The sequence below is a fragment of the Erythranthe guttata genome, chromosome 8 (assembly GCF_056151865.1).
Source record: "Erythranthe guttata isolate IM_541 chromosome 8, IM_541, whole genome shotgun sequence".
NCBI lineage: Eukaryota > Viridiplantae > Streptophyta > Magnoliopsida > Lamiales > Phrymaceae > Erythranthe > Erythranthe guttata.
In genome coordinates this window covers 5,780,013-5,924,191 of record NC_142540.1, presented here as the reverse complement: position 1 = coordinate 5,924,191, position 144,179 = coordinate 5,780,013, and the positions used below count along the sequence as shown (strand labels likewise).

At 34.5% G+C, this 144,179-nt stretch overlaps 5 protein-coding genes, 1 long non-coding RNA gene and 1 pseudogene across 6 annotated transcripts; 4 read left to right on the top strand and 3 right to left on the bottom strand.

Moving 5' to 3' along the window:
• The first annotated feature begins 18,228 nt into the window (after positions 1-18,228).
• Positions 18,229-26,153, top strand: LOC148768380 (uncharacterized). Its single transcript, XR_016033087.1, has 5 exons — positions 18,229-18,516; positions 18,600-18,824; positions 18,903-18,995; positions 25,650-25,763; positions 26,011-26,153. It is a non-coding gene; the product is annotated as an uncharacterized LOC148768380 (long non-coding RNA).
• LOC148768381 (uncharacterized) lies at positions 19,161-24,651 on the bottom strand (annotated as a pseudogene).
• A 14,883-nt stretch (positions 26,154-41,036) lies between the features above and the next one.
• On the bottom strand, positions 41,037-43,250 carry LOC105954514 (uncharacterized). Its single transcript, XM_088821177.1, has 2 exons — positions 42,152-43,250; positions 41,037-42,064 (listed from the first exon to the last, which is right to left on the bottom strand). Exons 1-2 carry the CDS (start codon positions 43,248-43,250, stop codon positions 41,037-41,039), a joined length of 2,127 nt encoding a protein of 708 aa, XP_088677303.1.
• A 44,430-nt stretch (positions 43,251-87,680) lies between these two features.
• On the top strand, positions 87,681-94,220 carry LOC105976895 (uncharacterized). Its single transcript, XM_088821821.1, has 3 exons — positions 87,681-89,517; positions 92,593-92,930; positions 93,545-94,220. The coding sequence occupies exons 1-3, from the start codon at positions 87,975-87,977 to the stop codon at positions 93,974-93,976; spliced, it is 2,313 nt and encodes a 770-aa protein (XP_088677947.1). The 5' UTR covers positions 87,681-87,974; the 3' UTR covers positions 93,977-94,220.
• Positions 94,221-103,029: 8,809 nt separating this feature from the next.
• LOC148768379 (uncharacterized) lies at positions 103,030-106,179 on the bottom strand. The gene is made up of 2 exons (XM_088821103.1): positions 105,275-106,179; positions 103,030-104,606 (listed from the first exon to the last, which is right to left on the bottom strand). Exon 2 carries the CDS (start codon positions 104,308-104,310, stop codon positions 103,591-103,593), a length of 720 nt encoding a protein of 239 aa, XP_088677229.1. The 5' UTR covers positions 104,311-104,606; positions 105,275-106,179; the 3' UTR covers positions 103,030-103,590.
• Positions 106,180-117,470: 11,291 nt separating this feature from the next.
• On the top strand, positions 117,471-119,257 carry LOC148768378 (uncharacterized). Its single transcript, XM_088821176.1, has 2 exons — positions 117,471-118,554; positions 118,650-119,257. Exons 1-2 carry the CDS (start codon positions 117,471-117,473, stop codon positions 119,255-119,257), a joined length of 1,692 nt encoding a protein of 563 aa, XP_088677302.1.
• Positions 119,258-128,395: 9,138 nt separating this feature from the next.
• LOC105976855 (putative protein phosphatase 2C 55) lies at positions 128,396-129,611 on the top strand. The gene has a single exon (XM_013002116.2). The coding sequence runs from the start codon at positions 128,411-128,413 to the stop codon at positions 129,227-129,229; it is 819 nt and encodes a 272-aa protein (XP_012857570.2). The 5' UTR covers positions 128,396-128,410; the 3' UTR covers positions 129,230-129,611.
• The last annotated feature ends 14,568 nt before the right edge of the window (positions 129,612-144,179 follow it).

Sequence of the window (144,179 nt, the reverse complement as noted above, 5' to 3'; positions counted from 1 at the left end):
AGAAACAATTCTTGATGAATTTTGGGTGTTAGCCAAACTTAAGGAACTTGAGCAGTTTTCTCGAAATGACATGTGGGAACTGGTTCTAAGCGATGACAAGGTAAATAAACTAGAGGATGGAATATTTATCTCAAAGAGCAAATATGCCAAGAACGTGGTAAGTAAATTTGGGTTGAAAAAGGCAAAGCCTTTAACAACACCAATGACCTCAATTGAGAAGTTGGGACGAGATTGTGATGGCAAAGACGTTGATTCCACACTATACATGAGCTTGATAGGAAGTTTGTTTTATCTTTCTGCTAGTGGATATGATATTTGTTTCAGTGTAGGTATTTGTGCTAGGTACCAAGCAAGCCCTAAAGAGAGTCATTTGACTGTTGTAAAATGCAATATCCGATATGTTAGTGGAATACCCGAATTGAGAAAATGGTATTCAAAAGATATTAACAATTGTCTTGCAGGGAACAGTGATGCTGACTGGATATGAGATGTGGATGACAGAAAAAGCACCACAGGAGGTTGTTTATACATGGGTAACAATTTGGTATCTTGGTACAGTAAGAAACAAAATTCCATTTCCTTATCTAGTGCTGCGTCTGAATACATAGCTGCAGATAGATGTTGCACTCAACTCCTTTGGATGCAACATATGTTTAATGACTATGGCTTTCGTGAAAAAGAGTTGCATGTCTTTTGTGATAATGAGAGTGCCATAAATATTTCAAAAAATCATGTTCAGCATTCTAGGACAAAACATAGAGATATTCGTCTTCATTTCATCAGGAACTTAGTAGAACAGAAACGTGTGACCATTGACTATGTGTCCACAGACAATCAGTTGGCTGATATTTTCACAAAACCCTTGGATTTCCTTAGATTTGATTCCTTGCGTAAAGCATTTGGAATTTGCAATGTGCAAAATTAAGCTATAAAAATGATAGTGCAATCATCTTTTTATTTTGTCCGGATTGCACTTGATCTACTAATCGGACATATTATGTGTCACCTTCTTATGTGATAACATCGCACAACTAATGTTAATTAATCATTGTTTTGCTTGGAATAGTAGTGATGGAGGTATCATTTTGACTAAATGTGGTTCGCTAGTTTTTGTGGATTAACCTTTTGTTTCCGCGGTGAGTTCCGATAGAAGTGTGTTGCCCCCTCTATCGGGAGTGATCAATGCCTATGGCCTCATTCATCTCAAAGATCATACTCCTATAGGAAGAATTATGCCATTTGCATATGCATTCCCAACTTCTTATTAAAAGCTATGTGAATTCTTAAGAAGGTTGCCCTCCTAATAGTTGGTTGAACTTCATGTCAACAAATCACAAAAAAAAACAAAAGGGAATCTACGGATTTTAGCCAAAAAAAAAAGGGGCAAGAAAAAAACAAAAAAAAAAAGGTGTGATTTTTTGGGATGTTGTTCAGGTATGTATTAGTGAAAATTTTCTTGAAGTTCATGATCGAATTGCTGTGCTAATCGCATATGCATTCATAACCCCATTAAAATACGTAATTTATGATTTCTTGAGTATGGTCATGGGGCTCTAGGTATATCGTGCATCCAAGAGCATGTCGGTGGCTTTCTATCGTGTCTTGCTCTAAGTTCTTTTTGTTTATCCTTAGAAACAAGGCACTCTACATTTTTGCTTTTGTGACCTCCTTGGTTTTATTTCCTTGTAAAACTTGGGTTCTACATACTGCTGCAATATCAATATATATATATATATATATATATATATATATATATATATATATATATATATATATATACTTCTTCTTGATTTTTTTTCCATCTCTGGAAATCTAGGGTTTCTGAGTTTATTGTGGCCTCTTGCTGACTGTTGACACATGGCTATCTTGATACGTGATCTGTTCGAATCTCTGAAGAAGCGTGTGGGAATATACTTCTGTTTTATCATGATGTTTGTGGGATCTGTTATCATCATATCTTTAGGGCTTCTAGGATTTCTGAATATTTCTTATACTCGACCTCTCTCTCCAATATCTCTCTATGTTTTTCGAAAGCTACTCGTCTCTTCTCTTTTCTGTGCTCCACAGATTTACTATGGAAAGAGACAAATCGGTCGAGGGGTCTGAAATGAGGAAGCACAAACAACTGTGCATCGCCGTCCGACAAGAAGTCTGGAAAAACGTCAAGGTCTGTGATGACAACAGTGGTCTATGTAGTTCCCATCTCTCTCGTGGCCACAATTCCGGAGCCCATACTCACACATGTGCAGTCACCAACCCCAAGCTCCAAATAAGGCGTTGTCTCTGATCCGCTGGACAATATTCTGGTTGAAAGTGATCCTTCCATGTCTAAGGCAGAAGACGTCGGTGGTGAAGACCATGTCGCAATTGAAGAAGCTACTTTCAGCGCCCATGTGTAGCTTCGCCGGCCTCAAAGGAAGTTTGAGAGCAATTATGATCTTGAGGATGAGTCATACGCTTCGAGTGGCCACCAATCTCTTTCTGAGCAGACTTATGCTACCTTTACTGTCGTACATCCAACTAGATCTGAGTCATCAGAATCTTCACGGAATCCTAACTTTATGTTGATTCTCCGTTGTTGGGTCTCTCGGTTACTTGCGAAGGGAAATTTTTCAATGTGGCTCCTGAATTGAATAAAGATTTTTACTGGTGTAAGAATCAAATCACTGATAAGCCTTTTGTGTCAATGACACCATAGCCGTTGTGATCACTATATGCTAGGTTTCTCTGAAGCGTCACTCATGCTGTTTTTATCAACATTGGGGAGTACATCTTTGATCAAAATGGAGCTCTTGCTAACTCTCGCAGAGTTAGAGTGATGCCTACATTTTCCCTCGTTGATCTAACATTCCTTGTCACCACAATGCCACTCTCAATCCCACCCAAGCTGAATTTTTATGGTGCATCACTCATGACCATAAAATCAATATTGGTGATTTTATTTTCAATCAGATTGGTGTGTTAGCCAATTTCCGTACCGAGTGTGAGCATCTGCCGTTTCCTTTTCTGATCTATCAGCTCTTGATCAAACAAGGCGTGCCCACTCGTGATGCCACCCTGTTGGATCCTCCTGGCCGTCCAATCACTATCCATGGTAAGGTCCCTTCTGAACATTTTGTTGATCTACCTCATGTCGATCCTTCTGTTGTTCAGACGGCCCCTCGCGCGAAAAAGGCTCCCATTGTCTCTGTCTCTGTTTCGCCGCTAGTTGATGTGGTCACCAAAGATGCGCTCACCCGTTTTCAGGAGTCTATCCAGGCTCAGCCTGCTCAGGGATTTGCGTCTATTCAGGACCCGCTGCTTAAGACTTTGGCACAGTCTGGTCAGAAAGGGGGAGTAGCAACAACTCCAGATGCCCCAGCAAAAACTGCCACACACAAGGTAGAAACTTCAATGATGAAGCAGCAGTCCACAACCGCAAGGCAAAGCGTCCAGCAGTTCTCATGATAATGATATGCTCTCCGACTATGATTATTAAGGGAAGTTTCCTTGAAAAACCTTTTTGTTGTCCTTTTTGAACTGCTTAAATTTATGTCCTATTTATGACTGTTATAGTTATGATTAATTTTCTGCCTTTTGGATATCACCTTGGTTATCTTTATTTTGTGCCTTGGGCTTGTTTTGGATAACTTTGTGTTGCAGGAAATTTCTTTGTTACAACATCTATGTGTTGCAACTTCGATTGTACTAACAGTATGTGATGCATGGGGAGTAAATCATTTCCGCGGATACATAAAATCTCATATGCAGAGGGAGTTCTTGTTAAATATGGATTCTGATGAATCTATGCCAAAGGGGGAGATTGTTGGCGCCAGATTTCCGACTATTAAAGATCGAGGAAATCCGCCGAGTTTCGGAATTAAAAGATTGGCAAAGATTTGTTTTTCCATATTTATTTTGGAATTTATTAGACTCCTATTTTATAATACTTATATTAGGACTTAGATTTATTTCCATGTTGTTTATTCTAGTTAGGTATCTTTTGTATTTATCTAGAATAGAAGTAGAAATCAACTAGGATTCTATTACCTAGTTAAATAGATTTCTTGGGGTTCAAGTTAGGTCGTAGGGCTTATTTTTGTGGCTATATAAGCCTCCAAGACATACAAGAAACGTGGGCATTATTTGGGAGAAAAACAACTTCATAGCATTGAAGCTTTGCCAAGGCGTTCTGCGGAGCAGGATTGTGCCATCGTTGCACTGTGCCAACATATACAGATTTGCTGTATAGATCTCAAGGGAGATCAGCCGCGTTTTCTGAAGGGAATTCATGCTTGAAGAAAGTTCAAGGCACGCGGAGTGGAGCTGCTGTAGAGAGAGACACGGAGTTCGAGTTGTGTACAAGAACGGCGTAAAAAATAAAGAGGGAGTCTTGATTAAATTTAATAAGTCCTATTAATGTACACTGTAAATCTGAACTAGTGAAATCGTGTTTGCAGGTCCACGTGGTTGTAGGGCACATTTGTGTCTGAACCACATTAATTTCTTGTGTTCATTTATTTGCTTTAAGTAGTTTATAACTGTGTTAACACAAGAATTATAGTTGTAACTGAATACTGTTTCCACAACTTAACTGTTACAACTTAGGTTAATTGATTTCTATAGGCATATAAATCTACAAAATCGAATAAGTGGCAAACTAAAGGGATGAAAAATGTAATTATCCCAAACATATGTTGTAACACATCAAGTTTTATACGTTAGTTTTTAAATTTTTTTCATTTACATTTTATAGTTTCTGTTTCAGTTTTTAAACAAACAAAATGCGCAAAGTATATATTAAATATAAATAAACTAATTCAAAGAAAAAAAAGACCAAAAAGAAAATGAAAAGACGTTCATTTCTTCGTCGTCAACGTCAAACCAACATCGCCCACCCCCACCAAATATCCCAATAACTCCGACCACCACCAAAAAGGAAAAGACCTTCTTCACGGCAGCCCAAGGTGTAAGGTCAATTCACTATGTTCGTCCCGTCCCTAACCAAGAACCGGAAAAATCACCACCACCCCATTGTGAAACCAACAATGGAGATGTTGGATATATTTGACGGAAGTATGTGAACAAGATTAACAAGGAAATAATCGGGAGTACGTATCTCCTACGCATTTTACTCTTTCTAATACATGTTGAATTACAAGTACAAACTCAAGACCTATTAATACTAGTCTAGGCCCATCTTTGCCCTGAACAATCTCTTCCCATCTTTGCCCTTAATGTTCTTTCTTCTTCACCTTCAAGATTTTTCGAATTTGCAGTCTTCTTCTTCTTCTAGCAAAAAAAATATTCTTCGTTTTCTTTGGAGTAATTTTCTTGGTGTTATTATTGTTTATTTTTTAATCGACAATACTTCTCCAAATATCGTGCATCGGGATTTGCCGTTGTGGTTGTCATCCTTCTCCATGTGTTTTGACTTACAAATACTTCATGGGGGATGCAGTTTTTTTTACTACTCCACATGGAAGTTTTTTTCTACTCTTTCTACTCAATCTTTGCACAAATTGTTCAGGGCAAAGATGGGAAGAGATTGTTGAGGAATTTATGGAGCTTGCCATTGAAATTTTGTTTTTTTGATTCACGAGGGATTCTGGAACTTGCCATGAAATCTCCTTCTTGATTTGATTTTGGATACGTATTCCCTTTGGTTTTTTTTTTCTTCAATCTTCAGTCAATTGAATGCGTGATCAACTGATTCAACGATTTTTTTTCGAAGGCAGGGTTTCGTGTTCTCTTTCTTCCATTTTTTTTACGCCCCAGTTGAGCATGATCAACCGGGCTCTGATACCATGTTGGATATATTTTGCGGAAGTATGTGGACAAGATTAACAATGAAATAATCGAAGAGTACGTATGTCCTACGTATTTTACTCTTGCTAATACATGTTGAATTACAAGTACAAACTCAAGACCTATTTATACTAGTCTAGGCACATGAAATACATGCATCATATTAAATATATTCATCATGAATACTAAATATACATGTATCTAACAATTCATGTATTTGCCTAATCATGTATCCTGTCATACATTATACATGTATGTGGACTAATCTAGAAAGTGCATTAATATTTCAACAGGAGAAGACGGCGGCCCAAGATCCATAAAACACCAGAAATGAAGATAGCCGCGCCGGGCCGATGAAGGAATTCTATATATTAGCTTGCTTGCTAAAATCCCACAATCAAGAGTTATATATATATAGCCTTTATTTACTATTCACGAATGGCATCCTCAAATAATATTAAAATATGGAAACCTCCGGCCCCACAAACTAAAAATTAAAGTCAGTGTTCATTTAACTCACTTTTATTAATGGCTTGTTAAAACACTATGCAAATGCTAAAGAAGATATAACATATCATTTTATAATACTTATGGTTGGAGATGCCCTTACAATACGTCACAGACTTATTCTCTTAGCTTAAAAAAGAACTGTACAACTTTAGCTCATTTTTACCCATAGTGATAACTAAGTTAACATCGTTCGAACAAGTGTTGTATGTGCTAAGAACATTAAGAACTCAAGAGAAATTGTAGGAAATGCTTTTGTTTCTTGAATGCTTGATGGTTACAATTTAAGTTTTTAGTACTCGTATTTATCAACTCCACATCATCAACGGACATGCGGGTGATTAACTTGATCCTAAGGTAGGGAGTTCTCTATAACACTCCATAGATTTCCTATAAAATTTCTACAATAGATAAAAGTTGTAGTAAGTATTTAGAAACCTCTAAGAATCTCAACATTCCTCTTAAATACATGTGTGCCTTCTCGGGCCTTTTTATTGGACTAAGTTTTTCGCTTAAGTCTCGGGCCGCAACTCTTCCTATGTGACCTATTATATAATGTACTTCATTAAGCAGATAGTTGGTGTGCGGGTACTTCATTACTGAAGTAGACAGAGGTTGTAGTTAGTATTTTTATAGCTAAATATGCTTTAATTGATGAAAAGTATGTAAAAGATACAAATCGACCAAAAAAAGAAAAGAAAGAAAAAGAAAAAAATAAAGATACCAATGGCGGAAGCAGAAATTATGTAGCTACTTTGATATATGCCGGACAGACTTAATTTGGAAGCCATCACAAAGTGTCTGTACGAATTTGAAAAAAAAATCAAAAAATGTTGTGTATACTCGTTAATCCTTGATCTAATACACTATGACAAAACAGCTCACTTGCGACCTTTTTTTTGGCGACGATTCCCGAATCGTCGCACGTTTGCGACGATTTTTCCTCCAAACGTCGCAAGATATCGAAAAAAAAGACTTCCATGGAATATCTCGCGACGATAATAGTAATCGTCGCCAACTTTGCGACTAATATCACTAAAACATCGCAAAGGGCAAAAAAGCACTCTCGTAGCGACGTTTTTATATAAACGACGCATGAATTTTTTTTTTTTTGCAATTTATTTTTTAACGTTAACGACGAATATGGCGTATACGTCGCTAGTGCAATTGTGAAAAAAAAAAATTATTGGGTTGGCGACGAATAATGATAAACGTAGCGTAATAAAGAGGAAATATTAAATAATATTTATTATTAGCGACGAAAATAGTGGATTCGTCGCAAGTAAAATATTTTGTTAAAATAATTATAATTATTGTTTGCGACGATAGTGTACTATTCGTTGTAACACCCCACCTTTCCAAAACCCGGAAACTCTAAAAACCCGAGATTAATATTCCTAACTCGACAACCCTTAGGAAATATTATTACGTGATTATATGCATTACGTGAATTTAATTATGTTACTTACGTGAATAATTACGTGCGTTAGTATATGTGTGATTTATATGATTCAAATTCCCGTAAATTGAAATTCTAGGAATTCTGTGAATTTCGTGGTTTATGTGAATAATTGCGTATTTTATTTATTTGATAAATTATTTGAAACTTGGTAAATTATGTGAATTGTATATATATACACGTACATACATGCATGCATATATGTTAATACTTGCATTATACATTTGAATATATATATATATATGTCCGAATTCTGTGTGTGTGTTCGGATGGTGTGTGTGTGTTGTGATGCAAGTTGAGGTTTAATTTAAATAAATAAATTATGTCTAATTAGGAATGCATTACACTTGGCAAAATACTCATCATTTTCACTAATCCTACACTCTACCTTCATTAGTAAGATGAAGGGACACCTTCATCTCTTTTTCTTCCAACACCTCCACACTTACTTGTCTTCCTCTCCCTCCTCCACCGAAACAATCACCACCATCATCGGCCCTCCTCTCTCCACCTCACTTCTCTTTTCCAAAAAAAATTCCCAAAATTAAAATGAGAGTTCCTTATTTAACTCTTGCCTTGGACTACTCCAAGAAGACCATCAAGACCACTTGCCTTCTTTCGGGAGATCACAACTCCTCCCTCCTTGAAGCTCACACCATTTCCTTCACAATCAAGGTGGCTTGGTTGGACTTCGGTGCTTGAAAGCCTTCCTCCCTTTCGACTATTTTCTTCCTTCGATTTTAAGGTAACAAATTCCGATTTCTTGCTGCAATTAAATGGCATCAATAGTTGAAAAAGGGTTTTCAAAATTTTCTAAAAGATTGGGAGTGATTTCGAAAATTTAGGGGTTTTTGAAGAAAAATGAAAAAAGAAGTGTTTCTTGTTAAATTCTTGTTCTTGCATGCATCATCTATGTTGATAGTGGGTAGATACAACTTTTATTGGCCAAAAGTCTTAAAGATTTCAGATTTCAAAAAGGGGTTTTCAAGAAAAAGAAATTTTTGGACTTTTATGTGGTTGCATGTGTAGATCTTCGAAAGTTTTGGGCCAAATCTGTAATTTTTGTAAAGTCTGTCCGAAAAATGTTTTCAAAACTGTTTTCCAGCATTTATTGAATAAAAATTTCGGATTTAAAGAATTTTTGTAAGAAAAAGTTGATTTTGAAACTCTAGTAGGCTTGCATGTGTAGATCAAGAGATTTTGGGGTAAAATGTGTAATTTCCGAAATTTCTGCATCAAGTAACTTTTCAATTTCATTTTCTGCATCTAGTAAAGTGGAATTTCAGATTTGTTAGGGGTTTTCATGAAAAATGGATTTTTTGAACTTGTAGTGTGGTTGCATGTGTAAATCTTGAAACTTTTGGGTCAAAACTGCAATTTCCGAAAAATCTCTCATATTTTTTTAAAGTTTGGATCTGTTTTTCAGCTAGTATTAGATAGGAAAAAGTTTATTTAACAAGTTTTTAAATTAATTAGAGTTGTATTAGAGTTTTGGATTTTAAAATTTAAAATGGGATTTTTCTAGTTTTTAATTTCAAGAAAATTCGAAACTTTGTGAAAATTTAAATTTATTTCAGAATCTGGAATTTGAGTCAGTTATGAGTTCTAGGATTTAATTTAAGAATTTTTGGAATTTAATTACTATTATTTCAAACCACTTCATAGCATTGAAGCTTTGCCAAGGCGTTCTGCGGAGCAGGATTGTGCCATCGTTGCACTGTGCCAACATATACAAATTTGCTGTATAGATCTCAAGGGAGATCAGCCGCGTTTTCTGAAGGGAATTCATGCTTGAAGAAAGTTCAAGGCACGCGGAGTGGAGCTGCTGTAGAGAGAGACACGGAGTTCGAGTTGTGTACAAGAACGGCGTAAAAAATAAAGAGGGAGTCTTGATTAAATTTAATAAGTCCTATTAATGTACACTGTAAATCTGAACTAGTGAAATCGTGTTTGCAGGTCCACGTGGTTGTAGGGCACATTTGTGTCTGAACCACATTAATTTCTTGTGTTCATTTATTTGCTTTAAGTAGTTTATAACTGTGTTAACACAAGAATTATAGTTGTAACTGAATACTGTTTCCACAATTTAACTGTTACAACTTAGGTTAATTGATTTCTATAGACATATAAATCTACAAAATCGAATAAGTGGCAAACTAAAGGGATGAAAAATGTAATTATCCCAAACATATGTTGTAACACATCAAGTTTTATACGTTAGTTTTTAAAATTTTTTCATTTACATTTTATAGTTTCTGTTTCAGTTTTTAAACAAGCAAAATGCGCAAAGTATATATTAAATATAAATAAACTAATTCAAAGAAAAAAAAGACCAAAAAGTAAATGAAAAGACGTTCATTTCTTCGTCGTCAACGTCAAACCAACATCGCCCACCCCCACCAAATATCCCAACAACTCCGACCACCACCAAAAAGGAAAAAACCTTCTTCACGGCAGCCCAAGGTGTAAGGTCATTTCACTATGTTTGTCCCGTCCCTAACCAAGAACCGGAAAAATCACCACCACCCCATTGTGAAACCAACAATGGAGATGTTGGATATATTTGACGGAAGTATGTGAACAAGATTAACAAGGAAATAATCGGGAGTACGTATCTCCTACGCATTTTACTCTTTCTAATACATGTTGAATTACAAGTACAAACTCAAGACCTATTTATACTAGTCTAGGCACATGAAGTACATGCATCATATTAAATATATTCATCATGAATACTAAATATACATGTATCTAACAGTTCATGTATTTGCCTAATCATGTATCCTGTCATACATTATACATGTATGTGGACTAATCTAGATATTATATACAACGTATTTCCAAGGTTCGATATTACTCGGATTTCTTACTGAGCTTTATAGCTCATATAGATGTCTTTTAATTGCAGGTAGTAGCGTTAGAAATCCTCAACTGGGATGGATCGAGTAGTGGATCGAGGTCTTGCCCGAAATTTTGGAAGACGTACGAGGACCTATGAACGATGCTAGAACTTTTGGTTATTTTCTTTTGGTGGTGTAACCCTAAACCGTAACATTTCTCTTTTCGTAATTTTGAACTCATTTTCGTTATGAATCGTACTTAATCCCTACTTTAATTATAGTAAGTTTCGTAATTTGCTATTTTCATGCCTTCGCTAGAAACTTTCGAATTATTCACCAAAATAACCTTTTCGAACTCTGATTTCTTCTCGAACCAAAAATCGATAGTGAGAGTGTAGCACTCGAATGAAAAACCTCCCCTCGAAACTTATTTCCAAACGAAGTTTTATTCGGCTAACGTAAGCTAAGAAGTTTTCGAAAATGCAAAAGAAGAACTTTTGATAATTGCATTTTCGCCCCATCCTTAAAGTTTCAATAATTACAAAGAGATCCTTTGCTTCCGCTAGTTTAACAAATATTCCGATAAACTGGTTCGATTTATCGCCCATCTAGAAGGGGGGTGCTACATTCGTCGCCAAAATAATTATTGAAAAAATCCCGTTTTTCTAGCGACGTTTCTGTACGTCGCAAGGCTATTTAATTTTTTTTTGTGTTGCGACGAAAAAGTTTAAAAACGTCGCGAAGGGATTCGTTTTAATGAGAAGTGGCGACGATTTTATAGGAATCGTCGCAAACAATTAAATTAGAAGGCAGGCCCTAATCCATTTTTCCCCATTTTCTCCGATTTCTTCTCGTTTCTCTCTCTCTTTCAATCCCCCCCTCCGCCGGCGCCCCGCCTCCGCCGGGTCCTCCCCCTCCGCCTCCGCCGCTGCCGTCCGCCGCTGCCGCTGCTCTCCGCCGTCCGCCGTCCGCCGTTGCTCTCCACCGTCAGCCTATCTCTCCGCCGCTGCTCTCCGTCGTCCGCCCATCTCTCCGCCGTCCGCCGCTGCTCTCCGTTGTCCGACGTTGCTCTCCGTCGTCCGCGACTGCTCTCCGCCGTCAATAGCTAGCCCTAATTTCCTCCTCTCGACCTAGCCCTCGACCAACATCCTCAAAAAGGTAACTTTCTTAACCTAATTTTTTTGTATTTAGTTGGTAGGTGTGATGATTGGCTGATTAAGGAGGGAAGGGGCGTCTTTTTGAATTTTCATTACGACGTCGTTTTGGCAAGAGTTGTGTTTTACTTATAAAAACGTGTTAAGGAGTAGCGTTTATTTTCAAAAGGGCGGGCTCGTGAGTAGCACGTGAGCGGGTTGCATGGCTGCCATAAACCCTACGTTTTTAGTAAACCCTAGCTATATAAATGGAAAGTGGAGGAGAAACTCACCAAGTTTGGACTAGCTAGTGTAGTTAGGGTAGGTAGCAGTAGTAATCTTTTAGCAGCTGCCATTTGATCTTATGTAAGGCTTTATTTATGGTGTTTTCCTTTCTTGTATGGATTCAAAGCTCACTTTTGGAGTTGGTAATCAATGAAACCTATTTTCAGTTTGTTTTGTTTTGCTGAGTGTCGTATATTAAAGCTAGCCCATGACATTTGGTAATCAGAGCATGGTTCTGGACATCACCTGTTCATTATCACTCAATAATTACTCACCTCATATTCACTAAACACAGCACCACAAAGCACTTCACTGGCACAGAAAAATGAGTAGAAATAGGAATGAAATCACAGATCCATTGCAAGAAACCACGGATCCGTTCAGAGAGGAGCAGAGAGAGATAAATACCAGACACCAAGCAGAGATGAGGACCTTGAAGGAAGAGATGACCAATATGAGCTTCAATATGGAACAAGTTAAGAGATTACTTGAAGAAATGACCAAGAACAACAAGGGGAAGGAACCAGTTTATGTGGTGGGGCAGTCATCTCGAAACGACAGGCTCTACACACCTCACCAAGACCATTTCTTGTCGGGCTTCACGCCAGACAGAAGTGCTGAGGGCAACAGAAGAAACCCCATGGAAGCTGAAAACGTGGGACAGAGAGGGCAAGAGATGCAGATCTGCAACAGCACAAGGGGGCCGAGGGGTGAGTTTCCCAAATTCAACGGAGAGGACCCCAGAACCTGGATAAGGAGGTGCAACAGGTACTTTGTCTTAAACCCTATGACTGATGTGGAGAGAGTAATGATGGCTGCTATGAATCTGGAGGGCAAGGCTGAATATTGGTACATGGATTATGTGGAAGGAATGGAGTTTGTAGGGTGGAATGTATTTTCCAATATGGTTTATGAAAGATTTATGGATGAGGAAGGAATAGATGTGGTGGAGCAGTTCTACAAGCTGAGGCAAGATGGAAGTGTAGAGGAATACATGCTCAAGTTTGAGGAGCTCAAGGCTTTTATGGCTCAGAACCATAGGAACTTAGGTGAAGATTACTACATTAGAGCTTTTTTTGGGAGGGATGAAGGATGAGCTGAAGAGCCTAGTGAAAGTGCTCAAACCTATGTCTTTAGCACAAGCTATACAGATAGCTAAGATGTATGAAAACACTTTGGACCACCTCAAGATGGGACTGAGAAACACTGTCAAACAAGCTACCAATATAGCCAATAGGGGGGGCAAAGAGGCTCACCAGGGTGGCACTAACAGAAACTGGAACACATCAAACCACAGTCATAAATGAAAAATCATAAGGAAGCTGTCTAAACCAGAAATGGAAGATAGAAAAAGGAGGGGGCTATGCTTCAATTGTGATGAGAGGTTTGTTCCAGGCATAAGTGTAAGAATGTGTTCACCATTGTTGGGGTTGAAGAGGAGCCAGATGAAGGAGAAGGCTTAGAACAATTAGAGGAAGTGCCATAAGGGGTAGAAGAAGAGACTATTGGCATCTCTCTCACTGCATTGACTGGTCAGTCAACTGCCAACACCTTAAAGGTCAAAGGCAAGGTCAATAACAATTACTTGACAATGCTTCTTGACACATGGAGCACTCATAGTTTCCTGGACCCCCAGACAGCAAGGAAACTAGGATGTGAAGTAATATACACTAACAAATTATTGGTCACAGTGGCTAATGGAAATCAAATGGATTGCAATGCTAAATGTCCAGCATTTCAGTGGGAAATGGGGAAGCATCACTTCATATTGAGATGAGGTTGCTCAAATTAGGAGGGTGTGATGTAGTGATTGGTGTGGACTTTATGCAGAAGTTTGGGCCAGTGCTATTTGACCATGTGAATCAATTTGTTACACTAAGGCATGGTATCAAAGACATAACCATTCATGCTGACAAGCAAGAGGCCTCTATTAGCATGATCACTGGCCAGATGCTGAGCAAGATGTTTAAGAAAGGGCAAGTAGGACTGGGATGTTTTTTTATGATGAGTGGAGAACAGAAGGAACAGTCTTCAGATCAGAATCACACTGATAGCATGGAGAGGTTACTTTTGGAATATAAGGACATCTTTCAAGAACCTACAGAGTTGCCACCTAGCAGAAACATTGACCACTCAATCACCTTAAAAGAGGGAGCAGTTCCTTTTAAGGCACAACCATACAGATACCCTTATATGCAGAGGAAAGAAGTGGAGAAAATGGTAGAAGAGATGCTGAAAACTGGGATAATCCAAGCTAGCACCAGCCCATTTGCCTCACCAGTCCTTCTAGTAAAAAAGAAAGATGGGAGTTGGAGGTTCTGTGTGGACTACAGAAGGTTAAATGCCATCACAGTCAAGGATAGCTACCCTATCCCCATTATTGATGATCTCTTGGATGAATTGGGCCAGGCCAGGGTGTTTTCTAAGAATGATTTGGGGGCTGGTTATCATCAAATTAGGGTCAAATCTGAGGACATCCCAAAAACTGCATTTGTGACTTCTTCAGGGCATTATGAATTCAAGGTTATGCCATTTGGACTCACCAAAGCTCCTGCAACCTTCCAATCTTTGATGAATGATATATTCAGGAGGCAGCTGAGGGAGTTTGTGCTGGTATTCTTTGATGATATATTGGTCTATAGTGCAAATGAAGCCATGCATTTGGACCACTTGAGGACAGTGCTAGAATTGTTGAGGCAGCACCAATTGTATGCAAAATCAACTAAGTGCAGCTTCAATCAGAAGAAAGTGGAGTACCTTGGGCATGTAATTGATGAAAATGGAGTGGGGGTTGACCAAGAGAAGATTAAGAGTATCAAGGAATGGCCACTACCACAGACAGTTAAAGCTTTGAGGGGGTTTTTAGGGTTGACAGGCTATTATAGAAATTTTGTCAAGGGATATGGAACCATTGCCAAGCCCTTGACAACACTACTCAAGAAGGGGCAGTTTGGCTGGAATGATGAAGCCAACAGGGCATTTGAAGCGCTGAAGACAACCATGATCAACACACCAGTGCTGCAGCTGCCCAACTTCAGTAAAAGCTTTGTAGTAGAGACTGATGCATGCCAGCATGGGATTGGGGCTGTTCTTATGCAAGAGGGTCACCCCATTGCTTACCTCAGCAAAGCCCTAGGACCAAGGGATGCTGGATTGTCCATTTATGAAAAGGAGTTCCTAGCCATCCTCTTGGCAGTACAGAAATGGAGATCATACTTGATTTGTGGAACCTTCACTATTAGGACAGACCAGAAGAGTCTCAAGTATCTTTTGGAGCAGAAGTTGTCAACTCCACTACAACACAAGTACCTAGCTAAACTAATGGGGTTCAACTACAAAATAGAGTACAAGAAAGGAGCAGAAAACAAGGCTGCTGATGCACTCTCAAGGAGAGAGGAACCACTGGAGGTATCACAGATCACCATTCTCCAACCAATGTGGGTGAAAGAAGTAGGAGAAAGCTATATGAATGATAGGGAAGCAGAAGAAGCCATTGTAGAATGCACCATGAGACCAATGGATGTTTCCTTCTTTGAGTACTGTGAAGGAATTCTGAGATGCAAGGGGCAGATTTATGTGGGAAGTAATCTTGATTTTAGGAGAAAAATCATAGAGTTCATACATAACTCTAGTTTTGGTGGGCACTCAGGGTTTCAAGCCACCTTTCAAAGGGTTCAAAGTACTTTCTGGTGGCCACAGATGAAACTACAAGTGGAGGAAGTGGTCAAGGAGTGCCACATATGTCAGATCAACAAGCATGAGAATGTAAGGAGCCCTGGCTTGCTGCAGCCTCTTCCCATACCAGACCAAGCTTGGTCTCACATCTCTATGGATTTCATTGTGGGGCTGCCCAATTCTAGAGGAAAAGAGATCATATGGGTAGTTGTGGATAGGTTGACAAAATATGGGCATTTTATTGCTCTCAGCCACCCCGTTACAGCCTCTATGCTATCCAAAGTCTTCATTGACACAGTGTACAAGTTGCATGGGCTCCCTACTAGTATTGTATCTGATAGGGACCCCATTTTCACTAGTAATTTCTGGAAGGAGCTCATGAAGGTCTTAGAGGTGCAGCAACAGATAAGCACTGCTTATCACCCTCAAACAGAAAGAGTGAACCAATGTTTGGAAACATACTTAAGGTGTATGTGTGGCCACTTCCCTAAGGAATGGAGTAGCTGGATTTCCTTAGCTGAATGGTGGTACAATACCAGTTACCACTCCACCATTCAGAGAGCGCCTTTTGAAGCTCTTTATGGGTATGCTCCCCCTCAGATGGGATATGGCCCTCACCTAATGCCTAAAACAGTGGGAGTAGAGACTTGGGCTAAGGAACATCAAGCCACTACACATAAATTGAAGGAGTTGCTGAGACAAGCTCGGGAAAGGATGAAGAGGTTTGCTAATTCCCACAGAAGTGAGAGAACTTTTGAAGAAGGGGAGTGGGCTTACCTGAAACTGAAACCCTACAAGCAGCTCAGTCTGAGGAAGAGTAGGGTGTGGAAGCTAACCCCCAAGTACTGTGGGCCATTTATTATCCTAAGGAGGATTGGAGAGGTTGCTTATGAGTTGAAACTGCCTGACAACACCAAAATTCACCCTGTCTTCCACGTTTCACAGTTGAAAAAGAAGGTAGGTAAGTCTGATAGAGTGGTGGAGGAATTACCTCCACTTGATGAGAAGAACCAGATTATGCTTGTACCTGAGAAGGTGTTGGAGCACAGGTTGATAAACAGGAAGAATGCAGCTGTGGGGCAATGGTTAGTACAATGGGCACACTTGCCAGCTGAGGAAGCCACATGGGAAGATGGAGAGGAAATGTTGAAGAAATACCCAAATTTTCAGCCATGAGACATGGCTGAAGTAAGGGGGAAGGAGTGTGATGATTGGCTGATTAAGGAGGGAAGGGGCATCTTTTTGAATTTTCATTACGACGTCGTTTTGGCAAGAGTTGTGTTTTACTTATAAAAACGTGTTAAGGAGTAGCGTTTATTTTCAAAAGGGCGGGCTCGTGAGTAGCACGTGAGCGGGTTGCATGGCTGCCATAAACCCTACGTTTTTAGTAAACCCTAGCTATATAAATGGAAAGTGGAGGAGAAACTCTCCAAGTTTGGACTAGCTAGTGTAGTTAGGGTAGGTAGCAGTAGTAATCTTTTAGCAGCTGCCATTTGATCTTATGTAAGGCTTTATTTATGGTGTTTTCCTTTCTTGTATGGATTCAAAGCTCACTTTTGGAGTTGGAAATCAATGAAACCTATTTTCGGTTTGTTTTGTTTTGCTGAGTTTCGTATATTAAAGCTAGTCCATGACAGTAGGATTATGGTCTTTTGATTGTAATTTTGTGCAAATTGTAATGCATGAAAAATCTGGATTGTGAAAGGATTTCGGAATCATGTTATTTATTTATAAATATATAGCCATGAAATTGGAAAACTAAACTCAAATTATGTTACAAAAATAATTGAAATTTCATACTAGTACCAAAATTATGTTGAAAATTGGAATTTTTGTGATTTCATGATGAAATTCTCAAAAAATCGAGTTTCTAATGTAGTTCTTTGTGGAAAATATAGTGTGTGAAAAACAAAGAACTCAATTACTGTATAGTTCATTAACGAATACATAATTTAAATAACAAGGAAAAATCTAAAAAACGATCGAATAGTAAATGTCGTGCAAAGATTCTTATATTTCATCACTTTGATGCAATAAAATTTTATTCATGGCTCGTTCTATTTTCATTCACTCGTCATCTATTAGTTAAATCAATAAATCAATATGCAACTCAGTATAAAACTACCCCTGAAAAATTAACTAACTATCGAGAACCAAGACTAACATAAGTCTTCAAATACTAAATAAGTAACTATAATATCACCTTCTACTATTACACTTCAATATTATAAATACTGAAGCTACAGACCACTGTCAGGAATAGCAAATAAATGAATCCCGAATATTGCAAATTTCAGAATTAAACATAAATTTTTCGTATATGTTCAACTTTAATTTAGTTTTAGTTTTTCTATATAATCTTCACTTAATAGAAAAATATTTTTTTTAATTTAAAGCCCTCGCTATTTCTAGGTATACTTGCTAAGTAAAGAATGCCAAAAAATAGGAGTTGAGTTTTGTTAGACGATCGTCGTTTGGAAATATTTCAAAAGATAGGAGTTGGATTTTGCTTTTGCTAACTGTGATGCTGATAGTGTGTCATAAGTATTGTGTTCATTTTATTTTTGTCTATGTATATCTTATTTCTTTTCTCAGGTGAGCGATGTCGGAGGAAGATATTTCTGTTGATCATATAGGTACTGAGTCTACAAGTACTGACGTGGTTGATTTGGAGTTTGACGACATGGGTATTCCCGTTGCACCTGGGAGGTACAAGTTGGCGGTGGCTATTAGTAACGAGGTTACGCATTGGGATAATTTTGATCCATGTATTTCTTGGCCTAACCACAAAAAAATGGGCCATGTCGATGGATTGTGGAAAGCGTTTAAGGTATTTGTATGTAATTTTTATTTTATTTAAGTTATTTAATTTTTTGTTTCATTTCAATTGTATATTTTTTATGTTTTATTTAGGGAACTTGGAAACTTCCTGAAAATGAGGCTACAAAGAAATAGTTAAATGAGACTGCTAACGGTCGTTGGAAAGATGCAAAAACTAAACGATTGAAGGCGGTCTTTGATAGAGCTCCAGACCTTGCCACGGCTAAGGCAAATTGTCCAAATAGGATTAGTGTTCAAACTTGGGAGAAACTATGTGATCGATTTCATTCTATTTCTGCTCCAAGTGTTGATGGGAAGGTAAATTATATATATTTAATTTATGGATCATGTTTAAATATATTAAAGTGTTTTAATTTTTTGTGTTATTGTTCACAGTCCAAATCAACCAAATACAAGGACTCGCGAAAGAAAGTCTCGACAGACCACCATTGGGGTCGAACAAGTATCAATAGTTGGTCCCACAATCATGTAAGTAATTTGATCTATATTTAATTTATTTAAGTTTAAAATAGATACTTACTGATATGAACCACGCCAACCATGTGACGAGACCCGATAACAATACTTCGGTTATCAACTCCTGGACCGTCCAAAAGAAGGAATCAAAAGAGGGTGGAACCGCGACCCGTTGTCTATAAAGAGACAAGAACCTTGGTATATGAAGACGCCACAATCAATTGTGGAAGATTGATTGATAAGTCAGGTGAACGTACGGAATCCTCCGATATGTTCGAAGAGTTCTTAAAGAACTAGAGAGAATAACCTCACAATTTAATTAATGATCAAAAGCTGTCTTTCACAATGAATAAGAAGGCATATATATAGCCCCCAAAACATAGTCTTCAAGAAAGGAAAATAAAACCCTAAATCTACTTAATAAAGGCTCTAAACAAGTGAGCCACGAAATTAAAGAGGGCCTTAATAGAATAGGCCCATAAACACACTAATATGAGCTGATTAGAGATGAACCCACGGATTTAAGGTAGGGTGGGCTTTGGTCTTCATCATGCTTGCTCTTATTTGCTCAACTTGGACTAATCTTTAGCCCGGATGGTTCCCACACTTGTCGGGTGACTCCGCCACTTGAATATGCATAATCCACCCTTGTTTATCACCATTGAATGAAGCTTTCTTTGTTAAGACATTATGGATCAATGCAGCAAGCTTCTCCTTGAATTGCTTAGCTCGGCTCCTTGTCACTGGTCCGGTTGGGACTTGGATAGGATCATCTTGCCAACTGTTGGTTAGACCTCCATCATTCCCCTCCTCTTGAAAAGGATTTGTCCTCAAATCATCACCTACATCAAAATAACTCAAATCAGCAACATTGAAGGTGGTACTAACATTATAGTCACCTGGCAAGTCCAGCTTATACGCATTATCATTCACTCGCTCGAGAACTTGAAAAGGACCATCTCCTCTCGGCAGCAACTTAGAACGCCTTTGTACTGGAAATCGTTCCTTTCTCATGTGCAGCCAAACCCAATCTCCAGGTTCAAAAACCAACTTGAGACGTCCCTTGTTCGCTTGCTTTGCATATTGTTCTGTTCTCCTCTCCATATTGAGCCTTGCTTTTTCATGAATCTGCTTCACAAGTTCAGCCTTTTTCTTTCCATCCAAGTTAACACGCTCAGATAAAGGTAGTGGAGTTAAATCCATTGGAGTTAAAGGATTAAAACCATAAACAATTTCAAACGGTGAAAACTTAGTAGCAGAATGAACAGCTCGATTATATGCAAACTCAACATGTGGTAAACACTCTTCCCATGTTTTAATGTTTTTCTTGATAATTGCCCTCAACAAGGCAGACAAAGTCCTATTTACTACTTCAGTTTGACCATCGGTTTGTGGGTGACAAGTAGTAGAAAATAATAATTTTGTTCCTAGCTTACACCACAAGGTCTTCCAAAAATAACTCAAGAACTTAGCATCACGATCAGAAACAATTGTCCTAGGCATGCCATTCAATCTAACAACTTCTTTAAAGAACAAATCAGCAACATGCGACGCATCATCAGTTTTATGGCATGGTATAAAATGTGTCATTTTAGAAAATCTATCAACGACAACAAAGATCGAATCCCTACCATGTTTTGACCTAGGCGGACCTAATACAAAATCCATAGAAATATCAACCCACGGTTCATTGGGAATAGGCAATGGTGTGTATAAACCATGGGGATGTACTCGAGACTTAGCTTGACGACAGGTAACACATCTACCACAAATTCTCTCAACATCTCTCTTCATGTGTGGCCAATAAAAGTGTTCTTTCAGCATGTGTAATGTCTTTTCGAAACCAAAATGACCCATAAGACCTCCCCCATGCGATTCAAGCACAAGTAATTCACGTATAGAACACATAGGAATGCAAAGTTTATCTTCCCTAAACAAGAATCCCTCATGCCTATAGAACTTATCAAATGCACCCTTTTCACATGCTTGATAAACAGTACCAAAATCGGCATCTTGAATGTACAACTCCTTAATTTGTTCAAAACCAAGTAATTTAACATTAAGAGTAGAGATTAAGGTGTATCTTCGAGACAGTGCATCAGCTAAAATGTTCTCTTTACCTTGCTTGTATTTGATGACATAAGGAAATGTCTCAATGAATTCCATCCATCGGGCATGCCTCTTGTTCAGCTTGTGTTGTCCCTTCAAGTGCTTCAACGATTCATGATCCGTGTGAATCACAAACTCCTTAGGCCAAAGATAATGCTGCCACGTCTCTAAAGCTCGAACCAAGGCATACAACTCCTTATCATAAGTCGGGTAGTTTAAGGCTGCCCCACTCAACTTCTCACTAAAATAGGCAATCGGTCGTCCCTCTTGCATCAAAACAGCGCCTATGCCTACTCCGGAAGCATCGCACTCGATCTCGAATGTTTTCGCGAAATTTGGTAGAGCAAGTAAAGGAGCTTTGGTTAACTTCTCCTTAATTAATTGAAATGCTTTCTCTTGCTCGGCCCCCCACTTGAACACCACATTCTTCCTTATCACCTCGGTCATTGGTGCTGCAATAGTGTTAAAATCCTTCACGAACCTCCTATAGAAACCAGCAAGGGCATGAAAACTTCGAACATTCGCTACACTCGTCGGACTTGGCCATTCTTGGATAGCTCGAACCTTTTCTTCATCAACCTGAATACCTTGTGCACTCACAACAAAACCAAGAAAGACAAGCTTATCCGTGCAAAATGTACATTTCTGCAAATTAGCATACAACTTCTCTTCCCTAAGCGCACGTAAAACGGATTTCAAATGCACAACATGATCATCCAGATTTTTGCTATAGATAAGAATGTCATCAAAGTAAACTACAACAAATTTACCAATGAAAGATCGCAAAACATGGTTCATTAATCGCATGAAAGTACTAGGGGCATTAGTTAACCCAAACGGCATAACTAACCACTCATATAAACCATACTTTGTTTTGAAAGCAGTTTTCCATTCATCACCCTCTCTCATTCTTATTTGATGATACCCACTTTTCAAATCGATTTTTGAAAACACACAAGCACCATGCAATTCCTCTAACATATCATCTAAGCGTGGAATAGGATGACGATACTTTACCGTTATATTGTTGATTGCTCAACCATCGACACACATTCTCCACTTTCCATCCGCCTTAGGCACCAAAAGTACCGGAACAACACACGGACTCATGCTCTCCCTCACGTGCCCTCTTTCCGTCAACTCCGTGACCTGCCTTTGTATCTCCTTAGTCTCCTCGGGATTGCTTCGGTAGGCTGGTCGGTTTGGAATAGAAGCTCCTGGCACAAAGTCAATTTGATGTTCAATGCCTCGAATTGGTGGCGACCCCGGTGGTAGCTCCTCTGGGAATACATCATCAAATTCCTGCAAAAGAGAAACAACGGAACTAGGCAAAGAAGAGTTTAACGTTGTTAGTGTTCAAAAAGGCCTCCTTGTACATAAGTACAATCATCGGCTGATTCGAACGCATAGCTCTCTTCACATCACTCGCCCTTACATATAAACTTGTTTTTCCCTCTTCTTTTCTCTCATTGGCCAAACTCTCTTTTTTATTTTCTCTCTTGTTTTTCTCAGCCTCACTCTCTCTTTCTTTTGCACTCTCACTCATTTTCTTTTGATCACTCTCTTTTTGTAACCTCACTTGATCCTCATGGACCTGCTGTGGCGTTAAAGGAACTAGAGTGATTGTTCTTTGGTTGAACGCAAATGAGTACTTGTTGGTGAAACCATCATGCTTGGCCCGTCGATCAGATTGCCACGGTCGACCAAGTAACAAGTGTCCAGCTTGCATCGGAACAACATCACACAGTACCTCATCTTCGTGCCTCCCAATGCGAAATGATACTAACACTTGCTTGTTCACCCTCAATTCTCCACTATCATTAAGACATTGCAGCTTATATGGTTGTGGATGTTTGGTTGTAGGCAACCCTAACTTCTCCACCATCGTAGTGCTAGCAACATTGGTGCAACTTCCTCCATCAATGATCATACTACACACCTTGTCTCGAACATGACATCTAGTGTAGAAGATGTTTTCTCGCTGTGCTTCTTCATCTCCCTTTGCTTGCACGTTTAGAGCTCTCCTTGCAACCAAAAGTTCACAATGTGCTGCATATTCTTCTTCTCCATCATCCTCTTGTGGTGGTGTGGAATCCTCCTCTTCTTCGGTCTCAAACCCACCATCATCACGCAGCAGCATAACTCTCTTGTTTGGACATTGGTTTGCTTTGTGACCCCTGCCATGGCATTTAAAACACTCTATCTCACGATTCCAAGTTGTATTAGAATCGATTTTACCTTAGACTGCATGGTTGGTAGTGTTTTGCTTTGGCTCGAATTTGGGTTTAGTCATAGCCGGCTTCTCATCTCTGCTAACAACATTATGCCTCCAAGATGAACTCGAACTAGGGGCTGATCGTGGATTGTTACCCCTCCGCTTGAGCTGATTCTCAATCTTGATGGCCATGTGTACCATGTCCTCCATCTCAACATAGTGTTGCAACTCCACTACGTTAGCAATCTCTCTATTCAGCCCTGCCAAGAACCTTGCCATAGTAGCCTCCCGATCCTCCTCAATATTTACTCGGATCATTTAAATTTCCATCTCCTTAAAGTACTCTTCAACACTCCGATTTCCTTGCTTCAAATTCTGTAGCTTTTGATACAACTCTCGGAAGTAGTAGCTTGGCACGAACCGCTTTCTCATTAGGGATTTCATCTCGTCCCAAGTTGCCACTGGATTCTCCCTATTTCTCCTCCTATTCAGCACCAATTGATCCCACCAAATGATGGCATAATCGGAGAATTCAATCGCTGCCAACTTCACCTTCTTGTGTTCCGAGTAATTGTGACAATCAAACAGCAGCTCCATCTTTCGCTCCCACTCAATGTAAGCTTCAGGATCGTTTCTGCCGTGAAACGATGGTATATTCACCTTTATGTTTCCCAAATTGTTATCCTCGCGGTTTCGAGCATCGCGAACCCTCGCTCCAAACCTTCGATTTAAAACAACGGAATGTTGGTCATCGAAGTCATCACTGTAATACTCATCCTCTTCTGCCCTAGCCTCTCTAGGTGGAGCTTGTCCTCTCCTTTGCACGTTAGGAATGGTTTGGGGAAACTCATGCCGTGAGTTTTCCATTTGATCCATCCGCTCATGAATCTGCTCCATCTCTTGCCTTTTTCCTCTCAAATTCTCAATAGCCCCAATCAAACTCACCAAACAAATATCAGAATTTTCAGCAACAGTTCACCACGAATTATCAGGAATTGATATAGAAGATGAAAGATGAACTTGAATCGAAATAGAATATGAACAGAATTTAATGACCTTTGGATAGTCACAATTAATTTATTTTGTTTGAATTTCGAAATTAATATTATAGGAAACAAAAGAGTGTAGGAAGGAAGTAGATATGGAGTAGAAGACAAAAATATTCAAGGATCCCGAGGATAGGAAACAAAATATACCCTTCCTAACTTAAGATGCAGTATTCGGATCCTTTCCAACTACTTACAATACCAACAAGGAATTATTCCTTTCAAATAATTTCGATTTTTGCTTCTTTTCCTTTTTTTTCGGATTTTTTTTTTTATGATATTTTTTTTTTTTTTGACAATAGACTCAAGACGAACAAGATATTGGACGAATTTAATGACTCAAGAACAGATTTGATGACGGAAACAAAACAAAAGAAGAAACGATGAGACTAGAAGGAAGAAAGAGGAATACGGAAAGAAACGAAACAAAAACAACAAAAGACTCAAAGGATAGACGAAACCTTCTTCGAAGATGGCTCTGATTACCAAATGATATGAACCACGCCAACCATGTGACGAGACCCGATAACAATACTTCGGTTATCAACTCCTGGACCGTCCAAAAGAAGGAATCAAAAGAGGGTGGAACCGCGACCCGTTGTCTATAAAGAGACAAGAACCTTGGTATATGAAGACGCCACAATCAATTGTGGAAGATTGATTGATAAGTCAGGTGAACGTACGGAATCCTCCGATATGTTCGAAGAGTTCTTAAAGAACTAGAGAGAATAACCTCACAATTTAATTAATGATCAAAAGTTGCCTTTCACAATGAATAAGAAGGCATATATATAGCCCCCAAAACATAGTCTTCAAGAAAGGAAAATAAAACCCTAAATCTACTTAATAAAGGCTCTAAACAAGTGAGCCACGAAATTAAAGAGGGCCTTAATAGAATAGGCCCATAAACACACTAATATGAGCTGATTAGAGATGAACCCACGGATTTAAGGTAGGGTGGGCTTTGGTCTTCATCATGCTTGCTCTTATTTGCTCAACTTGGACTGATCTTTAGCCCGGATGGTTCCCACACTTGTCGGGTGACTCCGCCACTTGAATATGCATAATCCACCCTTGTTTATCACCATTGAATGAAGCTTTCTTTGTTAAGACATTATGGATCAATGCGGCAAGCTTCTCCTTGAATTGCTTAGCTCGGCTCCTCGTCACTGGTCCGGTTGGGACTTGGATAGGATCATCTTGCCAACTGTTGGTTAGACCTCCATCACTTACTTTATAATATTTTATTATAGTAAAAAATTTGGCAAAATTCCTACGGTGTTTGATACGTATAAGAAAGCATATATGGGTATTGATGCACTGAGGGAAACCGGGCCAACTATTAGTGAGGAAGGAGATACAGAAGAACCATATAATGGGATAGCAACTCCTGAACAACTTCGCATTTCGGTAAGTGTAATGCAATTTTATTCTTCAATTGGTTGTATGTTAATTATTTATGTTTATTGTTGTCGCATGTTTATCATATGTAAATTATTTGATATGTTAAATTACGTAGTTGAGATATGCGGATATGAATATTTGTTTTAAATAATGTTAAGTTGTTGTATACATGGATGGTTTTTTTGGGGATGTTCATTTATTAGTTGTTATGCTGTCGAAATTTTTGCTAAACAAGTGTACTTAATATTTTCAGGCTGATTTGGAACGAGTGTACGAGGAGACAATGCGTGATGGAAGTGACGAAAGCACGGCCAACTCAATTGCAATAGCAAAAGTGCTCGGAGAAAGCAAAGGGCTTGGAATTAAGATTGCAACCACCACAAAGAGTTCAAAGTCGAGTTTAAAGATGAAAAAATGGAAAGATTGGAAGCGGAATTGAAAGAAACCCGAGAAATTGTGAACACCTTGGTCGGCCGTTTTGGACTACAAGCCTCGACATCGACTCCTTCCAATGATGGTAGAGTATAAAAAGGGATGAACTTTGTTTGGTTTTTGAATTAAAGTTTGAAACACTACATCATATGCTTTTAAGTTTTTATGTACTTTTTTTAATTTATGTTTTGTGCTACCTTGATATTTAATCCGTATAATTGGTTTTAATATTTTTGATATAAGTGTATTTTTGTTTTTTGTGTGTACAGCTGCGTCGAAAATTACTTTTCGTCGCAGACCTTGCGACGGGACGTTTGGTGACGTTTTTTGTAGGATTTGGCGACGAAAATTATTCGTCGCAAGAAGTAAAAAACGTCGCCAAATATGAATTTTCGTCGCCAATTTTCGTCGCCAGTCGACCATTTTGGCCTAATGAATATTATTTTGTCTTATTTTGTGCATCATTTTTTTTATTTGGTTGTCCCTGCAATAAAATTTCTCTTGTTACTACATCTATGGTTTGTACTATATTACTGTTGTGTGTTCTATGGTTTAGTCGGTTAAGGCAAAGTCGCTTTTCCTTGAGAAACAAAGTGGGCATATATATATATATATAAAACAATATTTCTATTTGTTGTATTTCTTCATGTTCACGAAAATTTCAATTTTTATACAATAAGTTTCTTCAATATATTTGAACCTTTCGTGCTTTTGAGCACGAAACCTTTTAATGTTGTGACAATTTTGTGCTGTTGAGCACGAAATTTCGAAGAATTTGTACTCTAACAACACAAGGTTTTGCAAGGTGTTAGGTGCTATATAGCACACAATATTCAATTTTTTGTACTTTTTGTGATCTATATAGTAGGAAATCATTGCATTGTTTTTTTATTTGTTTCTTTTTTTTTTATTGATTTTCGTACTTCTTATTACTACTAATCATAAACCTAAAGTGTTACCTAATCAAAAGTAAATCATAAATAAATTAACGTAACTAGTAAAATAAACCTTAAATAAAAGTCGTATGCACCGGATTGAATTATGAGAATGTCAAAGAATGTTGAGGGTTTTCGGAAAGATTATTAAGAGCTTTCGAGAATTTTTGCGATTTGAAAGTTTAATATGAATTAAATTTCTTCTGCGACTAGTAAAACGCCCTTTGCAAGAAGCGTGATAAGGTTTGTTAGTTGTTTATTTCGGAAAGATGTTCAAATGGTTATGTTGGTTATGGGTTTGTGTCATTCAAAGATGAATTAGGAACCAACATAATGATTTTAATGCGAGTTTGCCAAAATAAGTTTAAAAGAATTTGTTTAGTATTCATTTTAATGTTTTTGGTCTAAATCCTTCCGTCAAGTCTAAAAAAAAAAAAACCAATCTATAGCAAAAGTGACAGTTAATATGAAACACATGTAGTATAAAATATTCATGAATCTAACTGATAACTTCAAAGAATTGAGGGTGCATTTGGATGGAGGGATTTGGGAGAGGGATTTCAAATCCATAATAACAAATCCCTCTGACTTGTTTGGATTGAGGGATTTGGAGATGGATTTCAAATCTCCACCCCTTCTTTTTAGTTGATTTTGGAGCAATATTGATGGATTTCAAATAACTCCAATATTAGAGTAATTTCAAATCCATTTCCCAAATCAAATCCGTCCATCCAAATGGACCATGATAGTCTCAATATCTGATCAGCTAAGCCGAAGAAATTACGATGATGATTGCAAGAAACATAACGATTCTTTTTTGTCCTTTTTCTTCTTCTTTTCGCAGCTTTTATATCTAAAAGCCAAAAAAACACATTATATTGTTTATATCAATATGAATCTCTCAACTGTAAAAATTCGCCCTCAGCTTTGAACTTATAAAACAATATTTTGACCAAATATTCAGTATTTTATCACTCTTAGTGGTTGAATTAATATTTAATTCAATGGCAGAAAATCCAAGTACTCCTTGCACTTAGGAATATTTGCTAGTAATCATCGATTAGTTTAACACAAAGTAATAAGAATAAAATTTATGCGAAATATATTGGCACATTGTTTGGAATTCCGAATTTACATAATTAATTATTATTTTTCAAATCCTTTATATATACAAGTCCTCATGACAATAGAGTATCACAAATCACAGTTCACAACACAAACTCTACACATAAACTCAGTACTTCTCCAATAACTATTTGGTGTAAACCTTAATTAAAAACCTTAATTAATTAGAGAAAGAAAAATGGAAGAGAGGAAGAAGATGAAGTTGAAGAAAGGTTGGATTGTAGTGCAAGTTGGATTATCAGACATAATTAGCAATGATCAAATTCAAGATTATTGTTGTGACTACTTTCAGAGATTCTACGTTCCAATTTCATACTTGTACAATCCCCTCTTCCAGAAACTTCTTGAAAAAGCTTCGGAAATCTATGGCTATCAAACAAACGGCCCCTTAATGTTGCCATGCTCCGTCGAAGAATTTCTTCTCCTCCGGTGGCAGATAGAAAAAGTTGCCTCGAACAAGTAATTTGTCAGATACAAATTATATTTTTCCTTTGGTTGTTGTATCTTTCTTTTTTTTTTTTTTTTTTTCTTTTCTTTTTAATTAGATGATAAACATATGGCTCTAATGTAGATGCCATGGATGTAAATTAAATCTTCTCTAATTTGATATAGAAAATATTTACCGTACAAAAGCAAGAATTAAAAATGTGGGAAAATAAAAAAGAAAGACGGAATTAAACAATCAGAGACATACACAACACAAAAGCTGGAGCATTAAGCATAAAGTTCTATGACAAAAAAAAATAAAAATAATTAAATGCTAAATTAGATTTTAACAATGATATATTTTATGGGCAAATTACCAAAACCCCCTGAGGTAAGTCTGAATAACGGAAATTCCCCCTCACGTTCTCGTAATTACGAAAATCCCCCTGAGGTATGCAGACATCTTACAAATCGCTCTAACGGTGTTAAACTCGATAGAATCTTTTTGATTCTCCCGAATATTCCTCCGATAGTACCATTTTATTTAATGAGGGGTCATAAAGATATACTCTTCATGAAATATATAAGTGTCTGCAAAATACTTATTTTTCTTAAATTAAACCCAAATATAATCAATCATTATGAATGTACAATGTATTTTTATTGGATTAAAAAAATCAATGGATGAGATTTCAAAATTTAATTATTTTTTATATATGAAATTAAATATTTTACAATTCGAGAAATACAACCATGCATCATTCAAGCTAAAAGCATAAATCCGTATGAATACTCCTTTTGATAAATAAAATCAATTAAAATATATAAATAAAAAAAAATAAAAAAATTATAATATCAAATTATCAATACAAATTAAAAAGTAATAAATAAATTTATAAAAGCGATAAATCATCAAGTGAAAGGGATGTCTCTTCTAACACTGATAATCCTAGTATGTTCTCCTACTTATCTCAACGCACCGTCACTCACACGTGGCAGTATCTTCCCACCGAAACTGCACAAGAACTTAATTTTCCGAACAGAGGTAGAAGTATCGCCGCCACTCTCATCACTACCAAAACTCGGACTATAAGTGTACCCGCTCGCGGAACTAACTACGGTGGGGCCCGCAAGACCTTGTTGTGGTTGGGGCTGGGGTTGAGGTGGCACGATATGCGGGACCCACCCGCTAACACCGTTGGAGAAAGCCGGAGCTGTGGTTTGGTAATAAACCGCAGGTACGGCTCCAATATCTGTGGGGGTGTTTGTGTAAAACCCTTCAATGAGTCTAATTGATGAGGTTACAGGAGTGATTCTTGGGTCTTCGGGTAGATTTCTCACTATATTTAACGGGCGTAAATTTTTGGGCATTGAGGTCTGATCAAAGGCCATAACACTAATAATTTATTTTTCAGCTTTTTTCTTTTATTTTCACGTTTTCAGTTAAAAAAATTCGGTCAATCGTTAGTCAAGGGGGGTTTTCGTAATTACGAGAACGTGGGGGATTTTCGTTATTTAGGCTTACCTCAGGGGGTTTTGGTAATTTGCCCTTTATTTTTTACATATTTAACAGAAGGATATAATAGACATTTCACGTTTTCGGTTAAAAAAATTCGATCAACCGTTAGTCAAGGGGGGTTTTCGTAATTACGAGAACGTGGGGGGGGGGGGGGGGGGGGGGGGGGGGGGATGGATTTTCGTTATTTAGGCTTACCTCAGGGGGGTTTTGGTAAATTGCCCTATATTTTATTATATATTACATGCAGTGGGGAAGCCGGTGTAAGGGCAGGAGGCTTTAGACCCCCCTCAAATTTAATTTTTTTGTTACTACTATAATTTATATTTTTGTATTGTGCTCCTCTAATTTTTAACAATTTAGTTTTATACAATACATAAACTTAAGTATTTTTATTTGAAGAAAACAAGGAACAAGGAAAATAATAAATGAGTCTAACAAGTATGAAAGAAAGTTACATATTGTGACCCGGAACCAATTGGACTCAAGCCACCTTCAATTGAAAACATTTTCACTATATCACACCTATATATCCATAAAGTCCACCTAATTTCTAATATTTAGTCCAGCCAAAATTCAAATTTATGCAAAAGAAGTCCTAAGTTTGTTTTTCTCTAAATTTGTTTTCGAAGGCCCGTCGAACCCTAAAAATATTAAATCCACCTATAACAATATCATAAACTTGTCGCTCTCAGAACAATCATTTGTTGCTATTAATTTCTTTACATTTTTTATTTTTATTTTTATTTATGAATGTATATTCGGCCCCAAGAGATGAAAACTCCTAGCTTCGCCACTGATTGCATGGAAGCTTATTATTTCCGTTGTTGGCTACCAATTTTCATTATATTTACAGAAGTTCAGTGTTACATTTTGTTAAAATATTCATATTTTAGAAGTTCATTGTCAATTTTAAGAAGTTTTGATAGTTTTTATTAAGGGTGGAGATCGGACGGATCAGATCGGATTTGGATGTTTCGGAAAAAATCCAATGTTTTTCGGAAGTCCAGAATGCCTTTTGATTCCGATTTTTTTCGAAATTTTCGGAAAATTGGAATTTATCAGAATTTTTTATTTTCGGGATTTTCGTAATATTTTCGGAAATTTTCACATTTTTCCGGAAACTCTTACATCAAGCTTTACCAGTGGATCAACGGGTATGTTCAAAGGGTATCCAATAGTTTCCTGATGTGTTTGCTACTCAACATCCATCAGAGGAAACTATACAACATCTTATGCTATGCTCAAATTTGCGTTACGTTGTCCAGGTGTGGAATTTTTTGAAAACATATTCGGAGTGCCTCATAATCTCGACTCAGTTCATAGTACTATTATGCTCTGGTAGCCAAAGATTCCAAATCATTCGCAATACATGGTTATACGAACGAGTGCTTGTTTTCAAATCTTCAATGAGATATGAAATGCCCGTTGCAGCGCCATCTTTGAAAGTGATATTATGAAACTAGATGCCATTATTTGAAAGTTGAAGGTCCATCTTCAAACAATATCTTTTCTATTTATTGCGCTTATGAAAGATTTGTACACATATACTCATGTATATAGACAGAAAAATCCGGTTGCAGATTGTCTAGCTTCTTGGGCTCATTCACTCAGTCGACCATAGAGTATTTCTCAGAAAAAGGATCTTCCACGATCAGTTTGAATTTCGTACAAATGTAATAGGCTTCTCCCATTATGGAGAATAAATAAGTGCTGGTGGTGTGATACTGTATGTATTCTTGTTTTAACCCATTTTTGGGGCCTTTATGGAATATTTGATAGGTTGCATTCCAGGTTAGATAGTTTAGTTATTGCTTTTATAACCCACTTTTGGGTTATTTTATAGTTTGAAGTAGGATCTTAATTTCCCATTTATATCCTTTTTCATTATGGGATGGCTACTCTTTTTTTTGTGAGGTTCCACAGTTTTTCACGAGACCCCTATACTTTTATATATATATTGTTGAAAGCCAATGCAAATTAGAATTAATTTTTCGCTTCTAAATTATTTTTTTGAAATTTTCCGAGTTTTTTGTGATTCCAATTCCATCGGTCTGATTTCCACTATGAGATTTGTGTCATTCATAGAGGAACCAGTATTATCCTCCTAAATAGAAATCAATTTTATACGATTTTGTCCAAATAAGTTTAAGGAATCCATTGGTATTCGTTTTAATTTTCTTGATCTTTATTAATTAGTTCCTCTAATTGATCATAACATCCAAGATTCGATAGTCTTAATTAGCACTTTGTGATGTCTCAATGATGATCAACAAGCGATCTTTTTCTTCGCTAAATCCAAGTATAATCACGATTATGATTACAAAGTACGGAATGATTCTTTTTTTTGTTTTATTTTTTTTCTCCTTCCAAAATTTTTTATATCTAAGAGAATATTTAATAAAAGCCAAAAAACGCATTGTTTATATCAAAATATATATATATATATATATATATATATATATATATATATATATATATATATATATATATATATATATGAATCTATCAACTGTAAAGATTCACCTTCATGTTAACATTTCTGTTTCAATTTTTAAACAAACAAAATGCGTATATATTAATTATAAATAAATTAGTTTCAAAAAAAAAAAGACAGAAAATGAACAGAAGTTCATTGCTTCGTCGTCAAACCAACGCCGGCCACCCCCACCAAATATCCCAACAACTCCGACCGGCAGCCCAAGGTCATTTCACTATGTTCGTCTCCTCAACCAAGAACCGGAAAAATCACCACCACCCCATTGTGAAACCAACAATATAACGGAGAAGACGGCGGCCCAAGATCCAGAAATGAAGAAGGCCGCGCCGCGCCGACGAAGGAATTCTATGCGCCGTCTGTGAGAAGCACGGATGGAGATCTGATGGACAATTATTGCGATCTAATGGTGCACCGTTTGTAATGCAGGGGCCCTTCCAGTCCTTGGCGGCCGGTATTTTTTGTTGAAAGACCGATGCCGATTTGGTGCGTGGGAAGGTGGTGGTGATTTGGATTTTTTAAGAAACTATGTATATTGCAATTGAGTCCCTACAACTTAGACGTTTTACATTTAAAGTTGAATTGTTAATAAAATGAATAAAAGGGTATATATGTCTTCTTACGTCAAAAAATTTCCTTCACCGGTAGCACAAAATCGCGAGTGCACACCTCGAACTCGAGCTAGGGGAAAAGTGTCATTGACTAAAACTCATAAGGGTTTTGAGTAATATTTTTTATCATAGGGTCTTTTCTACAGTTTAAGATTACACATGGATACTATTTGCAAATAACTCCCTTTTCGATTTACTTGTTTATTTGTTTCATCTAGAACATAATTGGTAGCATCAAATGGACATTATAACATGTAAAACATTTTTAAGATAGTTTACGTGTGTATGTCGTTATGAAGGTTCATTAATATAACGAATAATAATTTTAGAACTTCTAGTCTGCGGTTAGAGCGTGCATCTCCAACCATTGAGGTTTTGAAATGGTTAAAGTTAAATTATAACTTTTTTTTAGCATTTCCAATCGAAAAAGCTTGCTGAAAAGGATGCAGTATATTAACTTGCTTGCTAAAATCCCACAACCAAGAGTTATATATATGGCCTTTATTTACTATTTACAAATGGCATCCTTAAATAATATTAAAATATGGAAACCTCCGGCCCCACAAGCTAAGAATTAAAGTCAGTGTTCCTTTAACTCACTTTATTAATGCCTTCTTAAAACATTATGCAAATGCTAAAGATGATATAGCATATCATTTTATAATACTTATGGTTGGAGATGCCCTTACAATACGTCATAGACTTATTCTCTTAGCTTAAAAAAGAACTGTACAACTTTAGCTCATTTTTACCCATAGTGATAACTAAGTTAACATCGTTCGAACAAGTGTTGTATGTGCTAAGAACATTAAGAACTCAAGAGAAATTGTAGGAAATGCTTTTGTTTCTTGAATGCTTGATGGTTACAATTTAAGTTTTTAGTACTCGTATTTATCAACTCCACATCATCAACGGACATGCTGGTGATTAACTTGATCCTAAGGTAGGGAGTTCTCTATAACACTCCATTGATTTCCTATAAAATTTCTACAATAGATAAAAGTTGTAGTAAGTATTTAGAAACCTCTAAGAATCTCAACATTCCTCTTAAATACATGTGTGCCTTCTCGGGCCATTTTATTGGACTAAGTTTTTCGCTGAAGTCTCGGGCCGCAACTCTTCCGATGTGACCTATTATAATGTACTTCATTAAGCAGATAATTGGTGTGCGGGTACTTCATTACTAAAGTAGACAGAGGTTGTAGTTAGTATTTTTACACCTAAATATGCTTTAATTGATGAAAAATATGTAAAATATTGAAATCGACCAAAAAAAGAAAAGAAAGAAAAATAAAAAATAAAGATACCAATGTCGGAAGCAGAAATCATGCAGCAACTTTGATATATGCCGGACTGACTTTATTTGGAAGCCATCACAAAGTGTCTGTCTGAAGTTGAAAAAAAAAATCAAAAAATGTTGTGTATATTCGTTAATCCTTGATCTAATATTATTTTGTCTTATTTTGTGCATCATGTTTTTTTATTTGGTTGTCCATGCAATAAAATTTCTCTTGTTACTACACCTATGGTTTGTACTATATTAATGTTGTCTGGTTTGGTCGGTTAAGGCAAAGTCGCTTTTCCTTGCGAAACAAAGTGGGCATATATATGTACTTTTGCTGACTTTCTTTAATAAAGTTGCATTTCGGCAAATTTTCAAATTTGCATCTTCTTACTTTTCAATTTTCATGCTCCTATTTTGGGATGAGGCATTTTTGGATCGTTAAATGTTTAAAACCAAATGATACTCGGATTCGAGATTGGCAAGAAGATCCCTCAACCTCTCGACATATATATACATATATATACATATATATATATATATATTATATATATATATATATATATATATATATATATATATATATATATATATATATATATATATATATATATATATGTAACAATATTTCTAAATTGTTCTATTTCTTCATGTATGTTAAGCACGAAAATCTCAATTTTTCTGCAAAAAGTTTCTTCAAAATATTTGAACATTTCGTGCTTTTGAGCACGAAACTTTTTATATATGTTTTGATAATTTCTGGTTGTTGAGCACGCAACCTTTTAATGTTGTGACAATTTCGTGTTGTTGAGCACGAAACCTTTTAATGTTGTGACAATTTCGTGTTGTTGAGCACAAAATTTCGAAGAATTTGTACTCTAACAACACGAGGTTTGGCAAGGTTTTATGTGCCATATAATAGCACAAAATATTCAAATTTTTGAACTTTTTGTGATCTATATATAGTATGAAATCGTTGCATTGTTTTTTCTTTTCTTTTTTTTCGATTTCGTACTTCTTATTGCTATTAATCATAAACCTAAAGTAAGTGTTACCTAATCAAAAGTAAATCATAAATAAATTAACGTCACTAGTAAAATTTATCTTGAATCAAAAGTCGTATGCACCGGATTGAATTCTGAGAATGTCAAAGAATGTTGAGGGTTTTCGGAAGATTATCAAGAGCTTTCCAGAATTTTTACGATTTGAAAGTTTAAAATGAATTAAATTTCTTCTGCGACTAGTAAAACGCCCTTTGCAAGAAGCGTGATAAGGTTTGTTAGTTGTTTATTTCGGAAAGATGTTCAAATGGTTATGTTGGTTATGGGTTTGTGTCATTCAAAGATGAATTACGAACCAACATAATGATTTTAATGCGAGTTTGCCAAAATAAGTTTAAACCAATTTGTTTAGTATTCATTTTAATGTTTTTGGTCTAAATCCTTCCGTAAAGTCTGAAAAAATAAAAATCCATAGCAAAATTGACAGTTAATATGAAACAGAGATAGTATAAATATTCATAAATCTAATAGATAACTTCCAAGAACTAATAGTCTCAATATTTGATCGGCAAATGCTCTTCTAATCCCAAGAAATTACGATTATGATTGCAAGGAACATAACGATTCTTTTTTTGTCCGTTTTCTTCTTCTTTTCGCAACTTTTGAATTTAAAAACTATTTCATAAAAGCCAAAAAAACACATTGTTTATATCAATATGAATCTCTAAACTGTAAAGATTCGCCCCCGTGTTAGCCCTTAGCTTTGAGCTTAAAACACAAGATTTTGACCAAATATTCAGTATTTCATCACTCTTAGTGGTTGAATTAATATTTAATTCAATGGCAGAAAATCCAAGTACTCCTTGCACTTAGGAATATTTGCTAGTAATCATCGATTAGTTAACACAAAGTAACAAGAATACAAATGATGCGAAATATACTGGCACATTGTTTGGTTCCGAATTTACATATATAATTAATTATCAGTAAATAAAATATATATATTTAACAATTTTCAAATCAGATATATATATATATATATATATATATATATATATATATATATATATATATATATATATATATATATATATATATATATATATATATATATATACATATTTCGACAATAGAGTATCAGAAATCACAATTCACATCAACAAACTCTACAAATAAACTCAGTGTGCTTGTCACATATTTAGCTGAGTTGCTCAAATAATTATTTGGTGTAAACCCTAATTAATTAGAGAAAGAAAAATGGAAGGGAGGAAGAAGATGAAGTTGAAGAAAGGTTGGGTTGTAGTGCAAGTGGGATTATCAAACATAATTAGCAATGATCAAATTCAAGATTATTGTTGTGAGTTATATAAGAGATTCTACATTCCAATTTCATACTTGTACAATCCCCTCTTCCAGACGCTTCTTGAAAAAGCTTCGGAAATCTATGGCTATCAAACAAACGGCCCACTATTGCTGCCGTGCTCTGTCGAAGAATTTCTTGTTCTCCGGTGGCGGATTGAAAAAGTTGTCTCGATCGAACAAGTAATCCCGACTAGAAATTCTTCCTTTGGTTCTGAATATATTGTTGTATCTTTGTTTCTTTTTTTCTTTTGTTTTTAAATTTAATTAGATGATAAACATGTGGCTGTAATGTAGATGCCATGGATGTAAATTAAATCTTTCGTCAGTTGATATAGAAAATTTTATATAACTATAGTGATTATAGGTAGAAACCTTTTACTTAATTAACCTTAGGAAAGCAAGAAAAAATGAGGGGCTATTAATTAATAATTATTAAGTTTCTAACCTCACTTAATTAGAAACTTTGTTGCTCAGTTCTTTCCAATTTGTTGTTTGATCACTTCAGATAAGCTTATTCGAGTTTTAGCTATAACCATGAAATGAAAAAAACAAGTATTTAACTAAAGGTACTTCAATTTAATTTTATTAAAAAAGAGCAGGCCTTCTTTGCTATTTAAATTTCATATGAGGGGCTATTAATTAAATTTTCTCTTTCTAATTACACTAGTTAATTTGAACATACTCGTACCCTTTGGAAGGGACAAAATTATAACTATAAAACGAGATAAACAATCCTTCAGTTCTTGAAAGCCAATGCAAATTAGAGTTAATTTTTCGCTTCAGATTTCTTTTTTCTTTTTGAAATTTTCCGATTTTCTGTGATTTCAATTTGATCCGTCCGATTTCCACTCCGAGATCTGAGTCATTCATAGGGGAATTACAGGAACCGGTAACATCCTCCTAAAAATAAATCAATTTTATACGACTTTGTCTAATTAAGTTTTAACGAATCTATTAGTATTCATCTTAATTTTCTTGATCTTTATTATTAGTTCCTTTAATTGATCATAACATCCAAGATTCAATAGTCTTAATTAGCACTTTGTGATTAGGGATGGCAATGGGTACGGGTTTGGTGGGTCTTGGACCCGGAACCGATCCGTTTGGGGCGGGTCTGGGCCAGCTAAATGGTTCTGGATCGGGTAATGAGTTTAAGTTTCTAGAACCGGATGGTTCTGGGTCGGGTTACGGGTCTTATTGGAACCGACCCGTATATATATATATATATATATATATATATATATATATATATATATATATATATATATATATATATATATATATATATATATATATATATATATATATATATATGTGTGTGTATATATATAATTTCGGATTTCATTTATCAAACTATCAATTTCCATCTTGTCTATTTTCATTTACTTATTTTTCACTGTTTTATTTTTCGAATCTCATTTCTCTTGAGTAATATTTATTACTTGTCGACCACCGCTAATTGTCTTGTATTTTGAGTTTTACTTATTATCGAATTTAAATATAATTAATTGTAATTTTATTGTTCATGTTATATCACTTGTAGAGATTTTTTAAAATATTGTATTTTGGTATTTAGATTATTTCGTAAAAATATACAAGCAAAATGTTATGAAAGTTAAAAAATATTAAAATTTTTGTATGTTAATGGGTCTAGCGGGTCTGGCGGGTCAGAACCGTTTAGTTAGGGTCTGGGTTGGGGCGGGTCTGGGTCTAAGCTAAAGCGGGTTGGAGCGGGTCTTGGGTTTATATATTTTTCGTGGGTCGGGTCTTGGGTTTAGACAAACCCGGCCCAGAACCGACCCGTTGCCATCCCTATTTGTGATGTCTCAATGATAATCAACAAGTGATCTTTTTCGTTAAACCCAAGAAATTAAGATTACGATTACAAGGTACGAAAAGATTCTTTTTTTGTCTTATTTTTTCTCCTTCCGAAAATATTTTATAAAGCCAAAAAACACATTGTTTATAGGGGCTATTTGACATAACCCCCCAATTACTTTTTTTAATGGAGATAGGCCCAAAATATTTTATACCATTTGAGAAAAGCCCATGTTCCAATTTCAGCCACTTATTTTCCAATTTTGCCCTTGGAACCTCATTACCCTATCTCCCGCTCCTGCAAAAACGTGAAAAAATCAAAAAAAAAAATAAAAAATCAGAAGTCTGCAAAAAAACCCTCCCCTGTCTTCCTCCCCCAGAAACTGCCCCACCGTACGCTTCCTCCGTCTGCCGTAATCGTCTTCTCCCACTACCATTTCAAGGAAAACGACGTCTCTGCAATCGATTAGGGTTCCGGCTTCGATATAACCAGGAACAACGCCGCCGCTGTCGACTACCCAGGGTTCCGCCCTGCCCCACGCTTCCTCCCTCCGCCGTAGTCGCCTTGTCCGACCACCATTTCACCGAAACAACGCCGCCGCTGCATCAACGCGAAACAAAAAAATCGAACCAAACAAAAAGAATGACGACTAAAGAAAAATCAAGCCGTAAGTGATTATTAAGCTTCTACATTTTATTCAACTATTTAACCTAATTTTGCTATGCATGACGCCATTTTTTCTCTTTTTATACAGGCAAAAGTAAGAAGAAAACTAAAAGAGATATACGGGAACTTGATGCTGGTAAGAAACCCCCTTAAAAAATTGAAAATGTTGATAGTCGATTAGTGTGTGATTTGTCTGGCCGTATGCTGTGTATAGTTGATTTACCAGCCGTCTAGTCGTATGCTAGGATTGAAGTATGTGTGCTGATAAAACTATGATTATATCATAGTCGATTACTGTGAGCCTTTTATATTTGATTTACTGGACGTCTGGTCGTATGCTAGATAAATTGATATATGTGTGTTGAGCACTGTGATTATATAATAATCGATTAGTGTGTGATTTGTATAGTCGATTAACTAGCCTGCTAGAAGAGATATTGAAGTATATGTGCTGAGCAGACTGCACCTATATCATAGTAGATTAGTGTGATTTGATAGACGAATTAAATTTTATCTTGACAACTCTTATGTTATATGATAGTCTAACAACATCATTTTTTTGTTTGCAGATGAAGCAACTTTATTGGTACACAGTTTACTTAAGGAGGGCTCTTGGACGAGGCAGTACCGTTCAAGTCTGCAATCAACTGTAGACTTCTTCAAAGGTATCGATCTTCGAAAGGAGCATCTCGATTGCCTTAAGCGAACTCCTTTCTACCGCCTCATCTTGCCATTTGCCCTCAAGAAGGTATCGTTACAGCAAGTCACAGGCACGCAGAAGGGGGTTGCAAAACTACTGTTGTTGTACGACAAGACAAAAAACGCATTCGTAATTGGGGGTAAAGAGTTGATTATTACACCAAATGAATGCGATTTAATATTTGGAATCAAATCGGGCGCAACAAACATCATTACCAGACGAGCCGCAAAACCAGATTTTGGGCTTGTTGTGCGTAAATTCCATGATCACGACAAGCTAAAATTGTACAACGTGAAGATTGAACTCCTCAAGTATCTTCGGAGCACCGAACACGAAGACATTGAAGATGTTGTACGCATGGTCATCCTGCACGTCCTGGCAACATGCTTATTTGCGACTATCCTTGTTTAACTATTCAGAAACATGTAGGATTCATAAATTTATGTATTGAAATTTATGTATCACTGAAAACATTTTGTCCCCATTTATAACACTAAAAAAAATACACAAGTTCACAAAAACACAATCATAAAACCATAAAAAATGTGTAAAACTGTGAAACACATATAATGTTTCACTATTCGACTATTAGGTTTCACTAATCGACTACGTTGTTCAATAACAGAATAAAATTGTCCGCTGCTGACACCATTTTGCTCCCTAGTGAAAAAAATCTAAAACCACAATAAAAACATTTGTCCCACTGGAAAAACCCACAATAAAAACATAAGTTCAAAAGAAACAAACTACTAAAAAAAATCTTAAAACTATGAACCACATATTATGGTTTCATTAATCGACTATTATTGTTTCACTAATCGACTATGCAGTTCAATAACAGAATAAACCCCACTGTATTTTGTGGAAACAACATCATAAAAATTGTGAAGGTCCAAGAATAATAAAATCATTTCCGGCATGTTTTCTTGTTATGATTCCCAACTTCTTTGCAACGGCTGCATCTCATTTTTCGAGATGTAAACTCCCCATTAGAAGGGATCCTCTTCCGTTTAGGCCTGCCACGCGATGGATGATACTCAGGTGGCCCAATGTCGCTATCTGCACTGTCATTATCCTGTCTAACAAACGGCACAACTGAACCAGAATAACTTTGGACAAAAGTTGATCTATGAAACCATTTATCTATATATTCGTAACCACCACCTATTTCTAAGAAAATCACAACAGCAGCGTGTGCACATGGAAGCCCGTTGATTTGCCAAAGCTTACACGAACACACTCTCTCTCGCAGATCCACAACAGCATTTGGCGTCGATAAAACTTCATACACAGTTTCCGACGAATTTTTACGTTCCCATGTCCTCCCTTTATCAACTAGCTGTCTCATTTTTTTGTCAACGGACTCGGTCAGCACAGTTGTCCACCTATTTCCACCCCCCAGTCGATCACTAAGTTGCTCCATCAACAACATTCTAATCCCGTCAATCAAGCTAGTAATAGGCAGGTACCGTTCATCGTCAACCTGAGAATTCCACGACTCACACCCATTCGATGTCATTTGACCATACCTCAGACCCTCAAAATGTGCATTTGCCCACTTCTCCTTTGGAATACCATCTAAAAAATTGCACACTTTCTTGCCACCAATAGCTCTCAACTTCTGAATATAGCGGGCAAAATCTTCCTTCGTAACCGCATAAGCACAATTTGCAAATTGTGCCAGTACCGCGTCACGAAAGTTTGGAGCAACACCCCTGAACCTGTGTTGCAAATTGCGAGTCAAATGTTTGTAATAGTAGCGGTGTAAAGTATCTGGAAAAATTTGGTTAACTCCTTCAAGAATCCCATGGTTACGATCCGAAACAAAAATCAACGACCGGTCAGTCCCAACAGCATCTCGAAAGTGGTTCAAAAACCAAGACCAGTTACAATCAGTTTCTTCACTTACAATTCCAAAAGCAATAGGAAACAGACCTACAAAAACAAAAAAACACAGAAAACATCAATTGACTATGCATATACTATTTGATTGTGCATTAATATTGCATGTTCACAGTTTACCTTCATCACCGTCTTTCCCAATAGCACTCAACAGGATCCCCTTGTGCTTACCCTTCAAAAAAGTCCCATCAAGCATCACCATGGGGCGGCATGACTTGAATCCTACCAAGCAAGCTGCAAAGGCAAAAAAACATCGGCGGAAAATTCGCTTGGACTCATCAATATCCAAATTGAATATGCTTCCGAGGTTCGTCCTCTCAGCTTCAGCAAAATATGATGGCAGGTATGCGTACGAGCTGTTGTGGTCCCCGAAAATCCTATTTCGACCCGCATCAGTAGATTTCCACGCAACAAAATAACTAATCTCAACGCCAAATTTTTCCTTCACCTGTTTTTGAACCTCTCGAGGCGTAATACCTGGCATTGCCCTGATATCAGCTTCTATCAAATCAATTATGACACGCGACGTCATTCTCCTCCTACTTACAGTACCAAAAAACATGACGCATTGATGCTCTTTGTTGTACTTTCGAATGTAACAAGAACCATTCGATTTAGAAATAGAAGCATGAATCCTCCATGAACACTGAGCCTCATGTTTAAATCTACACTCAGCAGTCACTCTGTACGACTCGTTCTTCACATACGCAAACTCAAATCGCATCTCAACCGAAAACTTGATCAAGCATTTTCTAAATTCATCAACTCCACCCAAAAAAACTTGTCCTATCTCTTTAATCAAATGAACCCACTCAGCACTCAACAATTTCTTACCAACCGAAGTGTCAACGACTCCCTCAACATTCATCTCATTCACAACGACACTCCTATTGTACTGTGTTACGGGTAATTGAGCATGGTCAACACATAAATGATTTGCGCCCACCAGAAACCGATTATTCTCTTTCACAATAACCTCAACACACTCTAACGACAACAACTTCATCATATCAAACATCGAAACCATGTCATCATCGTCCGACAGAATACACTCGCCGTAATCCGCAAGGATATACGTTAACGTAATATTACATTTTTTCAACTGTTTCCATTTAAGAATGTCAAATTTCACCAGCTCTTCTAAATTCAAATATTTCGAACATCTTTTAACTGCAATTAAGCATCCAAACCTCAACAAAATTTTGTGTGAGACATACATCTGTAAAGTAAAAAAACATAGTAAATCGACTATGCGCATATTAAAACGATTATGCAATTACATAGCAAACAGATCAAGCTGTCTCTGTTTACACATAGCAGCTACAAAAAACAGACCAGTTTAACATAATTACACAGATGAACAAACAGAGACTCTGTTTACATCGACTTTTAGCACAAAAACGACTGGAAATTAGCATTGGATCATCAAACCACACTACGGGCGAAAACATATACGGGTAACAAACAAAACCAACAAAAAATTGAAAAAACGAAACGAACATGATCATTTTAACCCTAAAACACATACCAAAATCGACAAAAAACTATTTTCGAAAATCAGTACGAAAAAAATCGAACCGTATGTTTCAATGTCCGTCGCCGTATGTGCAGTGAACTTCCTCGTCTGTTTCAATCTCCGTCGCCGTCGCCGCCGCTTCGTCTCCACGTCAGTCCCCGTTGAGACAGTGAACAGCAAAAGCAGGGGTTTGAAACAGAGACGTGAAACGTGAACAAAGGGCTTTAATAAAAGTGAGGGTGTTTTTGGAATTAGGAAAATATAAATTGGGTTAAAAATTACCTAGGGGGATTTCTCTAATTATTTTTGAGAGGGGTGTTTTCTTAACTCATTTTCCTAGATGGGGTTCTTGCTAATTATCCCTTGTTTATATATAATATGAATCTATTAACTATAAAGATTCGCCTTCATGCATGTTAAACATTTTCAGATTTGAACAAACACTTACACAATATTTGACCAAATAATTAATTAATCACTCTTAGTGGGTGTAATTAATTACTAATAAATAATGCTCCACCCATATATTCTCTAGTAATAATCGATCTTATAAAAAAAACATAATATTATTATATTATATATATATTTACATCTGCAAAATATAATATTTATCAAATCTTAAATCCTATATAAGTCTTCACTATCACACCACAAACTCTACTCATAAACTTAGTAGCTTCTCACATATATATGTATATTTACTTGAGTTGCCCCAATAATTATTTGGTGTAAACCCTAATTAATTAGAAAAGAAAAAATGGAAGAGAGGAAGAAGATGAAGTTGAAGAAAGGATGGGTTGTAGTGCAAGTTGGATTATCAGAAGTTAGCAATGATCAAATTCAAGATTATTGTTCTAACTTCTTTCAGAGATTCTACGTTCCAATTTCATACTTGTACAATCCCTTCTTCCAGAAGCTTCTTGAAAAAGCTTCGGAAATATATGGTTATCAAACAAACGGCCCCTTAATGCTGCCGTGCTCCGTTGAGGAATTTCTTCTTCTCCGGTGGCGGATAGAAAAAGTTGCCTCGAACAAGTAATTATATGTCAGCTACAAATTCTTCCTCTAGTTCTGGATATATATTGTTGTATATGATAAAATCGATGCCATGGATGTAAATTTATCTTCCATAAGTTAATGTAGAAAAAATTATTTGAAATACTTGTTCCTCTTCATCTTGGTGATATATAGGGTATTGCCTATAATTGCTAGAAACCTTTTGCTTAAAGGAACTCTTCTTACATAATGAGCTGTTGGAGTTATACTTTAAGGGTGCAAGTTGAATTTAACCCTAAATTGTACTCCATTTATCCCATGTATGTTAATTTTTTTTTTTGGGGATGTTTTTGTGTCCCAATTTATTTGTTATTAGAGTATCAATAAAACAATAATTGCATTTTTATCAAAACTGTCAATTATTACTCTTAATTAGTTAACTGAAAAATAATTAATGGCAATCGTATTTTAGTATTTACTATATTCTTTTTGGTATAATATATGCATATTTATTGAGTCTCTTAATACGCAAGCAACCATCCAAAACGACACCTAATATTTGACGGATGGAGTATATCTTGAATGATTTAAATAATTGAGATTTAGAAATTGAAGACTATTATATTGAAAATCATGACATTATAATTGAGTTATATAAATTACATTACCTAAAAAGACTAGCTCAAATGGACTAACATACTATTTATAAATATTTGGGCAAATTGCACTTCGCCCACTAAAAAAATCTTTTTTTGCACTTTCCCCCTTCAAAATACAAACATAAGACTGTCCCCCTTTAAATGTGTATTCGGGGCAAAGTGCACCGAGTTGTATATTAAGAAGGCGAAGTGCAATTTGCCATAAATATTTAAACTATATATAATATTTAAAACTATTGAGTTATATAAAATTCATATAAATGTTCATAAATCTAATTGATAAATTCCAAGATTCGATAGTCTTAGCACTTTGTGATGTCTCAATTGTGATCAACAAGTGATCTTCTTCGTTAAACCCAAGAAATTAAGATTATGAATACAAGGTACGGAACGATTCTTTTTTGTCTTATTTTTTCTTCTTCCTTTTTTTTTTATATCTAAAGAATATTTTGCAAAAGCCAAAAAACGAGCACCTAAGATTTGACCAAACAAATAAGTACTTTTTTAACACTCTTAGTACTTGTAATATTTAATTCATTGGCTGCAAAACCATATCTTCCACCCCCATTATATTTGCTAGTAATCATCGATTAGTTATGATAAAGTAAAAAAAATACAAAATTTAAATAATGATATATTTAATTTCCATTTCAAATAAAATATTGATCAATTTTCAAATTCTCTATATATGTAAGTCCTTGTGACAAGATAGTATCACATCATAACTCTAAACATAAACTCAATACTTCTCACATAAATTCAAGTGTTTTTTTTTCTAAATTTATTTTCTTTCAACCCTAAATAGAAAAAAAAAATGGAAGAGAGGAAGAAGATGAAGTTGAAGAAAGGTTGGTTAGTAGTGCAAGTGGGGTTATCAGAAATTTGTAACGATGAAAATCAAGATTGTTGTCGGTTTCAGAGATTCTATGTTCCAATCTCGTATTTATATAATCCCCTTTTCCAGAAGCTTCTAGAAGAAGCTTCGGAAATTTATGGCTATCAAACAACGGGCCCACTAATGTTGCCGTGTTCCGTTGAGGAGTTTCTTCTTCTCCGGTGGCGGATCGAAAATGTTGTCACCAACAAGTAGTCACGGTTCTTTGTTTTGATTTATGAATGTATTTTCGTATCTCTTTTTTTTTTCATCACTTGATTAGAGATGATAAACATGGCTCTAATTTAGAGGCCATGGACAGGGCCGGCCGTGAGGCCACGCGGCACAAGCAATGGCTTTGGGCCCCACTCTCAAAGGGGGCCCCAAAAAAAAAAAGTTAATATATATATATATATATATATATATATATATATATATATATATATATATATATATATATATATATATATATATATATATCTTTATCTTTTATCAATGTAAAATTGGTTTTTTATAAATCATGAATGAATCACTTGAGCTATCCATACACAAGTCTTTTTATTTAGTTTGATTAGGTCCTTACATCTATTTTCAATTAAGGCTCAGATTAATTACACAATTATTTTGTCAAATTAAAAATGTTTTTCATCCTGGCTTTTTGTTCATCTATTGTGGTTAGGGGTGCAAGTTGGAACGGAATTTCCAAATTCCGCTGATTCCGATCCGAAAAGTTCCGATTTTGGAATAACTTTTTTTATTCCGACTTCCGAAATTCCGATTTCCGAATTTTTCCGATCTTTTTGAATTGGAATTGGAATTGTATAAAATAAATTTGGAATTTCCGATTTCCGATCCGACTTAATTCCGAAAAATTCCGATTTTTTCCCGAAAAATACACCTATAAATAGTGTATATTATATAATACTTATTTTCCGAAAAATACACCTATAAGTTTTGTTTTAGGATTTTGATATAATGAATTGTTGTTTGAAGTTTTCTTGGATATTATGATGTGTTTGTTTTTATTTATTTTTTTGAACTGAAATTTAGTAGTTATTAGTTTTACTTTTATCGACGTGGATGCTCTTATTTTTGAAAAATTATGAACATTTTAGAAAATTTCGGCTAAGTTTTGAAATTTTAAAGCTTATGTGATTTCCGATTTTTTTCCGAAATTCCGAAAATTCCGTGCCTTTTGGAATTGGAATGAATTTTTAGATTCCGAAAATTTTGGAATTGGAATTGGAAATGATTTTGTAGTTCCGATTTTTTTTGGAAATTTTCCGAAAAGGCTAATTCCGATCCGATCCATCCGACTTTCACCCCTAATTGTGGTCACTGGGGATGGAAAACAAAAACCACTACCGCATCAAATTTAAATTTTCAAAAGCTCGCTTAGGGCCCCGGAAATGTCAGGACCGGCCCTGGCCATGGATGTAAATCTTCCATTTGATATATAAAATTTTATTTAAATTACTTGTTCTTCTTATTGATTTAATATCTTTGTCATGTAAACAATCAATCTAAATCCTATAAATTTATAATTATTAAGGGCAAATTACCAAAACCCCCCTGAGGTAAGGCTGAATAACGAAAATCCCCCCCTTGTTTGCGTAATTACGAAAATCCCCCTTGACTAACGGTTGACCAATTTTTTTTAACAGAAAACGTGAAAAGTCTATTATACCCTTCTGTTAAATATGTAAAAAATAAAAGAAAAAAAACAAATTACGAAAACCCCCCTGAGGTAAGGCGTAATTACGAAAATCCCCCTCAATGGAATATTATGATTTATTTGTATTTAATATATACTTTTTACATTTCGTTTGTTTAAAATTGAAATATAATTAAACAAATATTAAAAATTATTAAAAATATTTTTACCGTAAAATAAGAAATACGAGAATATTTCAAAAATATGTAAACTCGTTTTGATTGAATAAAAAAATATAAAATATATAAAAAAAAAATACAAAACAAGTAAAAAAAATTATGTTACAAGATATGTTTAATTATTTTATATATTCTTTTTGTATATTTTTAATAATTATAAAATGAAGAAATACGTTATAGTTTTAAAATTAAAATAACTACGTTTTTTAAGTATTATAAGCCCCCCTACGGTGTTACTTTTGACGAAAAAATATAATAAAACATTGACAATTACCATAATATTAAAAAAACTATTAAAAATATTTGTAGCATAAAATAAGAAATACGAGAGTATTTCAAAAATACGTAACCTCGATTTTATTGAATAAAAAAATATATAAAAAAATTAAAAAAGAAATAAAAACTTTTAATGTTATCTTTAATTATTTTATATACATTTTATCTTTTTAATAATTATAAAATGAAGAAATACATTATAGTTTTAAAATTAAAATAACTACATTTTTTAAATACATTACAATTTACCCCCTAAGTAATTAATATGCTTACAATTACCCCTCAAGGGCAAGAATGTCATTTTCGGAGGAATATTCCATGGAATCAAAAAGATTCCGTCAGAAGTAACACCGTAGGGGGAATTTGTAAGATGACAACATACCTCAGGGGGATTTTCGTAATTACGCAAACAAGGGGGGGATTTTCGTTATTCAGCCTTACCTCAGGGGGGTTTTGGTAATTTGCCCAATTATTAATTTAGGATTAATATTCTGTCAAACTAAGGTAATTAATTCTGCAGTCCAAACTTCAATGATTTATAGAGGTTTAAAGGTATAAAATTGAAAAAAAAGAAAGAGAAGTATATATGATAATTAAATTGTATTCTAAAAAATTACATAAATATTACAATAATTAGTTGTGAAATTTAAATTACTAAAATAGCATAAAAAAGTTAAACTAGGCAAGGCAAAATAATACTAAAAGAAAATCCACGTTGGTGTGTGAGTGAGAAGGGGAAACTTTGCTTTGTTCTTCCGATTATTAAAATAAGAAAATTCCACACCACTAAGTGTACAAGAGAGATTTACAAAGAAATGCAAAACTTAAAAAACAAAAGAAAAAATAAAAAAATGGAAAATAGACTATCCGAGTAAAAAAGGCTGGAAAATAGAAGATGAAAGATTTTTTTTTTTTAAACATGTCATTAAGATTTCTTAATTTTTTATATAAAGATTAGTTACCTATTTACTTTTTTGCTCGTGATTTCTTTTTTTATCAAACATAAAAATTGCGCTAAGCATATCTAGATTTTTCTAAAGATGCATCTTTAATTTGATTGAATGTTTTGATTTTAATGAGAGTAATTTTTAGCAAGATCTTGAAATGAGTCTATATTATCCATAATAAATTTATTGAAATTAAAAAAAATGATTTAAAATATATTTTATATTGAGACAAGATAAAATAGCATGTTGATAGCATAATGCGCATCGCAAGTTCGTCGAGAAGTTTGATGCTACGCCTGGTTATTTACACTGAGTGAATTTGAATCGTAAATTTGATTAGATAACTATACACTAAGTACATATATAAATTGGTGTGTGTGTGTGATTATGTGTAGATCTATGATTTGAAATCCATCCAATATAAACAATCAAGTATAGCATCAAATTTCTCCGAGTTCGTCTCTGAACCAATTAATATCTTCCAAAAAAAATCAATATTATAATAAATTCATCCAAATATTTTTAATTGAATCCATCCAAACATTACACAAGAGGTTATTTTTTCACAGAAACCCCAAAACACATTGTTTATAACAATATGAATCTTTCAACTCTCAAGATTCCTTTTCTTGTTAATCTTGAACAAATACAAATAATTAGTATTTTATCAAACTTAGTGGTTGTAATTTAAGTTAATTGGCTACAAATCCAAGTACTTCTTGTACTTAAAGAAAATTAATATTCTATAAACTTTGTCTTTATGTCAATATTCCATACAATGAAGAGCAAGTCTTACGATGTGTGAGTGTGTGTGTGTGTCTATATATATATATATATATATATATATATATATATATATATATATATATATATATATATATATATATATATATATATATATTAATATTGGATTTTTTTTTCAAGTTTGTAGTCTAATTAGTATTCTGCAATATGCCATATTGTTACCTGTCACATGAACATATAAAACAAAAAATACAACCTCAAAGTTCCAAGATTTATTCTTAGAATTTATCCAAAAAACACTGAAATACTTAGTTCCAAGAATCCAAAATCTGTTAGGTATATTGTTCCTGCATTTCCAAGAAAAAAATATTCTATCTACTTCTATAGTAATCTATATATATATATATATATATATATATATATATATATATATATATATATATATATATATATATATATATGCTCACTATCGATCATCTAAGAAACACATATCTACTTCTATAACACTATACCACAAACACTTCATTTTCTTTCCAAAGTATATATTATACATTAATATATATATAGTGATCATGATAATAATGAGGATACAAATGAAGCAAGAGGAGAAAAAGATGAAGGTCAAGAAAGGGTGGGTGGTGGTCCAAGTTGGATTAGGTGGAACAATTAATGACGAAAATCAAGATTGTAGTTGTACTGAATTGACGAGATTTGTGATCCCGATTTCATACTTGTATAATCCCTTGTTTGAAAGACTTCTTGATAAAGCTCGTGAGGCCTATGGCTATCATGCACCTGGACCTCTTGTGCTACCTTGTTCGATCGATGATTTTCTTCATATTCAGACGAGAATCGAAACTAGTACTAAACAACGGGGCTTTCGTCATCTGAGATACCGAAACAAGTTACAAGCTGTAAATTAACATAGATAAGTGTATATTATTATTATACGATCATATTGGTTATATCTTTGCTTAATTAAAACTTACTTAATATTACACTCGTGAATGTGTTAAAAATTAAATGTCTCTTGCAACTATTTTTAGTTAGAATACGTACATCCCTTTAATGTTTTAGTGTCACATGAATACCATTAGTTGATACATCTATTGATATACGAACTTTATGATAAAATTACTCCAACCACTTCAACACATCGAGTTCGTAAATTTGAAACCTTAATTTGACCTCCAATTTCATACATTAACCAGTTGAGCCTTAACCAGCTGTTGATTGTCGTTGTCCGTCCATTAACCAATCAACTTTGTGGTTTTTTTTTTTTTTTTTTTTTCTCTTTTTTAATTTTTCTTTTTAATTGTGGCTAGGTGTTGTTGACCGTGATGTTGTCCTTTGGGATGATAATATGGAAGATGATATGATATGAGCTTTTTACAAAAGGAAGCCCATGAGAAAGTCCATGGAATCCCTAAAAGACCTGCAAAAAGAAGTACCGGGAGAAATCTCCCGACGTTAGCACTCCGCCAATTAAATCAGCAGGGATAACGAATAATAGTATGTGTAGAGAATAGAGTAAAACTTAATTCATGATACTTCTTTCCTTGGGTGTCAAGGTTGTATTTAACTCAGGAGTATGGTGGTAGGGTCCTCCTCTGACCTTGGTCATACCCACACGTGGGTGTGATGTGATTTCCCCGAGCTGCATTGCTATTAAAAGCGAGCTCTTTATCTTGAGCAGTCTGAGTCAGTATAGATGTGGAGGGTTCGCGTGTGTGCTCGCCTTCAACTCTAGATGCTAAGTGAGCCCTTCTTCGGTCCACGTCAAGGTGATTTCCGCCTGTGTCCTGCCGAAACGTAGTCAAATCCGTCAATTATCTACTCCAAGTGGGAGGAGGCCAATGGGATCTGAATAAGTAGTCATGTAGTGGCTTTGTGCCATATTTGGGCCGTGTTACACGATGTTTTTTATGGGTTGGGATTTCGAGAATTTCGGCCCGTATCAGACCGATACTATGGTGTTCTTACTATGTTGTTGGTCGGCTATGACAATTTTTGTTTTTAATTGTCGACTATTATGTATTGCACCGATACTATAACATGTCCTTATTGTGATGTTGACCGGCGTTGGAAGATCATAATAGGAGACAATGAGAAAGAAACTAATTAAATTTACATGGCAGTAAAATAGCAACACAAATTTAACAGAACAACTTAATAGCCGAGCCGATGAAAAAATAGCAAAAAAAAAGAGAAAAAAATGATCAGACAGTCGAAGAGTAGAAACAAATTTACCGGATAGTAGAAGAGTAAAAAAAAATGGTCGAACAACTAAATAATCGACCAGGCAACATAATATAAAAAAAAGTGACCGAACAATTTTTGTTTCAGATTCTTTTAATTTGAAGAATCGGACAATTGAATAACCAAAAGTTTTTCTTGATAACTAGATAACCGAGCCGACAACAAAAAATAAGCAAATAAAATAAAGAAGAACAAAATATGGCCGATTAACGGCCAAACGGTTATTGGATAAAATATACAGTGATATTAAAGTTTTAACTTTTGAATTTTTTTGTGTCGAAGGGTAAATGGTGATTTTTTCATGGATAGAGTTATAGGATGAATAGATTTTTGTTTTCACTCATTTGCAAGAATTTTGGAATTGATCAATGGTACTATACAATATTGACCATGTAAAAAGAAATGCTTATAATCCATCACTAAAATTGTGTGTCGTATATGCGTAGACAACAAAATTGTGCATTACTAAGATGCAACGATAAAGAACTTATACTTTTCGTACACGCATCCTTTTTTTTATATAAATATTCTGACCTAAATTTTTCGACCAAAATTTGTATGTTAATGTAACAAAATCTGGCCAACGAAGTCATGTAGGATAAATAAAAGCCACTATTTTTCAATTTCAAAACAAGTTTACGAATATGTTTCAAGTGTCTATGATTTTCCATAATTTAATTCTACAAATTTAGAATTATTTTTTTAAATTCGAATTTCAACAACATTAAATATAATAAGTTTAAATGAAAGAGTGGAGTTTGTCGAATTTTTATATAGAATCAGTATTAAAGGGATATAGATAAATGTATAAAAAGGATAAAATTAAGATTATAATAAATTATTCTATTTTTACTAAAAGTTGTCGTGCATTTATCATTTCAATTTAAATATTCGGCTCATGCACTAAAAGAAATCCAAAATCTAGAGACGTAAAATCTTATATACATCTAAGTCATAAATAATATTTTCTAAGGGGAAATTTATATATACAACAAAAGGATGAAACGTCCTCGTTCTTTTACAAATAGTAAGTACTTGTTAGATCCTCTCACTTTTCGACTGGTAATTTAGTGAAAGGATGTCGTACACTATAGTACATGAATACATTGTTTGTTATTGCGTACAAATTTATTGTTACTAACTACATGATTGAATGAATATTCTATAAACTTTGTCTTATGTCAATATTTTATACAATGAAGAGCTAGTCTATGGTATATATAAATAGTTTTTAATTAACAATTTTGTCAAGTTTGTAATCTAAATACTACCCTCCAATATGCCAAATTATTAATTTGTCACATGAACATATAAAACAAAAAACACAACCTCAAAAAATTCAAAAATTTATTCTTAGAACTCATCCAAACAACATTGAAATACTTAGTTCCAAGAATCCAAAATCTACTAGGTATATTGTTCGTACATTTCAAAGAAAATATTATATCTACTTATGTAGTATATATATATATATATATATATATATATATATATATATATATATATATATATATATATATATATATATATATATATATATCACCCATTTATCTATATGCTCACCATCGATCATCTAAGAAACACATATCTACTTCTATAACACTATACCACAAACACTTCATTTTCTTTCCAAAGTACATATTATACATTCATATATATAGTGATCATGATAATAATGAGGATGCAAGTGAGGCAAGAGGAGAAGAAGATGAAGGTTAAGAAAGGGTGGGTGGCGGTGCAAGTTGGATTAGGCGGAACAATTAAGAACGAAAATCAAGATTGTAATTGTACCGAATTTATGAGATTTGTGATCCCGATTTCATACTTGTACAATCCATTATTTCATAGACTTCTTGATAAAGCTCATGAGATTTATGGCTATCATGCACCTGGGCCTCTTACGCTACCTTGTTCGATCGATGATTTTCTTCATATTCTGACAAAAATCGAAACTAGTAATAAACGACGTGGCTTTCGTCATTGGAGATACCAAAACGAATTGCAAGTTGTAAATTAAAAATGGATGAGTGTATATTAATATTATACGATCTTATTGGTTATATATTTACTTAATTAAAACTTTCTTAATATTATACTCGTGAATGTGTTAAAAATTAAATGTCTCTTACAACTATTTTTAGTTTCACATAAACACTCATTGGTTGATACATCTATTGATATAAGAACTTTATGATAATATTATCCCAACCATTTCAACATATCCGGTTCAAATATTTAAAACCTTAATTTGACCTCCAATTTCATGCATCGACCAATCGCCTTAAACCAGTTGTTGATTGTCGTTGACTGCCCATTAACCAATCAACTTTGTGGTTTTCTTCTTTGAACTATTTTTTAATTGTGGCTAAAGTGTTATTGACTGTGATATAGTCCTTTTGGCTTATAATATGGAAGAGGATACGATATGAGTTTTTTTACAAAAGGGAGCCCAAGAGAAAAGTCCATGAAATCCTTGAAAAACCTGCAAAAAGGAGTATAGAGGAGAAATCTCCCGACGTTACCACTCCGACGATTAAGTCAGCAGGGATAACGGATAATAGTATGTGTAGAGAACAGAGTAAAAATACTTAATTCATGATACCTCTATCCTTGAGTGCCAAGGTTGTATTTATACCTAACTCAATAGTGGGGTGGTAGGACCCTCCTCTGACCTTGGTCACGTGTGGGTGTGATGTGATTTCCCCGAACTACATTGTTTTTACAAGCGATCTCTTTATCTTGAGCGGTCTGAATCAGTATAGACGTGGAGGGTCCGCGTGTGTGCTCGCCTTCTACTCTAGATGCTAAGTGGGCCCTTGTTCGGTCCACGTGAATGTGATTTCCGCCTCTGTCCGAGCCGAAACGTAGTCAGATCCGTCAATTATCTGCTCCACGTGGGAGGAGGCCTATGGGATGGGAATAACCAGTCTTGTAGTGGGCTTGTGCCATATTTAGGCCGTGTTAAAATATGTTTTTTATGGGTTGGACTTTCGAGGATTTCGGCCCGTATCAGACCGATACTATGGTGTCCTTATTACGCAGTTGATCTGCTATGACACTTTTTTAATTGTCGACTATAATATGTTGTACCAATATTGTAGCTGTCCTTATTGTGATGTTCACCAGTGTTAACTGATCATAATAGCAGACAATAAGATAGAAAATAATTAAATTTATAGGGTTATAGAATAGCAACACAATTTTAACAGGACAACTTAATAGCCGAGCCATGACAAAATAGCGAAAAATAGAGAGAGAAAAAAATGATCAGACAGTCGAAGACTAGAAACAAATTTACCGGATAGTAGAAGAGTAAAAAAAAATTGGCCGAACAACTAAATAATCGGCCAAGCAATATAAAAAAGTGACCGATTTTTTTTTTTTTTTTCAGAATCTTTTGAAGAATCGGACAATTGAATAACGAAAAAATTGTCTGGACAACTATATAACCAAGCCGACAACAAAAAATAAACAAATAAATCAAAGAAAAACAAAATATGGCCGATCAACGGCCAAACAATTATTGGATGAAATATACAGTAAACTAAAATTTTAAATTTTGAATTTTCTATGTCGCAGGGTTAATGGTATTTTTGTCATGGATAGAGTTATAGGATGAATAGATTTTTTTTCTCACTCTTTTGCAAGAATTTTAGTATTGCTCGATGGGTGTACACGCTTGACCCTGTAAAAAGAAAGACTTATAATCCATCACTAACATTGTGTGTCGTAGACGCGTAGACAGTAAATTTGCGCATCAATGAGATACAATGATTACGAACTTGTGCTTACTGCAGACGCATCCTCTTTTCAAGTAAATATTCTTAAGTAAATTTTTTGACCAATTTTTTTTTTTCATATAATAAAATATAACCAACGAAATCATGTAAGATATGAAATAGCCTCTGTTCTTCAATTTCAAAACAACTCTATGAACACTTTTCAAGTTTACATGCTTGATTTTCCTTAATTTAGTTCTAAAAATTAGAATTTTTGTTTTATAATTCGACTTTCAACAACATTAAATGTAATAAATTTAAATATAAGAGTGGAGTTTGTCGAATTTTTATTTAAAATCATTATTGAAGGGATATATAATAAATTGATAAAAATTAACATTAATAAAATATTCTATTTTTACTAAAAGTTGTCGTGCATTTATCATTTCCATTTAAATATTCGGTTTATACACTAAAGAAATCCAAAATCTAGAGTTGCAAAATCTTATACACATCTAAGTTATAAAGAAGATTTTTTATGTGAAAACTATGTACAAAAAAAGGATGAAACATCCTCGTACTTTTACAAATAGTAAGTACTTGTTCGATCCTCTCACTTCCCGACTGGTAACGTTGTGAAAGGATGCCGTACACTATAGTACATGAATAATTGTTTGTTATTGCTCACAAATTTATTGTTATTAACTACATGATTGAATGAATATTCTATAAACTTTGTCTTATGTCAATATTCCATATAAGGAAGAGCTAGTCTTATGGTGTGTATATATATATATATATATATATATATATATATATATATATATATATATATATATATATATATATATATATATATATATATATATATATATATATATATTAATTAACAATTTTGTCAAGTTTGTTATATAAATACTACTCTGCAGTATGCCAAATTATTAATTTGTCACACGAAGATATAAAACAAAAAACACAACTTCAAAAATTCTTAGGTTTATCCTTAGAAATCAATCAAACAACATTGAAATACTTAGTTCTAAGAATCCAAAATCTACTAGGTATATTATTCGTACATTTCAAAGAAAATATTTTATCTATTTATGTAGTACTATATATATAAACATATAAACAAATCACCCCTTTATCTCTATACTCACTATCATCATCTAAGAAACACGTATCTACTTCGATAACACTATACCGCAAACATCTTTCCAAAGTAGATATTATACATTCATATATATAGTGATCATGATAATAATGAGGATGCAAGTGAGGCAAGAGGAGAAGAAGATGAAGGTCAAGAAAGGGTGGGTGGCGGTGCAAGTTGGATTAGGCGGAACAACTAATGACGAAAATCAAGATTGTAACTGTACCAAATTTATGAGATTTGTGATCCCGATTTCATACCTGTACAATCCCTTATTTCAAAGACTTCTTGATAACGCTCGTGAAGTCTATGGTTATCATGCACCTGGACCTCTTACGCTACCTTGTTCGATCGATAATTTTCTTCATATTCAGAAGAGAATCGAAACTAGTACTAAACGACGTGGCTTTCGTCGTCGGAGATGCCAACACGAGTTGCAAGCGGTAAACACATAGATGCTAACTACGTATATTCCTAAGTATAAATATCGATTTCCAATTTGATGATGTGTCTTTTCTTAGTGAGAAATTTCTTCTTTAAATGTAAATTCAAAATATTCCAAGAGTCTCTACACATTACAAAATGAGAGACAGTCTCACGAATACAAATGTGATATAGATTTCAAATTCTCAACTCTCAAATTTGTTTTAGTTCGCAAGTTATTGTTTTGGATTTAACACTAAAGGACTAGACATTTAAAGATATGGGGCAGTATTTTTTTTATTTTTTTACTTTTTGTTTTCTTAAGAGAAATTCAAAACCTGTTATAATTTGAGGACGTATTTTTTTTTTTATTTTATTTTTTTTTTTTTGTTTTTTTAAGAGAAATTCAAAACCTGTTATAAATTGAGGAAGTAGGGGAGGGCACAGAATTCGAACCCTAGCTAGGTACCAATTCTACTAACAAAGGTTATTAAGGTGGTGTTTGCAAAAGCTTATTTAAAAGTATAAGTTAGTGATTGTGAGTTAAGTTGATATTAATTACTTTATTCTAAAAGTTATGGGTGTTTGCAAAAAATCTGGGAAAAATCAATTTAAATCGAAAAAGTAGGTACATGAGTGTTTTTAAAATGGGTCTATTAGATATAACCCCCTTAAACATTCAAATAATAGGGGTAGATCCAAATTTAAATTTGCCATTTTGATAAAAACCCAAACTTTTATAAATTACATAAGTACCCTCAATCAAATCCCACAAATCCCGTTACTTTACCTTTTAAAATAATATCAAATCCCTCTCTATTTTCCCGTTAAAACACTATCCCCACAAAACCACTATCAAAATCTGCAAACGTCCCAAAGAAAACCAGAAATTTATACACCGACGATTGACGATTTTCTACACTCCGAAATCCCTCCCTATTTTCCCGCCGGGTTCGCCGTTTCCACCTCCGACCGCCGCCACCTCCGTCACCGTTGTCGCCGGTGGCCAACGACGATAACAACGATATTGACCATAAGCAACATCTCCACCATCGCCTAGTCCTCCACCACCACCACATCCGACCACCTCCACCTCCAAGACCGCAAAAAACGACCAAGACCTCCGCCGCTCCCGCATCCAAGGTCGTAACAATCAATTTAGGAGTGATATCGTCGTTGCCCGCCGTCGCCGCCGTCGTCACTGCTCCAATCTAGGGTTACTCAAATCTAGGATTACTCAAATCTAGGGTTTTGATAATTCTTCGGCCCATAGTTGATTAACGAGATGCATAGTCGATTACATCTGTATTAATAGACTATCTCATATCATTTAATAGACTATTCCACTGGTATAATTTGACTATGGATCTCGTTAATCGACTATGGGCCGAAGAATCATCAAAACCCTAGATTTGAGAAGTGACGGCGGCGGATTTGTGTTTTAAAATTAATAGACTATTTCATATCATTTAATAGACTATCCCATGTATCTAATTCGACTATGGGTTTAGTTATTTGACTATTGAAAAAATAATAATATATATGGAAACTGAATAATATGTTTGTTTGAAATACTAATCAATTAGGGTAATTTTCCTTATTATATGAAAACGATTAGGGTAAATAATAATATATATGAAAAAATAATAATATATATGGAAACTGAATAATATGTTTGTTTGAAATACTAATCAATTAGGGTAATTTTCCTTATATCATGTAATAGACTATCTTATTGATCTAATTCGACTATGGATCTCGTTAATCGACTATGGATCCCGTATTATTCAACCACATAGTATATTAATAATTTCAATATAGTACATTAATCTGCTATGATAGTATATTATGGTTATAGTAGTGATATGAAATTGTGTTACAAACAATATATATACCACTGAAACGACAAGAACATTGAGAACAAAACCAACGTAAAGTATTCCAACATAACCAATAAAATAGTACATTAATAATCTCATAATTTCAATCTAGGGTTTTGATAAAATACATAAAACCACATCATAACACAATCAAACCAATATGTCGAGTTAAAAAACTCTAGTACATTAATAATCTCATGATAGTATAATAAAATGATAATGGTAGTATCATACGGTATTCATAATAGTATACTACTGTATTACAACGGTTTAACACTTAACCGAAGTTACCGAGCCATTACATCGTAAACACCTCTTTATAGCAACCAACCCACCAAACCTCAACAAAATCCGTACGAAATTTGCCATCGAAAAAACCTAAAATCATGAAACAAAATTAAAAATGCAGAATACTAAAAAATGATTAAATAGACTGCAAATACATTTGAATGACAATACATTAATACCATCAAAAATAAACTTTAAATGCAAAATCCATACGCTAAATTAAAAAAGACTACGAAATATATTTTAATGTACTACCGAGCACACTAAAATCGACTGTTGTAAACAAATAAACCAACTATCAATATGGATCAAACTCATGAACTCGACCACAGCAGACATTTATTTCGATTATTGCATAAACCAACTACGACGCTCAAATAAAACAACTCTGGTCCGACTGCGTGAACCATCCTCTTATAACTCTGTGAATCCTCTTCCAAACAAACACCATCAGCCAAAAAATAACGATGTATATGTGACGACGTAATTTTGTTAAAAAACGTTCTACTTAATAGAATCAAGTATCAACACAACTCTTAAAAATGTCTAACCACCGTACACGACAACCCTGGACATACAACGAAAATAAAAAACGAAAAAAAACGCATTCATACCCGCTTAACAACGTACAACAATGAACGCTCAAATCCGATCCTATTTCCACGCCGGTGAAAAAATCTTCAAAGACGATAGAAAAACGATGAAACGCTGGAGAAAATCTTCAAAACAGATTGTACACGATTTGATAGAAACGGCCAATAAACTCACGTAAATTTATTCCGTGATTTTAGGCAACATATCAGCAAATCTCATATCTCGTAGTTAAGGAAATAAATCCCGTTCAAAAATAAAACAGGGATATTAAAGGGAAATTATGTAATATATTTTGCCAAGTTGGCAAATTTGGGTGTATCTCAAAAAGTGAAAAATTAATTGGATCTACCTCATTAGAAAATATGAACAAGGGGGTTATCCCTAATAAACCCTTTTAAAATTATAGTTTAAAACAACTTATTTTAAGCGAAACAAAAGCAAAAGTCGATTTTAAAAACATCTAAAAACAGATTATATAAGAAAAAAAAAAGCTCATATTAATTTATCTTTAAAAGTTTTTGCAAACACCACCTAAATGACCCATTGATGAGTCAAAAAATGTTCAAATTAATGAGAGATGAAATCTGTCTCATAATTATCTACCTCTATAATCACTTCTTGTCTAAACTAATATGTATCTATATTGTTCCATATGATATGGAGAACTTTTAAATAATCACTTCCACAAACGCATTACCTTCGCCTTTAACTAATGATCTAGATTATTATATTAAGATGCCTTTTTTTCTAGGTTTTGATTTACTTATTTTGGGAAGCATTACGTATTTCCCTTGAGATTTCCCTCCCATTTGGGTAAACAGCATAAAACCCCCGTGTCATGATAAATTAGTTTCGCTTAAAATCTCTTTGTATTGTATTGTAGAAAATATGCACTAAATTCTTCTCTGTTATGGAAAAATTGCGTAAAATCCTCTCTATAATCAACGGCGTTAACTTTTAATGGAAGACGAGATTTCATGTAAATTAAAATGAAACACATGGGCATTTTACGCTTTCTTTACGGGAGGATTTTTATGTTGTTCACCCCCTCCTATGTACCAACAAAAATATTATATGCATTTTACATACAATGTGTCACATATAGCATAGAAGTACATCTTTTGTCCTTGCGCAAAAATGTATTATTTTTAACTGAAACCTCTATGAATTTATTCATGATTAATACAATTTTTATCTCTCAAGTTTGCACTAATTTTACATTTGGTCCCTTATGTTTAAAAAATACATTTGGTCCCCCAATTTTAAAGAAAGTCACCACTTTTAGTCCTTTCTGTCAATTTTTCGTTAGTACTAACGGAATCAAATGTCTGTCTACCACTTCTTTAACAGATGAATTAACGGGGAATTGTTGGAAATGACCAAAAGTGTTAAATTATTGAAACATGAGGGACCAAATGTATTTTTATGTGAAAATGGGGGACCAAATATGAAATTGTTGCAAAGTTTGAGGGGTGAAACTGTAATTTTCCCAATTTATTCTGTAAACTTTGTCTGCGATTGGTATTAATATTATTATTCTATGAATGTTTATCCTCTGAACTTTGTCTTCATGTTATTAACAGTATAATAGTTTTGAGTTGTATTTATCGATGCAATGGTATCTTTTCATTTAATTCGTCAAGTTGTAATCTAATAAAACAGTATGCAGCCTAATTATCAAAAAAAAAAAAAAACAGTATGCAGCCGATAAACTGCGTAATAATCCGCGATATTACGGTTAAGAGAATGTTTTTATCAAATTAATTGCATACAAGTCCCTTTGTCTTATTTTTTCTTGAATAAGATTCAATTTTCCGTTTCACTCCTTGTACAAAAAAGACGAAATCCCTCGTCACCAGGTCTCCTATTCCTTGACCCGACAAGTTTTTATGGAGGAATATAAATCATGGTGATTCAACGTTACGTTAGGGTAGCGGACCCGAACTGGTGCCCACAAAGAACCAACCCTTATTCGAGTTTAAATTCCGACACAGCAGCTGCCTGGATTTGGTTCTACGACCTTGTACCAATTTATCACCCCCGGAACCAGTTGCGCTATACCCATGCAAGTACACGACGGATTGCATGCAATATTTTTTAACATTAATTAATATATGTGATTTGGGTTGGTTCGCCTCTAATAAACGCACGACCCAAATAAATACATGGCCCAAATGATACAGAAGCAGCAACAAAAAGCCCACTTGCAGCCCACGTGGGGAACGGACATGACAACCTTGGAAAAAAGTGTCAGGAATAAGGCAGAAAGCTTGTAGACAGGCAACCTGGGAGAAAGGTGTTAGGAGTATAATAACCTCGCTATAAGAAAGTTAAATCACGATCACCTCGCCCTGGAACGGTGAAGTAGCATAATAATCTCTCCCACAAGGAAGATGTGAGTTAGATAACTTCACCAAATGGCATTAACCTCGCCTAAAGCTAAACGAAAGGATGGAAGACTGATGCGGAGGGACATTTGGCAGGACATGATAGGCAAGCAACGACGATTTCCCACGTGGCATTGTATATAGGATAGGTAGGCGATGAGACTCGTGGGCCTCATAAGGTACTAGTTTAAATAGAACCTCTGAGAACAATATAAACGTTGACATTTTTGGATTACTACATATATACTTTCATAGGGAAAATTACAGTTTATGTCCCTAAAGTTTACCACTAAAACGATTTATGTCCTCAAACATTTCAATCCACGAAATATGTCCTCAAACTTGCCACTTTTGATCACTTTATGTTCTGCCGTTAACGTCGGCAGCTAACTTCGACGGAAAAGCACACGTGGCTCACGTGACGTCTATGTGGCCGTTAAATGTCGAGCTGTAAAACGTGATGTGGAGCGACACGTCATTCTCCTCCCCTATTTCTATTCTAAAATCCCAAATTCTCCATATCCCCAATGAACCCGTAAATCCAATCCCTAAAACCCCATTTCGAAACCTTCAATTGAGGTGAAATTCGAAATAGCAGAATCGTCTGTGAATCCATGGCCATTTTTCGTGGTGTTTTACCAGCAAAATAGCCCAATAAACAAATGCCGAATGTTTCATCGATTTTACTTTCATCTTCGAGCTGAAAAATCATGTATTCTTCCACTTCGTTGGGGAAGTGGGGAGCTGGAATCCGTTCTTGGGCACTCTATTCTTGGCAAAAAAAAGAATTATATGCAGCTTTGACAAGTGCTGCATGTTTTTTTTTTTCCGGAATTGGTTCAGACATTTTGTCGAACACCTTATGGGCAGGTTTTGAAACTGCTGAATGGGGTAGACTTTGTGCCATCTTCACCATCCTTGTGCTCGCTTCATCGAGACCACAAGGGGCACAAGCATCAGCAGGTGAAAAATCACAAGACCTCAACGTTCTAGAGACGGAGTTGGGAGAAGAATTAAAGCTTCCTCTAAATTTTTTTGCACGTGAATCTGCTGTTCTTTGAGAAGGGAAAAACTCTTCAAATGTGAGAATGTTTTGATTTTTTATGGGTTTATGAATTCGATTTTAGTATGGGTTCGAGCAAGAATGGAGATTGAATTGAAAATTTGGGAATGAGAGTGAAACGTGATTTGGGATTTGACATTTGGGAGAGTGAGTTGGATGACATTTGTATATTCTTGTGCCACGTCAATATTTAATATTCAATATATTATTCCACGTCACATTTAACGGCCACATAGACGTCACGTGAGCCACGTGTGCTATTTCCGTCGAAGTTAGCTGCCGACGTTAACGACAGAACATAAAGCGATCAAAAGTGGCAAGTTTGAGGACATATTTCGTGGATTGAAATGTTTGAGGACATAAATCGTTTTAGTGGTAAAGTTTAGGGACATAAACTATAATTTTCCCTACTTTCATACAACTACATATTCTTTCCATGTGATTATTACAAATTCCGACGACTAACTTAACCTTCGGAGTGCTAACGCCGGAAAAAACACCCTCCGACACTCTTTTTTTTTTTTTTTGCAGTTGAGCAGGTCTTGGAAGCTAAGTCTATTGATCATTGAAGGTAGACATGGCCACGGGGCGGGTCGGGTCCGGGTCCGGGTCGGATCCGACTTTTAGGGGACCCGAAACCGACCCGCGAGTAGGCGGGTCCGGGTCCGGGTCTGGGGCGGGTCCACCCGGGTCCACCCGGGTCCATCCGGGTCCGGGTCGGGTCCGGGTCCACCCGGTTTTTCAATTTTTTTTTTATTTTTTTTTAAGAAAGAAAAAAAAAACTTATATTGAAACTTGAAAAAACATGAGATTAACTTTAAACTCAAAATTAAAAAAAAAATAATTGAATTTAAACACTAAACAATTTTAGAAAAAAATGAAACGATTAGGACTTTGAGACATAAACTAAGTAAAATGAAACTTGTGAAGATTGAATTATGGGTATTTATAAGTGAAAGTAATAATTGAATTTTTTTTCAAAATTTCAAAAATCAAAAAAATATCAAAATTCAATCTTTCTTTTAAATTAAATCGTATTTTTTAAAAAAAATCAAAATTAAATATTTATGCATTTGTTATTAGTGGAGATTTTTGATATTAATAATAGTCAACATGACAATTAATAATTTATAAAACATTAGTTATACAATTATTATAAACATTTTACAATGTTATTTATATTTATAGTTAGGATTATTAGAACAAGGAATATATATAACATAAACAAAAGGTGTAAAATGATTATAATAAATAATGTTAAATAGATTATTAATTATCATATTCATTATTATTAAATAATTTTAATTAAATTATTATATAATATAATAATAAAAATAAAAGAAATTGAAAGGACTTGAGCTTAATTCATTTAAATCTTACGATTCGATTCTAATATTTGAATAAAATGTAAATGTAAAAAAAATTATTAAATCATATGACCTACGATTTAATTCTTACGATTTTTACAAATTAAACCAATTATTAAAAGAGAAATCACATCATGATATTTTGATTATACTCGTCATAAATAGTTTTATTTTTTAAGTAAAATATTAATTAGAATGAGATATAATCTATTTTTGTTAAAATAAACATTATCTATATTTTAAAATAATTATCTTATGATAAAATAATCAATAGTTTTAATAAGTTCTTGTCAACAATTGAGGTTAATCAATTTAAATTAATTGAAATGAGTTATAATCTATTTTTTTAAATAAACATCTTATTTTATTTTTCATTCGAATTTTTCACACTATCGATTTTGATAACCTAAGTGAGTTTGTATTAAGTTAAGGTTTGTTTATATATTGAATTGATTCAATACTTTATATTTTTCAATAGTGGAGATTATATTGATAGAGTAATTAATAATAGATGTTTTGAAGTATTGAACCGTGATTCTATATATATTTAAAAGTTTATTATATTGCATTTGTTAATAATTTAATTAAAAATATTTAATAATAATTAATATGAATTAATAATTTATTTAACATATTTATCATTTTACACTATAAGTTTATATTATATATATTTATTGTCTAAATTTTATCAAACAAGTTCGTTGCCTCAGTGGCTTGAGTTGCCTAATTGTGCCCTATTCACCCGATTTCGAGTTCTACCATGTCTAATTTTTGGACAAAAAAGGCCCAAAACCTGGGTTGACCCGACGGGTCCTCGGGTCCGGGTCTTCGGGCCCCCCGCCGGGTAGACCCGTCGGGTCTCGGGTCCAATATATCTGGACCCGAAACCAACCCGTGCTTGGGCGGGTCTGGGTCTGCGGTCAACGGGGCGGGGCCGGGGCGGGTCCGGGTCAAACCCGGACCGTGGCCATGTCTAATTGAAGGTATTGTTCTTACCCATTAATCCCAAGCCCACATATATATAGAACCCATACACCTATGTAGTACATATCTTGTTTGACCAATGAGCAGGTAGTTGTGCAAGGTATATTTGTTTAAATTTTATTTATTTGACCAATGAGCCTTCATCAGTATATTTTCTATAAAACAAAAGGTAGTTGTGCAAGGTATATTTGTTTAAATTTTATTTATTTTTCCTTTAATCAGGCGTGTAAATATGTAGGCGTGTGTAAAATAGGGTAAACACCGTAAAACCCCTATATATTGAAGACAAATCTGCCCCAAAAAATCCTCATGTGTTCTTTTTATTGCTTAGAACCCTCCTATATTTTTGTTATTGTGTAAACTCTCATGTGTGTGTGTGTGTGTGTTTTTTTTCTTTCATGAAATCCTCATTTTCGTTGATAGTTAACACCGTGCACGATTTTGAACACAAGTGGAATCCATGCAAAATTAATTTATTCATTTAAAATTCAAATTATTTTCTAAAATTAAGTTGAATTCATCTATTAATTTAAACAATATTCAAGATGTAAATTGGAACGAATACTCAAATTATTTATTTAATATTTTAACAAACTATAGTTGATTTATTAATCGACTCGCAAACAACATAGTCGATTAGCGTCCAATTTGGTCCGAATTTCGTGAAAAAATATAATCGCCGTCGTGCTCGACGTCGCCGCCACAACTACGTCGCCCTCGTCTACAGCAAGTGGTACGCCTCAAAGCGCGCCACCCGCTCCACCGTCACCCTCCGCAGCAACTTCCGTGACCTCTTCATGGCCCCTACCTATTTCAGATCCATCTCCACCTCCCACTCTCGCTCCTTTCTCCTTGAATGGAGTATGGATTTATCTCAACCAGTGAATTATGCGTTGGGTCTTTCCTTATTAATGAAATGTTTGAGGGTAAAGAGCCCCAAAACATAAATCTAATAAAACATAAATCTAATATCTATATAGCTTATAGGTTATAATACAGATAGGAACAGGACGGCCCAAAGCCTATGCTGCACAAGCAATGACATTTTTAAGGGGGCCCCCAAATTAAAAAAAATAAAGTATATATACATATATAAATAACCTTGTGTTTTAGTAATTTAAAATGGACTTTTTGTAGATCACAATATTTAATTGGGTTTTAGGGTCTATTTTCAATACGGGCTCAAATTAATTGCACAATTTTCTCTCAAGCATTGGGGTGAAAAACAAAAATTCATATTGCATCAAATTTAATATTTTATTACATCATCATTAGCGTAAAAAAAAAGAGAAAAATAATTCGTCTTTTTTGTCATAACTTAAATTATGGTGCAACTAATTTTGTTTTACAAAAAATAATATATATATATATATATATATATATATATATATATATATATATATATATATATATATATATATATATATATATATATATATATATATATATATATATATATATATATATATATGTATATTACTATTTGCGAGACTTGCTTGAAATCTCAAAATTCCGCATCCAAAAGTTGAGAAAATTTCTATGTTTTATAAGTGTTTGGAAATAATTGCAATTAGCATTTCAATTTTCAGATGTTTTTAATTTATGAGAAAAGGCAATGCTTAAAATGACCGACTCCAACTGTCAATATTTTTTACTTTTTTTATAAAAATATATATTATTAGAACAACCTATTAATTTACTTACTGAAAATGAGTCGACCTATTTTAGATTACGTGGATTTTTGTTCGTGTTTTGTTTCTTTCGGACTCCAAATGTGGGTTATATATCTCGTAAAATATTAGTACCATATTGATATGCATAATTGGGCCAATTTAATAAGCCTATAATTACTCTATTTACTGGGCTAGAACACTATTACGAAAGTCCAACCACCTTCAAATAAGGTTTGGGCCCAACAAATTAACCTCTACCCAACCGACAAGGTATAAATAACGACAAAATTCATTTATTAAAGGTACGCCCTATTATCTGAATAATACGATACTTCATATTCTCTCAACTATTTCTACAATCCACACGTCTGACTTGAGCGTCGGATCGAGGGGTTTCCGCCGGATCAACCCCAGGCCTTGTTCACGTGTTCTCTCTTCGCAGGTATCTCAGGGCCATCTAGCACGTGAGCAGTGATCCGTTTTGCTCTCCTAGCTCGTTTTCTACCCTACCCCAGGTGATCTAAGTAATTAGCATCATCACATATTTATTTCATGGGCAAATGGTAAAGAGAGACATGAGAAGAGACTTAAATGCACATTGGTCCACAAAAAAAATAGTTTTTCAAATAAATTCATCCCCATGTTTTTAGTCTAAAATACCCTCCATAATATAATTTTTATCAATTCCATCCATTATACTCTAACTTTCTTAATATTACACATTGCCCTCGGATTTAAAAATATATCACATTAACCTCCATTTTAATAATTTTTTGAAAAAAATATTATTTTTTCAGAAAAATAATTTTTTTTCTGAAATATTTTTCTCTGGCCAGATTCCGGCGTTGACCGGGCGGTTCTCCGGTGTTGACTTTTTTTTTAACTCTCTTTTTTTTTCTTTTTGAATTTTTTTTTTCTGAAATTTTTTCCGAGCGTCAATTGCTAGTCTCCGGCGTTGACATTTTTTTGAATTTTTTTCTTTAAATTTTATTTTTTCTTAAAAAAAGATTGTTTTAATTAATATTACTGTATTGGCTGCTAAGTTACTGTCTTAGACAGTAATATTAATGTATTGACTGCTAAGTTACTGTCTCAGACAGTAATATTACTGTTTGAGACAGTAATATTACTGTCTGGGACAGTAATATTATGAATATTACTTTCCCGAACAGTTATAGTATTGCATGAGACAGTAATATTACGGTCGGTGACAGTAATATTACGGTCGGAGACAGTAATATTACGGTCGAAGACAGCAAAATTTCAGACCAAGATGAAAAAAATAATTAATATAGTAAAATTATTGTCTCAGACAGTTAAATTACTGTTGGAGACAGTAATTTATCAGCTAAAACAGTAATATTAATTAACTTAATTTTTTTTTAAGAAAAAAAAAATTCAAAAAAAAAAGTCAATTAACAGTTAAATTAGTATTGGACACATTAATTTAGCAGCCAAGACAGTCATATTAATTAAAATATTTTTTTTAGAAAAAAAAAATTAAAAGTCAAAAATTACTGTTGGAGACAGTAATTTAACAGCCAAGATAGTAGTATTAATTAAAATAATTTTTTTTTAAAAAAAAAAAAAAAAAAAGAAAAAAAAAAGCCAACATCGGAGAACCGCTCGGTCAAAATTGAAATTAGAGTCAAAACTGGTTAATTTGTGAAATTGGGCTAAATTGGGGTGTAAATCATGAAATTAAATTGGATTGGGTTTCTAGGAATTGGGGGTAATTTTGGTACATATAAAAAGGTTTTACTTATTTACAAATAAGTTTGAATGAGTTGAAAATATTTGAAAGACCAAAAAGTTAGATGTCCCTTGTTCATGGCCCCCCTATTTATTTCCACTTTTTTTTTTTAGCCACATTTAATCTGGAACGACGTCGTTCCGTCAGTTTCTACCAATCATCTCTCTCCTCTCTTTTCTTTCCTTTTTCTTTCAGCAGATGCACGATCGACGTGCTTTTGTTTGTTTTCGATTTTCTTTTACCTTATCTAATTCTCTGCCTACAACAATTCTTGACTTGCCCTCACCATCATCATCAACTCTTTCTTCTCCCCTACTCTAACAATATCTCCCCTCACATCTCTCTCCAACGACTCCGCCGCTATCTCTCTCATTTTATATATATATATATATATATATATATATATATATATATATATATATATATATATATATATATATATATATATATATATATATATATATATATAAAATGAGAGAGATAGCGGCGGAGTCGTTGGAGAGAGATGTGAGGGGAGATATTGTTAGAGTAGGGGAGAAGAAAGAGTTGATGATGATGGTGAGGGCAAGTCAAGAATTGTTGTAGGCAGAGAATTAGATAAGGTAAAAGAAAATCGAAAACAAACAAAAGCACGTCGATCGTGCATCTGCTGAAAGAAAAAGGATATATATATATATATATATATATATAAATCTGAAATGTTAAATGTCGTTTCAATTTTACTAATGTCGTTTTGACTTCGAATCTGATTTTGACATATTTTTATTTTGATTTTGGCAAAATTCGAAACACAAAAATTGCAGTCCTTTGTGTTAGCTTTCTAATCCAACTTAAATCTACTAGATTGGATGTCGTATGACAAAGTTACGCATGAATGAGTCACATTTTGAATTTAGATACCTCAATATATCAAAGTTGTGGGCAATATCCATTGATTCATGCATATCTTTTTCGTCCGACATTTAATTTTGGTGATTCAAGTTGGATTAGAAAACTAACTCAAAATACTTACTACAAATTCTATTTTTCGAGTTTTGCAAAATTTGGAATAAAAAATTATCAAAATCATGTTTGAAGTCGTAACGGTATTATTAAAGCTAGAACGACATTTATCACATCCATATATATATATATATATATATATATATATATATATATATATATATATATATATATATATATATATATATATATATATATATATATATAATCCTTATAAATTAGTTACAGCTTTTTTTTTGGAACTTGGTTTATATAATTTTTCCAAAGGTCACAATATATTTGTGACCTAGACGTAGTGGTAAGTATTTTTGTACATTCCATATAATCACCAGTTCGTGAATGGATGCGACAAATTGTGGGTTTAGTTTATGAAAAATTACAATTTTAATTAGAATTCTCGTTTGAACTTTTTGAGAAATCCAAGGTGAAATAGTTACGAAATATTCAAAAAGGACTTCGAAAATTACAAATGATAAACACAAAGAGCTAATTATAGCTTGAAAAAGATTTGCCAAACTATAGTCCTACTATTATTAGAAACTCGTAGCTAATTTCCCAAATTTTAATTCGTTATAATAATTTCATCATTTAGAAAGGAAAAGAACTATAATTTACAACAATTTTATTCAATCAGTTAAACCCGTGTTTTGAAATCTGGATCGGACCGGCCGGTTGAACCGATTAAAACGCGATGTGTTGTCTTGCTTGGATTGGTTTGACCAGTTGAGCACTAGTGAAAGAATTTATGGTCCCGAATTCGTTTAATACAGAGGTGTTTTCTTAAGTGTTATGACACTTGAACAAACATGCAACGGAAATAAAAAGAACAATACTCAGAATTAAAAATGTTCACAAGTAAATACTTGTGAACTTCTCCTTTACAGGACGGAAAAAGAATATATTAAAATCAGTATTCCAAGAATATAAACGGAAGAGGTGCGAAAACTTCTTCCTTACAAATGAATCATTCTCATGATCATTCTTACAATCAAATCTAGATACTAAAAGAAAAATATTCAAAATTCTAGATTTCAAAGAATGTACTCATAAGGAGTACGTACAACAGATCCTAGAAACACATGACTAAAATTCTCGAGATTAAAACTTCAGCACTCTTTTTGTTTCTTCAAAATCTACCCCATTCTTGAGTCTTGAGTTTGGTATTTATAGACTTGCCAAGCTTCCACTCCTCAGCCCATGATCTGCAAGAAAACCAACCACAAGAGCACTCAAGAAAGTGGGTTAGTGGGTTAGTTTGGAAGTTAAAATAAATTCCACAATTTAATCCACTAAGCACTACTTAACCCACTAACTAAAATTTAGTTTAGATAATAAGAAGGTTAAAAACACAATGTGGAAATAGTCCACGTGTTTCAAACTCCCCCTTTTTAACTTTCTGATCAAAACTAAATTTTAGCTAAAGCTCCCCCTGAGATATTGCTTGAACTCCCCCTGAATTTGATAATACCAAAAAGATAGAAAATAATTCAAAACAAATTCAGCAAGGTAGTCCAACAAAATTTAAAAGAAAAGGAAATAACCAAAGTGCAGTCCTAAAACAAAAGTTCAGAGGGAAAATAAAAACAGAACATAACAAAATCAAACTATTGTTCATGAAAACAACTAAAGTAGAATATCCAAAGTCTCCTCAGTATCAGCTGCTGCTCCTCCATCACTCGCACTGGATCCACTGCTTTCCTCTACTCCTTGAGCTTCACCCTCATTCTTTGCTCCTTCTTCATTAACTCCTTGCTCTCTGCCTCTGGCATCCAAAGGGTGAGAAGTCCCTGCTTCAGCTTCATGATGTTTTTCTCTCTCTTTTTGATCAGAAAGAGTCTTTTGGAGCATGTCCACCATGGACTGGTGATAAGTAATCTGAGCTAGAGAGTGAGTAAGATGTTGTAACAGAAGATCTCTAGGAACATAAACAAGAATGTTAGGAGTGTTGTCAACATGAGGAGCAACACCTTCAGTACCAAGATTATTTTGACCTGATTCAGTTGAGAGAAAATTATCTCCATTCCAGGGAAGATCTTGGACATGAGGAGCTTTTAGAAAATTTTGAGAAACACTGATCATGCCTTGTGGAGTGTGAAGATATTCTGAGTCATCTTGGCCCAAGTTTTGAGAGAGTAAAATGGAATAGATGAGAGAAGGATAAGGAAGATGAGTAGAAGGTGAAATTTTCTGGGCAAGATGACCAATAGTATTAAAGAACAGTTTGCCAAAATCAACTGGTAATCCCATCCCCAATTTGTACATGAGTACTGCATGAGGTTTAGTTACCACAGAGACATTTTTTAATGGAATCCAATTCATCACTGTGAGTCTAAACAAGACAGAATAAAAGGCAGTGAGTTGAGAAACCTTGAATTTTCTGGGGTGTGCAGGCCAACTTCTTAAATGGTTTCCAGAAATAACTATACAAAGCTCAGTAAAATCACCATAATTATCCTCATCAATCACAGTAGGAGTTTGTAAGTGAGAGTTGATAATTTTGGGAGAAAAGGAGAAGATGGAATTTCGCACAAAAACTTTGCCAAAGTTTGGAGAGTTCTTCTTCAAAAAAGAGGTTTGCAAATTGGCATAAAATTCCTTCACAACAGTGGGATCATAGGAGCATGCAATCTCGACTAGGCTAAGAATTTTTCTTTGATGAAGAAAAGCAGTGATCCTATGCCTATCAAACTCTTCCTTGGAAATTTTCTTTTTCCTCAATGAATTGACAATTCATGACTTGAGGAATCAAAATGGAATCAGATTCATAATAAAAATTAGGTCTGAAGGCATTGTTTACCTCAAAAGGGGTTGACAAATTCTTGCCATCCAAGTCTGGTTCTTCTTCTTCAGAGGAGTCCTCTTCTTCTGAATCTTCAAGCTCATCTGGAATGTATGCTGGTTCAGGTGATGCAACAGGTAGGGCAACATCTTCTTCCTGCTGAGAAGAGTCTTCAGAAGATTCGCTGTCTGAATCTGAGGAGGGCAAATTTTTGCGAAAAGCAGCTAGAGGAACCTCCCAGCTGTCATCACTTTTCTCTTGTTCTTCAGCCTGAGGAGGAGATGCATCTGCTTGAACTGCTGCTTCTGCCAGAGTTTCCAGAGGGTCTGCATGAGGTGCTGATGGTGTTTCTTCAGTAGTGGTGAAATCCTGAGCATCAACAGTGGGAATGTCAACATGCTATGCAGATGATATCCCAGAAAAATCAGGCATTTCTTCATCCTGATAAGGAGCAGCATCCTCAGCAGCATTCTGAGGAGCATTTGCTGAGACAGTGGGTGCAGCAGCATCTTCTGGAGCATGTGCAGCAACACCTTCAGAAACAGGATGTTGAGAGGTTGCTGCTGCCATGCTAGGCTGAGATGTCTCCCTCTGAGTTGATACTGGGGGATGTGAGTCCTTGGATGATGACTCAGAGGAGCTGGAGGATAGAGCTTGGGCCTCCGGTTCTGCAAAGGTAGGATCTCCTTCTTCATCATCTGTGTCTTCATCAACCAAATGAAGACCTCTTGGAGGGTTTGACCTAGCTGGAGTGCGGCCACCTCTGCCTCCTCTTCTTCCACCTCTGCCTCATCTTCTGTGAGAGTTTTCTCCCCTCCGGCGTTGTGACCCTGCAATATTCAGATCTGGGAAGGGGTTCATGCGCTTGGACCGGCGGGTTCGAAACCTTCCGGCAGTGGAAGAGGGACCCACGAACTCGAAGTTGTGTGGGTCGATCGGGTTCAGCTCATCTCCGGCTCAATGTAGCTGATTGGTACAGCTTAAAGGTGTATTGGATGAACGATGATGGCCAGATTTGGGTCTGCTGGTTCAGGTGCTGCAGCATCGTTGTGGACATCATCAACGGCGACTGGAAGAGGATTTCTAGGAGGAGATGCCATGATACAGTAGGTAAAGAAAGATTGTTTCTTTGTGCTTTTGATTTTGAGTGTGAATTTTTGAGAGAAGAAGCACGAAATTTATAAGCCCTAATTTTGCTGAAGAAAGAAAAAAATTGAAGTGGAGAAGGTGAAGAAGTGGTGTGCGTTTTTCTTGGAGAAAGTGTGATTAAGGAGAATAAAAGTTTCTTTGGCAGTTTAAAGTAAACCGTGACACATGGCACAATAAGGAGTGGACTTAGTGGAAAATGAAAGACTAACCCATGTACCCATGACCCATATAAATAGGGATAATTCAATAAAAATAAAAATAAAAATAAAAACCGTAGCACTCATGAAATATTCACAAAAAATAAAAAACATATTTATTAATGATTAATAATGAGAAAAAAATTGGCTATGAGGCATAGATTTTATTATATATATATAATTTTTTTTTTTTTTTTTTAACTCTTATTTTCAAGTCAAACAATTCACATGGAACATGATCAAGTGTTCAGTTTGAAGGTTCCTCAGTTACTAAGATATGACTATCAAAATAGAGGAGTTTGACTTATGTGAGTGTAATTATTCCCTAAATGTTTACATGAAGCATGATCACGTTTCAAGGTGAAAGACTTCCAGTTACTTATTTAGAAAATAATCCATCATAGTGAAGTCATTATTTATAGAAGCTAAGCTTCAGTAAATTATGTTGCAGCTTAAGATATTTGATGAGGTGCTGCAACATATTTCAGGACATGTTTATTGAGTACACATCCCGAGAGATTTTCTGAGTTTAGAAAACCTCTCATAATCTAATGCCTGTGTAAAGATGTCAGCCAGCTGATCTTCTGTAGGAATGTACTTTAAGCACACTATATTTTTCTCAACTATATCACGAATAAAATGATGTTTAATATCTATGTGTTTAGTTCGTGAGTGTTGAACAGGATTTTTTGAAATGTCAATAGCACTTGAATTATCACAATATATGGTCAGGGTATCACTGGTCAACCCATAATCTCCCAACATTTGTTTCATCCAAATTAGTTGACCACAACATCCTCCAGCAGCTACATATTCTGATTCAGCTGTTGAAAGAGATACACAATTTTGCTTTCTACTAAACCAAGAAACCAGATTATTCCCCAAAAAGAAACATGCACCTGAGGTGCTTTTTCTGTCACTAATATCCCCAGCCCAATCAGAATCACTAAAACCTATCAAATTTGAATTAGTGTCTTTGAAAAACTGAATCCCTAAGTCTACTGTACCTGCAACATACCTAATAATCCTTTTCACAGCTTTAAGATGAGTGACTTTGGGATTAGCTTGGTACCTGGCACACACACAAACACTAAACATAATGTCAGGCCTGCTTGCTGTTAGATACAGAAGGCTTCCAATCATGCTTCTGTAAAGAGTGCTGTCAATATCTTCTGCAACATCATCCTTGGACAGTTTTTGGCTGGAACCGATTGGAGTTTTCATGTGCTTGGCTGACTCCAACTCAAACCTTTTGACCAGATTGAGAGCATACTTCTTTTGATTTACAAAAATTCCTTCACCTGTCTGTTTGATTTGGAGTCCTAAGAAGTAATTCAACTCCCCTACCATGCTCATTCCAAAAGTGTGAGACATAGAATCTACAAAAGACTGCAAAAGGTTAGCACAAGTAGAGCCTAAAACAATATCATCAACATATATCTGAACAATAATGATATGATTATTAGTTCTTCTAACAAATAGGGTTCTGTCTGCTTCTCCTCTGTTGAACTGTATTTCAAGTAAGAAGTCAGTGAGTCTTTGATACCAAGCTCTAGGACCTTGTTTAAGACCATAAAGTGCCTTCTTAAGCTTGAAAACATGATTAGGCTTGGCAGAATCTTCAAAACCCTTGGGTTGTTCTACATATGCTTCCTCATTTAAGACCCCATTCAGAAATGCACTTTTGATATCCATCTGATATAGTTTGATTTTAAGAAAGCAGGCTATAGCAAGAAGTAACCTAATAGATTCAATTCTAGCTACTGGAGCAAAAGTCTCATCAAAGTCTATACCCTCAATTTGAGTATAACCTTGTGCTACTAACCTAGCCTTATTTCTAACCACTGTACCTTTTTCATTAGTTTTGTTTTTGAAGATCCACTTAGTTCCTATCACATTTACATGGCTTGGTCTGGGAACTAAGTACCAAACATCATTTCTGATGAACTAATTCAACTCTTCATGCATTGCATTGACCCAGAATTCATCCTTCAGAGCTTCTGCAATATTCCTTGGTTCTACTGAAGACACAAAACAAGTAGTACCAGTTAGTGCACATTCAGAAGATAAATTTGCAAATCTTACCATATCTCTGTAATTCACTCTCTCTTTTCTTCTGGTTCTTATTCCATCAAAGATATCTCCCACTACTTCAGTAGATGGGTGATTTTTCTGGATTCTACTTGATGGTTCCTTTCTGCAGACATCAAAGGTTGGCTGCAATTCAGTCTCTGTATTCTCTGTAGGATGTACTGAGTCGGATGTGGCAGAAGTGTCTTCTTCGGTTGATTCTCTTTCAGCAATTAAGTCATCAACTTCATCTTCAGCTGTTTTACTGCGGAGATCAGCAAAGTCATCAAATACCACATTTACAGATTCAATAATGGTTCGAATTCTTAGATTATATACTCTATAAGCATGACTGTTATTAGAGTATCCCATAAACAAACTCAAATCACTTTTTGAATCAAATTTAGCTAGATGATCTCTATCATTTAGAACATAGCAGACACATCCAAAGACATGCATGTATTCTAGATTAGGTTTCTTACCATAAAGAATTTCATATGAAGTCATCATAGATCCTAATCTTAGATACACACGATTTGAGATGTGACAGGCTGTGTTGACAGCCTCAGCCCAAAACCTTTTAGACAGATTTTTTGCACTCATCATCACCCAAGTATTTCTTGAAAAATCATCAACACATACAAAGACATATTTTTTACCACCTAGACTTTCTACCTCTATAGGACCCATAAGATCCATATGTACAAGTTCAAAACAAATAGTGGTACCAACGTGTTGCAACACTTTGTGTGGCACTCTGGTTTGCTTTCCCTTCTGGCACATTCCACATATAGGAATATCCTTGATCTTGAGATCTGGTACTCCTCTTATGGCATTGTACTTGTTGAGCAGCTTCAGATTTTTGAAGTTTGTGTGTCCTATTTTCTGGTGCCACAGCTCTACTTCACTTACTCTTGAGCTCTTGCATGAGATGCTGTCAACTGTTTGATAGTAATTATCCATTGATCTGGAACCTGTCAGTACACAATGATTTTGATTATCAAACACAGAACAGCAGTATTTATAAAATTCTACACGTAGATCATCATCACACGATTGACTGATACTGATGAGGTTTGACCCCAATCCTTCGACATGTAGGACATTTGAAAGCTTTGGAAGTCCCTCAATACTGAGTGTTCCACGTCCAACCACTTTGCCTTTAGCTCCTCCTCCATAGGTTACACGTCCTCCATTAAGTGTGTGGTAGTTTGATAGAAATTCATTTGTTCCAGTCATGTGCCTAGAGCATCCACTATCAAAGTACCATGAACCTGAAATGTTAGCATTTAAAGAGGTGTATACTGCCTTGCACAAGAGTTTACCTTTGGGAGTCCATATTTTACACTCCTTTTTGGTAAATTCTACCTTTTTCTTTGAGGTGTTCCTTGGAGTGATGTGGCTTATTTTATACATCATTTTGTAACTAGTAAGTTTTTCACAAAATGGACGAATGTGTCCTGGTGAGAAACAGTAATGACAAACATAACCTCTTATTCTGGAATCTGGAGTGGTGACTGTGGACTTCCTGCATTCCTTTTTGTTTGCACCCTTTTCTTTTACAAAGACAATTTCTTTCTTCTTTACTGGCTTCATTTGTTTTTTGAACCCTAGCCCTTCATGTTTGTAATGCTTTTCCATTGACACAATCTCTTCGAGTTTAGTTGTGCCAGTATTCATCCTCTTGATTGCTAGAGTTGCCTTTTTGAGTTCATCTTTCACCTTTGCCATTTCAAGATGCTTCTTGGTGATTCCAACCTCCAAATGTGTGATTGTTTCTTTAAGGGAGGAGTTTTCCTTGTTGGCTGCATCTAGAGCTTGAGTCTTCTTCTCCAGGTCAAGAACCAGTTTCTTACACATTTCTTCCTCATCACTAACTGCTTCAATACTGGATTCTGCTGCATTTAAAGAAATAGAGTTTAAACATGTATAATGATCAGTATTTAACTCATAAATTTCAGTTACTGAAAGTGTTTCAGAAAGTGTTGCAGCATCCAGAGAAACTCCTTGTGATTCTGTTTCAGAAGCATTTCCAGTGATATATCTGACAGAGAGAGCTTGTTTAGTGGATTGCTCTTCCTCTGTCTGTTCAGGTTGCTCTTCCCCCTCATCACTGACAGCACAAATCAAACTCATTCCTCTTCTTCTCAAGGTATTTGCACATTCATTAGCATAATGTCCAAATCCTGAACAAGCCCTGCATTTAATGTGATCCAAGTTAGGTGGTTCAGAATTTGAACGAACAAATGAAGAATTTTTTAAAGTGTTTTGAGAAGATGTTTGAGGAAATGTTCTCTGTGGAGTAAATCTGTTCCGGGGCTGAGTTTGTCGATTTTGTGGAGAGCCATCTGGAAATAATTGTCTGGGCTTGATTCCACTGCGCCTGTATGCCCTATTGAATTTCTGAATTTGGAATGCAACATTGTTGAGACATTCCTCTGCATCATCATCATATTCCGGAGCAACATCTTCCTTCTCTAATTCTGCCTGAAGTGCATTTGAGATAGCCTTTCCTTTCTCCTTTCTTTGATCTTCAAAGTTCATCTCTCTAGACTTTAGACTACCAATTAATTCGTCCAGCCGTAGAGATGATGTATCTTTGGCCTCTTCAATAGCAGTAACCGTCATGCTGAACCTTTCTGGAAGAGTTCTCAATACCTTATTCACCAGTGTCTCGTTGCTCAAAGGACCACCTAAGGATTGAAATTCATTAGCTAAATCAATCAATTTCTCATTGTACTGAGAAATTGTTTCAGTTTCCTCCATTCTCAGTCTCTCAAATTTGGAAGAGAGTAGTCTGAGCTTAGTTCTTCTGACACTGTCTGATCCCTCACAATGTAGCTGAAGAACTTCCCAAGCATCCTTCGCAGAAGTGCACAATGAGATCAATTTAAACATTGTTAAATCTACTGAATTAAAAATCGCATTTAACGCCTTTGAGTTTTGGTTAGCATTTGATAGATCGTCTGGTGTCCACCGTAATTCTGGTGTTGGAAACACATCCCCATCCGCATCTGTGATAGTTGGTGGCTTCCATCCAGTGAGAATAAATCTCCAGGCTCTCTCATCAATGGCTTTGATGTACGCCCTCATCTTGACTTTCCAGTAGGTGTAGTTTGTGCCGTCGAGTACAGAAGGTCGCATAGAAGCTGTCATCCGAGTATCCATCACGAATTCGTTTCTGAAAAAGAAAATAGGAACACACACTTAGTATACGTCAAGTGTTGGCTCTTGATGCCAATTGAAAGAATTTATGGTCCCGAATTTGTTTAATACAGAGGTGTTGTCTTAAGTGTTATGACACTTGAACAAACATGCAGCGGAAATAAAAAGAACAATACTCATAATTAAAAATGTTCGCAAGTAAATACTTGTGAACTTGCCCTTTACAGGACGGAAAAAGAATATATTAAAATCAGTATTCCAATAATACAAACGGAAGAGGTGCGAAAACTTCTTCCTTACAAATGAATCATTCTCATGATCATTCTTACAATCAAATCTAGATACTAAAAGAAAAATATTCAAAATTCTAGATTTCAAAGAATGTACTCATAAGGAGTACGTACAACAGATCCTAGAAACACACTAAAATTCTCGAGATTAAAACTTCAGCACTCTTTTTGTTTCTTCAAAATCTACCCCATTTTTGAGTCTTGAGTTTGGTATTTATAGACTTGCCAAGCTTCCACTCCTCAGCCCATGATCTGCAAGAAAACCAACCACAAGAGCACTCAAGAAAGTGGGTTAGTGGGTTAGTTTGGAAGTTAAAATAAATTCCACAATTTAATCCACTAAGCACTACTTAACCCACTAACTAAAATTTAGTTTAGATAATAAGAAGGTTAAAAACACAATGTGGAAATAGTCCACGTGTTTCAACTAGTATCGGAACGTACCTGAATGACAGTCATATATTTTTGCCCAAAATTGTGCATTTTTTTTAAATAAACAAATAAAATAGTTAACACAACGTATTTCTTACTGCATACTCGAAAAGGAATGTAATTATTTTTTTTTTTTGAATTGGAAAACATATAGTTTTTAGATTACAATTTCTATAATATTCGAACCGTATCGGTGTGATATGTGCGTGTATTGATATGTTCTATGTGTATAAGAAAAATAAGCTTGATTTACGTTTTAATTAAAAATAAGTAATAATGTTTATGAAAGAAAATCTACTTTATTTACTATATATATTAAATATAAATAGTTAGTGTTCAGTCCGATTTTTAAAATATTGGTTAAAACTTTGAATCGTTTTGAAACCTCGAAAATTAATTTAAACTCACGTGATATGCATGTTGCCCTACTTCATTGTCTTTTTGATTAAAAAAAGACTTATAAAGCTACATTCATTGTCTTTTGATTAAAAAAAGACTTATAAAGCTACAACCTTAGCTTATCTCTTTATTATTTCATTTATTTTTTTGATTGAGAAAAAGTAGTCACAAAATCCTGGCCCGGTTGATTTAAATTGTCATATGTCATCGTCATTCGTCAGTGCTAATTGAAATGATACAAAAGTGATAAACAGATGGATCCAACAACACTGGAAATACTAACTCTTCGAAAAATAACGATTTTGAAAATGTACAATACGTTGCCCTTTTGTATGTACGGATTGTAAATGAGTTGTGCCGGTTCGTGAGCTCGGTGAGCCGTTTCGGTAAAAGCTCGAACTCGTGTTGGTGTAAATAATAATCTGCTTAAGTAATTAATTAACATTTGCACTTACCTGGAAGTATAAATTAACCAGAAATACAAAAAACGATAAATCGACTGAGGCTTGTAAAAGTAATGTCCTTAAGAGAATTTTTTTAGGCTGTCTACGGTGCAACAATCTCTCCCGGTAGTGTCTCAAGATACACTTCGGTATTTGCACAAATTCGAAGCCCACTGCGTACTCAAAACATAGAAACAAAATTTCGACAAAAATAAAATTAATATTAGAAAGACTTTCTTTAAGGTCTTGTTATATCTTGTGTAAAATTGATCAGGTTTTGTCTTATATATACGTATTTAAGAGTCTTCTTGTGAATGGATATATTATTTGTGAAAGAGTTATTTCATAAATAGACGTGTTGTTTGAGGAGAAACGCATTCATTCCTAACATGCACCTATTTGAATACCCTAATAATTTAATTCACTTGAAAATATCAACTCGAACTCGAATTTTCGAGTTCGACCTTTCTGACGAGTCGACTGTCGAGCCCGAATTCATTCTTAGGTAAAAAAAAAAAAAATTCAAATAACTAATATAACATAAAATAATAAATTCGTAGAAATAATTAAAAACTAAATTACAGGTCAATTTTTTAATTTCGAATATTTGATCATTATTATAATAAGAAAATTCTATAATCTTAATAATAATAAAAATACAATAAATAGGCTCAGGCTCGAGTTCGAACCAAAAACAAAAATACTCGAGGAGCTCGAGCCCGTCAACATGAATTCTAGCTTAAGCTCGCCAAAACAGCCAAGCTCGTTTACACTCCAGTTCTAGTAATCGTATGCTTATTCAGCTCGATCGGTGCATTTTTTGTTGCATAAACTATAAACATATTTTGCACTAATTAATGGTTGTTTATGTGTCAATTTCAAACATCTTTTCATTTTACAATGGTGACTTTTCAAATCTCGTCTTTATGTTTAAGAATTTTAAGTGGTTTATTTTATCCAATAATTTATCATATTTCCCACTAATCTCATATTTTAAGTGGTTTGTTATATGCAATAATTTATCATCCATCAAAAATATTTTTTCCTTTTATTATCTTAGAGGGTGTTTGGCTAAGCTTATAAGATGTTAAAAGGAGCTTATAAGATGTTTTAGAGCTTATAAGCTCTTACAAAGTGTTTGGTAATTTTTTTAAAAAAGATCTTAATATTTTTTAAATTAAGCTGTTGGAGACCAAATAAGATCTTTTTAAATAAGTACATCTACCCCACCTTTTTATTTAAGATCTTATAATGAGTAAAAATAAGAAATAAACTAATTATCCAAACACTCTAAAAATTAATCATAAAAATAAGACGTAACAGCTTATCAACTCTAAAAATATCTTATCAGACGTAAGAGCTTATCAGCTGTTTAAAATAAGCTTAGCCAAACACCCTCTTAGACGACTTCAAGTCTAAGTCAACAAAAAATATAATTCAACAATGATTTTCATATTTCAAAACTCGGTCCGCACGTTTTTTCATATTCAATTATTTAAAAGTTGAATTATTTAACCGACAATATATTCTTTAAAGTGATTTTGGATTTGACTACACTAAACTTTTTCTGAGCTTATCAATAATCATATAGCAGATGTTGGAATCTCATTGTTAATCCCTATATTACATAGTTTGTCTCACTTTTAACCCCCAATTTATACAATGTATCAAAATAGTCCTATGCGCAACTCGGATGGAGGAACTAAATGGTATAACTTCTATTTTGATGCTTCAAACTTATATTTTCATCTCCAATGATGAAATTAAATCGGTAGTTATTTTGATATTCGACTTCCGTAGATGCAAAAATGCATCCTCGAAAAAGAGGTATAAAAAAAGTAACTACTCAAGTTCTCAACAAACCAATTATAAATTGACATGTGTCAATTTTAAATATATTTATACTTATAATTAAAATTTGACGTTTCGTTCAATGCTTACGATTGGAGTAAATGAGTATCAAAATAATAAAACGAGCATCAAATTAATATTTGATGAATTAATACTTTGCCATTGGAGTTGCTCTTACGTATCACAGAATTGTATCAAATTATTCATTTTCAAACAATTTTGTTAACGATTGACGAAAACAAACTAAAATACGAAAAATAATTCTTTAATAAAGGATATTATGGTAACAAAGAAAAAAGCATCTTTCCGTTTAATTATGGAATGTTTTGATTTCTCTCTATATTTTTTGCTAATTTTTTTCTTACTCCAAAACCCTAGATTATTAGGTTTTACGTGGCTTTACTTGAGAAGGTAAATTGGTAAAATTTATCTTATTTATTTTATGAGAAATACGCTCTAAGAGCAACTTCAATCGGGTTATTAAATGGGGTTTTAAAATCCTTTACCACCATTTTGATAATTCAAACTAATAAATTGGCACTCCAATGGAGTTATCATATGAGGTTTTATTTTGTTAATTTAATTATTCACATGTAAAAATACATCCTGGATAAATAATATCAACTAGAAGTTTACATAATCTAACAACCTAATTCAATGCTGAACATCAAAATTGAATTATAAATACCCATTTGATTATCAAGATGAAAATTCATTATGCATTTATAGTTTATCTACTCCAATCATGGTTATCAAAATTAATAATCAATTGAAAGTTTTTTAATGGTTTTATTTGTAATTGCTACGTGTCATTTTGTGATTAGATGTTTAGGTGGTTATTTTTTTGATAACTCAATTTACATGATATATTTTTTACATACAAAGAGGTAGAATATCAAAATACTTACCCATTAATTTGATGCTCCCATTGGAACAGAGATTTTTAATTTTCAGATATCAAAAAGGTTGTTTATGGGTTTGATAATCCATTAATACTCACATTGGCGTTGCTCTAACCAATTAGGATATGACTAGGGATGGCAATAGGTACGGGCCGGTTTGCCGGGTCTTAGACCCGGAACCTACCCGTTTGGGGCGGATCTGCGTAAGTTAAATTGTTATGGGTCGGGTAATGGGTTTAAGTTTTTAGAACCGGTCGTGTTAGGGGTCATATTGGAACCAACCGAGAACCAACCCGTATAAATATGTTATATTTTATAATTAATCTATATATAAAAATTAATTTATGAATTCATTTATCAAACTTTCAATTTTTGTCGTGTCTATTCTCATTTACCTATTTTCACCATTTCATTTTATTTAGGGTTAAATACAAAAACACCCATGTACTATGGATTTTATATCATTTACCCCCATGTACTACACATAAATACAAAAACCCCCCTGTTATTATATTTTTTCCAAAATTTGACGAAAATACCCCTGCTAAACCTATAAATATAAGGGTTTGTTTGAGTCATTTTTCACTATATTTTCTAACATTTTCGGTTAATTTTATTTGGGAAATTTTTATTTCTTTATTTTTGCCTTCAAAACATTTAATTACTTAGATTTTTTTTTAAATTTCTGAATAGAACCTTTTATTTTTGTCATTTTGAATTTATTCATTTTTTTTATTAAATGTCTTCCGGTAGTTCAAATTCTCAACAATAATAGGATTGTAAAGATGTTTGTAATCTTAGAATGTTTGAACTACCGGAAGACATTTAAGAAAAAAAAATGAAGAAACTCGAAATGACAAAAATAAAAGGTTTTATTTAGAAAATAAAAAAAAATGTAAGCTTTTAGATGTTTTGGAGAAAAAAGTATAAATACCAAAATTTTCAACGTAAAATTGACTGAAAATGGTAAAATACATAGTGGAAAATGGCTCAATATAAGTATATATATATATATATATATATATATATATATATATATATATATATATATATATATATATATATATATATATGCTTGAGTAGGGGTATTTTCGTCATATTTTGGGAAAAATGCAATGTGAGGGGGGTTTTTGTATTTATGTGTAGTACAGGGGGTAAACGATACAAAATCCATAGTACAGGGGTGTTTTTGTATTTAATCCTTTTATTTAATCTCATTTCTCGTAGGTTGTCGACTACCGCTAGCCGTCTTTCCTTTTGAACATTATTTATCGTAGAAGTTAAATATAATTAATCATATAAATTTATTGTTCACTTTATATCACTTGTAGAAGTATTTTAAAATATTGTATTTTAATTTTTAGATTATTTTGTTAGCATATAGAAGCAAAATATTATGAAATTTAAGAAAATAACATATTTTTTTTATGTTAACGGGTCTGACGGGTCTGAATTGTTTAATTAGGGTATAGGTTTGGGCGAGTCTGGATCTAAGCTATACCGGGTTAGGGCGAATCTGGATTTTATATTATTTTCACTGGCCGGATCTCGGGTTTAGACAAACCCAACCCAGAACTGACCCGTAGTCATCCCTAGATATGACATGTGTTTATTAAATATATAATTCCTTTAATTACTTTTAAGTAAGAACTATATGATACATATGATGGAGGAAAAAAGAATATTTAGGTATCAACTAATTATTAAATATTAAATAAATATTTGATAACTCATTTTAGTATTTTTTTTCTTTCTTTTTTTTGTTGGAGTTGCTCTAAATAAGAAGATTTATATTAAAAATAATTAGCAAATGATGAGTTTGGGATTAATATCGGGAGGCGAGTAATGAAATTGATGCATTTCAAAAATAAAGGACTAAAGATGAAATATATACTTGAGAGATTTCTAAATACATTTGGCTAACCACATGATTTGATCAAGGGTTCTTTCGACTTTTCACTCAGCGATAAATATTGGATGGGTCTTCTGTTCACACGTGTTATATCTAATTATTTATTATATTTTTCCCTACTAGAGTTAATCTATAGGGATTTTAGAAGAATATGAAAAAAATACACGTGTCAGCAGAAGACTCACATGATGTTTTCACCAGGTGTAGGGTCGAAGGAACATTTGATCAAGTGCAAACAATAGCATACAAATAAGGGCCAATTACGGTCACCCCCTTGAGGTATGGTCAAATTACGAAAAAACCCCTATTGTTTGGGTATTACAGCCACCCCGTCCTTTTAAATAATTTTACAATAAAATTTATGTAATTTGGTTATTTACCGAACCAAATCGTATATTTAATTTGCTAAACGTTATGAATGTTGGCGTACCGAAATTTCAGTTCGGTTTTTACCGATTTAACATCCCAAAATTTACCTTTGGAGGGGTTTTTTCGTAAGATAATACATAGTTGAGAGGTGACTATAATTACCCAAACATGAGGGAAATTTTGTAATTTAACCATAATTCAGGGGTGGCCGCAATTCGCCTGACAAATAAGGAGAAATTTGAGGCACGCGTAGTGGTGAGAACTGTAGGAGAAATCCAGACTTTTGCTCCAAAAGGGGAAATACCTCGCCCCCAGGGCCCCCATCCATTGACCCGATAAGTATTTGATATAGGAATGTAAATCACGGTAACTCAAGGCCTCACAGGGTAGCGGACCCGGACTTGGTGCCCACAAGAAACCAACCCCCTCATTGGAGTTGAAATTTCCACATTGCGGCTGTCAAGATTCGATCGTGATCTTTAATCCAACTTACCACTCCCGAAACCAGTTGAACTACACTCATGCCGGCGAAATCCAAACCTTAAATTAAAGGGAGGGAGGATGGACTTAAGAAAAAAAGTAGAGTAAATTGCAATTAGTACCGTTGTGTTATCTCAAATTGCACAAAAATCCCATATGTAAAACTAACTAGCAAAAGAACCCTTGTAAATTATAAGTCAAAGCCAAAAACCTCCTCGTAAAACTTAGAAATGACATAAAACCCTTTTATTCATTTAATTAATATTTCAACTAAAAATATAAACAGTGTTAGTTTTAGGTACCCAATTGCAATATCTATAATTTCCTAATAAGCCCTAATCACCCACCATCTTTCTTCCCACTTGAATTCCACTCATGCACAACGGTCTCTCATACGACCTAGACTAAGGGCATTTCCAATGGTAACCAAAATGAGTCTTTAAATTTTATTTTAAAGACGGAGTTAGAGACTCGAGGTCTCTAATAGTAAAAGTCATCTCCAATGAGGAGTTCTATAAAATTAATTTCATTTATCAATTTATAAATTATTTCATACTATAAATACATTTATAGTTTAATTTTGTACATTAAATTTTCTATAGTTATTTTTTATTTGCATTATCTTAATTTTTTAATATATGTATCACCTACAAAAAGAAAATATTTTGTTTATTTTCTTGTTTCAAAAAACAAAAATAAATATTTTAAGCAACAAAAATAAATATTTCAACCACAAAAGTATAAATTTGATATTCTAATTGTTTTTTTTTTTTTTTTTTGATTAGTTTACCATGGGGCTAACTTTAGGTTGGAGTATCTATATACAATCCCAAATATAGGAAAATATTTAGAAATTTTAGGTACAATCCCTATTGAGTTTAGAGATCAATTGGAGATGCCTTGAGAGTATTTTAGAGTTAAGACATTAGAATGAATTTATTTTTAAAACTGGTTTCTGTATGGACCAATTTGTATTAACTCCATAATATCCCTCTTTGCTATTTGTCCATATATATATACATTATAATATTTATGACCATAAAACACATATAAAAATGCCTTATGTTAAGAGCATCAAGAACTTGAATTGTCCATGCATTAATACTTCTCCACCCCCACCATCTTCAAGCAATACTGCTCTCCCCCCACCGCCGCCTCCCAACCAGCAAACTTCCTGCCCACCTCCTCAACACACCACCGCACCGCCGCCACCGAAAACACCAGCATCTCCGCCATACTATGTTCATCCATCGCCAAAGTCACATCCCCCATTATATCCTCCTCTATTAGCTCCACCACCACCACCTAATAATTACTTCTCACCAGTTCCCAGTTCTCCGCCATTTAATGCTCTTGAAACAGGCGGCATCGGCAGCGGCGGCGGCAACCACCACACCACCTTAATCGCTGTTTGCGCTTCTTTAAGTGGCGCTTTCTTTCTCGCATTCCTCTCCGTAGGCATTCTTTTCTCGGCAAAGAAAATAATGAAGTTGCCAACTAACGTGAATCCAAACCCTGCTCCACCAGCCGCCGGGCCTCAGCCTCAAAGAGCTCCCGGCGCTGCCTCAAAATATACTTACGCTCTTGATCAAGAAACTACTGGCGGCAAAGAGACCGGTGGTAGAGTTGATCATGAAGCTAGTAATACAAAGGGGAAGGGTTATTTGCCTGAAGAATCAACCGAACCAGCGAGAGGAGAAGATCATGGCGGCCGCTCAGCCTTGCCGGAAAAAGGTAACGGAGGCGACCAAGGTACGACTACAAAGGCTGGTGAGGGTGACTTGCCTAAAGAACCTACTGAACCACCACCACATGGAGGAGAAGATGGCGGCTCAGCCCCGCCGGAAAATGTTGATGGAGGCGGTGGTGATGAAGGTATTACAGATACAAAGGCTGCTGACCGAGATCTGCCTGGTCAAGAAGCTACAGATGTGGACGGAGGAGAAGATGGCGGCTCAGCCCCGCCGGAAAATGTTGATGGAGGCGGTGGTGATGAAGGTATTACAGATACAAAGGCTGCTGACGGGGATCTGCCTGATCAAGAAGCTACAGACGTGGACGGAGGAGAAGATGGCGGCTCAGCCCCGCCGGAAAATGTTGATGGAGGCGGTGGTGATGAAGGTATTACAGATACAAAGGCTGCTGACGGGGATCTGCCTGATCAAGAAGCTACAGACGTGGACGGAGGAGACGATGGCGGCTCAGCCCCGCCGGAAAATGTTGATGGAGGCGGTGGTAATGAAGGTATTACAGATACAAAGGCTGCTGACGGAGATCTGCCTGATCAAGACGCTACAGAAGTGGACGGAGGAGACGATGGCGGCTCAGCCCCGCCGGAAAATGTTGATGGAGGCGATGGTGATGAAGGTATTACAGATACCAAGGCTACTGATGGGGATCTGCCTGATCAAGAAGCTACAGACGTGGACGGAGGAAAAGATGGCGGCACAGCCGAGGCCGAAAACTTTGATGGAGGTAAAGAGAGCGGTGATGGGGATTTGCCCGGAGAAAAGATGGAAAATTACGAAGAAGATGGTGGCCCAGCCGCCACGGAAAAAGTTGATGGAGAGGAAGAGAACACTCGGGCGGATAACCAAGGTACGTTAAGGGTGAAAATTGGAACAAAATTTTCAATTTTGCAAACCCTAAAGAAAATTTTGATTATGATTTTTTAATAGAAATTGAAATTGATATATATATATATATATATATATATATATATATATATATATATATATATATATATATATATATATATATATATATATATATATATATATATATATATATATATATATATATATATATGTGTGTGTGTGTGTGTGTGTGTGAAATTCTTATTTCATAAAATGAAATAATGCCCAAGTTTTCTATTTATTTTTGGGTAAATTATAGGTACTCTGAGGTATGACCAAATAACTTACACACATATGTGGTATAGGTAATTATAAATACCCTCAACTATTGCTTAGCGTTCATTTTTTTTTTTTTGAAAATTTTTTCTTTCTGAAATTTTTTTTCGGTCGGTCAACCGTTGTTGACCACCGATTTCAGATATTGACTTTTTTCTCTAAATTAATGTGTTAACAACAAAATTATTGTCTAAGATTGCAAATATGTGATTGTCAAAATAGTAATACTATTAATATTACTGTCCCAAACAGTTATATAACTAATATTATTGTCCCAAACAGTAATACTACTACAGGAGACAGTAATATTACGGTCGGAGACAGCAAAAATGCAGGCGAAGACGATAAAAATTAATAAATACAGTAATATTATTGTCTTGTATGCAATATTACTGTTTGAGACAATAGTATTGCATGACAAGACAGTAGTATTAATAAAAATAGTTTTTTTTGTAATTCAAAAAGAAAAATCAACGCCGGATACCGACGGTGAGGATAAATGGTTAAAATTGGTTAATTGATGAAATTGAGCTAAATTGAGGTGTAATCATGAAATTAGAGTTGAATTAGTATTTCAAGGAGTTTTGGGTAATTCTGATATATATAAAAATATTTTCCTTATTTGCAAATAAGTTTGAATGATATGCATTTATTTGCAAGACAAAAAAGTAGGATGTCTTTTTTTAATTATATATTTACTTATTGTAAAACTTTAATAAAAAAACTCTTAATTTTAAAGTTGAGAATTTTAAAACATAAATTTCCAAAAATTTTGAATATCTTTTGAAAAACTTTTTAAACATCTTATTATTGTACAAAAAAAAATAAAAAAAAAATAGAAAAGAATAATAAATAGATGGCCAACCAACCACCCACTATTTACCCGGTAAAGTCGGTTGCCAACCATTATCCGACCCATAATGGTTGGGTCGAAAATGGTTTTCAGTTTTCAACAAATTTAAATCGGGTGGTCGGGTCGGGCAAGTAATTGGCCGATAATAACCTGACCCGACCCATGCCCTACCTTAAGATTACTGTACAATCCATAGAAAGTTCTTGCAATAATTTGTTTTATTAATACTATTAATTTTATTGTTTGTATTGTTTTTATTCCCTTTTTTTAGGTTTAAACACACATTGCACCCCTGAAATAGATCTTATGCAACACTTACCCCTTTAAAGTATCATTTGTAACACTTACACGTCTTAACATCAATTATTTTTCTTTTTGGATAAATTATGATAAAACACCTCTGAACTTAGGAGGCTAAATAACAAAAAACACCCTCACCCATCCGTAATAACCAAAATTCCCCTTTAATTAACTGTTGATCGAGTTTTTAACAAAAAATGTGTAGAGTCTATTATACCATCTTTAAAATAGGTGAGAAATAAAAGAAATTATCTGAAATTGTGTAAAGTTTATTCACTGGAATTAAAAAAAAAATCCGTGTAAAGTCACACTGGAAGGGGTTGGTGTAAGACAGAAACAAACCTCAGGGTTATTTTGGTAATTACGAATATGTGGGAAGTTTTTCGTTATTTAGCCTAAGTTCAGGGTTTTTTTCATAATTTACCCTACTTTTTAAATTTATAACATAATAAACATCACAAGCTGATAATTATTGAATCACAAAAAAATAGAAAAGTAACTAAAATCAAATTATAGAAAAAAACTAATTTATAAAAGTAATATATATTGGTATAATAATGAATGAAAATATATTTTAAGAAATTAATGAACTAAAATAAATTTAAATACTTAAGATTACTATTAGTTATGTATTGATTTCTTAAAATTTGTCGATATGAATATATTCGATTAATTGGTCTAACAACATTTAGATGTTTTTTGTAAAATATTTACCCATCGCTATATAGTTTTAAAATTTAAAATATTGCATTTTTCAACAAATATTTTTCGTTGTATAATATAATTTTTCTTTTAGTTATTCATGTCTATAAAAGAGAAAAATTTTAGGTATTAGAATCTAAAATACAAATAAAATTGTGTACTTAAGGGCATAAGTGTTACAAATGATAATTTAAGGGGCAAGTATTATAGATGGTATACTTTAGGGGTGTAAACTGTATTTAATTTTTTTTCAACCCGCGATTATCATCATATTCATTCTTTAACTTAAAAGTATATTTGCATCTCTTTATACGATAAAAATGCCTAGTTGAAGTCATTTGCTCACTATGATGCGCGAAAACTTTAACCCACACGCGTTTCCACGTTTCGCAAACGTTTCACAAACCGTAACTCCATGACTGTCGAAACATTTTGGAGCCGTTTTCATAGATATTTAAAAGTTTCGTGGATGTTTCTGATAATAATGAAAAATTGGAAACGCGTGTCCAAACAAACTAAATCCAAATTTCATTTTCAATAAACTACGAATTGCATACGCTTAAAAACATCTTAAATATTATGTCTCCTTTTCACTTTTTGTGGTGTTTTAATATTTTTGTAGAGGTTAATTCCACACTAAAATAAATTTATATGCCCCGAATGTAATTTGTGGAACGATATTAAACATTATAATATTTTTTTAGAAATAATAAATGCACCCCATATTTTTTTTATTATTTACTCATTTCCCCCACGTCCCGTATCCAACTTTTTGAAAAACGGAGTTTCCCCGAGTCCGTTTCCATGTTTTCCCGTGTCCGTGTTCCCGTTTTCGTGCTACATAGTTTGTTGATATTTGAACAACTATTAATATTATATTTAATAAAAAAAAAATTCCTTCCATAGTAAGAAAGGCGTTGAAGATCGGAGGAAAGAAAATTGCAGCATTAACGGAAAAAAAGGGCACTGGACGAGGACGAGGATCACCCTCAACCTCAGCTAACAACCAGATGATAAAGGAAGCTGGAATCACCATGTTTGGGTTTGTCGACAAAGACATATTCTCTCCAACTAATGATGATAGTCTTCAAGCCGGCGATTCTTCGGCTACTCATCCAACTGATGATCATGATCATGATCATCAGGTCGACGAATCGAGCACTCCAACTGATCATCAGGATATTGATAATTCCAATACTGACAATTCGAAAAACGAGGTTACCGATGAACAGGACCTCACCGAGGTAAGAAATTTATTTTCATTCTGATTTCAGTTCGGAAAATTTTGGGTTTAATTTATTTGAGTATGAAAAGGAGAATATTTGGAAGCATTCCAATTTTGTTTTCGTTGTTCCCCCAAAACGAAATCATATCCATTAAGTTTTCCAACAAAAAAATTCTCAAAACAATTCAAAAAGTTTCTTTATCCTCCAAACATGATTCTCCTATATTAAAAAAATAAAATAAACATCACTTCATTTTTTTTTCAAATTCTTCTTATAAGCCACATATTTTTAACAACTTTAGACATTATTTGACTCCTAAAGTGTATTTTATTAATTTCAAAATATAAACAAACATTACTTTCATTCCCCTTTTTTTTTTCTCAAAACATATTTTCTCAAAATAAAATGAAAATAAATTCTGACCTACTTCCAAACTAAATATTTGAGATTTTACATTCAACAGTCTTAATGAGCCCACAAAGTTCCACCATATATATATATATATATATATATATATATATATATATATATATATATATATATATATATATATATATATATATATATATATATATATGGCAATCCCAGCTGTAAAACTTTTGTTTTGGATACATGCAACTATTATTTTTTAGGGTTCGGGTGATGGGATGAGCCAAGTGCCGGAGCTCCGGCCACAAACACAAGGAGTTGGTCGGAACATATTGGTGGCTGATCATCAGTCCCACAAAAAGAAAGCACAACAACACTCGAAAAACACACAAGGAAAGAAAGTAGTGCCACACACGCAGAAGGCGAAGTTCCCGAAATCCAGTGAATATCAGGTCCCTCCTTCGGTGCATTATTACTACCATGGCTTTGATTCATGTCTTAAACAGATTTCGGCCCATTTGGCGGCAATTCTCGATCGCGATGCTGGACTAGACGATTTGCCCCAACAGTCAAATCAAGGAGACGACGAGCAAGTTAAAGAAGAGGAAGCGCAAGAAGAAGAAGCAGAAGAGGAAGTGCAGGAAGAAGAAGCAGAAGTAGAGGAAGAGACCGAGAATCCCCACATGAGTATTTAATTTTGGGCAAAGTACAGTTTACACCCGTGAACTATAGGGGTTGTACCAGTTTGCCCGCTTGAACTACAAAATGTCTCAAATGCCCCTCTCCACCTTATGGTCAACGGTTAAATTTTTAACATCTTTATTCAGAATGTGCAATTACTTCTCTATCATTTGGGGTTTGTTGTAAGAAACTTAATAATTGTATAATTAGTGTGTGTTGTATTTGTCGATTTTGTTATGAAATTGTGATTGAAGTGAACTTAGCGTATGCGTGATTCCCTTAACTATGTTTAATTATTGGGAATTTCTTATTTTAAGGATTGATTTTGTAATTATAGGTATATTCTTTTTGTTTTTGGGGGACAATATATCTTTATAGGTATATTCTTTTTGTTTTTGGGGGACAATATATCTGCTAATTGTCCTTTGTTCGATTTTGTGCATTTTTGTTTATGCCGTTCATTAAATGCATAATTTTTGGGGTGATTTCCGAATAGGAAAACATGTCTTCTCACATGAAGTACAAGAATTTCGTTGCTACTCGACATTTAAAAAAAAATAGAAGAAAAAATTAGTGGTATTTTAATGGTTAAATAAGGAGAAGGAAAGGGGAAAACGAGTAAATGAAAACCGAAAAATATGGAGCAAAAAAAAAACATGACAAAAGGCAGCAATTTAGTAAAAAACAATAAGCGCAAAAAAGTCGGTGAAAGAGCTTTAAAACACACACACACACACATTGTGACACCCATTTTCTAGTTATACCTAATTAGTATTTTAGAATATGATAGCGGAAGACTTTGAAATATATTAATCGGGAATAGAAAATTCCGACCAAATTTTTCTTTTAGAATCAAAGTAAGAGTGACCACATATTACCAAACAACATTCACTTAATCAATTTCACAAACTATGCATGCATGACTAGAGATTAAGTCCCATTTTAGCAAAGTGAGAAAATTTTGGACAGTTTCGATCTATCAATCCAACAAATTAATAACTCTCTAACCGCTCATGACAAACACTTGAAATTTTTACCACATGCTCTAATAAGGGCCTAAATAATCTAGTAAAAACAGTTTTTAAATACCTTGAGCCATTTGAAAGGAATAATTAAAATGGTACAACTGTACAGTTTGAAAATCTAAAGCAGGGGAGTGACTTTTGAAAAATCTTTATAAATTCCCTACTGTTTCAAAAATCTAAACATTCGATACTAAAGTACATAAGTAAGTTAGGAGTTTATCCCAAGTGGAATAAATCCTTTTGAGTGAGAAAAACTTCGTATTGTGTTGTAAATACTACAATGACTCTGTTTCAGAGCAGAGGTTGTAAAAAGTTAGTAATTAATTCATGTCTTAACCAAATAATGCAAAAGACCTATCAACGTGAACCTAACAGATAGACCTATGATGCTGTAAAATTTCATGCAATAATGTATACAAGAGATAATTAACACGAATTATTAAACTACTAGGCAGAACACAACACATAACTAGCCGATGGGCATTTTATAAGGTTTTTAGGAAAACTTACTGAAGCAGAACGGAAGCACGGTAAAGAATTAATTTCTGCGAATTAATCCTATAGAACAAAATAACTTTCGGAATCCACCAAAAACTCTGGAATCCACCAGAAAAATAGAGAAAACTCTAAGGATTTTATTAAATTTCGAAATTCTTCTCAAAAGAAAGTCCTAAGGCAGCTATTTATACTTAAAAAACTAAAAACCCTAATTAAACTAAGAAAATACTAAAAATTACCAAAAACGGCAAAAACAAGTTAAACCCTAATTCTAGTAGATCTCGTAATTTTGGGAACAACCCAATTTACGGAATCCTAATACGATTTTTCTATGATTTAATATTAGTTTTCTAAAAGTTACCTAAAATAGCAAAAACGAACTTTTAGGAGTCTAAACGACGTTGGATTGCTGAAATTTGACGTGATTCATGAGCTTTGCTCATGAGTTTTGTTCCTTACGCCGTTTTACTTGAGATAGATTTCGTTTCGTACTCAACTACGATTTGAGTTCGTCGAAAACCCTTTTTTTTCCATAATTTCTTGCGATATTTCCACCAATGCCCATTAATAACTCTTCTCCGAATTAAATAGTTATTTTGCAACTCGAATCCAATTTGACGTTCCTTATCACTTACAAAAATATCTATTGATCATTTAGCTTAAATTTATTTTAGAACCGATGTTCCAAAATATTATATATAATATTTTTTTTTTAAAATAAGTACTAATATATAAAGTGTAAATAAAATAATTTGGAGGCCCCAAATTTTCGTAAAAAATCGTGGGCCCTAGGCGACCGCCTACTTCGCCTCCGCTCAGAACCGGCCCTGGGTACAACGATCGGTTGTCGAATATTTGCACGAATATTCTATTAGAGTTTATCTTCAACGGTCCGAGATTCGTTCCGACTATTAAGTTGTAGATTATTAGGTTGTTATTCTTGATTTGTATTTATCTTATATCTCCTAGAAATACGGAGAGTTTGTGTAGGGTTTGTTTATTATGCTTATATAATTACGAGTAAATGAATGGAACGGAACAAGCTTTCTCTTCAATCTCTTATACAACTCTATATGGTACAGAGCCACAAACACTCCAACGAGTAACTCCATTTTTTTTCTTCTTTCCTCCAGCCATGACTTCCGGCGCCTCTACTGCAGCAGTCACTGATGAATTAATTCAATTTAATCCAGCGTCTCAATTGCCAATGAAACTCACAAGAGCTTCCAACTTTGCCAATTGGAAAGCCCAAATCTCTTCGCTCATGTACGGGCACGATCTCTACTCTTATCTTGATGGAACAACACTCGCTCCATGACAAACGACCACTGCCAATAATCAACAAATTCGCAATCCACTTTACAAACTTTGGTTCCGACAAGATCAACTTATTCGCAATGCATTAATGGCATCGGTTGATCCAACCATCACCTCAACCATTGTTGCTGCTACCACATCAAAAAAAGCTTGGGATGCTCTGCACACCTTGTATGCAAACAAGTCGCATACTAGGATTTTCAGCCTCCAAAACTCTTTGAACAAAGTTTCGAAAGACACCAAAACCATAGCTGAATATCTTCGTGAAGTACGATGTGTTGCCGATGAACTTGCCACTGCCGGTGCTCCTATTTCAAATGAAGAACTTATTGTCAAAATTTTGAGTGGTCTTGGTCTCGAATATGACGCTATATTTGCAGCTATTCAAGCCCGAGACTCGGCAATATCTTATGAGGAGCTATTCGACAAGCTTCTTAATCATGAAATATTTCTCAAACATGTTGAACTGCGAAAGTCGGTGACGCCTATCACAGCCGCATACACTCAAAAGGGAAACTACTCCTCTACGAACTCTAGATTCAATCGACAAAATCGTCTACAACAACAACCTTGGCGCTCGCCGCCCAATCGTCACCAAACTCAGTGGCGTGTTCCACCTCCTCAAGGAGCTCCTCAATCTGCTATGCAATCCATCCCACGGGTTCAATGTCAACTCTGTGAAAAATTCGGTCACACGGCTCGTGTTTGTCGATCTCGTTCACATAACCATATGGAAGCACGAGCTCATTTCGTCTCTAAGTCTTCCAATTTGTCACCAGCTCCATGGATCCTCGACACGGGTGCCTCTCATCATGTGACCACCGAACCACACAACCTCCAACAAAATGAAGAGTACACTGGAACGGAGGAAATAGCAATGGGTGATGGTAACATGATTCCTATAACTCATACTGGTTCTACTCAATTGCATGCATCTAATTCTACTTTCCAGCTCTCCAATATACTTTGTGCACCTGCTATCAAACAAAAACTCATTTATGTCTCTAAATTTTGCCAAGATAATTTAGTCTCTATTGAATTTTTTCCTTTCAAATTTCTTGTAAAGGATCTGAGTTCGGGAACTCCACTTATGTGCGGCCGGGGCAATGATAGACTCTACGAGTGGCCGAATTTCCAAACACCAGTATCACTTTCTGCTATTGCCAAGCATTCTCTCCACTTGTGGCATCGACGATTGGGCCATCCCAACTCTTGAGTAATGCAATTTATCTTGAATAAATTTTCTTTGCCATTTTCCGCAAAGGAAAAAGTTTCGTTTTGTAATTCTTGTTCCTCAAATAAAGTCCACAGACTCCCTTTCTATCAAAACACATTGTCCAGTGATATCCCTCTTAAACGAATTTACAGTGATCTATGGGTGCCGTCATCGCCATATCATTGAAACTGCCAACACCTTGCTCCATCAAGCCTCACTGCCAAGCATTTTTTGGACATTTGCATGTCACCACGCAACATTTCTAATTAATCGCCTACCCACACCAAACTTACAAAATAACTCTCCATATAAACAATTATTTGGAGAAGATCCCAACTATCAGTCCCTTAGAACATTTGGGTGTCTTTGTTATCCATGGCTCAAGCCTTATGCTGAAAATAAACTCGCACCACGTTCAAAACCATGTGTATATCTAGGTTTCTCCTTAACACACCACTGCCATCAATGTTTTGATCCTACAACTTCCAAATTATTTTTATCTCGTGATGTCAATTTCTCTGAAAATATTTTTCCATTTGAAAATATTTTTCCAAAATTTGCGAGATAATCTTGCATATATTGAATGGGATGTTGTTGTTAGTCAAAATCAGTTGGAGAAAAAAATTCAGTCCCCTCATATCTCTTTCGATATCCCTCGTCCTATAAAAATTCCGATACAATCTCAACAGCGGCAATCTCAGGTTCCATCTGCTTCGCCGGCCGGCACTGGTTCGAGTGTCCCGTTACCAGGTAATTTACTAGCTCCTACCATCTCACCATCCACCACTATTCCCCCAACCCCACTTCCCTCACACACTCACACCACTTCCTCTCCAGCCAACACAAACCAAAATTAGCAACTCGTTCCACCCCCTACAGCTTAACTACCCATCTCCATACAACCCAATTCATCCCAAGCCACCACTTCTCAGCCTGACCCATCATCCAATACAAACCAATCCATCATTCTTCAGCTCAGATGTACATAGACTCGGTCGCAAAACAATATTTTTAAACCGACAAAATTATTTGACTACACGGCTCAACTTTGCCCACCTCTCACACCCACCACCTACAAACAGGCTGCCCAATACCCTCATTGGAGAGTTGCTATGAAAGCAGAATTTGATGCACTATTGAAGAATCAAACATGGGAATTGGTATCGCGGGATTCCAATAAAAATATTATTGCTTGTAAGTGGTTATTCCGAGTAAAGAAAAATCCAGATGGTACAATTGATCGCTACAAAGCAAGGCTAGATGCAAAAGGCTTCACCCAACGAGCTGGAATCGACTATCATTCCACATTCAGCCCGGTGGTTAAACTAACTACACTTCGTCTTGTCTTATCAATTGCAGTTCAAAAAAATTGGCCGTTGCATCAATTAGACGTGAATAATGCATTCCTTCACGGACACTTGGATGAAAAAGTTTTCATGCAGCAACCTCCTGGTTTCGAGCATGAAGATATGTCCTCCCACGTATGTCGATTAAGAAAAGCAATATACGGGCTTAGACAAGCCCCAAGAGCATGGTACACTGAGTTGACAAAGTTCCTACTGCACATAGGATTTACGAAGTCCGAATCAGACCCATCGCTTTTCATCCTTAATCATTTGGATAAATCTATCTATCTTTTTGTCTGTGTCGACGATATTATTAACACTGGGAATAGCTCATACCATATCTAGCAGGTTATCTCTACTCTCTCCAAAACATTCTCTCTTAAAGATCTTGGATTTCTTAATTACTTTCTCGGTGTTGAAGTGATTCGCAAAGATGATGGAATCATGTTATCACAGTCAAAGTATATTTTGGATATTCTGCATGACTTCAATATGCAAGATAGCAAGGGAGTCTTCACTCCCATGAGTTCTCACCATACTCTCTCCGTTAATGATGGAGCCACACCAGCTGACGCCACGAAATATAGAAAGGTAATCGGTAAGTTGCAATATTTATCCTTTACCAGACCCGATATTTCCTATTCCGTAAATAAATTATCTCAATTCATGCATTCGCCATCTGAAACTCATTGGAAAGTTGTGAAGAGAGTGCTACGATACTTGAAACATACAGCTCATTATGGCCTTCGAATAAGTCATCACAACGACCACAATCTGTATGTGTACTCCGATGCCGATTGGGCAGGAAATCCTACTGATCGGACTTCCACTAGTGGCTATCTCTTATTTTTTGGACAAAATCCCATCAGTTGGAATTCCAAGAAACAAAAAGCAGTTGCTAGGTTGTCTACCGAAGCTGAGTATAGAGTTGTTGCGAGTGCCGTTGCTGAAACAAATTGGGTAATGAACTTGTTTCGTGAACTTCAGGTTTCTCTATGTAGACTACCCAAGGTTTTTTGTGATAACATCGGAGCAAGTTATCACTGCCAAAACCCAGTTCTTCATAGCAAGATAAAACATATAGAAGTTGATTTTCATTTTGTGAGAAATCAAGTTATGAAGGAAGAAATCGTTGTCACTCATATACATGCTGCAGATCAATTGGCCGACACTCTCACAAAAGCTCTTCCCAAGCCTGCTTTCCATAGGCACTTATCCAACTTAAGTGTTGTTTCACAGAACACTTAACTTGCAGGGGGTGTATTAGAGTTTATCTACAATGGTCCAAGATTCGTTCTGACTATTAAGTTGTAGATTATTAGGTTGTTATTCTTGATTTGTATTTATCTTATATCTCCTAGAAATACGGAGAGTTTGTTTAGGGTTTGTTTCTTATACTTATATAATTACGTGTAAATGAATGGAAAAGAACAAACTTTCTTTTCAATCTCTTATACAACTCTATATATTCGACCCACGGCGTACTTGAACAACGAACGCAACTTTGACGAAGAAAAAGAATAATAGGAAAAACTATCTCTTAATTGCCGATTAAATTCAGTACAGAATTGGCCAGATTCTGCCTTTGTTTATAGGTGATAGAGATTCATTAGAGTGTTGCAATGGTTGGAAGAAGAAGCAGAAGGTTGTGTCTGTTCTTTTTACCGAGTTAAAAAAACGTAGGAAAATTAATTGGTCATGGGCCAATTAATTAATTGGTCATGGGCCAATTAATTAATTTGACCAATTAATTAATTTGGTTTGGGCCAAGTATTTTATTATTTGGATTTTGGTTCAATAATTTGACTAACTACTAAATGTCCCCAAAAGTAATATTTGTGGACATCTAAACCCAAACTAGTCCTATCACTCGATCACACCGAGCGCGCATCTTTTGAACTTTAACCATTTAATCAAGACAATTTTCATTCATTTTACTTCATGATTTTGATCAAGTAAATAAATGAAATTAATCTTTACATAATTAAATTAATATTACTCAATATTAATTATTGAAAATCATGAAAATTCCAACAATCCCCCACATGAATAAAATTGTTCTTCCAATCTTATAGCATAAGATCTATTTGTCAAAATTCCTTAGTGAATAGTACAGTATCGGGATAGGTGAAATATTTCATCTTGAACCTTCCCTAGTTAAAGCTTATCGGATTTACTTAGCCAATCGGTGAATTATTTCATCTTGAATCGTCGGCTGTTTGTGTAAACCAAGACAATAAACTTAACACCATACAAAACGAACTTGTTCAAGTTCTAGGTTGTGTTCGTTTTGGCCCTGAACACCCTTCGGTTCTGTGAGTGCTTTAGAGAATTTCAGCCTTTAAGAGTTCTCAACGAGCCGACCCAGCTCACACTAACATAGGTGACCGCATCTATAAAGAGTATCCTACTATAACCCACTTGTAAATTACAATATATAGATGTCATTAAAAGCAATAGCTTAACCTTTTTGAACGTCGTAGGTTGAACTTATTGCATCATAGGAATAAGGTGGAGTTAAAACTCCTAAGTGCTTCATTTTAAGTTACACAGAACTGGTTGTCCTATTGAACTTGGTCCGTGGGATCTCCAGTCGCCAAGTTAGGTTTCCGTATCAGGTAACTTAGTTATTTAGGCTTTAAACTTATTCCCCTCGATGCACATTTAACTATCTCGCTAGATAAACCTTTATTAAATGAATCCGCTAGGTTATCTTAGGACTTCTCAAAATCAATGGAAATTTATTCCATTAGAGAGTAAATGTATCACGTTATATGTCTACAACGAATATGTCGAGACTTACTATAGTAAAGTATGAGAGCTATTTGTTAATTGATTATTTTTAAATCAAATATTTGCTTCGCTATATCCCCCAAGGACATATACAAACATATTTAACTTGTAGTCAAATACCCCCAGATTTTGAGATATTTATAGCTCGATTATATATATTTCCATAACTCATAAGGAATGTTCATCTTGTATGAAACTCTATTTAATATGTCATTAGACACACAAGGAGTTTCCCCCACAAGTTGTTCGGTAAACTCAAGTTTAATTGTGTCTTTAAATCATGATTTTCCATTTGACTACCCCATTCGATGTGAATAGGGTGCAATGATTTTTCCATGCACACAAATAAGTTACTCATATTATCCGCTCTATCGGATTTAAGAAGTTATCTTCTTATTTTGTATTTCACAAATACGCTTTTGCTACCGTTCTATTAAACTCAAAATTTTAAGAACTTTAATTTTTATTGAGAAAATACTCACAATATGATTGGACAGAATCATATTGCACCGTTTAAATCAAGAACTAACTTACAAAAGTTTGGAAAACAGAGAAATCAAGCACCCCTCATGAGTGCTTATTTGAAGTATAAATGAATATTAATTATGCCCAACTTCAACCAAGTCATTGGATTGAAACAATATTGTTTCAAAAGAAAGAATAAAATATTTATATGATTTAATAATTTTAAATTTCATACAGACTTATAAAACATAGGGAAATTTTTTTTTTTTTAAATATACTAGTCAAAAACTTGTATAATAAAACCTTTTTTTACACACGACATTTTCCAACACAATAAGTTCTTACAACTCTTATCACAAAATGCAAATAAACCATATAAACTAAAATTATTAATATAAATGTAGTAGCTAAGTTCTTGCCGATAACAACTACGTTCGCCTTAAAGAGACCGTCACATAGGTACCCTTTTCCGACGTAGAACCCTCCTTTGGTTAGCACAAATTTTTCCGACTCAAAAGCCAACTTGAAACCTTTCTTGGTTAGGATAGAACCACTGATTAAGTTCTTCCTAATATCTGGAACGTGTAGCACATCGTTCAAGGTACTTCCTTTCCGGAAGTGAATTTTAGGATCACTTGTCCTTGTCCTTCAACCACCGAATAAGCATCATTTCCCATGAAGAGCTTTTGTTCTTGTTCCAACTTTTTATAGGAGAACATGCTCTTGTCATAGCAAATGTGACGAGTTGCCCCGGTTTCTACCCACTATCCTCGAGTATCGCTCAATAGGTAGGCCACTGTTACGATTGTCGAAAGGTGCATGTTGTCGTTCTCGGAAGTAGCTAAGTCCACGGTGACATTTGCTTCATTTTTATTGTTTTCTTTGCGGTGGCGGCAATCCTTCGCAAGGTGTCCATTCTTTCCACAAACAAAGCACGCTCCGGTGAACCTTTTCTTCTTGTTATTTGGTCATTTGTTAATGGTAAGACCCTTTCGCTTGTTGCTCTGCTTCGAGCTCTCCACCACGTGTGCCTTAGCCACGAATTGACCACCCTTGTCAGTAATTTTATTATCCTCCTCGGTCTTGAGCTTTGCTATGAGTTCCTCCATCGTCCATTTGGCAACCGATTTCTTGTGCCTTAGGTAGTGTTTGAACTCCGTCCAACTCGGTGGAAGCTTTCCAATTATGGAAGCCACTTGATAGGATTCGCTCACCTCATGACCCTCGGCGAGAATATCGTAGATCATGAGTTGGAGTTCATTCACTTGCTCACTCACAGTTTTGCTATCGACCATTCGATAAAATTGGAATTTGTCTACTATGAAGTTCCTATATCCCGCATCTTCAGACTTGTATTTCTTGGACAAACTATCCAACAAAAGTTTAGCAGTCTTTATAGGACTATCAACTTTGTACAATAATTCGTCCAAGCAATTCAAGATATAGTTACGGCATAGAAAATCAGAGTGACTCCACGTATCGATGGCTAGGAAGACTTCCTTATTATTTTCAGGAGTTTCTCCTTCCTTCGCCTTAGGTGCCTCCTCGTTGAGAAATTTCGCCAAATTCATGGTAGTAAGGTAGAAGAACATTTTGTTCTTCCATGTCGCAAAGTCCGTTCCCATGAACTTGTTTGGTTTTTCGGCCGCGCCAACGACCTTAGGGTTCGTATCATTGATTAAAGCCATCTACACAAATGATTCAAATAATAGTTAGAATTTATTAAATACGTATTTTATAATCAAAATTCCTTACCTCTGGAATTTATGTCTTGTATTTTACTTTAAAACTTTTTCTGAACCAAGTAGATATTATGAATATACAGAATATTCAATACTCAAGATGACGTATGCATAATCTTCCGGACCATGCTCTTTTCCAGTTTATTAAAACATGAATTGACTTTATTATACTCACAAGTCAAAATTTCATTTGATTAAACTATTTGAATATAAATGGTTTTGCAGATTTCGAAAAGAAAATGCTATTTGCGGTCACAAAATTGCTATTCGCGGTTTCTAACAAAACCCCCCAAAACTTTTAAAAATATCAAAAAACCCCCCAAAACTGCAAATAGCAAAAAAAAAAAGAAAAAAAAATTCGAAAATTCGAAATCAAGCTTGAAGAAGGGTTGGGCTTCGATTTTTTGATGTAATTTCGACTCTTTTATGTGTCATATGCATTGGGTAGGTCGATTACGGAACCAATTTCATGTTAAAAAGCCCTACAAATCGATTTGTAGGGCTTTTTTTTCGCAAAAAAATGGTCGAACGCCCAAGATGAGCGCCCAAGGCGTGTACGAACGCCCGTTCCGGGCGTTCGTACACGCCTTGGGCTCCCATCTTGGGCGTTCGACAATTTAAAAAAACAAAAAAAAAAAAAAAAAAAAAATTTTTTTGCACTGGACGCCCAATTCGGGCGCCCAAATGCAGGTTGCACGCCCAACTTGGGCGTGCACTGCATAAATGGGCGCCCAAGTTGGGCTTTTAGGCGTTTTGGGGGGGGTTTTGGATTTTTTTGGAAAGTTTTGGGGTTTTAGTGAAATAAAATATTTTTTTGGGGGGTTTTGTCAAAAACCGCAAATAGCAATTTTCAAACAGCAAAAAGCAATTCCCTTTCGAAACCAGACAATATGTCAAATATTCTATCAACAAAAATTGTATATTCAACCAAACATATAATTATATATACAGAATATGTTTTCACAGACAATTAAGAAAATATTGATAAACACTAGGTTTGAAACAGAATAAATTGTTAAACGATTTTGGAAACCAATTGTTATCCGCAGATGTTACATATACGAAAATCTGTTGTCTTAAGATTGTTGGTATAATTAACATTCTGCGTAAACGAAAAATACTTACTTGTTTGTCGAAAAGAGAAATTGTGAAAACCACAAAGAACGATCGAGGCTTGCCAAAGCAATTCCCTTAAGACAATATTTTCGGGCTGTCAATGGTGCACAGTCTCTCCCGGTAGTCTCCCAAGGTACAACGATCGGTTGTCGAATATTTGCACGAATATTCGACCCACGGCGATTTTGAACAACGAACGCAACTTTGACGAAGAAAAAGAAGAATATGAAGAACTATCTCTTAATTGTCGATTAAATTCAGTACAGAATTGACCAAATTCTGCCTTTATTTATAGGTGATAGAGATTCATTCATAGAGGGTTGCAATGGTTGGAAGAAGAAGCAGAAGGTTGTGTCTGTTCTTTTTACCGAGTTCAAGAAACCTAGGAAAATTAATTGATCATGGGCCAATTAATTAATTTGGTTTGGGCCAAGTATTTTATTATTTGGATTTTGGTTCAAATAATTTGACTAACTACTAAATGTCCCAAAAGTAATATTTGTGGACATCTAAACCCAAACTAGTCCTATCGCTCGATCACACCGAGCGCACATCTTTTGAACTTTAACCATTTAATCAAGACAATTTTCATTCACTTTACTTCATGATTTTGATCAAGTAAATAAATGAAATTAATCTTTACATAATTAAATTAATATTACTCAATATTAATTATTGGAAATCATGAAAATTCCAACAAGGGAGTCGTCATTCTTTTGCACATACATTCATTCAAGTGCTCATACAACGTGTGAGAAAAATCATTTTCTTTAGTCGGATATCCTTTGGAAAAATCAAGTAAAACCATTAACAGTGAGCCTTCATTTATTTGGAACCCGTTTCATAAGTGGAATCAAACCACACACTCTTCATCTCATTTTTTTGGTACCACTAGGCCAAAATGCAAGACTGGCGACGTTTTTGTTCGCGACGGTTATGTTTTCGTCGCACGTTTGCGACGTTTCTGTGCTTAAATCGTCGCTTAAAGTGGAAAATCTAGTTTTAATTCAAAACCCTAGCGACGATTCCGGATAAGCGTCGCTAGTAAGCGACGAAAAATATACAAACGTCGCTAATACCCAAAAAAAATTAAAAATACTTTTTGTGGCGACGAAAATATTTTTTCGTCGCTACGTTACATATTTTTTGCGACGTAACAGGTGGAATAGTCGCAAATATTATTATAAAAAAAAAAAAAATTAATATACGTTGCGACGTTTTGGCATAAACGTCGCTAGGAGTAGCCAATTATTTGTAATTTATTTATATGTTGCGACGGAACGGTAAAAACGTCGCCAATGTTTTAGTAATTTTTTTTTTTTTATATCCTAGCGACGGATTTTGCAAAATCGTCGCACGAAATGTGCTCAAATTTTTTTTTTTCGAATTTAGTAGCGACGGATTCGTTAATGCGTCGCTAGTTCTCGGATATGTTGGAGACGAAAATGGGAAACGTCGCAACGATTGACTTATTACTCAATCAGGCCCTAATTAGTTCTATTTCCTCCCGGCCTTCTCTCTCAAAATCTCCCCCTCTCCATCTCCTCCGATCTGCCCTCGCCGTTGCCGTCGCCGACCGCCGCCCACCGCCGCCGTCTGCTGCTGAGCCGTCGCCGACATTCGCCCGCCCGCCGCGCACCGCCGTCTGCTGCTAACCCGTCGCCCACATCCGTTCGCCCGCCGTCATCCAGCCGTTGCCCCCAATTTGCCGCCGCAGCCGTCCGCCGCCAGCCCTCCGCCGTTGCCGACAGCCCTCCGCCGTCCGCCGCCAGCCCTCTGCCGCTACTCCTCCAATTTCAAGGTAATTTTATGTTTTTTTAAATGTTTGTTTTTTTATGTTCAAAATTACGTGGGTGTTCGATTATCGATCTATTTTTAGGTTTTTTGTCGGAATTATGTGTTTGTTTGTTTTATGTTGATTTGATGAGCCTGTGTTGCTCGGATATATTCGGAATTATTGTTGCTCGGAATTATGCGAATTGTTCTTGGATTTATGTTGCTCGGAATTATGTGTTTGCTCGGAAAAACCGTTGCTCGGAATTATGTTTGTGAGTCTGTTGTGCGTGTGTGTGTTTTGGTGAATGTGTATGTTTCTTTCTTCATTTTTGTCTGCTTTGCTACTGTGTCGGTGGATTTTTTTTTTTTTTTTTTTTTTCGAAAAATAACTGAAAATTCTGGAAACATACTACCCAAATCGAAAATGTATGTTTCATTCTGGAAATTTTCGAAAAATAACTGAAAATGTCCGAAAAAATTCCGAAAATGAAGATTTCCGAAAATTTCCGATTTTCCGAAAATTCCGATAAAATCGGAATCGGAATCAATTTTCCGAAACACCCAAATCCGATCCGTCCGTCCAATATACCGGTCCCTCATACCCCGTGCTTATTCGATCTATGTTTTACAAGACTTTCCAATTTTAAAAACGTGCAAGTCAGGTTAGTACATACTTTCATTCATTTCAAGCAATTTGATTAGGTGTGTGATAAATCATTTTTTCGTTCGGATATCCTTTGAAAAATCAAGTAAAACCATAGACAATAAGCCTTCATTTATTTGGAACCCGTTTCAGAAGTGGAATCAAACCACTTACTCTTCATCTCATTTTTGGGGTACCGGTCCCTCATACCCCGTGCTTATTCGAGCTATGTTTTACAAGATTTTCCAACTTTAAAAACGTGCAATGTGAAGTTAGTATATATTCTTCATTTCACATATTCAAAGTTAGCTTTCACATAAGCACACATATTTCCACATATTTCACAAAGGCACATAGTTTAGTCACAAAATCACAAAAGCAAGTCAGACACATAACAACTCAAGAAAAGAACATAGATCACATATTTACACATATAGCAAAACAACTCAAACCATTCGGTTATTCATAATTACTATCTCCAAGTTTCATTAATTAAAGTTCAAGCCCTTTTTTTTCAAGAGACTTGAAGTTTTCTTTAAAGTAGCACCAAATTTCCATTTATTTCATTTTCTTTCCAAAATATTCAAACCATCAACCATTCAATCACGCAAAATTTCATTTTATTAATCTTGTTCTCGATTTTTATCTTCGTATATTATCTTATTACTCATAGATCATAAACCATGGATCGTAAGCTTCCTCGACCCGGAGGGAGTACACTTACAACCACGTAAGTCGATATATAGATACACATAGAAACATATACTTATATATAGCACCTATAGATTATAAATAAACCATGGATCGAAATTTCCTTAAGATCACGCAGGTCTAGTATATATATATATATATATATATATATATATATATATATATACATACATAAAAATTAAATTACAATATTATTCTTAGTTCTTCAAGATTATATTATTTAAAGCTTAGATTCTTACATGCACGGATGATCTAACAATAAACAAGTAAAGTGCTATAACTTCCCAAATTTTCGGCCATGAAGAATAAAGAAGGAGAAAGAAGAAATAATATTGGTGAAGAATCACTTGTAGCAAGAATATGAAATTCTCACCTAGTTTCTCTTAGGAATATGAAGGAATTGGTGGATAGAATAACCCAATATAAGAACGCTTCTAGTTGAAATAACTTATTTTTGGAAATGAGGAGAGATTTTGAGCTTCTTACACTAATAATTTGGAAATGGACGAGAAGAAGGAAGAAGGATATTTTCTTAAGAGATTTAAGATATGGTGGAGAAGATGAAAATTCACTTGGGTGTTGGGTTCTATTTAGGGGCAGACCCAGAGGGTTTTGGGTGGGGGGGCGAAAAAAAAGTTTTGGGGTTCAATGGTATAAAATTTTAACTTTGGGGGGGCTAAAGTGTATAAATTAATACATAAATAAGCCAAAATATAAAAAAAAAAAAAAAAAAAAATAAAAAAAAAAGGTAAAAAAAAAAATTTCTGCAGGGGCGGGTGCCCCCCCAACAGAAGCCTTGGGTCCGCCCCTGGTTCTATTTATAGAGTTTTGCAAGCATTTGGGGGTGTTCTTGGAATTTCCTCTTTAGTTGGGTCGGATTGGAGGTGGTTCTATGGCTTGAGCTTGAGGAAGAAGGATATTTTCTTAAGAGGTTTAAGATATTGTGAGGGATGGTGGTGATGGCCGAAATTAGAGAGAGGAAGAAGAGAGATAGTGAGTTTCAAATGCTTAGGTGGAGAGAGAGAGAGAGAGAGAGAGAGAGAGAGAGAGAGAGTGGGTTTCAAATGCTTAGGTGGAGAGAGAGAGAGAGAGAGAGAGAGAGAGAGAGAGAGAGAGAGAGAGAGAGAGAGAGAGAGAGAGAGAGAGAGAGAGAGAGAGAGAGAGAGAGAGAGAGTAAGTGGGTCTTGAATTGAAAGGTAAAGTGAAGTACCATTCTTAATGAATAAAGTACAAGCCACTTAAGCTTTCAATTCTCTCAATTAATGAGTCTTTCTACATTAAAGAATTGTACACATGGACAATAAAACATGTGTCTCCACATGGCCGGAAATTACAAAAAGAGTGGGAAAATTTAATTTCTAAGTTTATTCACTCATTTAATTATTTAATATGCATGAATTTATTCTTTTTGTAAAAATTTAGTGTATGCATAAATATATTCCAACTATCCAAATTAAATTCTAGAAGGCAATAATCTAATTAAAATATGAAATTTTTCAATTAGTTATTTTTCGTGTGAAATTTTCAAATATTCGATTCTAATAAATCAACTAATCACATAATTTAAGTCACACATAAAGTACATCAAGAATGCATGTTAATTATGCTAGCTCATAATAAATTATCCTATTAGCACATAAAAATTCTAAACGTAAAATCTACTTATGAAAAATAATAAAAATATAAAACGAGTTATCTGAAAGGGCGGGGTGTTATACACACACACACACACACACACACACACACACACACATATATATATATATATATATATATATATATATAATTGAATAGAGGGGCAAAATAGTCAATTAATGTTCAAGGGTGGAAAAAGTGTCTAGAAATCATAAAATCAAAGTGTCACATCAGCATTTAAAAACATAAGTTAAACAGAAGGGAGTATTTGAGACGTTTTGTAGTTCAACTGAGCAAACTGGAACAATATATTTTACACCCCTAAAGTATATCATATGTAACACTTACCCCATTCAAATATCATTTGTAACACATGTCCCTCAATCACCATTTAATTTGCATTTTAAATTTTAGTATAAATTGCACCTACAACTCTTTAATTATCAATATCACATAGATCTTAAAATTATTTTAACATACCTCATGGGTATAAGTGTAATTTACCCTAAAATTTAATACTTTTACAATTTTCTCTTTTATTGGAAGGAATATTAAAAGAATGGTTAAATTATATTATTAAAAAAATATCTATAGGAAAAAAATGCAACATTCAAAAATTTAAAAATGCTATCTTGCGTTGTTACATATGTAATAACATAACATTTAGTTTATGTTGGACCAAATAAAATTTAAAAATAACAAAGAATTAAGTTACTGGACAAAAACCTAATAAATCAGTGAACAATGCATTTATTGAATAATTAAAACTAAGAAGAAATGTTCAAAATTCAATAAATCCCAAATAACTAATTATTTTTTTAATTTATACATCATTAATTTCGTAGGGTAAATTACAACCACCCCCTTGAGGTATGGTTAATTTACGGAAAAAAAAAAAAAAAAAACCCTTCTTGTTTGGATAATTACATCAGCCCTCCTTAACTATGATTTTTTCTTACACCTACACCCTTATGGTGCCAAATTCAACATAATCATTTAGATTTCATGGACTTTGCTCTAGTTTGTACTCGTTTTGTGTTAAAACACAGTTTCAAATGCACCACAATCTGATATATACAACCCAAAAAACACATCTTATGATCATCTTGCTTCAAAATGTGGAGTTCGAATTGGATAAAGCGGGTACAAACGTGATAATATTCCATATAATCTCGAAGATTCCACTAAATTTGAAACTGCAAGGGTGGACGTGTAAGAAGATTTGTAGTTGACGGGGTAGTTGTAATTACCGAAACAAGAGGGGGATTTTCGTAATTTGACCATGCTGCAGGGGATGGTTGTAATTTACCCTAATTTCGTATATGTAACTTTCAAGTGTGAAAAAGGCGGGAATCGGACCCGAATCGGTTATGCACCGCCTCACGATTAATCGATGCGGCGGTGATTATCGGCGATAAATCGGAAATAAATCGATTTTTTAAGTGTAATGTAATATAATTTTAGATATTATTTGTAAATACTCAAAATATATATAAAAATATATTTAAACGTGATTTTATCCACATCATTTATATATCATAATCACTTAATAAAATTTTAATGATAATAAGATCATAATAAATAAAAATTCATACAAGATAAAAATAAAATGAAAATAGTGTGCATCCAAAATTATAATTGAACATTCAAGCATATACCATTAGCTAGGTCCTTTAAAACTAAATTGTGTTAGTAATAATTTGGTTTTGGTAGTGTTAGTCATAATTTGGTTTTGGTTGATCGCAGATTCGCAATTTGTTTTTTTTTTGTTTTGGTTCATCATAATTTAGTTTTTTGTCGATGATTATTTTGTTTTTGGAACATTCATCACAATTCGGTTTTGGTTGCGTCGATCACTATTTGGTTTCGGTTGCGTTGATCCCAATTTCTTTTTGGTTGTGCTAGCTAGTCACAACTTGGTTTGGTTAATTAGACATCGGAAATTGGTGTGGTGTCGTTTTGGTTTGGTGGTTCTTTCGTAAACTGGTAATTTGTTTGTATTTGGTTCTCTTGCAATCGGTTTTGTTTTCTGTATTGTGGCAATTCATTGGTATTCGGCTGATTCTTCCATTTGGTCGGTTTCGTCTTGGTTAGTCATGGTTGGTGAGGATTTGTGACTGAGATTGGATGACAGAGAGTTATTTGTAAATATTGAAGGCACCATCACGTTAACGTTCGTTTCCACTACATTGCAGCTCGCGTTTATAATTTGTTTAGCGAATTGCATTTGGTTTCTCATTTTCGTCTTCAAGTTGGCAAACTCTTGATGCTTGTTGCAGCCGCATAATGAATTTGAGTGGCGAAGTTAAGAATTATATTATTATTAGATTGGATAAATGGTAAATAGGCATATGATAAGGGATTTAAATACATATAAGTCCAAACAACAAAGAATCTTGTAAATAAATTCATCCCTAAATCTTTATGTTTAAAATACTCTCCATAATGTAATTTTTATTAATTCCATCCATTATACTCCAATTTCATCAATATTGCACATTGACCCCGAATTTAAACAAATATATCACATTAATCTTATTTTCATAACTTTTTTTTATTTTTTTAAATTCCATAAAATAATTTTTTTTTCTGAAACTTTTTTTTCGGCCAGATACCGGCATTGACTTTTTTTTTTAACTTTTTTTTCTTCTGAACTTTTTTAAAACTTTTGTTTTCTCTCTAAATTACTGTGTTAACAACAAATTATTGTCTGCGATAGTAATATTGGATATCAAAACAAGGCTTCAGGTTGTTAATATGGGAAAACACGTTTTCAACTGCAGGTTTCTATCCGGTAAACATATTGGTGATTTGGTGTTCATTCCTAGAATGACTTTGGTACCGTCCAACTCTACATTGCCTATTAAATTCCAGCGACGTCAGTTTCCGCTGATGGTATCATTCGCAATGACAATCAATAAAAGTCTAGGACAGACTCTTTCTCACGTGAGTCTGTATTTGCCGAGACCTGTTTTCAGTCACATGCAACTCTATGTTGCACTCTCGAGAGTTAAGAGTCGAAGTGGCATATAGATTTTGTTTAACTCGGAATCTGGTGATAGGACCAATGTTACAAATAATGTTGTATACAAGAAAGTTTTTCAGCGTATATGAAGGTAATTCTATATACAAAAAATTACAATATTCATTGACCACCTTTATATTCTATTATTTATATGTTTTGTTATTCCTCATTTGTAGGTTCATTTTAATTGTATTAGGAACTTGCTATGGACTCCGCTCACTATATATCATGAAGATAATTTTATTACAATGATTTTATGCCATTAAATAGTGATATTGGTATTGTTTTGGTAACAATTTACATATTTCGTGTCACCATTGTACAACATATGCAGGTCAGTTTTATTAGTATTATTTTGGTAATTTTTGTACAATGATTTTATACCATTAAACAGTTGCATTGTATAGGATTTGTTGCATGGGTTTAGGGCGGTTGGTATCAAACAATTCAAGTTTTTAACTTTCATGTCATTATGGTTGTACAAGTTTGGGACCTACTATATATTCGCTCTTTTGTATATGGAAATTAAAACCTTCGATGTTTAGTTTTTCACTTATATCGACTTATTTCATCACTTACACCATACAAATTAGTTTTATTTTTGAATGTTTTCTATTTATTTCTTTTACTTATTAACAATTAATATTACTATTTCAAGAACCTTTTTAATTATTCAATATTTGGTTTACGATGAATACCCCGTGCATCGCACGGGTGTATTACTAGTATTACTAATATTAATGTCCCAAGCAGTAATATTACTGTCCCGAACACTAATATTACTGTTGCGAACAGTAATACTCCGAATATTACTTTCCCGAACAGCAATATTACTAATATTATTGTCTCAAACATTAATATTATTGCATGAGACAATAATATTATGGTCGGGGACAATAATACTACGGTCGGAGACAATAATATTACGGTCAAAGACAACAAAATTGCAGGGCAAGACGATAAAATTAATTAATACAGTAAAATTATTGTGTTAGACAGTAAGATTACTGTCTCAGACAGTTAAATTACATTAATATAACATGTCAAGATAATAGTATTAATTAAAAATGTTTTTTTAAGAAACAACAAGTTTTCAAAAAAAAAAATAATAACACCGGAGACCGGTGGTCAACAACGGTTGACCTGTCGGAAAAAAAAATCATAAAAAAAAAGTTTTCAAAAAAATATAAAGAACTTAACGCCGGAGACCGGCGGTTAACGGCGGCTGACCAGCGGTCTCCAACAGTTTCAAAATTGGAACAAGGCTCAAAATTGGTTAATTGATGAAATTGAGCAAAAATTATGGTGTAAATCATGAAATTGGAGTTGAATTAGGGTTTCAAGGAGTTGGGGGTGATTTTGGTATATATAAAAAGGTTTTTCCTTATTTGCAAATAGGTTTGAATGAGCTGAATTTATTAAGAAGACAAAAATATTCGATGTCATTTTTTTTAATTAAGGGCTCATGTTAAATGATATTTGACAGAAATCCAATGAGCCTGAAAAATCATATATGCCCCCACTAATTAATATAATTATTAAAATTAAAAATACGGTAAATTAATGTCAAATCCCTCTCAAAATCACGTTACTGAAAAACCTCCTAAAATTTATCCCCCCAAATCACGATAGAAATCCACTCCGGCATAGCCCCTTGTCCCTCGTTTTCAGAATTCACCTCCAAACAATTGATATTTCTTCAATCTGTTAACACCAACATCGCTCATTAATGAAGTATGTTCTTTAGTCGAAACTATTGTGGTAAATTACACAAACATGTGGAGACTAATTAGCGACAAAAACCTAATAAGATAATTCTACAGACCCACTTTATTTGAGAATTTTTGCAGTGTGGTTTTGCAGTGTGGTTCTTGCATTATTGTATAGTGGTTTTTGCATAGTGGTTTTGCAGAGTGGTTTTTGCAGTGTGGTTTACCAGTATTATTGTTTTGTTGAATTCAGGTGTTTTGTTTTTTGTATATTGTGTACAAATGTTCTGCAAATGTTGACTTGTATTGTGTAGTTTTTTTATGTATGTGGTATAAAAGAAAAGGATGAATCCGAAAAAGACATGCAAATCTGAATACCACTTTGTATATTTCCGAAAACCACTATGTGTATCCATTACGCCACCGCTTACCACTTTGTAATTTGAAAAAGTCGATCTACTGGTTGCTAACAACTACATAATAATGGAGGGTAAAAAAAACATGTGCATTCATATTAAAATTATTTACAACAGTGATCAAACCACGGTTAGTATGAATTTACACAGTTTGCGTAAAAAGCTACGAAAACCGCTCTATATTTTCTTGAGACGCCTTTCCTACTCATGCAATCAGATCATAAATTCTTGTTGTAAAAATACACATTACGATGAAACAGTTCTCTGTAATCAAGGGACGGGAATCGTGGAATTATTTGAGGAAGTGTTGTTAAGATATAAAAGGAAAATATATTACATATCTTTTTTTTTTCAACCCTAAAATATATGTTATTTTTAAGTTAGGGGTATAATTGTTATAATTTTTATTTTTATATATAAATGCTGAATTAGATTTATCTTAAAATGTTGAAAAAAAAATCGGACTCATTATAATTACACTTGAGTGTTGCGGTTTTTTGTCAAGTAATCCCTTTTCATTAATGAGGAAATGTGGGATAACCCACTACTTTTCAAAATATATATGAGAAGGCCCAATATTTTTTTCTCTCTAAGGCAAAAGTCCAAATTCTGAACTTAATTAGGTAGACCCCCCTGAGGACAGAGGATATGACTATTTTACCCTTATTTTCTGTTTTATTGGGCAAGGAAATTCCCTAACAGTATAGAAGGAAGCAACTTATTTTTCTCCCTCTCTCTCGGCCCTGTTTATCACGTTGATTTCTCTCTCTCGCTTTCTTCATCTCAATCGCTTCCTTATACGATTGGGTAGGGTTTCGGATTTTTGGGTGTTTTAGCGTGATTTGCGCCGATCGAGGTTCAGCTTTCTCCATCTCAATCGCTTCCTTAAGGTTCGTTTTTTTATTTTTTTTACAGAGTTTTCATCGCTCGTTTTTGTTTACGATCATGATGCACGGCTGGGTTTTCGTTGATTTTACAATTGTGATTTTGCGTTTTCCTGTGTTTTTGTACAGTTTGAGGTTTTTATTTGTCATTTGTGTTTGTGTTGATGTATTTCGATATTATATTGTTTTTTGATTTTTTTTTATAGATTTGTAATTATCAGTGTTCTAAATAGCGGTCGTGGCGGTCGATATATCGGCCGATATATCGGTATCGGTTATAAACCTTTACGATTTTGTTGAGGCGGTTTGGAATATCGGTTTTTTACGGTGAGGCGGTTTGCGGCGGTTTTTTGGCGGGTCAAACCGATATATCGGTCAACAAATCGATTTTTTTTTTTTTTTAAATTTAAATTAAAATGAAAATATGTTTTGATTTTTTGTTTTTCTCCAATTCTTTCAACTTCCAAAACCAAACCAATTACTACCCCGCAATTTATGGTTTGTTGTGTTTATATTAATTGTTGATGCGAAAGACTTGCGTAGTATTTGTATTTCGTAAGAATCTTTTATTATATTATGATCTTATTATTTTTAAATTTTTGTTATTTATTGAGTAATTAGAATTATATAATAACATATGAATGATAGGATATAATTATGTTTAAATATTCTTTTATATATATTTTGAGTATTTACAAATAATATTTAGAAATATATTACACTAAATTTAAAAACCGATATATTTCCGATTTATCTCCGATAAATCACCGCCGCGCCGATTTATCGTGTGGAGGTCCCTAACCGCCACGTACCCGATAACCGCCTTTTAGAACCTTGGTAATTATATATACCACAGTAGTCATGTTTAGCATCGTAGACATGTTGCATATACAGAATTGTGTTGATTTTTTCAGAGATTTGTATTTGATATATACCAGAATAGTCATGTTTAGCATTATACACCTGTTTTATATCAGAGTAGTTAAATATATGTAACAGTAGTCATATACATAATTATTTTTTTGAATTTGTTTGTGTATATTTTTTTGATTTGTATTGATATATACTAGAGTAGTCATGTTTAGCCTCATAGATCTGTTTTATATCAGAGTAGTTAAATATATGTAACAATAGTCATATACAGTACTTTTTGTTTACAGGTGCAGAATGTCTACAAATATTGTACTAATAATGAGGTTTGGAGAATTATTTGGTGTGAGAAAATGTGTTACTTCCTTTGGATTTGAAGAGTTGGTTGGATTCGTAAGGGCCAAATGGGGCTCGTTGCACCAGAACACTATGTCTCTCACGTATACGGTTGTTGGTCATGGGGAGGGTGTGTTGTGTGATGATGACGATGTGTTTTACATGCTGTCGTTAGCGCGCGAGATATCTCTTGATCGTGTTAAAGTGAATGTTAAACAAAGAGAGGGAGTTGTCCCTGATATGGTATCAAGTGTAGCATGTTTGTCTAATCGGGCACAGCTGCATGATGATGTTGCGTTCGAAATTGGTCAAGGTAGTGGAAGCAATCACTTGCAAAATGCTGGAATGTGTGCTCAAACTCATTTGATGAGTGCTAAGTGGGCTGATTTGATCAAGGATGTTGGTCAAGTTTTTCGTGGAGGTGTTGTGGAGTTTACGAAAGCTTTATGCATGTATTCGGTGGAAACTGGATTTGAGTTTACATACGTTAAGAATGAACGTGTACGTGTAACAGCTGAATGCAGACACAGGACAATAAAGAACTGTATGTGGAGGATACACGCATCAGTTGAGAAGGCCAATGGGTATTTTTATATTAAAAAATTTGAGAAGCATCACACTTGTGGATCTTCTTTTGGGTCGTCAAAGCAGAATAGAATGACGTCTAACATTATTGCTGGTATGATAGTTAATTTGGTACAAGCGAAGCCAGACATGGTTGCTAATGATGTTGTTGTGGAAATGAAGCTGAATTATGGAGTCGACATTAGCTATTATGTGGCTTGGAGGTCTGTCACGGCAGGGAAGCAACATGTTTTTGGTGATGATACTAGTTCATACTTACACTTACCGTCGTACTTCGAAGAACTTGGTCGTACCAATCCGGATAGCATTTATAATCTTGACATCGATGCAGATACGATGACGTTTCGACGTTGTTTTTTTGCTTTTGGTGCATGCTTGTCGGGTTTTAAGTCATGTCGACCGACACTCTCCCTGGATGGAACATTTCTGCACAACAAACACAAGGGCATTTTGTTAACTGCAATTGGGCCAGATGGTCATAACAGTAAGTTTCTGTACCTTTTATTGTGATTTATGACTATATATGACTATATGTTACTAAGGCTGTTGTTGTTACTTTGTACACATAATTGTTTCCAGTTGCATTTGTTGTAGTTGGTGAAGAATCTGATAGCAATTGGGCTTACTTTCTTACTCATTTGAGGGTTTCCATTGGCACGGATCGTGTGGTCACGTTTTTCTCGGATCGCAATCACGGTATTTTGGATGGGGTGAAAAACATATTCCGTGATTGTCTTCATATATATTGCTCGTATCACTTGCATTTAAATTTGTCAAGTAAATGTAGAGGTTGCCCATCTGGTTTTCGAAAGAAGATGTCTCATTTGTTAGATGCTTGTGCCTATCCTCCTACAAAATCTGAATTTGATGTGCATATAAAGGAGTTTATAGAAACTGGCGGTACAAGGATTAGAAATTTTCTATCAGACCTTCCGTATAACAACTGGACTTGTGCACATTTTGAGGGGAATAAATACGGGCAGATGGCATCTAGTGTTGCAGAATCGTGGAATATGAAGATTGGCGGCATTCGTGGCCTGCCTATAACAAATGTGGTTGATGGTCTTAGGAGTATTATGATGGTGCAAATGTGTATAAGGGCAGAGGAGGCTGCGGTTATGTCAACTGTACTTTGCACTCCCATTCAGGGCGGTGTTGATAAACTAGTACATGACAGTAGAGTTTAGATAGCAAGGAGGGCATCGGTGTACATTTACGAGGTGCTTAGTACTCCAACAACTATTTTTGACATTCCCAACAAGTCGTGCACGTGTAGAGTGTGGCAAGTCAACGGCTTGCCGTGTATACATGTTGCGTGTGTTCTGTTCCATAACAATAATGATGGTTATGCATATGTTGATTATCATTACACTGTTGAGTGTTATAAAATCACGTATTCGCACAGTATTTATCCATTTGTCAAGCCAGATTTTGATGGTGATTTGCCTTTGGTTGGACCTCCAAATTATCATATTCGGCGTGGCAGGCTAAAGGTGAAGAGAATTCCTTCGAGAGGTGAGAAGATTAAGAGGAAGATAAAATGCAGCTCATGCAACCGTATGGGCAATCACAACAAGAAAACGTGCAGGAGGCCTGTATGAGAATTGAGTGGAACAGAAATGTATTTCAATTTTTTTTTCTTTTTCAACTGCCTTGAATTTGTGTGGAACATAGTTTGTGAATTTTTTTCTTGAGTTTCCAAGTACATGATCTGTTTTTTTAAGTATTGAATTTTGCTATTACTGATACATGTAAGTACAGATTTTTGTGTTTGGATTCTAACACCTGCAGTCACTTAGTCATATGAGTATTTACAACTACGGGTTCTTAAATAGTCATATGACTATGTGACTATAGTTGACTATGTAGTCACAGGTAGTCATATTTTCATCTGACGAAAAAATATAGATTATAAATAAGTAGTCATTGATAGTCATACGACTTTGTGACTATAGGTGACTACGTAGTCACAGATAGTCACATTGTAATCTGACCAAAATATGTAGATCATAAAGAAGTAGTCATCGATATTCATAAGACTACGTGACTATATGTGACTATGTAGTCACATGTAGTCACATATAGTCACATTGTCATCTGACTTTATATGACTTTATGTAGTATTCATAGCTGTATGTAGTAGTGTCATACCAAAGTACTACAAAATAAGATTTGAAGAATGGTAATGCATATAATAGCCATAAGAAAAGATGTTTTACGTACTGCAAAAATAGTCATACAAAAGTACTACAAAATAGTCATATAAAAGTACAACTACGTAAGATTTTGTTTGGGTGCAAATAGTTCACAGAAATAAAAGCTTCACTTAATAGGAATAATAATTGTCTAATATCAATTAATCTTGTAGTGGAGAAATGATTCAACAGCAGACCTCCTCATGCACTCGACACCGGTCTCAGCGTCGTTGGTAACCAGTGGAATTTGGCGGAATGTGTTCCTTATAACAAACAGGACAAAAAATACCACAATCGCTTGAATCATCTGCTTGTTGGGGTGAGTCATTTACCTCATGCAGCGGTGCGTTTATAGGAATGGCGGAGATGTTAAACTTCATTGATGTGTTTTCGACATACATTTTCTGTGTACATGAATGAATTAGATATTTGTTTATGAAATATGTAGTTGCTGGAAATAAATAGTCAGTAGTTGTTTACCATGTAGGTGGCGTCAATCAGGTATGGGTCCTTAAGACCTTTGCGAGGATGTAATGAGTTGTAGAAACGCCACTCATTTGAATTTCTGTCCAATATTAACAGTGTCCAGTGGTTAGCCCCGGTTTGAGGATTACCGTCGGAATGTAATGGGAAGATGAGGTATCTATGTTTGCTAACTTCTGCTGGTATGCGGAATGTTTTATTTCTGGACTGCCTCAACGATGTCTGTTAGAACTACTGATTAGTTACCACGGGAAAACATATACTTCTTTTCAAAAAAAAAATTACAAATATATTATCGACTTTGTACCAGTAGCATGCTGGTGAACGTCATGCTTGTTCCTTTAAGCGACTCATAAGCGCTACCTTCAAACAACCCTGCAGCTTGCTGATGTCCCAATATCTCGCAGTAAGCATCTATAACCTGTGATTGTACAGTGTTATTAAATTTGTGTACATAATGTGGGCAGAATAGTTTGTATAGTGTTATTAAATTTGTTTTTACCTCGCCCGAAATATCTTCCCATCTGAGGATGATAAAGATGTCAGCCATCCGAACATGAATATTGCCATCTGGATTATTCCACACTGTTTTACTGCATTTATAAACATTTTTGAAGTATGAATAAGACATGTGATTGTGCAGTCATGGGTAGTCATGGGTAGTCATATGACTATATGACTACTCTTGACTACATATATGAATAGTCATAGAGAACTAGTCACTTGTAGTCATGTAGTCATATGACTATATATGACTGTATGAAGTAGTATAATATTTCATATAGATGATTGGATATATGACTGTAGTTAGAGTTTACTTACTTCCCATGCACTATTTCATCTGCCATTATGTTTATTATTGTTTGTCTCTCGCACTCATGCCGATGAATGGGTTGAATTTTTTGTATCTGAAATATCTACGTGCTTTCTTGGTGCTACGTGGTGTTACTTCATGCTTTTTTGACCTAGTACGTTTCCCCACTGCAGATTTTGGGTCGTTTAGCTTGGCCTCGATATCTTCCTCACATATCTCAAAGTCGATGTCCGAATGAATTGGTGGGCGCTCATCAAGTGCCTTTGCATATTCTGCACAATTAGCTTCCAACTCGGCTATCTTTTCATCCCTTTCTCTAATTTTCTCAAGATGAGTTTTCTCAGCTGATTTTAGGAGGGTGATTTCAGCTTCCAAGAAGATTTGGGCTGCTGTGTGCTCAGGCATGTTTGTCAATAAGATATTTTCTGCTTCAAACTCTTGTGTCAGCGACAAAGGTTTTTCGGATTGTACAGTAGTTGCAGCATTTGTCACCTCTTCAAGATGTTTGATGAGGGATTCATTCTTTGCCTTCAGTTCTGCATTCTCTTTGATTTTTTCTTGCAGCTCACTATGGTTGGGCTGTGTTTGGCTCAAGATATAAAAAGACGGCCCATCAGCATTGCTAAGCGCGACCTCGTCCTTTAGTTTTGCAAGTTGAAGAGCAACATGTGCCTTTTCGTCAACAAGTACCTGCTTGTCATTTTTTAGCATGACTATCTCCATCTGAAGTTCTTCTACGACAGCTTGCAGTTGCGACACTTGGGCCTCCTATTCTGTCCTTTGTTTTGTTTCTACCTCCAATAGCCTCTTTGTTTCATTCAGCTCGGTTGTGATCTTGAGTTCATCTGACGACTGCCGCTTTTTGTACTAGTTTTTGATTGGGACATTCTCGTCAGAATCAGGAGGGGCAGAATGAATACTAGCATTGTTGTTGTTGTTATCGTTGTTATGTTAATCGTTTACATCATCGCTGATATCGTCCAGGACCAAGTTTCCATCTAAGATTTGTTGTTTTTGCTCTGTCGGGATCAGCGGATTCTCGTTGACGAGTTGTGGATCGATATCGTTCATGTCTTTGCTGCTCAATGTAGATGCAAGCTCGGATATATCCCACCACCAAAATCTTGGAAAAGCAAAATCAGCAAGCGGAGGCACGATTGCTACACGCTCACACATCCAATACTGCGTAAATAAACATAAACAATTAGTCATGTATGTGAATGTACATGACAGCAAGTGACTATAAGTGAATGTACATGACAGCAAGTGACTATAAGTGAATGTACATGACAGCAAGTGACTATAAGTGACTATTCATACTTACCAGCACAAGTGGTATGCAACCATGAACTTTGTCATGTTTTTTTGCTGTGTGGATTTGTTTAACCAAGAAATACGTTATCCCCCTGGCCCAGTTGAAGTCATTTGTTTGGTCTATATCACCGCAGTACTTGAACATCCACCAAGCTACGATTTCAGTTGAAGTGTTGAAAAGGACAGTTGACATAAGGTGTAGGATTATTAATCTGACCACATCTTCAATGTCTTCATTGTCATCGCTATCTATGCACTGAAGTAGCTGGTGTTTCAAAGTTTTTTGGGGGAGCGATGGGTGTGCGGCAAATCTTCGTGCTGCGAGTCCTTGTTGCGGCTTCCTTGACCAGTCAAAAGTCATTCGTGTGTTGCCAGATTGGATGTCAAAGATTAACCTGCAATCTTGTGGTGTGATTGTAATATTTTTGCCTCCTATATATATGGAATGCCCTTTCTGTTTTGTTGTATGACGTCATTATTTTGAAAGTTCCATTATGTGTGCCTGCGATGTCATCTCTGCTGAGTTTGTATTTTGCGAAAGGTAGAACGAGATGGTAGAATGGGGTACGGCGAAGACATGCATAGTGAGGTGGTCGTAGGTTTATATCTTCGAAGAAGGTCACGATTGATGGCATGTTGGCTCGGTATTGTGTCCATTTTCCCTTCTTACGTGTGTCTATTTGTTCATTTGTTTCAGTATATGCATAAAGATGTTCGTATATATGTTAGGGTGTGAACATAACTCCTGAAAACAACACTCACACACAAAACACACATGAGGTAGTAAACAGGATGTAGTAAGAATGAATGTGACTACATATGCAAATATGACTATGTAGTACTACACATGACAACAGCACCCACACACACAAAAAACACACAAAAGCTAAAGCAAGTATGTATGTGACTACACATATGAATATGACTATCCAGAACTACCCATGACAACAACACTCACAACAACAAAAAACAGCACAAATGCTGCAGCAAATGATGGATGTGACTTTATAAGAAAACAACACCCACACACAGAAACAGCACTAATGCTGAAGCAGATGATGGATGTGACTATATATGAAAACATGACTATGCATTACTACCAGTGACAACAACACCCACACACAAAAACAACACAAACAAAACAACATCCATGAATGTGACCACATATGACAATAAGACTACGAAGTACTACCCATGAAAACAGCAACCTACACAAAAATACACAAAATATGTGGCATGCATGAATGTAACCACATATGCAAATATGACTACGAATTACTACTAATGGAAACAACAGTCAGACACCAAAATTGGATACATGACTACGGTTTTTTCACAAATTTGTGTATTTGGAGTAATGAAATGGTTGAATTAGGGTAGTACATGTTGCTAGGTTTTCGGTATGTGCCATTTTTTCCTTTCGATTACGGCCTGGAAAAAAAATGTTTGAAGGGGGTTTTAGGTACCAACGGAGGGGGGAAACAAAGTATATTGTTGTAATGTAGCCATAAACTTACGTTTTGTCGGTGTCTTCTTCGCCATTGGTGGAAGCCTTCCTTTAAACATATCAAGAGCCTTGGTATTGGCCGACGCATTATCCACCACGATGGTAAAAACCTTCTCAACCCCCAATCACATAAACATTGTTCCAAAGCTTTGGAAATGGTATCACCACTATGGTTGGCAATTTGGCTGAATGAGATGATCTGTTTGTGCAAATTCCAATCATCACCCAAAAAGTGTGCAGTGATCGCCATGTAATTAATAGTTTGAATAGAGGTCCAAGTATTTGTAGTGAGAGACACCCTTACACCGCTACCCAAAATACTCTTGAGCTTTTCCTTTTCCTCGAGAAAACAACTCATGACACCTCTAGCAATTGTTGGATGACTAGGCACTAGAAATTGGGCATTGAGTGACTGGCAAAAAGGTCGAGATCCAACTCCTTATACCATATTAAATGGAAGTTCATCTATGATTATCATCTGAATCAACTTCTTTCTTGCATAATCCTTATCATAGTGCAGTGGAATAAGCTCGCCTTTGGTTCTATTTGTCAACACCGACTGAGTTTGATTGCTCTTATACAACAAAACTGGAGATTGCAGACAAGCATTGTAAACATGATATCTCATGCTTGTTGTACCATAACTCTTTGACCCACAAGGATATTCCTTTTGCCCGAAATAGTTGCAAACGGCTTTTACAGGCAAGACGTAGGAGCCATCTTCATTCATTTTATAGTGGTAGTGTTTCCACACCTCTGACTTCTTCCTTCCCGGCTTAAAAGTTGGTTCTTGTTGGGTTACACTTGCACTAGCAGTTTGAGAGGCCGATGTGTCGGTGCGTTTCGTCATTCTACCATTTAAAATATTCAAAGCATTAGAAATTTAGGAATTTGTTTTATAAAGTAATTAATAAATAAATTATGTACTCATCCATCTCTCTTGCACATACATGACACAGTCACACAACACAAAACACACACACACACATCAGTGACATCACAAAACACAAAATTTAAAAGTCTGTAATTTGTAATTGGTTTGGAGAAATAAAAAACGTGATTATTATTTATAATTGGCAAAATAAAATGATGCATGCAATTTTATTTTCCGTTCACACAATTAGTATGGAGAAACATAAAACCTAATCAATACTCATTCATATGTAAAAAAATAAATCAAATTGGGAAAAATGTTGAATTGCCCAATTTTAATTAGAGAAAAAAAAATTAAAGCCTAACCTTGAGTTTTGCCCTTTAGAGTGTAGATTGTAGAAGTCAGAAGGGCCAGAGGTGAAGTAGTTGCCCACCGGTGCTGGCGGTGATGGCCTGGTTGTGGCTTGCAAGAGAAACCCCGACGGCGGAGATGGTGGATGACTTTATACAGAGTTATTTCTTCTAGTTTTGGCCGATAGATTTTAGAGATTGAAGATTAGGGTTTTAACTTTTAATATTTGCTTAAAAATCAAAGGTTAAAAGTCAAAGGTTAAAATAATATATATTATATATAAAAATAAAAAGTCGGGTGGTCGGGTAATATCGGCCAACTGACTTTTCATCATATTAGAAACTATACCCGACCCAACTAAACATGGGTCGGTTAAAATTATCGGCCCGACCAAAGCAAGTCGATTGGTGGGCAATTATCGGCCACAAAAGTCGGGCCGATAGTGGGTCGGTTGTCGGGTAAAACCGACCCATGAACAACCCTGAAGGTGACTACTGTTGATGGTATACGAATTTGACGAGCGGAAGTTGACTAGAATTGCAGTTGTTTGGGTTGCTGTCGACGAAGATGCCTAGCCCTTCCTTGGTTGGGTTGCCGTTTCCGGTGAATCACCGTAGCGAGAAGATGGGTGCGATTTTTGCAGAGAGGAGGTTGATTTTTCGGGTGGTTTTTTGGTAGGTTTTGATAGTGGAGTGGACGGTTGATTTGGGAATTGATTTTGAATTTTGTGTAAATTCCGTATATGGGCTGGATTTGGGGTTCAGGGGTAATTTCGGGTTTTTTTGGGCCAGGGGTGTATCTCAAAGAAAGATTTTTAGGGGTGGACTTATGCCTATATATTTTACATTCTAGGGGTGTATGTCTAATGCACCCTTCATTAATTAATTTAGTTATGGTAAGGGAAAAACTGCTATGGAGCTAAAACACAATCCTAATCCATATAACAAAATATACATAAAAATAAATAGGGTGAATGGCAAAGATGCCCATCACATGGGACTTAAATGCATTTTGGTCCACAAAAAAAAACAGTCTATCAATTAAACATATCCCCATGTCTTTAGTCTAAAATACCCTCCATAATATAATTCTTATCAATTCCACCCATTATGCTCTAACTTTCATAATATTACACATTGACCCCGGATTTAAACAAATATATCACAATAACCCCCAAAATTTTTTTTTTTTCAGAAAATAATTTTTTTCCTGAAATATTTTTTTTTCCGGCCAAATTCCGGCGTTGACTTTTTCTTTTTTTTTTTTTGAAAAACTTTTTTTTTTCCTGAAATTTTTTTCCAGCCGGTGAACCACCGTTGACCGCCGGTCTCCGGCGTTGACTTTTTTTTTTTTTTTTTTTTTAATTTTTTTTCTTAGAAAAAATTATTTTAATTAATATTACTGTCTTGGCTACTAAATTACTGTCTCAGACAGTAATATTACTGTTTAGGACAGTAATATTATGAATATTATTTTCCCGAACAGCAATATTATTAATATTATTGTCTGAGACAGTTAAATTACTATTGGAGACAGTAATTTAGCATCCAAGGCAGTAATATTAATTAAAATAATTTTTTTAAAGAAAAAAAAATAAAAATAAAAAATCAAGTAACAGTTAAATTACTGTCTCCGATAGTTGAATAACTGCTGGAGACAGTAATTTAACAACGAATACAGTAATATTAATTAAAAATATTTTTTTAAGAATGAAAAAGTCAATTAACAGTTAAATTACTGTCTCCGACAGTTAAATAACTGCTGGAGACAGTAATTTAGCAAACGAATACAGTAATATTAATTCAAAATATTTTTTTTAAGAATAAAAAAGTCAATTAACAGTTAAATCACTATCTCCCATAGTTAAATAACTGCTTGAGACAGTAATTTAGCAACGAATACAGTAATATTAATTAAAATATTTTTGAAGAAAAAAAAATCAATTAACAGTTAAATTATTGTCTCCGATAGTTAAATAACTGTCGGAGACAGTAATTTAGCAGCCAAGACAGTAATATTAGCTAAAAAAAATTAAGAAAAAACAAAATTATATAAAAAAAAAAAAAAAAAAATCAACGCCGGAGACCCGGCGGTCAACGGCAGTTGAACGGCCGGAAAAAAATTTCTGGAAAAAAAAAAAGTCAACGACGGAGACCGGCGGTCAACGCCGGAATCTGGCCGGAAAAAAAATTTATGTTCTGAAAAAAAAAGTTTTGGGGGTTAATGTGATATATTTGTTTAAATCCGGGGTCAATGTGTAATATTAAAGAAGTTAGAGCATAATTGGTGGAATTGATAAGAATTAGGGTTAAAATTGGGGTCAAAATTGAAAGTAGGGTTAAAATTGGTTAATTGATGAAATTGGGCTAAATTGGGGTGTAAATCATTAAATTGGAGTGGAATTGGGTTTCAATGAATTGGGGGTAATTTTGGTATATATAAAAGGATTTTCCTTATTTGCAAATAAATTTGAATGGGCTGGATTTATTTAAAAGACAAAAAAAATTGGATGTCCCTTTTTAATTAAGTACCCTTGTCATGGACTTTTTTGTGATTACCCCAAATAAATAATATTCGAATTGGGAACTAATTTCTATAATAAAAATAAATAATCCGTTTCTTAAATGTGTATATAGTCCTTTTTAAGTTGGTAATTCATCTCATACTAGAACTAGAATTCTAACCCCTACCGAGACTAGAATATATATATGTACTTACATCCTCTTATAAAACAATAAACCTAATCTCTATATATAGGTTATAACTTATAATACATAGGAACACAAAATAATTAATTAATTAATGGCAAAGATGAAGATGCTTGCAGAATCTTACTACATACCAAAGAATGAAACAGGCGATGACGCCACCTTTTTCAGCCAGTCAGCGCAGGTGATCGGAGTTGCCGACGGAGTCGGCGGATGGTCGACGGAAGGCATCGACGCCGGAGAATACGCAAGACAGCTCATGAGAAACGCCTACGCCGCCGCCGTCAAGGAGTACCACCACCGCCCAATATTCCAAGTGGACCCCAAGGAAGTTCTCAGGCAAGCTTTCTTGAATACCGCGGAGATGGGTTCTTCCACGGCCTGCATAATATCATTTGCCGCCGCCCCCGCCACCGGAAAAATGATTCTCCGGGCGGCGAATGTGGGCGACAGCGGATTCATGGTGATCAGGGGCGGCGGCGGGACTGTTTACAGGTCGCCGGTGCAGCAGCACAGTTTCAACTTCCCTTACCAGTTGGAGTATTTGTCGGAGAAGCACAGCCACCGGCAGGCGGCCGAGCTGGCGGTGGAGGTGGAGAGCGGCGACGTTGTCGTCGCCGGGACGGACGGTTTGTTTGATAATTTATTTGCCGGGGATATAGAGAGGATTGTGGGGGACTATTGCGTGGATTCGATGTTTTCTTTGTCGGAGACACTGGCTAGGGCGGCGCACGGGAGATCTCGGGAGACGACGACCGTAAGCCCGTTTCAGGTGGCGGCTAACGAGGCGGGAATTCGATATGTCGGAGGGAAATTAGATGACATCACCGTTGTGGTTGCTTACGTTGTACCCGACACTAGTAGTTCGTACGGCGGCGGCGATGGTGATGTTATGGATGTTGATTGTTGTTGATATTCTTTAATTTGTATTAGATTATAAATTCGTCTAATGTTCAAATCAATGTATTGTGATTTTGGTGAATTAATTAAATTGAAAAGGAATTATTTGGATGGGAAATTCGTGAATTATATTGTTTGATTATCGTAATTTTTGCTAATTTGTTGTATGTTTGTTTGATTAATTTCAAGGTTTTGGTGCATTCTGGTTCTTGTTTTTTGATAAATACAAAATTCAAATTGCACGAATAATTAATTAGGGTTCAAAAAGTTAGGATGCGGCGCCCATGAGTTATATTTATAATTAAAAATTATAAATTTTAGTAGTATTATTTTACATTGCATGTATTAACATATAACATTATCACTTATAATAAATTGTTTATGAAATCCGACGCTCAGGTGTGTGGATAGCAAAAGTCGTAGAGAGACAATACAAGTAGTTGTATATATATTTAGCATAACCTGGTACCATGACTTGAGCGTCGAAGGGTTCTGCTGAATCAACCCAACCTAGTTTACGTATTCTCTGATCGCAGGCATCTCAAAATTATCGAGTTCGTGAGTCAGCGATCCACTTTAGTCTTCCTGCACATCTTACTTTAAATATTATGTAAGATGATCTATATCTAAAATCATCAATATTTTAATGGAATATTTAATTCGATGATGTCAATATATTAATAACTTTGTTCTAGGTGTTGATTCTCTATGTAGATGTTTGTCTTATGCCCTATATTTCAAAACCTCAAATCCTAAATATTAGAGAAGTACAACTAAGTGAAAATATTGTAATATACCATGCATTGCATTCTAACTAACAAAGTACATTATTTTGTCGTTGCAGAAAAATTCATCAATTGTTTATATATAAGAATATTGCATTTGTATTTCATGTCATTATTATTTTATGTAGAATCTGATGGTACCTATGTAAAAAACTGTTGATTTAATTTTGTCAATTGCAAATTAAGATACTATATATATATATATATATATATATATATATATATATATATATATATATATATATATATATATATATATATATATATATATATATATATATATATATATATATATATATATATATATATATATATATATATATATATATATATATATATATATATATATATATATATATATATATATATATATATATATATATATATATATATTTCAAAAACTTATTCATGAAACTTATCTCAAACAGCATAATAAATATTTTTAGAAAAATATGGATTGGAGTAATTAAATGAAGAAATTTACATAATATAAATGCATAACAATGTTATTTTGTTTTTGAAAGAATTAGATTTTTGGATTAATTCTCAAAATTAAAGGGATCAAACGTTGAAATTTTTATATGTATTTTATATGGCGGCGGATATATGCAAACCCACTTTTTTATTAGTTCAAACCACGTAAAGTAGTTTATTAGTTCAAGCCCGTAAATTAATTTAATTTTATTACATCAAGACCAAACAGGACGAATATACCCTTATCAATAAAGAATACCTAAGTACAAACAAACTCTATTTTTAATTTGTTCAAGACCAAAAAAAAAAAGTAAAAAATAAAAAAAAATAGAAACAACTCACAACTGTCGCCACCAAACCGACGAGACACCGACCAACGTGACTTCCACCACGTCGGCGACGACCAGCGACCCACCCACCGCACCACACCTTCACCACCACCCCACCACCACCAACAAGTCTTTTTTACTAAACTTTTGTTTGTCAATTCAAAAACATTATTCGAGCATCGATTCTTGATAAATATGCGTGGATGAACATTAATCTATGCTTACTTCATGTTGGGTTGCAATACTTTAGCCGATTTTGGAAAAAAAAAATTGAGATTGAAATTGATTTTTTTTTTTTTTGTGTTTTCGTTGGTTTCCCAAATCGGTTTATCCAGAACGATTTTGTACACGAAAATCGGTGTCACAATGCCGATTTTTTTTTTGTTTATGATTTATGTTTTTTATTTGGTTTTGAATTTCATTAAGGGTGAATTAATATTTTTATGTTGGAGGTCTTGAACTAATAAAAAGATGGACTTGCTTATATCCGCTGTCATTTTATATAAGCTTGATTTCTATTTCAATTCGCAAAATGACAAATGATTAATTAAATATCAGTCATGTATACAACCTAGACAGCTTCCTATTTTTGGCATAGTAAAAACAAATATTAAGATTGTAAATTTATTTAAAGATTTAGTTTGTAATTGACTTTCTAGTTTCTAATATGTTATCATTGATCAATGCTAATAAAAACGAATAAGCTAAGGTATCATCAAAAGGTGATAAAAAAGAGAGAACCCAATTAATACATTGGATACATCATTCAATGATTCATAAGTACTCTCAACCCCTATATATAAATCAATTATTGTCACACCAAACAAATCAATTATTCGATCGACTTCGATCTTTTTTTCAAACACAGATAAAACAAGAAAACAGGAGAAATTAAAATGGCACGAGAAAAGAAGATGAAAATGAAAAAAGGGTGGGTTGCAGTGCAAGTTGGATTGGCCAATGATATTCACGATCAAGATCAAGATTATTATTTTTCGTCATTTCAAAGATTTGTTATTCCGATTTCATACTTATACAATCCTCTATTTCAAAGGCTGCTTGATAGAGCTAGTGAAATATACGGCTACCAAACAAACGGCCCGCTAATGTTGCCGTGTTCGGTTGACGATTTTATTCATCTACGGTGGCGGATAGAAGCAAGAGGTAGCTTACACACGTAGATGTATGTAATGTATTTTTTTTTAACAATAGTTATTTTCAAGGGCAAATTACCAAAACCCCCCTGAGGTAAGCCTAAATAACGAAAATCCCCCCCATGTTCTCGTAATTACGAAAACCCCCCTTGACTAACGGTTGACCGAATTTTTTTAACCGAAAACGTGAAATGTCTATTATATCCTTCTGTTAAATATGTAAAAAATAAAGGGCAAATTACCAAAACCCCCCTGAGGTAAGCCTAAATAACGAAAATCCCCCCTGACATCCCTTTCAGTTGATGATTTATTGCTTTTATAAATTTATTTATTACTTTGTAATTTGTATTGATAATTTGATATTATATTTTTTTATTTTTTTTATTTATATATTTTAATTGATTTTATTTATCCAGAGGAGTATTCATACGGATTTATGCTTTTAGCTTGAATGATGCATGGTTGTATTTCTCGAATTGTAAAATATTTAATTTTATATATAAAAAATAATTAAATTTTGAAATCTCATTCATTGATTTTTTTTAATCCAATAAAAATACATTGTACATTCATAATGATTGATTATATTTGGGTTTAATTTAAGAAAAATAAGTATTTTGTACATTCATAATGACCCCTCATTAAATAAAATGCTTACAATTACCCCCCTAAGGGTAATTTCGTGTACAAGGGCAAAATTGGTATTATTGGAGGAATATTCGGGAGAATCAAAAAGATTCTATCGATTCTAACACCGTTAGAGCGATTTGTAAGACGTCTGCATACCTCAGGGGGGTTTTCGTAATTACGAGAACATGGGGGGGATTTTCGTTATTCAGGCTTACCTCAGGGGGGTTTTGGTAATTTGCCCTATTTTCAATAATGTAATGTAGATGTTCATCCAACTTTTCCATGAATAGTGAAATGTGTCTTTTTTCCTTTCTTGTTTTGAACGACTGCACACATTGTTTTTAATTAATAGCATACATTTTACCGCTTCGACGTGTTTTTCATTATTTTCGAGTTATGATTAATCTAACCCGATTGCCTTTTTTTCCTCTAGTTTTTTGTTGCTGAGGCTCAAAAAATCTGCCGCTCTCATGGAATTGATTATATAACTTAACCTTAAGAAATTAAAAAAAAAAAAAAAAAAAGAAAGAAAAAAAAAACTAAGAAAAGTGCTCTAATTTATTACACATTTTTAGTTGACAAAATATGTAGAGAGTAGAAAGAACCCTGTTTTGACATCATTAGTTTCATAGGGTATACGACCACAAAACTCATACCTCAAAGGGATACATTTATCTCCAATTATTGAGTACAAATGTGGCAAATATTTCGTCAATTAGGGATGGCAATTTAACCCGCCCCAATAAATCTTTGCTACGTGTGGATCCAAAATTTTCGGATATCCTCCGCCTCGAAAAAATATGAGATGAAGAAGGTGATTGAATTTTTTTTTTTTATCACCAAGTATAGGAACGGATTTGTAGGTACTGAGCACCATAGACCTGTATCGCATGAATTTTCGGATATTATCCGCATGATGCCGACAACCACAACACACTTCCACCACTGTTTACTCTGCAGACTTCTTAGTTCTTCTTCGATTCGTTTAAAAGAAAAAAACATAATCCATATTCTCTTATTTATTGGATTATCGCCACATCACCACCGGCCTTACAATTTTCTTCTCCGCCAGACCACTATCATTTGCCACTCTTTCACATTTCTCTTCTTTGCCAGATTGCTGCCACATCGCCATCACTTGAAATCTCGTCAAAAAAAATGGGAAATTTATGGGGTGAGTTTGGGGATGCCAACTCATAAAATCTGGGAATTTTGATGTGAATGGTTATGGAGCCAAAATTACATTCTCAAAAGCTTTCTTTGAACCATACTCACTCACCCCGGAAAACCTCACCTATCGCCTGATTTAGGGTCGGTGAGGATGAACAAGAAGACAGGTAGGTTGTAGAAGAGAGAGAGAGAGAGAGAGAGAGAGAGAGAGAGAGTATATGATCCTTGATTGTGTGCGCGTAACCCTAATACGGTGTTTTTACATTTGTTTATATAGAAAAGTATATATAGTTGTTTCCTAATCTAAGACCCTTTTATTTGTCCTTAATTTACATCACTCAATCATCAATCTTGATTTATACACTTTCATTGTTTATTTATAGAAAACATATTTGAATCTTCTTCACACAGTGGCTGTCTTTGAGCTCGCCACCTATTCCCTTTAATTTCTTATCTTGCGAAGGATATCTAGTAGGTTGAAGTGTACTGATGGTCTTCCAGTTGTGCTAGCTCTTTGACCCTATCTCTCCGAGCTCTTTGACCTTCCTATCTCCGCACTCTTTTTCTGGCGAACGTCTTTGTTTATCTCGGTCATCCTTGTTCGCTTGAATTTGTCCCATAAGGTACATGGATCACCTCGATTATGGATTTAACTTTTATTCTTCGTTGGTTCTTGATTCACGGTCTTAAATGTGGAGAATTCGGCCGAGTATATAGAATTGATCTCTATCAAATGGAGATTTCCAGAGCAGACAGGAGAACCCACCCCATTGCCGTTCCTATCCTCTATGATTACGAATTACAACCAAGTATCTAAAAGTGCACTTCCCCATTACACGACCAGAAAGTTCAAAGCTAAAACGATTATTCTAATCAACAAATAGAGTAATAGACAAAAAATTCGCTCAAATAGAGTAATTATTATTCTATTAATATAGTTTTATGCTTAGATTATGAGTCAAAAACTCTACAAGAGTTACAACTAACTACTAATTGCACTCGAAAAACAAATTCTGCTCAGGCCCAACTATCGTCCTTATTTTTCAAAAAATTGATAGGAAAAAAAAAACATTATTAATCCGACATTAAATTAATGCTAATTTGGATTATCCATAAAATAGTTCATTTTAAGGTATGTCGTGTACTACTATTTATCTAAAAGTCCCCAAACTTTATTGTTTTTATTGTAAACGATATATCTAGTTCGAGACTCGAATCATACATAAACTCCGCCATTGTACCTTTCATGTGTTTATGACGATGTATATTTTCTCGGACGAGTACTCTCCTTTAGTGAATATCTATTCATCTTGCATAATTGCATATATATGAGGATTCAATTAAACAAAAAGAAAGTCTCACCTATTTTACTTTCTTGGATTCTGTGTCCTAATTTTAAGGGCAAATTACGGCTACTCCCGATGTATGGCCAAATTAAGAAAAAAAACCTTCTTGTTTGGGTAATTACAGTCATCCCCTCCTTTTAAATATTTTTACATATAATTTGGTTATTTATTGAATCAAGCCGTATATTCAGTTCGATAAACGGTATGAAATGTTGGCGTACAGAAATTTCGGTTCGGTACGGATTTAACATCCATAAATTTACCTCTGGAGTTGTATTTTCGTAAGATAATACATAGTTGAGAGGGTGGCTGTAATTACCCAAACATTAGAATAATTTTCGTAATTTGACCATAACTCAGGGGCGGCTTGTAATCTACTCTAAGAAATAGATTATTATGACATAATTTCAAAGTGGGAAAAGGGGTTTAAAAAAAAGTTTAGGGTGGGTCGAATTGAATGAGAGGGTCAACTCCAAGTACCAAGCGTTGGATTTCGAATTTCAAATCAAAAATAATTTATTTTTATCTTTTTAAAAAGAAAAAAATAAATAAAAATTTGTGCAACAATCAATTCTCACTAAACTGCTAAATGGAAACCGTGTTCCATCAAAGCATGGTGTATGGACCATCTTCATCTTCATCATAACTACCATCATTCATCATCATCAACATCATCATTAACACATCATTTATGTGGTCCCCACTTCATCGTAGTCAGTACCCAATAATATCCTGACACGTATTACCGTCACCCCTACCCCCCCTCCCTCTACACGTGGTCTTGTCCCTTCTTGATACATATATGTGGGGCCCTCTTATTATTTCCTGAATTTCATTTATCGTCATCACGTGGTTGTGTACTCGCCAGCCGTACGATCTGGAGATGGAATCTACACCGTCGTCCATCTATCTCCCATCGAAAATAATTCATTGAATTATTAAGTAGAGTAAATTACAGCTACACCCCTTGGGTATGCTAACATTACATTAATGTCCTATAGTGTTGGTAATTACAGTCACACCCCTGAAACAATTACCGAGCTAATATTTCTTGTCATGGGACCGATATGCACTATATTTGTTTCCCACGCGGCCATTTATTCTATCATAGACGAAATTTATAAATCTTAATACAAAATAATAAGGATTTAAGAAATGTTGGTAGAATCATGTCACCCACTAGTTCTATGTTGTCTCCACCATTGCCTGAAACTAATAGTTCGTTACAACCTTCACGGAATAACTTATCACATGCATTATTTTTTTAAAGTTTATAACAATGTTTCAGGGGGTGATTGTTGTTATCGATACCACATGGACCTTGAAATTATTTCAACATACCTTAGGGATGTAGGTGTAATTTATCCTATTAACTATTATTCCCTTCATCCTTTAATCTTTTTTTACTTTTTAAATTTGTGAGAGTTAAACGAATAAAGTCTTTTAAAATGTTCTTATAATACAATTAAATTAATTTTTCAGGTTTTGGAAATAATTGATAAGCACTCATGTTTTACCAATTATTAGAGTTGGATACTTTTGAAAATTAATTAATTGCATACATAGATTACATATACTATTGAGCTTTTTTTGGAAGTGAAATGAAAAAAAATTAAAAAATTAGAGCTTCAAAAGTAATTATGATACAAAATCTTTTCAATGGAGGTTTGAGGATTTATCTAACATAATGTTAGTGTTCGTATCTATGATTATTATTATTATAGAATTATATTTAGATTAGGAGTTTTAGTTAGATTATAACTAGACTTATAGCATTTGTTATAAATAGCGTACATCTATGATAGAATAATGCGCAATTTAAATTAATTATGGTTATTTTTTAAGTATTCTAACATTCATTGTATCAAAGACATACGGTTGGTGTGTTTTTTTTTTTTTTTTTTGGTGGTGTTTTTCTTTATGTGGTGTTTTTTTCATCTTTCGCTCGGTTCTACTAAGACGAAAAATGCCATAAACCAACGCTCTTTTTGATTTGTCATTGCAATTTTGTTTGTGGTGTTTCTTTTTATTTATCTCGCCTCCGTCGCAAAGGAAAACACCATAAATTATTGCTCTTATTTTTCTTTGTAGTCTTATTTTTAGTGTCATTTCGATCTTTCGCTCATTTCCACCGAGACAGAAAACACCGTAAAACACTTTTTCACAAGTGAATGTACCTTTTAGAACAGTCTTTCTAACAGCTAGATTGAGTAAAGTGCAATATCGAATATATGATATGACCATTTAGTAATTACACTCAAACATCTCAAACATCCATGTTAGTGTATTATAAATTAATTATGATATATCCCTAGTACAATTAATTCATTTCATGTACAGATACTTTTATCAGATTTAAGTAGGAAAAAAAAAACGAAAACCAATTAACTAATTAATTAGACTGAGAAAACATTAAATGACTCCATATGGTCATATGCATTAAAAGACTTGGTCAAGTTGGAGCTCATGTAATAATAAATGAAAACCTGATCAGATAGCAACATTTGCTTCATTTATTAATTACATATATTACTTTATAAATAACATTTTTTTGGTCACTATTTTGGTAATATTTCAACGATTAGATTCAAAAAAACAAATCAATATTTCCTAAGTTTAATATGGTATATAATATTTGAAAAAAAAAACAAAATAAATAAAAAGAGGATGTGAATGTAAGGAAATCATCTCATGCGGGGGTTAATTGTAATTTTGATAAGTAATTTATGAGGGTTTTTTTGGAAATTTATCCTTACATTAGGGGTAGTGTAATTTACCCTTTTTTCCTTCTTTTTCTAGGTTAGATATAATTTATAAAATAGATATTTTTTGTTAATTTTTTTTATCAAACCTTAGTCAGAGAGATTTTGTAATTGTCAAATACTTGGATATTTTTCGATAATTTGACCTTCCTTCAGAGGGGTTATTGTTATGTACCACATTTCTAATTAAGATTGTAAATTGATCGAGCTAAGTAGAAAGTATACGGGTGGATAATTATAAGGTGTTTTAAGGAAGAATAGTAAAATAAAATAATATTTATTTATATTTTGAAAGAATATATATATATATATATTTTATATTGTAGCGGTCAAATCATATTTAAAATTTATGAATATCTATTTTGTAAGAAGCATTTGAAAAATAAATTAATGTATTTTAATTTTAGAGTGATACATTTTTTTTATTATAATTACAAAATCTTCGAATAGTCATCAAAAATAATTTTAGTCAACAAGTTTAGCTTGAAATAGGACCAGGGACAAAGAATAAGTAATTAATTTGTTTTTAATGTAAACTAAACTATTCCATAGTTTTTGAAGTTAACGTGTTATTATTTAATTTTCAGTGGGTTTATTTTGAAATAGTATGTTTCAAGGGGACTAAACTTTAAATATCTTTTTCGAAAAAATGGAGTATTTATTTATTTATTTTTGCTGGGTTTCCTTTTACTTGTCCTCGTTCATCGAGCGCGCTTCTTCTCCGCTCCCAGTCCTCCGCTCACGCTGACACCGCCAATCACGCTTTCTTTTAGAAACAATGTCAGCCGTTTGATTGTGGAATCTGCGGTCCAGATTTTATTTCCCAAATCGCCGTCTTTCTGTGAAACGTGTTTTGCGGAAGGGTACTATTCTTCTCACAGCTGCCCACAAATAACCATTCGGCTAAATCGTGTTTTTCTACTTCTCAAATTAACTTTGAAATAAATCAATAATATATATATATATATATATATATATATATATATATATATATATATATATATATATATATATATATATATATATATATATATATATATATATATATATATATATATATATATATATATATATATATATTAAATCATTTAATCACTTTTTTTTTGATAAGTCATTTATGTGGTGTTTGCAAAAGCTTTTTGAAAGTGATTATGAGCTTTTTTTTGCTCATAATCTGTTTTCATGTGTTTGCAAAATCAACTTTTGTTTTTGCTTCTCTTAAAATAATATGTTTTAAGCTATTTTTTTAAAAGCACCCATAACCCTGTTTTTTTCTATTTAAGTTCATTTTCCGGAATATTTGCATACACCCCCAACTTTCAGAAATAAGCATTTAAAGCTGCCTTAACTCACAATCACTAACTTCTGCTTTTAAATAATCATTTGCAAACACCACCTTAATCACCTCAACAGATTCATATTTGAATTTTTATAATCCGTATTTTAATATTAACCGTCATTTTAGAGAATTTTTGCATGCATGTTACTAATATATATTTCTTTAATACTTCTCACAAGTTGAGATATAATTAATATAAGAAAAAATTACAGTTAAACCTCTATAAATTAATTCGGGATTACGGAAATTCTACTAAATTAACGAAATATTAAATTATCGAATAATAATTTAACAATGTTCACACCGAGTTCGGATCGGGAGAAATTATTATTTAAACGAGATTATTAATTAACGAGTATATGGAATTGGAGACTAACTGATGAGATTCTTAATCTCTGTGAACATTAAATTAAAAGGTGAATAAAGGAGTATTAATTTTATTAATACGTGTCTAAACATTAATGTATAAATGTAAAAAATGTTGGACATTTTTTCTTCGAATCATGTAGCCTTTACAGTTTCGGTTTTGGCACATATTGAAAAAATTAATAAATATACGATAAATGAGGGGAAAAATACAGCACAACAAAAAAAAAATTCCTTCTCATTTTCTATCCATTAATTATTTATTTTGTTTGTGAGAATTAACTATGAAATAAGTTTTCAGTAATGATGGCAAAATTGAAAAAAAATTAATATATATATATATATATATATATATATATATATATATATATATATATATATATATATATATATATATATATATATATATATATATATTGAAACAACATTTTTTTTGAAAAAAATGAAGTAATTAAAAATGGAGATAATATATATATATTTGCATCTGTCTATTTCAATGTAGCATATTACTTCACCAAAATGCCAGCTGCAACATTAATCACACAATTCATAGACAACTGGTAATTTACAGTAGAATTTTATTGAACAGTCCCTGGGGCAAGAATTATTGATTTACAAGTCCTCGCATTAATTCCTTATCATAGACTTAAATATTTATTGTACCCCTAGAGTTTACCCAAAGTACAAATACAGGCACCCAATATATATAATGTATATATATCATTGATCACAGTGATCAGATCAAACATCACTTAAACTAGATGTAGAAGTTTTCTTTTGAGCTTAAAATAAGCTATTTATATATATATATATATATATATATATTGATACGACATATAATTTAATATATTAATTATTTATTGTTTAGTTAGTATTTTATTATTATTAATTAATTAAAGTAGTATAAGTAGTTTTATATTACCGTGTGTTTAGTATTTAGGATAGATATTAAGTATTTAATTAGTATAGGTAATTATGTTTTCTAGTTAGATTAGGATTCTAGGGTTTATTCTCTTTAAATAGTCGTATTGTGCTAGGGTTTTATTATAAATAGAAATAATAAAGAAAAGTTTTCTTACGATCAGTAAAGAAATCTTATGATACACAAGAGATCGCATCAATTGGTATCAGAGCGAAGTTGCGATTAACACCAACGCTTCGTTAGCAAGGCAGCGATTACATCAAAGCTACGCTGGAGCAAAGTTGAGATCACATCAAAACTTTGTGAAATCATGATGTCAGAAACAAGACGGTTGGAGCGATTGGAAAAATCCGTAGAGAAATTACGGATTAATTTTCAGAAATTGCTCGATCAAAGTCAAGGACGACGTCAACGCCATCACAAAAGCCGAAGGGACCGCCGCCCATCACCGCCGCTGCCGCTGCCGAGCCTATCGCCGGAAGAAGAGGAAGAGGACGACGATGACTTTTTCGAAGATCCACTGCCGCCGCCAATGCCAAGCCTACCGCAAAAGGAAGAGGAAGAGGACGACGATGATTTTTTCGAAGAACCCCAATTTTTTGTGAGTTCGCCGAAAGATGAATTATCGGATTCACTTGAGGTAATTTGGGACGAAGGTGATGAATTAACTAAGGAAGAGAACGAAGAACTACAGTGGATATTAGAAGAGTCCCACGATATTCAAAAGAAAGGAGACGAACAAGATTTGGTGACTGTGAATGAGCCCGGATCTGTAAAGACGATCGAGAAAAATAAAAGCACAATATTGATTGTGAAGGAGATGAGATTTGAAAAGACAATTGAGACGAAGGTTGATTTATCGGGTAAGAGATTGAGAAATTTCGTTCGGGTATATGGACTCGTATTCGGAAAAGAGCTCGATTTTTCGTCATGTTTTTCCGATTCAATCGGAAAGCAATTCGATGGCTTCAAGCATAGGTGGAAACACAAAAAAGCGAGACGATTATTGGGCAGAACCTTGAGGACAAGGTTCATTTCAAGAGGGGTGGTTTGATACGACATATAATTTAATATATTAATTATTTATTGTTTAGTTAGTATTTTATTATTATTAATTAATTAAAGTAGTATAAGTAGTTTTATATTACCGTGTGTTTAGTATTTAGGATAGATATTAAGTATTTAATTAGTATAGGTAATTATGTTTTCTAGTTAGATTAGGATTCTAGGGTTTATTCTCTTTAAATAGTCGTATTGTGCTAGGGTTTTATTATAAATAGAAATAATAAAGAAAAGTTTTCTTACGATCAGTAAAGAAATCTTATGATACACAAGAGATCGCATCATATATATATATATATATATATATATATATATATATATATATATATATATATATATATATATATATATATATATATATATATATATATATATATATATCAGTAGGAGGATTTGCGTGTGGAGAAGAAGCATGCGTGATAAACAAGTTCTTCATCTATTTTCATGCATGAGACAATAAAGTAAAATATTGAAAATAAATTAGCTGAAAAAGGATTCCCAGGTTTAGAGTCCAAACAAAAATTTTCAATGTAGAAAAAGGAGAAGAAAAACCTTATTATATTGAAATGAGAGGCATATTATAGGGTAAATTACGAAAACCATCTTGAACTTAGGCTAAATAACGAAAACACCCCCACCTATCCGTAATTACCAATATTCTCCTCTGACTAATTGTTGACCGAGTTTTTTAACAGAAAATGTGTATAGTCTATTATAGTTTTTGTTAAATAGGTGAAAAATAAAAGAAAATATCCGAAATTGTGTAAAGTCGATTCCTTGATAAAAAAGATTTCATGAAAAGTTACACTGTAGGGGGTTGGTGTAAGATGAAAACAAACATCACGGGGGTTTTGGCAATTACGAATAGGCGGAGGTGATTTTCGTACTTTAATCTAAGTTTAGGGGGTTTTCGTATTGTATCCCATATTATATATGGGCAGTAGATGCATTATATTTTTTTAGGGTAAATTACGGCAACTCCTGAGGTAAAGTTAAATTACGAAAAAACATCATTTTGTTTGGGTAATTACAACCACCCTCAACTATTAATTTTCTTACACGTCCACCCTTATTGTGTAAAATTCAACATAATATTCTAGATTCCGTGGAATATTCTTTAGTTTGTACTCGTATTGCGCAAAAATGCAGTTTCTAATGCACCATAATCTGATATTATTGCAAAAGACACATCTTATGATCATCTTGTTTTAAAATGTGGAGCTCGAATGGGGTAAATTACAATAGATGCAACCTAGAGTATATTATATTCCGCATATTCTGACAATGTAATATTGATGGAAGCCGGTTGTAATTACCCGAATATAAATGAATTTTTCGCAATTTAACCATAAGGTAGAAACGTAAAATACCATTTATATTAAAAAAAAAAAAAAAAAAAAAAAAAAAGGAGGAACTAATTGATGTTAGAGAGAAGAGAGTGAAAAAAAAGTAGGTGTAGAGAGGAAGCTAAAAATAATAAGGTAATGATGAAAAACAGTGATGTAAGAATCCGCATTTATTAGATTGGAGGGTTCTGTCTGAATCACTCTTCTGTTTCTCGTGTAAAGTGCTTTTTTAAATTCATATATATATATCACTATGCAAATTAATACACATCTTCTTCTTCTTTTTTCTTCTTTAAATTAATTTTAATTTAAATTTGTCTTGTTGTGTGTGTTTGACTGTGACACAAAAGCTGAAATACTTTTTTCCTTGAAAAAACAAGAGAGAGAAAGAGGTAGAGATAGAGAGAGAGAAGAGAACAGGTTTTGCCCAGTTGACTGGAAACAAGAGTTAATTATATATATATATATATATATATGTGTGTATGAGTCATAAAGTCACAGCTACATAGCCTAGGAAATGAAAGATATATAGATATAAAGTGTAGTTATTAGGTTTTAAGTAACTTTCAGGTTTTTCTAGGTTAATTTTTTTGGGAGACCTAATTTTTTATTTATTTTTTTATTTACATGGGATTTAGTTGAACTTTTTAATTAATGCAATTTTGCAGAGATTAATTTAATTAGGATCAACATCAGAATCATAAGCAATTTTTGTTTAGATTTGAGTCAGTAGTTCCTGTTGGTATATATGTGCTGTGCCCCTCTCTCTCTCTTTAACTTCTCTCTCTCTCTCTAGATCTCTCTCACTGCATGTTTATAACTAAGTCACATTATTATGTATGACCACCCACCCCCCCCCCCCCCCCACCCCCCACACCACCGTACCCACCAACCCACCCCACCCCATTAATTAAGTAGAAAACCCTAAATTATTTGTATATATAAAGACAGCGTATATAGCATGAGTTGAAGAGAGAAAATAAAATAAAAATGGGGGTTGAGGGGAATGTTGGCTGGCTCGAAGCTGATTTTCAGAGAGAGAGAGAGAATTCTCTGAAATGCTTCGGACCAGGCTTCATTCCCCTCAAAACCATACAAATACATTCAAACAATACATGCAAAGTATAATTTTAGTAATTAAATGTTTCTTTTCAGCTGGATATTTTGTTGTCTGTCTGAATTTCGTGAGTGGTTAAGGTTGAGAGGAGTGTTGTCTGGCTCGAGGTCATTGAGGTGTTGATTATTATATATACATATGTATGTATATATATGTATTTC

Coding starts and splice junctions, on each gene's coding strand:
- LOC105954514 (XM_088821177.1), bottom strand. CDS start 43,250: ATGTATGTCTCACACAAAATTTTGTTGAGGTTTGGATGCTTAATTGCA. Junction 42,065..42,151: donor TGGGAAAGACGGTGATGAAG/GTAAACTGTGAA, acceptor TTGTTTTTGTAG/GTCTGTTTCCTATTGCTTTT.
- LOC105976895 (XM_088821821.1), top strand. CDS start 87,975: ATGCCTTATGTTAAGAGCATCAAGAACTTGAATTGTCCATGCATTAAT. Junction 89,518..92,592: donor CACTCGGGCGGATAACCAAG/GTACGTTAAGGG, acceptor TTCCTTCCATAG/TAAGAAAGGCGTTGAAGATC. Junction 92,931..93,544: donor ATGAACAGGACCTCACCGAG/GTAAGAAATTTA, acceptor ATTATTTTTTAG/GGTTCGGGTGATGGGATGAG.
- LOC148768379 (XM_088821103.1), bottom strand. CDS start 104,310: ATGGCTTTAATCAATGATACGAACCCTAAGGTCGTTGGCGCGGCCGAA.
- LOC148768378 (XM_088821176.1), top strand. CDS start 117,471: ATGAGGTTTGGAGAATTATTTGGTGTGAGAAAATGTGTTACTTCCTTT. Junction 118,555..118,649: donor TGGGCCAGATGGTCATAACA/GTAAGTTTCTGT, acceptor AATTGTTTCCAG/TTGCATTTGTTGTAGTTGGT.
- LOC105976855 (XM_013002116.2), top strand. CDS start 128,411: ATGGCAAAGATGAAGATGCTTGCAGAATCTTACTACATACCAAAGAAT.